The sequence below is a fragment of the Mesoplodon mirus genome, assembly GCF_964341445.2.
Source record: "Mesoplodon mirus genome assembly, chromosome: 2".
NCBI classification, from domain to species: Eukaryota; Metazoa; Chordata; class Mammalia; order Artiodactyla; family Ziphiidae; genus Mesoplodon; species Mesoplodon mirus.
The window spans coordinates 123,992,419-124,114,314 of NC_138977.1; the positions used below are offsets into that span (position 1 = coordinate 123,992,419).

At 58.9% G+C, this 121,896-nt stretch overlaps 4 protein-coding genes across 6 annotated transcripts; 1 reads left to right on the forward strand and 3 right to left on the reverse strand.

Moving 5' to 3' along the window:
• Positions 1-34,446: 34,446 nt before the first annotated feature.
• FAM53A (family with sequence similarity 53 member A) lies at positions 34,447-65,339 on the reverse strand. 2 transcript variants are annotated; one of them, XM_082611522.1, is made up of 5 exons: positions 64,610-65,339; positions 48,078-48,325; positions 45,057-45,111; positions 43,125-43,801; positions 34,447-35,376 (listed from the first exon to the last, which is right to left on the reverse strand). In XM_082611522.1, the coding sequence occupies exons 2-5, from the start codon at positions 48,153-48,155 to the stop codon at positions 35,083-35,085; spliced, it is 1,104 nt and encodes a 367-aa protein (XP_082467648.1). In that variant the 5' UTR covers positions 48,156-48,325; positions 64,610-65,339; the 3' UTR covers positions 34,447-35,082. The 2 variants fall into 2 exon arrangements, with proteins under 2 accessions (XP_082467648.1, XP_082467649.1); XM_082611523.1 differs by having other exon boundaries at positions 64,527-65,339.
• Positions 65,340-81,336: 15,997 nt separating this feature from the next.
• SLBP (stem-loop histone mRNA binding protein) lies at positions 81,337-93,471 on the reverse strand. The gene is made up of 8 exons (XM_082611527.1): positions 93,307-93,471; positions 93,083-93,199; positions 89,403-89,507; positions 86,738-86,797; positions 86,305-86,442; positions 85,579-85,728; positions 84,485-84,566; positions 81,337-82,282 (listed from the first exon to the last, which is right to left on the reverse strand). Exons 1-8 carry the CDS (start codon positions 93,363-93,365, stop codon positions 82,166-82,168), a joined length of 828 nt encoding a protein of 275 aa, XP_082467653.1. The 5' UTR covers positions 93,366-93,471; the 3' UTR covers positions 81,337-82,165.
• Positions 93,472-94,719: 1,248 nt separating this feature from the next.
• Positions 94,720-99,824, reverse strand: TMEM129 (transmembrane protein 129, E3 ubiquitin ligase). 2 transcript variants are annotated; one of them, XM_082611525.1, is made up of 4 exons: positions 99,522-99,824; positions 97,298-97,772; positions 96,439-96,598; positions 94,720-96,316 (listed from the first exon to the last, which is right to left on the reverse strand). In XM_082611525.1, the coding sequence occupies exons 1-4, from the start codon at positions 99,724-99,726 to the stop codon at positions 96,068-96,070; spliced, it is 1,089 nt and encodes a 362-aa protein (XP_082467651.1). In that variant the 5' UTR covers positions 99,727-99,824; the 3' UTR covers positions 94,720-96,067. The 2 variants fall into 2 exon arrangements, with proteins under 2 accessions (XP_082467651.1, XP_082467652.1); XM_082611526.1 differs by lacking the exon at positions 99,522-99,824 and adding an exon at positions 99,358-99,515.
• Positions 99,825-100,276: 452 nt separating this feature from the next.
• Positions 100,277-112,199, forward strand: TACC3 (transforming acidic coiled-coil containing protein 3). The gene is made up of 16 exons (XM_082611524.1): positions 100,277-100,421; positions 102,470-102,632; positions 102,794-102,930; positions 104,404-105,315; positions 105,866-105,941; positions 106,112-106,265; positions 108,278-108,330; positions 108,590-108,693; positions 108,990-109,077; positions 109,270-109,374; positions 109,967-110,043; positions 110,119-110,162; positions 110,683-110,843; positions 111,524-111,630; positions 111,728-111,848; positions 111,978-112,199. Exons 2-16 carry the CDS (start codon positions 102,471-102,473, stop codon positions 112,041-112,043), a joined length of 2,367 nt encoding a protein of 788 aa, XP_082467650.1. The 5' UTR covers positions 100,277-100,421; position 102,470; the 3' UTR covers positions 112,044-112,199.
• Positions 112,200-121,896: the final 9,697 nt, after the last annotated feature.

Consider the following 121,896-nt stretch of genomic DNA (forward strand, 5'->3'; position numbering starts at 1 on the left):
TGGGAGTCAGCTCTGCAGCCTTCACTCATAGACCCCCCACCCCCCACTGCCCAGGCTCTGGTCTTGCTCCCCAGCCCCCGGGGAAGCGGATGCGTAAGATCCAGGACCAGGGATCCCGGCAGGGACAGACTGGGGCACCCAAGGGGGTTCAGGGACTCAGGGCTGGCTTTGTGGGGAAGGGGCTCGCTGGCCAGTGGAGCAGGTGGAGAGGAGGGGCTGGTCGGGCCACACGCGGAGACAAGGGTGGGGCGGGTGAGGGTGGGAGTGGTCAGCGGAGCCAGACCTTGGCTGTCTCAGCATACCACACCCCCAGGCCCCAGAGGGGTACTTGGAATCTTCTGGAAGTTCCACCCCACGGGGGATGGGCCCGCCAGCCGGGAGCCCCCCTGCCTGGATTGCCCCCTGGGCTGCAGAGGGATGCTCATGCGAACACAAGCCCATTTCACAGATAAGGAGACAAGGCCCAGAGGGGCCAGGGCATGGCAGGAGGCAAGCCAGGGCTCAGAACCCCGGCGGGACCGTGTGGAGGCGAAGGCCTTAGCCGGCAGCAGACTGACCTCTGAATGAAAACAACTGTGCCAATGGCGGGATATTTAAAAGGAATCCTCCAGCCTCGCCCTGGGTGACTCAGGGCCCACACCCCACTGTCCCTCCGCGAGACCAGGAGTGGGCCTCGCCAGCACACCCAGTTCAGCAGCCGTGCTCCACACGTACACACCGGGTGCACACCGGGCGCACACCAGGCACACACCAGGCACACACTGGGCACTCACCGGGCACACACCGGGCTTACACCAGGCACACACCAGGCACTCACCAGACTCACACCAGACACACACCGGGCGCACACCAGGCTCACACCAGGCACACACCAGGCGCTCACCGGGCACACACCAGGCACACACTGGACGCTCACTGGGCACACCGGGCACACACTGGGCGCACACCAGGCTCACACCAGACACACACCGGGCACATACCAGGTGCATACCAGGCTCACACCACACACACCGGGCACTCACCAGGCACTCACTGGGCACTCATCAGGCACACACCAGGCTCACATCGGGTGCTCACCAGGCACACACCAGGCTCACACACCTCCCCCCCGCCCTTGTTGCAGGGCCCCGGCTCCGTTCTCACCACGCACAGCCACCTGCTCTCAGGCAGCCCTCAGCCGCCTCCACATGAGGCCCCCACCATGCCCAGGCCTCCACCTCCCTGCAAATCCCCCCACCCCAGGTGTCTCCCGCCGTGGGGACATCACATGTCTTTCCCTCCTCAACTAACTTTTTGGACCCCATGGTTTCCTGCCATTTGCCCCAGAAGGAGAAGCTCCATGGGGGTCCCTGCAGCAGCAAGGCGCCAGAGGCGCTGGGTGGGTGTGGGCAGAGGGAGGGCAGCCAAGCTGAGGCCTCCTGGGGACCCAGGCCCGGGGGCTGTAAGGCCACTCCTTCCGCCCGACCCCCCACCCCAGCCCCTCTGAGTGGCAGCCCTGTGACGAGGGGCAGAAAGCGGCCTGTGGGGACCAGGCCAGACGAGGCCAAGGGCCGGGGGATGCGGCCCCACCACGGGCCACTCAGGAATGGTGGGTGGAGCCCATATCTCAGGGTGGGCTCCCCCCACCCCCCCAGAACAGGTCACAGGAAAAGCTCTCACCTGCCTCCCCAGACCGTGGGGCACTGGCAGCTGGCCGCTGAGCCTCCAGGCAGCCCAGGGGCAGGAGGCCAGGCCCAGTGACCACGATTCGTGGCCCATGTCAGTGGCGCAGGTTTGTGGCCGAGGCCGTGTTGATTGGCTCCTCATTAGAGGCGAAGGGACGATCCCGCAGGTGAGGGCGGGGGGCTGGCTCCTAGCTGGGGGGGCCGTGCCCGGGGAGTTGGGGCATCAGGGAGCAGGGGGGCTGGGGCATAGAGATGGGGGGAGGCCATAGGACCCCAGAAGGAGTCGGAGTTGGGGGAGGGGGTGGGTCCTTTGTAGGGGAGGGCTGTGGCCTGGGCGGGGCAGGCAGGGGCTGTGTGTTCACCACCCTCCCAGGAGCCCACCAAGGAGGCGGCCCCTTGTGTGGACAGGTGGGCGTGGCAGCCCGCCAAGCCAGAAGGACCCAGAAACACCACCTGTACCGGCGGGCAGGGCCAGGAGGGGAGCAATCCCCCCACACACGGCCCCCAGTCCAGGAGGGCCTCGGTGAAGGATGCGGGGAGGCACTGCCGCCCCGGGAGGCCCCCACTCACACGCACCCCCATCCACCGCGCCTCAGGACCAGGCGGCCCTGGGATGCAAAGCCTATACCACCAGGCAGGCAAGCAGGCTGAGTCTAACTGCCCAGCCGCCGTAGTGGCCCTGGGTGGGCATGGAGAGCAGCCTGCTGGGTTCACTTTCCTTCCCGGCCACCGTGGCGCACGTGCTCATCACGCCCCCACTGCCCCAGCGCGCGCCCACCACTTACATCAAGCCTTCCTGTCTTGTGCTATCCTCCTGCAGCAGGGGGGGCGTAAACAAGAAAGATGGACAGAGATCTGTCAGGCTTAGGCTGTGCGGGGCTCTGGACACTGGGCACTCCAGGACCTATCCCTGCCCTTGGGGGCCCCCACCCTATAGGGAGGTGGAGAGGGGGCAGGAAGCTCCCACAGCTGCGGGAAGAGCCCAGAGGCCTCCAGAGAACACCCAGTGCCACACCTGTGGGCAGCCGGACAGGGGCCACCCAGGCCTTGGGGCTGCCTGTCCTCTGGGACACAAGAGCCCTCCCGTCCTTGTCCTGACCGTGGGGCCGTCAGCAGTCGCCACGATGACGCTGGGCCTCCACTAAGTACCTCGGGGGGCTCCATGGCTCTCGGAGCCCCGGACCCCAGTCCCATCTGCGTCAGCCTCCCGTCACATCCTGGGCCCGAGGGTGGACGGCTGGTCCACGGTCAGTCTGCGAGCTCCACCCTGGGGCCTGCCTCAGGGTGGGGGGCCAGGGGGCCGGCAAGACGCAGTGGGGTGAGGGGGTACACAATTGGACGATTCCATCTTAAGAGCCGGCGCAGGAAGGGCCAGGCTGGGGCCTGGCCCCAGAACTGCCTCTAAGTGAAAGCGTGTTTGGGGGAGCCCGGAGCGGGCGTGGGTGCGGCCCCCCAACGCGGGGTGATGGCCTTGCTGTCCATTCGCGGGACAGGAAGGAGACAACCAGCTGGTCTGTGGTCCACACAAAGGCTGTGGCAGGTGAAATGGTGTTTGCCTGCTTATGGGAAGAGTGATGAAACTTTAAATGAATCGCTGACCTTTCTGGAATGACAGGTGACCCGAGCTATATCTGAGGTGGGTATCGAAAATTGCTGCTGCTGCCCGAAAATAAACAATAAGACAGCAAATGTGGTTTGAAAAAAATTGACTCGCTTCAACACCGGGGGTGGGGGAGAGGGAATGATTTCGGCCGTGGCACAGAGCCCCGGCTTGGCCCCTCCCTTGGGGCGGCAGGAGGGAGGCTTGGAGGAGGGGGGCGCCTTTCAGCCCAAGTCCTCAGGGATGGCCTGGCTGTGGCCGCCCTCCTGCTGCTCCGGCCCCTCGACCTGCTGCCTTCCAGGACCCACTGGAACCACACAGCTGGGCTCTCAGGGCCGAGAGGAAGTCCCCTCCCATCTGCAGAAGCTGAGCTCTCCAAGAGGGGCTGGGGAGGGGTGGGGACGACGGGCCGGCATCCGGGGAAGGACGCGGGCACGGGGCTTGAGCAGAAAGTGCTGGGCAGAGGTGCTCCCTTGAACCCCAGCTGTCGCACCCGGGGAAGCAGAGTCGGCTGAACCCGGACCCGCCTCACCCACGAGTACCTGCCAGGCCGGCCACGCAGCCAAGAGGGGACGCCCCTCTGCAGGGGACAAGGGGCTCCTCGGGGTCAGGGCCATGGGCACAGCGGGCGGGAGAGCCACCGACGAGGCCTGTGGTGGCCAGAGCCTCGGGCTCTGCCACCTGCGTGGCAGGGAGGCCGGACAGGCAGGACCCAGGGGTCCTGGGGGCAGGGTCAAGCCTGTGGCCACACACAGCACAGCATCTTCCTCCACTGCACCTCCTGCCAACCCTGGTCCCCTGGATCCCGGGACCCCCGGGCAGCCCCTCTGTGAGGCCGGCCAGGCAGAGGCACTTCCGCCCCCCCGAGTATGGGGCAGCCCTGAGACAGTGGTCTCGGGTCCCCCCTCCAGGCTTGGGACAGTCTGGCTTTGCTTCGGCAGGTGGGACCCACCTCCCAGCAGCAGTCCCAGTGGGAGGCTCAGGCCATCCCACGGGGTGGGCGTCTTTTGCGCACAGGGCTCTGCACACCTCTGCCGCCACGAGATGTGACCCAGAGGGCCCCTCAGAAGAAAGGGTTGAAGCAAACTTAAGAGTAAGAAGAGAAGTCACAACATGGGCCCCCCGATGCTGGACCAAGGCCCCCTGCCCAGGGCAGAAGCCTCCAAGCCTGTGGCACCCCAGCGCTCCCGCCACTGCCCGGGAGTCCTGGGTGTTGCCGTATCGCCCAGCAGGTGTGTCACCCAGGCCACACGCCCTGGACCGCTCAGCGTCCAGCACCATCCCTGCTTCCACCTCCTCCGGAAGACCCCACTCTGCTGTCAGGGGAGGGCAGGGCCAGGTGGGGGCTCCAGCAGGGGAGGGTCTCTCCTGGAAGGGGCCTCTGGGGCCAGGGGTGCAGCAGCCCCGAATTCACACGGAGGAGGACACGGAAGTCACTGCAGGTGGGAGGGGGTGCCCGGGGAGGGAGAGAGCTCGGCTGGTCCTGGGGTTGAGGTGAGGCCTCCAGGGGAAGAATCACCCCCAGCCTCCCAGGCCAGCACATCCCCGCCTGACCCCGAGAGGCCCCAGGAAGTGCAAGGCATGCTCTAGAATCTCCGCCTAAAGCCACATGGAGTGGGGCCTGCATCCTACCCCACCCCACATGGTGCACTGCACCACACGCCACGCACCCCTGGGCTGAGCCTGCTCTCTGGGCTCCTGGGAAGGTACTGGTTCCTGCCGCCTCTGCCTCTCCTCAGCCAGACCCTCCTCCTGGTGTGCAGACACCACCACCAGCCCCGTCTGGCCCCTTCTCTTGTCGCCATTCTCCCTCTGTGGTGTCCCTGGTCCACTGCGGTGTGACACGCACCACCCCCGGCATGGCTCTCTTCTGCAGAGGCTCAGGCAGCCGCTGCCCTCCCAGCACCACGTCCGGCGTCCACTGGAGAAGCTCAGAGGCTGGGCCCGTCCCCCTGTGTGGCCTCACACCCGTGCCGGACACGGGCTGCAGCAGGGACCTACAGCCGGGACCTCCAACACGACCCCTCCGCGTGTGCCCAGGACCAGTGTCCCAGGAGGACCGGGGGACGGGTCTCACTTTCGGGGACCTGGGAAGCCCCAGCGTCACATCCACCCACTTCCAGCAGTGGGAACACGGCCCGCCTCCAAGGGGGACGGTGTCCATGCCCGTGGACGGCCTCCTGACAGGGGACCTGGCTCTGTCCCGTCCCCCTGCAAACAGACTCCCCGCCCCTTCCAGCAGCAGGTCAGGCCCAGCCTGCAGCCCCGTCCACTCTGGGTCCAGGTGAGGGTGAGGCTCCTTGGGTGGCCTCTCAGGAAGCTCCCGAATCCTCCCTGCACCCCTCGGCCTGCCTGCGCAGCACGACGGCGCTGGGCGAGGGGCCCCCGACGTGCCCCCAAAGCGGGGGAGCAGCCTGCCCGTGGGGCCAGGTGCGACCCCTCCTCCCGAGAGTCGGCCGGGCTCTGGGCTCCTGGGCAGCCCTCTGGTCACCCTCTGTTTCTGCAAATGCAGCCGCTGAAGGCCCTGGGCCCTCCCCACGCTTTCAGTCCAAACCCCAAGTGCTGCCTCTGTTGGGCAGCTTCGCTGGGGCATGAAGTCGCCCGCCAGGGGCTGTGACACCCAGACCTGAAATGCCCCAGAGGCCTGTGTGACACCTGGCCCGGGGTGTCCACTGGAGCCGTGGGCTCCGCGGCCCTCAGGTCCTGACCCAGAAGCTGGGTCCCTGAGTTAACGTATACACCCACATACAAACACTTTTCTAAAAAAACTTTATGGAGATATAATGCACATATCATGCAGTTCACCCACATAAACTACATAATCCAATGGGTTTTGGTATATTACATTATTATTTTAATTGAGGTAAAATATGTAAGATAAGATCTACTGTCATAACCATCTTTAGGTGTATGGTTCAGCGGCATGAAATTCATTCACACTGTTGCACAGCCACTGCCACCATCCGTCCACAGAACTTTTTCTTTTAATTAATTAGTTTATTTATTTATTTGTTTATTTATTTATTTTTGGCTGCGTTGGGTCTTCGTTGCTGTGTGCGGGCTTTCTCTAGTTGCGGCGAGTGGGGGTTACTCTTCGTTGCGGTGCGCAGGCTTCTCATTGTGGTGGCTTCTCTTGTTGCGGAGCACAGGCTCTAGGCACACGGGCTTCAGTAGTTGTGGCACGTGGGCTTCAGTAGTTGTGGCTCACGGGCTCTAGAGCACAGGCTCAGTAGTTGTGGTGCACGGGCTTAGTTGTTCTGTGGCATGTGGGATCTTCCCGGACCAGGGCTTGAACCTGTGTCCCCTGCGTGGGCAGGCAGATTCTTAACCACTGCGCCACCAGGGAAGCCCCCACAGAACTTGTTTCACCCTCTCATTAAAATCTCTGTGCTTAAAAAAAAAAACTCTGTACTTAACAAACGCTAACTCCCCCTCCCCTCCCCCTCCCTCAGCCCCTGGCGCCCACAGTGCACTCTTGTCTCTATGAATTTCACTCCTCTAGATACCAGGGCAGAATGTCCTCAGGTTTATCCGCGTCATAGCAGGTGTCGGAGTTTCCTTCCTTTTGAGTGTGAATAATATTCTACCATGTGAACGGACTACATTCATCCTTTCCTGGACACTTGGGTGGCTTCCATGTCTTAGCTGTTGTGAACAATGCTGCTGTGAAATAGGTGTACAGATACCTCTTCAAGACCCTGCTTTCAATTCTTTGGGGTATAAACCAAAGAGTGGGATTGGTGGATTGTATGTTAATTCTATTTTTAATTTCTTGAGGGACCTCCATACTGTTTTCCTCAGCAGCTGCACCATTTTACATTCCCACCAACAGTGCCAAGGGTGTCAATTTCTCCACATCCTCATCAGAACTTGCTGTTCTCTGTTTTCTGGGCTTTTTTGGTTTGGGTTTCTTTTGGGAGGGTGTTTGTTTGTGTTTTGGGCTGCACCAGATGGCTTGTGGGATCTCAGTTCCTCGACCAGGGACTGAACCCAGGGCCATGGTAGTGAAAGCTCTGAGTCCTAACCATTGGGCTGCCAGGGAATTCCGTTTTTGTTTTTTTTGACAGTGGCCATCCTCATGGGCATGAGTGGTATCTCAGAGTGGTTTTGATTTGCATTTATTTGCATTATTATGGAAATGTTAACACACACATAAAAGTAGTGAGATCTGTATAAAGGACCCCAAGTACCCATTGCCTTTCAACAGCTATCAATTCAGGAATCTGGTTTGGTCTCTACCCTCACCCACAGGTTATCTGAGAGTGAATTCTCTACACAAACCCTTTCATCCGGATGTGCTTCCGGTTGTATTTCTAAGAGACAAGGAGACTTTCAACAAAACAAAATCACTAGAAATGACGACCGCTAATTCCTGACAGACTGGTGTTTCCCAGTACCTGGTGTGTTCACATAAGGCCGAAATGGATGGTCTCCTGATTCACATGCCGTGGGGAAATCGAGTCACCCCAAGCCCCCACTGTCACCCTCCCACCCCCGAGAACAAAATCCCACTCCCCGCCTCCGCCCGGGGCCCCACCCTGTCACACCCTGAATCGTTGCTGCCGCTGTGTCCAGGGCCCCTGCCCCATACGCCCTCCGCTTTGCGGGGGCGGGTGGAGACCCTGCTTCCTGGGGAGGGGGCTCGGTAAGCCAATGATGAGTCCACCCCAGGGGCAGGGGTCTGTGATGACACAGCAGGTGCCACGTGACCCTCTGAGAACCACAGGCCGGGAGAGAAGGAGAGTCAGACAGAACCCAGACGGGCAGACAGGTGGACAGAGAGGCCCACAAGCCCGGCCATGGAGGCCGGCAGGGCACGGAGGGTGGGCAGCACACCAGGGCAGTCAGCAGGGTTCTGGGGCGTGAGGCACTTAGCGGGACCTTTCCACCCATCCGCCCAGGTTTCCAAAAGGGGACAGAAGCCCCCGGTCGGGGGCCCATGCCAAGGGTCTGGCAGTGCCACCAGCACTGCTCTGATCCCAGGCCCCTCCCAGTGGCCACCTGGCCCAGTGGGTGCGCAGTGGCCTCCGTGGAGGCCAGGACGTTTATCACCCGCGTCCTTCACCGGCCCCTGCGCCTCGCCTGAGGGAGAGCCATTTGGATCTGCCCAAGCTGAACAATACAATATTCCTGTTGAGCTGTGAAGTTGATTAATAATTTGGAAATGAAATCAATACGGGCTGTGCTTTTCATTCCTGGAGTATCCCCGTGCCTATGGCCAATGGCGGGGCCGGGGTGGCGTGGCCTCCACACATCTGCTGGCCTGACTTATACTCACTTTGAGCTCTCTGCGGTAGCGGGGCCACCACAGGGCTGCAGATGGCCGGAGCCTGAGCTAGTGAATGGCCAGGACCTTCGCCTGGAGTCCTTGCAGTGACTGTCTGCCCCCTTCCTGGGGCCCACCCACCCCAGGACGCAGGGCCACATCTCCCTATATCCCTCGCTCTCACCGGGAGGCCCAGATCTGCACCCACCCAGCCTCCCTCGAAGCCTGGATTTTCGCTGCGGCTCAGCCACGTTCACTGTGGCTTCCCTGAGCTGTGGTTACCCGTGACCCCCAGATCATGGCTGCTGAGCTCCCCACTAGCCCGTCCGTGCCCTTCCTCGCTACAGCACGCAGGGGCCCGCCCTTCCCCGACACCCTCCCAGGGCCGGACCACTGCCCACCCCCAGTGAACAGAGCCCAGGGGCAACCACGCCCATGCAGCTCCCCCGAAGCCCGCTCCCCACTCGGCCTGCCAGCTCTCCACTCACGATCAGGGAGGGGTGCAGTTAGTCCAGCAGATCCAACCCCCCAGACCCAGAGCTGCCTGAGGGGAGGCCTGCTGGCTCATCCCAGGGCAGAGGGAGCAGGGATGAGTGTGGGCTGAGCCAGCCAGAGAAGGAACAGGTGAAGGGACGGGGGATGACCTGGGCTCTCAGGAAGGACGTGAGGGCTGCCCAGCGTCCACGGGGACAGTGACCTGAGGACCCAGGGGAGCCCCAGTATGGGGGGCCAGAGCAGCAAGGGACACCCCAACGCTAGGTTGGGGAGGGGTCTGGAGGACACAGGGAGCACAGGGCTGGGCAGCAGGACCCCCCAGGTGGGGTGAGGCAGCTCAGGGGAAGGGGTGCCAGGCCTGAGGACCTGCCCCCAGGGCTCACCACGTCTGGCCCTCAGCGTTCACGGTCAGCCATCAGCGAGGGGCCACCGCCCTGTCCCACCCACCCCTCAGCCATCACAGTGCCCCCCCAGGACGTGCCCTCCCAGCTGCCCACGCTGCAGCCATCTGGGTGCTGGGCTGGCTGTCCTGCCCCGTCCTGCTCAGCACACCGGTCTGCACAGCTGCCCACCTCTGCCCCCCCACCGGGAGCCACCCCTAACCCATGGCAGCAGCGTTCAGCAGGGCCCTCTCAGCCGCCCAGAGGTCAGAGCCCCTCGTGCCAGCGGCGTGGCTCTGAAACCTGCCTGTGACCTCGGGCAGGTCTTTGAGGCCCAGCCCCTCGCCTGGGACATGGGGGCACAGGAAAAGGCCCCTGGGCTGTCCAGCGAGCGGTCTGGCACTCAGCCCGGCCAGGCGTGTGGAAGGGGGCACCCCCGTTTACTTGCTCAGACTGGGCCAGGGTATGGGGGCTGCGGGGTCCAGCCCCTGCGCCCCCCGAGACGCTTTTGCTGGCAGACTCCAGTCCAGGCCACCCTAGTCTGATGCCTTGCTGCCAGCAGTCCGTCTACCCCACCGTCTGTCCCAGAGACCAACCCTCAGACCCAGACACTGGCTACGAAGGGCAGCTCTGGCCTGGCCCTAAATGCCTTTCACCAGCTCCCAGGGGGGTGACCCACTGGCCGGCACAGGTGGCCTGGACCCGTGAGTGGGCAGCCGGCTTCCCTGGCTGTGTGCACCCTTGCTGGGCACCGAGACAGAGGGGCACCAGGGCCCAAGGGGACAGTGGCTACACTAAGCAGAGCAGGTCCACCGAGGGGGTCTCCTCAGCTCAGGGGACAGCAGGCCAGTGCGGATGGAGAGGGGGCCCCCGCCCACCCCGGGTCAGCACATGGGGAGGGCCCCCCAGTGGGCTGGCAGGGGGCACGCGCACAGAGGTGGGATGACTCAGCTGTGCCTGCCGTGGGAACAGTTCCCCGAGAGCCAGGGTTCCTTGACCCACGCTGGGCGGGGGAGGCGTTTTATAGGAGCCATTGACCAGTAGCATTGATCCCCGAGAATGTATCGCACAAATCATTTTGCACTAAACTGCAGAATCGATGGAGAAATCTCCCGGAAAATTTATATTAAAAGTCTCTGTTTGCCTAAATGAGTTCCCTGTGCCCCATATTGAATATTTGGCTGATGAATTGAATGGGTTTAAATTCGAACATTGCGGACCCATTAAAGAATGAATTCTTAAATCAAATCCTGCCTTTTATGATTGAAATGAGATTTCCTCTGAGATGGACCAGCCACTATATAAATCAGCTGTGCGTTTTATACGGAACCATAAACAAGATATAATTCTTTTAAATACACAACAGGTGCCTTAAATCTTTTGATGCATCTTGTATTTATCTGAAGTGGGGATTGCTGTATTTACACCAGGTCATGTGGGGCGTCTGATGGCACTGCCCGTGAAGGTGAAGGTCTCTGTGCCGTGGGGTCCCACACAAGGTCCCTCCAGAGAAGCCCACGAGGGGCCAGGTGACGCCCAGCCCGGGCGCCCACAGTGCCCACAGCCAGGCCCCTCGACGCTCATGCACACACAGCACGCATAATCATGCTCACGTGAACACACATGCGTGCACATGTGAAAATGTACATGGCACAAACGTGCTTGTGCGTCTGAGCGTGCTTGAGTGACCCACGTGCACAGATGTTTGTGCAAGTAAAAGGAGCAGGTGGGTACATGTGCCTGCCTGTGCACAAGCGTGAACAAGCATGCACACACTAGCACATGCACATGGCACGTGTACACACAGTAGATTCGCACACGTGGACAGCACCCCACACCATCACAGACTCCCACCTGTACACACAGACACATGAGCACACAGCACCCCACGTGTGAGCACGCTGTCCTGCAACAAACACACCAGACACACACACGTGCACAACGGCACAAATCCGATAACACAGGAATGCACACGCACACACGCACTCACCTCAAGGCTCTCCCCAGGACCCGAGGGCTCAGGCCACGCCAGGCTCTCTCCTCGAGTCGCAGCATCTTCTCAGCGCTGTGGGCTCCACCCGACCTGGTCTGGTTCTGGGAGCAGAGAGAAGCCTCCCCATCGCGGTTCTGAGCTCCCGACTGCTGCCCGTGCCTGGCACCTACACACAGGTGCCCTCTAGCCACCTCACACCTACATGACCTCCACGAAGAGGCAGGCCAGGCACCAGGAGCCTCTGAGTCATTAAAGATGCCAGCTGGGCATCCAGGAAGGCTTCCTGGGGGAGGCAACACCAGTGCTGAGCCCATGGGATGAGCACAATCTTCCGCCCCCGGTTTGGGCTCCAGGCCAGCGTGCATGTCTCACATGGACCAACCCTTCCAGAAACTCTCTTGGGGCATCTGTGCCCGGCCTCCATCCATGCCCACTGGCAAGCCCCAAGGGCTCCTGGCCCTCAGCTGACCACTTGGGCTGGAGGGGGCTTTGCTGCTCACCAGCAGCAGCAGGTCCCCAAGGAAGGGCCACAAAAAGCACCCTCACCCGGTGATATGAGTGTCGGGAACATCAGATTGGGAGACTATGGCTGGGGGGAGGGGTGGGGCCAGAGCTCCGGACCCTTATCCAGAGGCTGGAACCTCCCCCAGGAAGGAATGGCACTGGGGTCCCTCCCGTCAGCCCTCCCGGCCACACGTGCTGCCCCCAGACGCCCACCCATTCTCTCCAGAGCCGGATCCCACCCACCCTCCGAGTCCTGCCTGCCTGCCTAGACGGGGTGGTCCTCACTGCCAGACACCACGCCCCGTCCTCCACCTTCTCAGGGACTCCCCTCCCTCGCCGGCAGCCTCGCAGAGCTCAGACGCACACACCCAGCGGCCACAGGCCCCCTGCTACACCCCTCCAGCATCCCACCCAGCGCCCCCACCCAGGCTGATTCTCTGCGGAAGCCTGCCCTCCCCCACCCAGGCCCCCATCCCTCCCCCACCACTCCCCACGGCCAGCTGCCCAGCTGGTCTCCCACAGCTGCCCCACAGCAACCAGAGCAAGTGCTCAAAACAGCATCCAGAAAATGCATCCAAATGGGCGGAGTTTTTTGTTTTTTTGGCTGCGTTGGTTCTTCGTTGCTGCTCAAGGGCTTTCTCTAGTTGCGGCGAGCAGGGGCTACTCTTTGTTGTGGTGCGTGGGCTCTAGGTGCATGGGCTTCAGTAGTTGTGGCACGTGGGCTCAGTAGTTGTGGCGCATGGGCTTAGTTGGTCTGCGGCATGTGGGATCTTCCCGGACCAGGGCTCGAACCTGCGTCCCCTGCGTTAGCGGGTGGATTCTCAGTCACTGCACCACCAGGGATGCCTTTCCCCAAATGGGTGTTTTCGAAAAGTACCACCTCCCCCACCGAAGACCCCGAACCCCCCAGGCCTCTCTCACTGTCTGGCACGGGCTGTTCCAGAAACAGAAGAGGGTAGTCCCTACCTTGTGAACCGAGGTGATGGCCCCTACACCAAAATAAGGGCACACAGACAGCTCTGAAAAGAAATCAAATGTGGAGGGGATGTGTGCAGGCATCTGTGTGTACGTGTGTGTATGTTCAGATGTGTGTACGTGTGGATGTGTGTACACATGTGTACAGATGTATGTACATATACAGATGTGTGTGTGCACAAGCATGTGCGTACAGGTGCGTGTACATATACAGGTGTGTGTATGTGTGAAGATGTGTGTACACATTTGTACAGGTGCATGTATGTATACAGATCTGTGTGTGTATGGGCAGGCACATGTGTGTGCCTATACAGGTGTGTGTGTGCATATACAGATGCATGTATATGTGCAGATATGTGAGTATGCACACGGGCATACATGTATGTACCACAAGTACATTTTCATTTTAAATGAAGCTCTTCTAACCGAACCCAGTGGTGTGTTCTAAATGACACCTTGTACTTCATGTGTCAAAGTGACTCAGCTCCATCGAGAGCCAAAGGGAGAAAAATGACATGAGCATCTCAAAAGATCAGGAAGTGTGTTTGGTAAAGTTCAACATCTATTTATTGTTTTGTTAAATCTCTTAAAAACTAGGTATGAAAGGGGATTGGATTATTATACAGAGAAAAATAGAGCTGCATTCCCAGCTCAGGCCAAATGCAAAGATCTAGGGGTTGAGGCCACATCAGCAAGTTTTGGAAATTGATGCGAAAAAGCTGGAGAACCCAACAGAATAAATGAGCAGGCAAATCACATAGGGGAGAGCCGGTAGGCTAACCCATTCACGAAGAGGTCGACCCAGCCAGGAATCAGATCAACGCAGAATTGGACACACTCAGTGCCCTGCGGAATAGTGGGCTTCTAAGAGGTCAGCCCAGAGCCGATGCTGGCAGAGCCTGGCCACCGGAGCAGCTGCGCAGCAGGTCCCAGAGCCCGTGCAGATCCCAGGCCTGCAGCCCCGCTCCCGGGCCCGCACCGCCAGGGTCCTGGGAGCCCCGCCACGGGCGGGCTTAACGTTTGCGGAGTCGGAGCAGCCAGACATCTGCCACCAGGGGAAGGAATGAGGGCAGTGGAAGTCGTCCCAGAACACCGGGGGCGGGGGGAATGCAGCCACAGGCGGATCGTCACCACAAAGGCCATGGGAAAGGAGGGAAGTGCAGCCAACACGGCCCTCCTCACGGCTCGTGGCCAGCAATGCTCTATCGTCCCTGGAAGCTCAGACTCTCTGGACCCGCGAGCGCTCACTGCTGCTCCCGGGAAACACTGGGCTCCTTCCTGCCAGCCTCTCGTCATGGTGTTTTCCCTGATGGGTCAACACAAAAGACCACTTAGTGAACAGACACCGTTGTTGGCTCATTAAGCACTGACCTGGCCGGCAGTGCTGTCCCTCGGCCTGGACGGAGCTTGCCCAGCACACGGGTTCCTCCGCGGGGCACGTCCCAGCCTCCCGCGCTCAGGACTCTGGATGTGAAGAGCCCTCGGCCAGGGGCCACGGATGCCACAGAATCACCACCGAAAGCACAAGAGCAGAAACACGGCACCGAAGGGGCAGGAAGAGGGCTCGCTCATGGGTGAGCAGAAGCGAGAAGGCAGGGCCCGTCGCCACTGCTCTGCGCACGTCCATCCGCGGACAGCCTCGAAGGCGCCGCGAGCGTTGATGACGGTGGGACAAGCGGGTCTTCGCGAGCAGGCAGACTCGCAAATACAGGCTCCGCGAATACCGAAGACCGCCATCTGTCCAGAACCAGCGCCTCACCCTGCTCCTCTGAGCCGGCCACACAGCGAAGACACAGGCCAGCAGGTGCCCAGGCGGGGAGGGGCCGGGGGCCGGCGTTTGAGGGACATCCACTTGTCGTTCCAACAGAGACCAGCTGACCACAACTCAAGGCTCGAGCTGCTGGGCCTCTGGCCATCGGGCCAGGCTCCTGGCTCTGCCGTTCACCCTCCCTGGAGCACTGGACCTGGGGGCACCCCACCCAGACCCCAGGAAGGCAGGGAGATGGGCTCCAACAAGGGAAGAAGGAGAGACTGGATATTAGGGGACAGTGAGACCAAAGACAAAAATGAGACAAAATAAAACAAAGTAAAATATAAGAGGCAGGCCTTGCACCAACCAGGAAGGAAAAGCTCCTTGAACTGCATGGGAGACTCACTCAGCTCCGCATCTGAGGCTGGAAATGCCATGGAGTGGGGCGCGGGGGGCATCCGGGGCTGAGCAGGGCACAGCAGCCGCCGCAGCGTGTGAGCTGGCCGGGGCGCCAGGAGGGGAGGTGCTCAGGAGGGCTTTGAAGGCAGTTCGTTACTGTCCTTTTTTGTTTAAAATATCCTCATCAAACACCCAAGCTCCTGAGTTTTGATGTGTAACAGTCTCAGTATCACCATTTTCTAAACTGCCCTTAATGATTGGGCTTTTGTTTCCTCTTTGAGTCAATGGATATTTAGGACAGAAAGAAAGAGGTGAGATTTTTCCATGATGTGAGGATGTTGAGTTGTTTCAGCTTCTGTTAGTGACTCCTAGTGTTGTTATACTGCCGCCAGAGACTACACACGGGGTCTCTTCTGTTTGAGGAATTTATTGAGATTGTCTTCGCGGGCCACTAGATACCTCCTTTTAGTAAATGTTCCCTAACTGCTTAAAATGAGGGTCTTCTGAATGTAGAGTAGGAAGTTTGATACACATATACATGTATATGTTAAATTATCTCTGGATAATTTTATTCGCATCCTATGTACACATGTGAGTTTTTATACCCCGATCTGGTCAAAGACTTTCATCGCAATTGTGTCCCTATCGTGTTTTCTTTGCTGTTGTTATAAGGGTTCTTTAAATACTTTGATGCTATATTGTTTGTCCCATAGAAGTTTATCCCTCCAGTCTCTTCATTGTGGAGTTTACCTCTTGTCAATATAAGTTTACTTTTTCTCCATTCTCATGCTTTCTACCTTTAATCATACTTGGCCTATGGACATTTGTACAGGCCTGCAGAGTCTCCTGCTCCGGACATGGTACCTACCCTCCCCCCCAGGCCGGAGGGTGGCCCGGACGTGGTGACCAGAGAGCGAAGGGGAGGGCGGCCTCCAGCCCCTGCCGAGGCCCACGTGGACGGAAGCAGCCAGGTGAGCGAGGGGCCTGGGACACCCCACCCCGCTCAAGCCTTTGGATGACACAGATCCCATCCACGCTTGCTCTGCCTTGCTCTGGCCCAGCCCAGACCCACCAGCCAAGCTGCCCCCCGACTCCTGCCCCTCAGAAGCCATGAGGTAATGACTGCTTCTCAAGCTGCTCAGTTTGGGGTGATTTATTACACGGAAAAGGATAACAAATCCAGCTTGATCACGTTATTTTACCTGACCTCCCATTATGGCTCAGTGTTTACCCAGCATGGTTTTACTCTCCTTCATTTGTAACCTCTCCCTGAAGTTCATTGCAGGTGTAAACGTCGGGATTCCAGCAGGAAGCAGATGGCGGCCCCAGCACCAACAGAACAACGGGAAGAAGGATGCGGGCCGATGTGAGCGCAGCGCCTGGCGGCCAAGGGCAGGAGCTGCCAGCAAGTCGGGGCAGGCTGCCCAGCACGGGTTGTCCCCTGCAACAGCTGCACTAGCAGAAGGTCCCAGCTTCGGACACAGATACGGCCGTTACATTTCCACGGGGCGCATGGCTCATTTACACTCATTGTCATGACATATATTTGCTCTCACATCTACAGTGTTCTTTCAGGTGCTGTTTTTATGCTTGCTTCCTGGTCTCTCTGCTTCTGTCGTTTGGCTTAGGAGTTATGGTTTCTTTGCTTTTTTCTCATTCGTGATTCATAAACAGGCATCCTTTGTTTTCATTTTCATTTGTTCTTGTTTTATTTTTATTTTTTTAACTTTTTAAAAATTTATATTGGAGTATAGTTGATTTACTGTGTTTTTAAATTTATATGTTGGTTATATTTGCATTAAAAACGTGAACTGGATTGGAGGCCGGGGATGGAGGCCGAGAGCCTGACTCAGGCTGACCGAGGGGACGAGGACGTGTGCCCCAAGCCCGTGCCCAGCCCCACCACCTACCTGCCCGAGGCCTCTTACCTCCCCGTGGACTGGCCGCGACCCCTGTGAGAGGGGTGTAGGACCCTGGGAGTCCCGTCGGTGTGGACATCACTGAGTGCAGGGAAGGGATGTCTCGTGCATGTTTGAGGCAGAAACACAATGGAGAGGAGGCTACAGAGTCTCCAGGACACCGGCCACACCACCCAGGAAAGGTTGAGGCCTGTCGGTCCAGGGACAGTGGGAGCAGCAGGCAGACCTGTGCTGAGACCGAAGCCGAGGCCCCAGCAGGACTGCTGTCAGGACCAGGCCGTTATCCCACCGGGATGTGCCGGCCAGCTGGAAGCAGCGGGTGCCAGCCAGAGAAACGCTGCGAGAGGGCACTGTCCTCGAGCCCCTCGCATCTCATCAGTGCTGTTAAAATAAAGAGCAATGGAACCTGAAAAAGAAACCTCCATTTCTCCATTTCTTGATTATTCTTAACTTGATTCATTTCTCAGGTGAACATCCTTCAGTAATTTTTAAAGGAAGAAGACGTAGGGGGAGGGATTTTTCTCAGGGTCCTTTCATATTTCAGAATGTGTTTCAGTATCTTTATGTTTTGGGAAACAGCTCTGCCTAGAATGATCACATCATAATCTTGTTTCAAAACCTGACAGCTTATTCAAGGATGAAATTCCTTATGCACAACCCTACCCTGGAGGGAGCCTCCAAGGTGTCCCCTGACGCTCACACCTTCGGTGTGGGCTGGATGTGGGGACCAGAACAACGCCACTTCCAAGATTCGGCTGTAAAAGACTGGCCTCCATTGTGGGGCGCCCCCCTTCCCCTCCGAACTGGCCCACTCACGCCACGGGAGCAGCTGCCATGCCTGGTGGCGGGGGGAGTCAGCTGAGACCACAGCCCCAGCCAGCAGCTTGACTACAACCTTGTGAGCCCTCGAGCCAGAGGCCCCCAGTTAAGCCACACACAGACTACTGACACTCAGAAGCCATGAGATCATAAAAAGCTTAAAGCAAACAAGTTTTAGGGGTAATTTGTTATGCAGCAACAGGTAACTAATACACAAAGGAATCCCGAAAACAGCTCCTAGAACTGACAAACAGAGTTAGCAAGGTCACAAGATACAAGGTCAATACACAAAATGCAATTGTATTTCTGTAAGCTACTAGTAAACAATTAGAAAATGAAATTTTTTAATCTATTTAAATTAGCACCAAAAATAAAATACATGAGAATAAATTTAACAAAACATGTGCAAGACCTCCACACGGATAACGGAGAGAAATTAAAGGCAAATAAATGGAGACACCGGCTGTGTCTGTGGGTTGGAAAACTCAGTCCCATCAGGATGGAAATTCTCCCAGAACTGGTATATAGATTTAGCACAATCCCAATCAAAATGCCAATGGCATTTTTTTGTAAAACATGTTTGAAACCTGGCCTAAAATTTTTGAAGGGAAGGGAAAGACTGATGTCAAGACTTACTGCAAAGCTGCAGTGAGACAGACGGACCAACAGACAGCAGGACAGAACAGAATCCAGAAGTGGACGTGTAGAAACGTGGTGTGTTTACTTTTGACAAGACACCAATGCTTATTAATGGGGGAAGGAAAGTCTTTGGAAAGAGACGGACTCCCCTCCTTCCTCATAACACACCCCAAATTAATGCAACACAGGTCACGGGTCTAACCCGAAAGCCAAGGCTACTGGTTTAGGAAAAGCGCAGGAGAGCTGCTCCTTGACTTTGGGGGTCGTTTACGGATTCACCTTGGTGATTTTGAGGGGGTCCCTTTCCAGAGCTTCTGGGGTGTCATTCAGACACAGGGTACCCCCACGACGTGTGCAAGCCTTGCCCCCTTCTGTCCTTCTCCTGCCCCCTTTGTACCACTATCACCTTCACTGTTTCCTTCCCGCTCACGGGGAACCACGTGGGCCGCCTGCAGTTTGGCTCCAACCATCACTCAGAATTCAGAGGACGCGGGGGATGGGGACCTTCATGTTCGCTCAACTCTGCTGGTCTGTCCCCGTCACTCTTCCTGCTGAGGTCCCGGGCTCCTCTGGTCTGTTGCGAGGATTTCCTTTGACCCATCTTCTAGGGCAGGCGGCTGGCGCAACCTGCCCTCGCTTCCCCTGCACCGTGAGGCTGACAGCGCCCTTCTCTCTGCACCTGAGCAAAGGAGGACCCCCTCCCGGAAGTGCACCCCCGCATGCTGGTGACCCCGGCATCTCCCTGACCCATGAGGAAGTGCTTTTGAGACGGGCGCTCCCACATCCAAACGCGCAGGCGACCCACGTGGTCCCGGGAGCGGGGATGGGACGGGGGTGGGGGGTGATGTGTAGGACGGGGACACTGCAGAGCACAGGGCCCTCAGCCAGGCTGAGCCCAGACGGCCAGGCTGGGTGGGGAGGCCGGAGCAGACCCAGTGAGGGGTGCCCTTCCTCCCCAGCTGGCTCTGGGGAAGCTCCACCTCACTTGTCCTCTCCCACCCACCGTCCTGTCTCCGCCCCCTTTTCTCTGTCCCCACGTTTCCTTACATGGTACTAAAAAACAAGTCGATGCCTCATAAAAGTCACTGTGTTTTCCAGTAATAGACCACAGCCAAGTAACCTTGACCTCAGCTGTTGGGTGAAACAGACCCTCCCGCTGTAGGACGCCCCACAGGACTGCCCCTGCAAGCTCTGCTCTGTCCTGGAACAAGTGAGGCCTCTCTAGGAGCTGCTTCTACACACGGTGGATCCTCCTTGGTTCCTGCCTCACTCAGGAATTGCTCTGGCTGCATACACCACCAAAACACCACCAGCAACAGCAAAAGTGGCTTCGGTAAGTTAGGCGTTCACGTGTCTCTCACGAGACACGAGTTGGAGGTGGCCAACCAGAGTGGTCTGGGTCTCCACAGTCATCGGAGACCCAGGCGTCTCTGTCCTTCTTCTCCAGCTCCTTGCACATGGCTTTCTGTCTCAAGGTCGCCTCATGGTTCAAACTGTTGCCAGAGCCCCAGCCATCACACCTCTGTTCAGGAAGCAGAAAAAAAGCAACGCAAAGGACAGGGGGTGCTTTTCCCAGGTGAGTCAGCTACTTTTAAGGAGCCCTCCCAAAGCTCTTCCAGCACTTTTACTCACATCTCCTTTGCCAGACCTTCATTATTTGGCCGCACACAGCTGCAAGGAATATCGGGAAATGGGATCCAGAGAGGATATCTGGCTCGGCCAGGATGGTGAAGGCCCAGAAACTTGGGATGGGGGAGCCCTGTGGGGCAAGTCTGCCCCCCAACCCAGCAGAGAGTGAGGACAGGGGCCAGGATGAGCCCCACAGAGTTCTGGCCAAGGACACAGACCAGTGCCAACTCCTCCCTGCGGGACTTGTGCGGGACTCATGCCCCCTCCCTGGTTGTCCCAAGGCCCTGCCTCCGCAGCTCCGAGACCCCAGCAGGGTCTTCGGGGACCAGCAGGACCCACAGATTGGGGCAAACTTCTGATCTCGCACCGTCTCTGTCATGGTGCCTGGGGCGAGGTCCAGCCAACCCTCTGCAGTCCACTGACTCAGGACACAGCTCAGCCTTGGGTTGCATTGTCCAGCCCTTGTGATGGTCCAAGCTTGGGCCTGGACGCCTGGACCAGAGGCAGATCTGTGTGGAGTGGCCCTTCAGTGGGGCTCCTTCTCAGCCCCTGCCCGTGGCCCGCTCCCTGACCCAGTGGTCCCACAGGACGGCCGCGCAGACCCCACCCACGCATGCTCTGCCTCGCTCTGGCCCTGCCCAGACACCAGCCCTCGGGGTCTCTGTGTCGGGCACCACGTTTCCAAGTGCCTCGAGGGCCCCTGGGAGACCCTGCCTAGGCCTGGGGTCAGCGGGAAACACCCTAGCCCTGGAGGGCCCAGGAGAGGGGCCGGTCAGGAGGTCCTACCCCCTCCCCGGCAGGTCAGCAGGAGGCGGGAGGAGAGGCCTGGAGAGGAGTCACACTTGGCCTGAGCCCCTCACCCCAAGCCGAGGAGGAGGCCCCACGTCATCCCGCGGTACCGATGAGGAAACTGAGGCACAGAGCACAGAGGTGAGCTTCCCCAGCCACGTAGCTGGACGGCCTCCTGCCATGGCCACCAGCCCGGCATCCCTTCCCCGCCCTGAGAAGCATGGGGTAAGGCAAGTCCAGCTCTCAGGACTGGCGGTGACCAGGCCTGGGAGCCCCAGCTACAGGACAGGGATGCACGGCTGCAGGCGGATCCCAGCCTCTATCACCAGCTCCGGGGGCTGGCCGAGCTCTCCGGGACGTGCTGGTCAGAGCTCTCCAGGGACGAGGCCCCCACCCTTCCCTCCCGCAGAGGGGCGGCCTTGGTGCCAGAGAGGGCGGGCGTCTAGCTGCCCCCCCACCGCCCTCCGCGGACAGCAGCCAGAAGGCCAGCGGCCGCGCTCTCCAGAAGGCGCTCCCGTCCGCCAGCTTCCCGGAGTCCACTTGGCCGCCCACCTTCCCCGGCGCCCAAGGCCCACCGGCCCCTCCCGCAGCGGGTGGTGGCTGCGCCAGTGACCTTGTGATAACCCGAGTGCCATCCGTCAGCGGCCGGCCGCCAGGCTCCGGAACGCTGCAGCAGCTCATCTGAATTCAAATTACCCTGGGAGACACGCGCTGTGCCAGCCATAACTCAGCGCGGCTGGAGGAGCGCGGCCGCTGCAGATTGGACATTACCATACATTCCTGGGGCGTCGGACAGGGCTGCTAATGAAAATATCAATCAAAAACTCAGCTGACTTAATGGTCAATTTAAATTAATTAATTGGGGAGGAGAAAAAAGTCGAGGGGGCAGTGCTGACGGGCTCCGTCTCCGGTGGCCGCTGAGAAGCTTGGTACCCGACTGGGTATAGCCCCCGGCCCGGCAGACGGGGCATCCCCTCCCAGGGACCCCAGGACACCCGAGGACCCAGGGAAGGGGTGTGAGGCCCGGCCTCCCTGCCTCGGCAGCTCCCGGCCAGTTGCGGGCAGCCTGTCCAACTGTCCGGATCCCTGTCTGCAGGGATAGCCAGTCACCTCCTGCCGGGTCCCCCTGGTCATCAAGGAGCAGAGAAACCCCTTTGCCCAGTGGGACAGGGAGCGGCTGGCAGGGCGAGGGTGGGTGAGCCACCATCCGCTCAGGTCTCCGCCTGGACGTCCGCCCACCCCCTCAGACCTCATCTCCTTGTCCATGAAAGGGGGTGGCGGCAACCCCCACCCAGGGTGCTGCAGGCTGGGGCGCCCCAAGGCCCCTCGGGAGGGTCAGTGAATTGTCTTCCACATGCAAAGAGAGAGGGTAGGTCCCCAGAGCGCAGCCCCGCTATGGCCAGGCAGCTGGAGTGCAAGCTGTACAGTGTCCCGCTCAGCCGTGTGGCACTGGGAAAAGCTTCCAAGGCCCCAGGTGACAGGGGAGCAGGGCTCGAGGGACACACGGGGACCCGCCACTCAGTGAGGGAATGGAGCTTGACAGGTAGACGCCACGGCCCAGGGGCACCAGCAAACCATTCAGCTGCCAGAAGGGGTCTGTGGGAATCGGGATTCCGGGCAGGACCCTCAGGGAGATGCCCACCGTGGACCCCCGTAGATGGGACTTTTCACATCCTCAGAAGCCATAACAGAGCCCTCCAAAAAGGAGGGAGGTGACAGAGCCAGGCTGGCCTGGCCCCCCGGCCCCGCTGCAGGGCACCGGCCGTCTGCGGACCTCTCCAAGGGAAGGCCAGCCCCGGGGTTGGGTCCCAGATGCCAGGCGGAACATTCCTTGCCATGGGCTCTCACCCAGCACCTTTCCTGCAGGAACCGCTCAGGGACATCGCTCACGGCTGAGAGAAACCCGCCATCCAGGGTCTCAGTGTGTGCGGTCAGGGCTGGGGGAGCCCAAGGCGATGCAGGGATTGGAGAGGAGGTGGGAGGCTGGCAGGGGCGGGTGGGGGGGCGGTGAGGAGGGGCCAGGACCCAGGAGGCTGTCAGTGCCAAGTTCAAGTGATTTCACAGGAGGGGGGTGGGCAAGTCAGGGTGAGACATGATGGGGAGGGCTGGGTGGGCTTCTCGGGCTGGGGATTGGGGACCCGTGGGGGCTATCCCTGGGCTTCGGGTTCTGGTGGTGTTTGCGGTCAGCACTGGGGCACCACTAGGGTTCTGGGGAGACCCGGACAGTCACCCCCACCCAGCCCACCTTCAAGGGGAGGGCCCGCTGCCTCTCCCGGGCCTGGTGCAGGAGGGGGACCTCATGTCCCCCAGCCACTTCTGCCCGTGGACTGTTAGGCCCCAAGCCCCTGAGGGTCCCCCCGACCCAGCTGTTACCTCCCGCCCCACCAGGCCTCCTGCTCAGTGCCCGGCCGGGAAGCCCACCCCAGCCTGCCCTGTGTGCCCAGCTACCCAGGTCCCCGTGGGCCAAGTACTGGGGATGAAGGGCCCACCTGGCCCAGTAGGTGGAGGGGACACAAGCTCCACCTCTGACCCCAGGGCACTGCTGAGACCATGGCAGCTGCTCAGCAGGTGGCACTGTTCTTGACTAATTCCCTGCACCGGTGACAGTTGGTTCAGGTGAAATGTCTGCAGACGCACATGTTTCCCAGGAGAGGTACGTGCCGACATCACTTCTCCAATAACTGCAGGATCGATGGTGCCAGGGGCCCCAGACCGAGGGACCCTGAGGGGCCCACCCCACCCTCCACCCCTCCCATCCACCCCCATCGGGCCTGGGTCCCATACTTGTCCTCCCATCATCACCTGCGCCAAACTCACTGGCCAGACAGAGCCAGGGTCTAGGCTGGGCCAAGCAACCAAGAGCTGCAGCCAGGCCGAGGCCGGGACGTGGAGAGAGGGGGAGTGAGGGGGGGAGTCCAGGAAAAGGGGGTCTCAGGCCCTCAGCCTTTGGGCGCTGGTCCCAGCAGCAGTCCCTCCCAGGGTCTCCACTCAGTGGGGTGGCTGCTCCCAAGGTCACACAGCAGGTTGGTGGGAGCCTGGGGCTTGAACCTCAATTTCCCCGGGCTCCCCCTGGCAACCCACCCACCATGGAGTGGCCCCCGGGGGATTCGGCTGTGTGAGCTCTTTGGCCTTAGGCGAGTCCCGCACCCTCTCTGGGCTCAGAGCCCCATCTGTAAATTGCAGTGTCCAGTGACCAGCACTGGATTCAGTAAGCCCTGGGGCCACACCCACAGCTCACCCTGCCCCATCCGACCCTGGGCTCCTGCACTCCTGACAAGCCTCCTGGATGGCTGGCCTTCCTGGGGAGGGGGCATCTCATCTTGTCCACACTCCCCAGGGTAGCCAGTGCTCTTTGGGGAACAGCATTGATCCCCTTCCTGGACTCAGCCCTCTCTGGGAAGTAGAAGGAGCCACCAGAAGCCCTGAGGACACTGAAGTGGGGGGACTGACAGGGGTACACCATCGCCACCACACCTGGGGCCCCAGGGTCTGCGCCACCTCCACTCCCACCCCAGGTTCCAGACCACCCTCCACCCCCCACCCGCCCCCGCAGGCTTGCCCACACGCCGCCGGGCAGGCTGAGGTCTCAGCCACTGCCAGGGGCAATCTTTGCTGCCACCCAGCGACCGCCAGGGGCAGTGCAGGTGGAGCCTCCGGCCACCGCAGGACCACCCAGCCACAGGGTGAGTGACCAGGGACCTCCAGGAGCTGGCCAGTGGAAGTAGAGTCCCTTTTTGGGCCTGGACCATGCACCCCAGAGGCCCAGCCAGAGGGCAGCTGGGGATCAAGGGGGTGGGGCTGAGTTCTGGGCAGAGTTGCCACTGCCTCGGTCTAGGGCCACCTGGCCCTGCCAGCTGTGGGGAGAAGGTGAGCATCCATCCTCCAATTCCTGCACAAGCATCCCGGTCGCCCCGTGAGGCCAGGACCCCTAGCCCCACACACTGAGAGCGTCCAGCGTCTGGACCCTCAGGCTTCAAGCTGAGAAACAGGCCTCAATCCAAGACCCCCGCCCAGCTTGTGCAGCCACACTGCGATGCCCACGCGCAGCTGCTCCCCTCGGGCCCTCGGCCCCAGTCCACACCCTCAGGAGGATGGGGAGGGAGGTGCTCCTGCCAGCCCCGGCCTGCGATCCCAGCTGCTCTGGGCCCACCCACATCCAAGTGTGAGCAGTTGGGGCATCATCGGCTGCACAGTGAGCATCTCAGGGGCCGTTTGCAGCAGAACCCTGGCTGGGAGGGGGCCTTGTATGGCTGCAGAGCCCCGGGGCAGCCCTGCCCCTCCCTGCCCTGGTCTGGGGTCTCTGAGCCGGGTCCGGAGGGCTGCGGAGGGTGGGTGGGATGGGCCGGGGAGCCCTAGGTGGCAGACACTGCCTGGCAAGGTAAGGCTCAGCCTCTCCCTCCCTGACCCGTGAAGGGACAAAGCCCCCCAGGCCACAGGCTTCACCCCCCCAGAGGCCCCTCTGTGCACTGGCCTGTCATCTGTCAGGTCCACCTTCAGTCTCCCCCGCAGTCCCTGTAGCGTGGCCTTGGCCCGGCGTGGAGAACCGCCCGGGCCCAGCACAGAGCAGACCCTTGGCAGACGGGAGCCCGACGCCCAGGGCAGCCCTGCCCACACCTGGCTTTCATGGAGGGCATACTGGGGGCTCCCAGAGCGAGTGTCTCAGGCCCAAGCCAGCCCCCCAGGAAGGGGGAGCCAGCCCTGAGTCCCTGGTAGTCCCAGGGCTGCCGTGGCTGTCCTCACCACACAGACCCACCTGGGCCACCCAAGGCAGCTCTGAGATCAGGGCCCCCCCACCAAAGGCCAAAACCACGACAGAGGGGCAAAAACCATGGCCGCTCAACCCCCTGCCCCGGTCAGTCCGCCTCGCCCTCATGCCCCGGGTCCATTCAGACAGAGGAGGTACCATGCTGGGAGGTGAAGCCAGGCCCTGGGCCTGAGTGAGGACCCCCTGTCCCCTGTGTCCCCAGCACCCCTGAAGGAGGAGCCCTTGGTATCTGTTAACGGACAGGGTGTTCTGCCGCCCGCCTGCCAGGGCTGGTGGAGGTCTGTGCCAGGATGGCAGAACAGAGGACCCACGCCTCACGCACAAGGGCATCAGCCACCCCTGCCAGCCGCCCTGAGCCGAGCTGCACCCACAAGGCGGGCGCACGGCAGTCTGGCCGTACTCCCAGGAAGCCAGGAGAATGGGCGTCAATCCCCACTGGACAGATGCTACGCTGGGGCCCAAAGAACTGGGGCTCCCGGGGGACACATTGCAGATCCAGGCCGGGCCCTGGACCTCCCACCCTGGTCCAGCACCCTGTGTCCTTCTGTCGACGGCAAGCACCACAACCAGGCTGGTGGCGGCCACGCATCCAGCCAGGCATCGGTGGCGGGGCTGGGTGACTGGGAGAACTGGGTGCCGACCATGGGGTCCGCAGATTCCATAAAGCACCAGAGGCAGCATTTCCCTGTTGTGGGCCAGGCAGCCTCTGCTGCCCCTGCTCACCTCTGCCGCCTGATGCACTTTGCTTCGGAAACAGCCAGACACTGAGTTTGGCCCGAGGGCTGCCGTTGCTGAGCCTTGATCTCGTGGGGACACTCAGCCCAGGACCCATCCCCTGCCTCCCGAGGCCTCTTCCTCTCCTGCACGAAGGGCCCTGATGTATGATTCCATTTCCGTGAAATGTCCAGAATAGGTAAATCCACAGAAACAGAGCAGGTTGGTGGGGTGATGGCCAAGGGTAGGGGTTTTCTTTGGGGCCACGGGGTGAAATGCCTCGGAACTGGATGGAGATGGTGGCTGCACAGCCCTGTCAATGTAGTAACTGCCACTTTAAAATGGTTAATTTTATGTCATGTGAATTTCACCTCAAAGCAAGTTTCAAAAAGACAATTAGATTGGAAGGATACAGAGACGATTAGCATGGTCCCTGCGCAAGGATGACACGCAAATTCGTGAATCGTTCCATATTTAAAAGAAAAAAGACAATGAGATAACTTGGATGTATAGTAATATATGAAATTAATACCTAAATCAGTAAATCTCATACACTAACAGTAAAAAGATGTTTGCAATTAATTGTGTAAGACTTTTAAAATAATAATACTGGAGAGGGAAGGCTTTGGTCCTGTGGCCGCTGCATCTGCCTGGCCCCAGCCCCCCTCCAGCCCCCTCACCTGTGCCCGCCCACCTGTGCCCGCCCGGGCTCCCCATAGCCTCGCCCCAGGGAGCTCCTGGCTGTGCAAGTGCAGACGGCATGACCCTCCCACACGGCGGCACCCACAGCAAGCGTCTCTGTCACCCCACATGTCCCTGGTCTGGCCCTGGGAGCAGCAGGGCTGGTGTTCATCCCGGGTGCCACAGCACGCTCTCTCCACTGCAGTCCGTGCAATGCTGTGGGGTCTCATTTGTCATCTGTCACTGTGGTTTCTTGTTCCTGGAGCGAGTTCCTAGCTGAAGGGGAGCTCCCTGGGGAGGAGTCCCAGCACAGGGCACATGCAGGACCCAGAGAAAGTTCCCCTGAGCTGAAAGGGCATTAACTGAGCAGAGGGCAGCCTCTGAGGCACCCCATGACCCCCGCCTCCTGGGTTCACACCGACCGTAGGCCGCACCCACACTTCCATCGGGCTCCACAGATGGTGGGTATGCTGTGGCTAGCTGGCCCACCGAGGGAAGCCGGCTGCTTGCAAGTTTCCTTGGAGAAGCCCCGGCGGCAGGACAGAGGGTGACCCCGAGGAAACATGTGCTGTGCAAAGGGCAAGGAAGAGCCATCGGGGTGGGACATATGTGGGGACACCCACAGCCACTGACAGCACATGACAGGACTGTCAACGTCCTGTGGGTAAAACGAGGCTGCCCGTGCACAAGAAGAGGACAGAAAGCCAAGAGGGCAGGGCCGGAATTAAAGTGACCAAGGTCCTGGTGTTGGGGGGAGGCAAAGACCTGAGTGAGCTTCAGACTTTGTGAGGTAAGGATGCTCATTATGATGGCGGGGCATCCACTTACAGAGCAGAAACAGAACTCATAACATCACGACCAGGAGAGGGAGAAGCCACAGAATCCAGTGACCGAAGACTTACAATAAGTGAAAAAGCACCTAATTCTCCAGGTAAAGCTGGAGGTGGGATTAAGAAAACCACTCTGGGGCTTCCCTGGTGGCACAGTGGTTGAGAGTCCGCCTGCCGATGCAGGGGACACAGGTTTGTGCCCCGGTCTGGGAAGATCCCACATACCGCGGAGCGGCTGGGCCCATGAGCCATGGCCGCTGCGGCTGCGCATCAACGGGAGAAACCACAACAGTGAGAGGCCCGCGTACCGCAAAAAAAAAAAAAAAAAAATGCAAAAAAACACTCTGGTCTGTTCACCAAAGACCTAACATACAAGGCTACTGAAAGATTTAACACAAAAGGATGTAAAAATATACACCCAGTGACGTCCGCTTCTGGTCAGAATGCAGAGGATGTTGAAACCCTCGGCTCCCGACAAGAAAACTCATCCCATTAAAGCCAAGGATGCAGGAAAAGCAGCGCCTGCAGGGCAGCTTGAAGAATTGAGTTGCACAGAGAGACGAGCCTTTCCTCACGGGCACCCGGGGTGGGCGCCTGTCTGGCACGGTGGGTCTGCCTGCAGCGGTGGGGGGTCAGCGGGATTGGTCAAACAGTCCAAACTATCAAGTGTCTAACAGGCATGGAGCTGGAGGCCCAGAGGGCAGAAGAGAGAAGACTACAGCAAAAAATCTAACAACCCACTGAGTTCAGAAGCTGGCTGAAACAGCAGCGACCGTGCAAGATAAATACAAAGAAAAACGATTCCTAGATGTGGTCAACTGCTGAAAGCCAAAACTAAAGAGAAAATCTCAAACACGTCCAGAAAAAAAAAAAAGAAACATCACTTACAGGGATTCAACAATAAAATCACTTCTGACCTCTCACCAAAAACTATGCAAGCCCGAAGACAATGGAATTGTTTCTTTAAAGAAGGAACGAGACAAACTAGAACTCGATGTATGGCAAAACTATCCTTCAAAAATAAAGGCGAAATGAAGATATTTTCAGATAAATGAAAGCTGAGCCATCATACCCGATTACAACACATGCTAAAGGGGGTTTTTCAGGCTGAAGACAAATGATATCCAGTGGAAACTCAGATCTGTTGGAAGGAATGAAGGGCATCAAAAATGGTAAACATGGCGACCAAAAGAAAGACATTATAGCCATTTTAATATTACACAAAAATAGAATTTAATCAAAATGATCAGTAGAGACAAAGAGGGTTAACTTGCAACCATAAAAGATTCAACTCGGGCTTCCCTGGTGACGCAGTGGTTGAGAGTCCGCCTGCTGATGCAGGGGACACGGGTTCGTGCCCCGGTCTGGGAGGATCCCACATGCCACGGAGCGGCTGGGCCCGTGAGCCATGGCCGCTGAGCCTGCGTGTCCGGAGCCTGTGCTCCGCAACGGGAGAGGCCACAACAGTGAGAGGCCCGCGTGCCACAAAAAAAAAAAAAAAAGATTCAACTCAACAGAAATATATAATTCTAAACATGAATGCACCTACAAAACTACAAGGAGAAATAGACAATTAGGCTATCGTAGAATCTAACACAGCTATCAATACTTGATATATCAGGTAGACAAAAAAATTCAATAAGGATAAAGATTTGTACAATAAACCTAGATCTCACAGACACATATGGAATGCTACACCTTCAGAATATATATTCTTTTCAAGCACAGGTGGAATATCTATAAAAATTGGCCATATGTCAGGCCATAAACTTCCAGCAAATTTCCTACTATGATGCAGGTAAGTTAAATACCAGCCACATAATAGAAAACAAACAGACTCCACAGGCATCACCTCACTCCCTGAGGATGGCCACTATCCAAAACAACAGAAAACAAGTGTCAGCCAGGAAGTAGAGAAACTGGAGCCCTGTGCACGGCTGGTGGAACGTGAAATGGTGCAGCTGCTGGAGAACAGTGTGGAGGTTCCTCAAAAAACTAAACAGTCACCACTGAACCCGGCAATTCCATTTCTGGTCACACGCTCCAAAGAACTGAAAGCAGGGTCTCAGTTGGGTATTTGTACCCCCATGTTCATAGTAGCAGCGTTACTCACAACAGGCAAAAGGTAGACGCAACCCAAGTGTCCATTCACACAACAGAATGTTATTCAGCCTTAAAAAGGAAGGAGATTCTGACACCTGCTACGACTTGGATGAAACTTGAGGACATTACACTCAGCGACATAAGTCAGTTAAAAAAAAAAATACTGTGTGATTCCACTTATATGAGTCCCTAGAGGAGTCAGATCCATAGAGACAGAAAGCAGATGGTGGGGGCCGGGGGAGGGGGATGCAAGGTTAGCATTTAATGGGTGCAGAGCTCAGTTTGGGAAGATGGAAAAGTTCTGGAGATGAGGGCGACGGCTGCACAGCAGCGTGAATGTACTTAATGCCACTGAACTGTGCACTTAAAAACAGAAGTAGAGTCATGGATGTAGAAACCAAACTTATGGTTACCAGGGGGTAAGCGGGGGAGGGATAAATTGGGAGACTGGGATGGGCATAGACACACTACTATATATAAAATAGGTAACTCATAAGGGCCTACTGTAGAGCACAGGGAACTCTACTCAATACTCTGTAATGGCCTATATGGGGAAAGAATCTAAAAAAGAGTGGATATATGTATAGGCATAACTGATTCACTTTGCTGTACACCTGAAACTAACACAGCATTGTAAATCAACTATACCCCAATAGAAAAAAATTTGTTTAATGGTTAACGTGGTAAATGTTATGTTATACGTATTTTACCACAATAAAAAAAATTGGAGACAGGGTCTTTAAAGAGGTGAATAATGTAAAATGAGGTCCCAAGGGTGGGCCCTGATCCAATCTGACTGGTGTCCTTATAGGAGGAGGAGATTAGGACACAGACACACACAGAGGGACGACCATGTGAGGACACAGGGAGGAGATGGCCGTCTGCACGCCCAGGAGAGGCCGCCTCAGGAGGACCCAGCCCCACGCACATCCTGAAATGGGACTTGCAGCCCCCAGGACTGGGGGAACCAAATGCCTGTTGTCTGAGGCCCCCAACGCATCCCCCCCCAGTCTGTGGTATTTGTTGCAGCAGCCCTAGAAAACTCATGTACAGATTAAAGGAGAAACATCGTATGATCATCTCAACAGACGAATAAACGAAAATTCAATGTTCGTTCATGATTTTTTATCGTTAGCAAACTAGGAATAAAATTGGACTTTCTGTGAATCTCCCGGGTCTTCCCCGCACTCCGCTCCTTGTCTTCGGGGTTGGAGGGAGGGCCTGGGGCCACAGGACGAGCCCCACTCTCTGCCACCAGCACAAGGATCCCCAACAAGCCCTTCCCAGGCCGCCCGCAGGGGGGGCCTCCAAGGTGTCTTTTCAGCCTGTTAACAAGCAGTCCTGGCCATCGAGACCCAGCAACGGGCGTGAGATCAGGGATGTCGCCGTGAGCATCTGGGGAAGCCAGCTCCAGCGCCCAGACCTCAGCCAGAGACCCAGGACTGGGTGGACAAAACTGGAAGGTGGACAAGGCCTGAGTCCCTTCCTGGACGCCCTTGACTGGACAGCCCTCGCCCGGCCAGAAACCACATAACATTCCCTACACGTGTGCATGCACACACGTGCACGTGGGCACAGCCCCACATGTGCATATACACACCCATGCATGCACACACACATTACACCTGTATACGGCCATACGTGGGCAGGCACACAAACCCATGCATGCACATACACACACGTGGGCCCACAGGTGCACACATGCGGGTGCACGCAGGTTCATGTGTGGGCACATGGGTGTGCACACTTGCCTATGTGTGCACGTAGGTACACACATGCACACACATGCAAGCATGCCTCACCACATTCCAAACGGTGAAACATTTATAGGTCTCATTATTTAAACCAATGCAGTGAAACTAAAAATTGCTAAAAGGATCTAAGAAAGAAGCCAGATGATTTGGAAATTCAAAGCTGCTCTCCTAAATAACTCCTAGGTCAGAGAGCAAATGAAAGTTGCTGTGACAGACGATTTTACAGGTGTTGGGAGAGAGACCACATCCCCGGGGCCAGCTTCAGGAGGGGTTGTCAGAGAATTCGCAACCTTAAATGTTTTTATTACTGAGCAAGAGAGAAAATAAATGAACTAAACATTCGACACGAGGAGGGAAAACAGAACAATAAAGTAAATCCACGGGAGGCAGGAGTGAGGAGTACAGATAAAGGCGAATTAATGAATTGGAAACAAGGAAAATGGGGGAACTCAAAAGTAAATCCAAGCGCTGGTTCCTCAAAATAAATAAATAAAATAAACAAACGTCTGACCAGGCTAATCAACAGAGCGAGAGAACCCAGACACCGTGCAGGTCCAGAAGAGGGGACCAGAGAGCCAGGATTAAAAGTGACAGGTTAGTACATGGGATATTCTTGATGAAACTGACAATGTTCTAAGACAATATAAATTACCAAAATCAACTTAAATAGGTTTTTAAAAGCTATATCCACAGCTGCAGAAAAATAGAAAAAGGTGCATGATGGGCAGTCACTTCCCCTCCCACTCGACACCAGGGCAGAGGCCCACAGTCGGGAAGTCCATGGGCTGTGGGCACCCCGGGAGGGGGGCCCGGCTGAGCACTGGGGTGGGGGAGGGGGTCAAGGTCAGGGGGCCCAGGGAAAGGGAGGAGGGGCTTGGCACCTATGGGCTGGTGGCCACTGTGAGGGGACCAGGGCCCTCTCCCTGCTGTCCGGAGGCCTGGGGTGGAGGCCAGGAGACAGACCCTGCTTGCCCTCGACCCTGACCACTCTGACCCTTGACCCTGACCACCGCTGAGCTCCACTCCACCCCCACCGCCCCTCCACGCCGTCATGTCAGGGTCTCCCTGGCCACACTCGATTCTCGGGGGCGTGTCTTCTCCAACTGGAATCTCCTCCATCTTGTGTATTTTGTAGGATTTGCCCAAAGTCATCTGGGGTGGGTGTGGTCTTTGCAGGAAGATGTTGAGCCATGGCCCGTTTTGTTCAGTGGTTGCAGGACTACCCCTGGGTTCTGACTTCTGGGACCAGTTTCTGCACTATTTTCCTGGGAATTCGCCCTTTCCTCCCCGCCGCCCACCTCGCCCTCTCACCATCGTCAGGGTCCCTGTTGCCCTCAGGCTTTGTCCTCTTGTCGCCCCTGACTGTCCCTCTGGGCTCCGTCCCGCTCGGCCCGTCACCTGAGTCCATCAGAGGCAAGACTCCAAGTCTCCTCGCTCTGGCTCTGTCTGCTTCCATCATTTCTGCTCTTATTTTATTATCGCTTTCCTTCTTCTGCCTTTGACTTTATCCTTTAATTCCCCGAATTCAGGCATCAGCAAGCGACCCCTGAACAGTGACTGGCCGAGAGAGCTCAGATGGATTTTCCACTTCTGGGGGGAGAAGACTGTATGTGACCCTCCAGATCCAAGGTATTTACTATCTGGGGGCAACCAGCATGGGGGTCACAAGGCACTCACCTGGAAGAGGTCAGGAGGCTGGGAGCTGCGGAGCAGCGGTGCTCACCTGGGCTCCCAAGACGCCCCTCCGCGGCCGCCCAGACCTGCAGGCTGACCCTGAGCAGCTTAGGGTGACGCAGATGTGCTCGGTCTGGAGAGCCACGGCCGGCCCAGCTGGACAGGGATGTGGGGAGCCCTCCCCTGCCCGCCCACCACCTGCCCAGGGCCCCCCAGGGCTGGGCCCAGCTGGGCTCACTCCTGCACACAGTGTTGCCCCTGCCGTCGCCGACTCTCTCCCGTGCTTCCCCGCCTGGGCCCTACAGCAGCCTCGGCCAGGCCAGGGTCCCCTCCTCCAGCCCCCGCCAAAGAGCCACCCTGGGGGCTCTCCAGCCTTCCCGACACCACCACCACCACGTCCCTTGCGGCCACCTTCCCATCTCGCCCCCCACCCCGGCCCCCTATTTTTGTTCTTTTCTCTTTCAGCTAAACCTGAGTAGCTTCCGGGGCTTCCCTGGAGGTCCAGTGGTTAAGACTCCACTCTTCCACTGCAGGGGACAAGGGTTCAATCCCTGGTCAGGGAACTAAGATCCCACATGCTGCGCGGCGTCGCCAAAAATAAATCCCAAAACCCGGGCAGCTTCCAAATCCCCGCTGTCCAGTTGACACCCCAGACAGGCCCAGCCAGTGGCAGGGGCCTCTGACTGGACACGTGGACTGTTCAGAAAAGGCAGGAGGCCCCTTCTGCGTCTGTCTGCGGCACAGACATCCACCCCCCCTCACTTCCCCAGGAGAGCATCCAGGAGCCGAACTATGCCTCTGAGGACAGTGGGGCCCTCAGGCTGCCGCCGAGGTCTTAAGAGAAGAAAGACCTCTTTGACATTGATGGGAAAAGAAGCCTTTACCGCCACTTCAGTTCTGCAAGTAAATGTGTCAGAACAGGTGCTGCTGAGTTTCCCAAGAGGCACGAGGTGGGTGGGTGCCCGGCAGGTGGCCACGCAGCGCTCCAAGACCCTGTTCCCCACCTCGCAGGGCAGGGCCAATGGGGGGCCCATGGGGAAGAGCACGCTTCCCAGCCTTGCCCGGCCCCCAGCCAAGTCCAAACCAGTTAACAACAGGGCCCCACGACCATTTTCTCAGGAAAGAAAACCAAGAATATTTCTCCAAAGATTATAAATGTTTCCTTTCGCTATCGCGAACTCCTTCCTCTTACCCAAAGTTCCTTAGATCAACATCTTTGGTAGAAAGGCTATGATTTTATTAAGTTAGAATGAACAAAAAGAGATCCGAGGCCAACCAGGCCTACGTGACCTGGGGAGAAAAGCAAGAAGCAGAAGCCACACTGCAAAGCAAATGAATGCCTTTTATTGAAGTGACAGAGCAGGGCTGCCAGGACCACGTCCTCATGGCCCGTCCCGAGTCCTCAGCGATGCGGCCCTGCTCCAAACAGCCCAGCACACGATGACCGTGTCCACAGAGGGGCCAGCACGCGCCCGGTGTTTCCGAGCAGCTGAACCACACGCAGTGCCCTTCACAGTAGGCGTTTCACCAAAGGAACACAAACCCACCCCAGGGTCTGTGCACAGACCCTGTTAACAGAATGTCCTCACGAAAATTCATTTCAAAATAGAGACGCTTTCTTGGAACCGTAAAAGCCGTAAAAACGCAGAACACTTCTTTAGGAAAGACTGGATCAAAGTGACACCTCGAGTTCAAAACAGCACATTCGCGGGGAAGAGCCGGGGCTCCCCCGCCGGCCGGTCAGTTGTTCTCGATCTGCTCCAGGTCCAGCTCGCCGCGGCCCAGGGAGAAGACGCCCTCCTCCCCAGCGCTGTCCCAGTCACTCGGGTCCCCGCCACTCCCGCCCTCGCCCTCACCGGGCACCCACCCCCGCCAGACCCCCGGGCTGGGGCTGGTGGGGCCAGGGCTGGGCGCAGCGATGCCCATGGGGCCGTGCGGGTCACATGGGGAGGACACAGCTGTCTTCACTCGGGCGTCATCCTCATCCTCGTCTTCATAATCGAGGGAGCAAAGGCTTTTTGAATTTTTTAACGTCTGCAACAGAAAAGACAAGGGCTTGAAGCATCTCCAGGAGGCCACAGGGGAGGTGGCATCCCACCAAGAGGGGTCCCAAAGGTCACATAAGGCATCCTCAGTCCCCTGGGCCCCGCCACATGCCCTCCCACCCTCGGGGCCACTTTCTCAGAGCCCTGCCTGCCCGCGCCCCTGCTTTGCCCAGGGCCACGGCCCCACTGAGACCCGGCGCACGGGGGATGGGGGCCCGGGGACTCGAGGCCAGAGGTGTGTCCACGATCTCATCAAATACCTGGGGAAGGACTGGCCAGAGGTCCGGGGTCCTCGCGCAACAACGGCCCCGCTCGTCAGCCCAGCCGGCGCCCGCCTCCGCAGCCTGCCTCGGGGGACCCCCGCCAGGGTCCCCAGCTCCTGCCAGGCGAGCCCCACAGCCACCGCCAGTGCCCACCTTCCTCTCCCCTCAGCCCTCCCTCTTCCAGTGGTTCCGCTTTCAACACCAACACGCCGCGACTGTCCTCACCTTAGAACGCCTGAGACGCACACTCTACACAGGGGGCCTCCCCTGAGCCTCCACCCCCTCCGGCCTGGCAGGCATCTCCCCACACGGCGCCCCCAGACGTCCGGCCCAGAGAGCCCAGCTGAGAGCCGCTCTGCCGATGGTCTGCCACTGCCCCCCACCCCCGCCCTGAACTCCTGGTCCTGCAGTTTCGTGCAGCGCCACGTGCTGTCCACGGTGTGTCCAGGCGTCACCCCTGGGCTGCCCACCCTGCCCCGCAGACACGTCACCGCGTGTTTCGGGGCTTCTCAGGGCATTGGCAGAATCCGACGTGGCAACATGTGTGTGGGGGTGGCGGCCACGGGGCAAGGGGGCCCCCAGGTCTCCCGCGGTCAGGCTCCTGGACACACGTCTCCCTGGAACAGGCCCCCCAGAACCACAGACACAGCTCCCTCTGGAACCAGCGCTTTCGGGGGTGCCACTCAGTTCCACCGGACCAATGGCCTTATTTCGGCTGTTGTTCTACTGTAATGAGTGAGCCACCAAGAAGTAAAACTGAAGAATCAAGTCTTTGAAGATTTGACAACTGGCCACAAGTCCTGGTCACAAAATGAGGATGCGTGAGATAATTTCTTCTTCATTCAAATCAAGGTGGATGCCACAGTCAAGGTCACTTTCATACGCAGACCCCACAGCACGGCGGGCCCAGACCTACACCCACAGCAACAGAAGCCAACGTGTCCTTCCTCACATCTCCACCTACAAAATTCTCCTTTTGATTCACAGCACGGAAGTCGAACCCCTACCCAGATGGTAGTAACCTGACAGCTGGCGGGAGGACCACGGCCCAAAGGTCCTCTCGGTGGCCAGGGTAGAGGCCCGCCTATGACCACAACTGCGGCTCAAGCGTGAATGCAGCAGCTCTGGACACTCCCGGCTCAGGCCACGCACAGCTCAAAGCCACTGACTCTTCACACTGAAGAGCCCAAAAAGGGGCGTCACAGAAGATCTGGGCCGGGGCCTGACCTGACAGGTGTGACCCTCGCTGCTGGACAGTCCTGCTCTGGTTTGACGGTGACCTGCATCTAAGCAGATGAACAGAAAATATCTTTTCAAAAATCAAAGGTCAGGACTTCCCTGGTGGCACAGTGGTTAGGAAACCGCCTGCCAAGCAGGGGACACAGGTTCGATTCCTGGTCCAGGAAGATCCCACAGGCGGTGGGGCAACTAAGCCCGTGCGCCACAACTACTGAGCTCATGTGCTACAACTACTGAAGCCCACACACCTAGAGCTGGTGCTCCACAACAAGAGAAGCCCCCACAATAAAAAGCCTGTGCAGCGCAACAAAGAGTAGCCCCCGCTCGCCACAACTAGAGAAAGCCCACACGCAGCAACAAAGACCCAACGCAGCTAAACATAAATAAATAAATAAATAAATAAATAAATTTTACAAAAATAATCAAAGGTCAAAACTTTGAGTTCTGAATCAGGGGCCCTCAATTTTAGAGGGTCTTTCACCTTGTGTGCAAAACACTCAGCCTGGGGGACGCGCCCACCACAGACCACCCAACTGACGCAGGCAAGAGCTCGTGCTCAACTCTCAGCGGCTGAAGCCAAAAGGCCCCCTGAGACTGAGCCACGAGCTTCTGAAAGCAGAACAGACACCATCCTGCCAGCAAACGGCTGGCCCGGCCCAGCCGGAGGCTCGTCAGGTCTCTTCCTGGAAGCACAGCCCAGCATCCATGCTCGAGACCTGAGCTGGCCCTGCCCACAGGCCACGGCCACAGCCCAGGAAGGAGCCTCCGGCTGCCCGGAGCCTCTGGAGCCCAGCACCCGGGTGCGGGTCCAGCCTGGGCTCCAGCCGAGGAGAGGAACCCAGACACGCACCGCGGCCGACCTGGCCAAGCCAAGGCCCTCCTTACCCGCCACGGGCGGAGGCCGGCCCAGTGGACACCCCAGGACTGGGGGGACAGGGGGGTCCACCAGAAGCAGGACACATGCGGAAACGGGGGCCGCCTGAGGGTCGGCACCCCGTCTGGGCTCCCAGACTCCCCAGGCAGCACTGGAAGAGGCCTCTCTGTGGAACTGGGGGTCCCAGCACCCCACAAAAAGCTCATGGCCGAAGCACCACACCCAGGCATGTGGGGCCGCTGATCGGCCTTTGGGTCCCCGTCTTAAACGCAGGCAGGCGTCCCAATGTTACCAAACACCTGGGGACAGCATCTTCTACGTAAGGCAGCAGTGAGGATAAACCAAAAGAGGAAGCAGTTTGGAGGAAACAGGCGATGCAGGACAAAGAAAACGTCGCCAAAACCAGACCACCAACACCCAGGGATAAGATCCTCCATCTGCGAACCGACAAAGGGAAAGAGGGGACCAGTCAGGAGGTCCACCCTCTGAAGGGCCCTGCCTTCGGGGGCCCCAGAAGGCAGACTGAAGAAAATCACGCCCCCGAAATCATCTCCCCAGTGATGCGGGAGACCCCTGGACCGGACTGACCCCCAAGGACCCGGCATAACCGACAAACACAGACACACGAGGTCTGTCCTCACGAAATGCTTGGAGGACAGAGAGGAAATTAGGGAACCAGGACCAGACGGGACAGTGTGGGGCCCGGAAGCTGAGGGCAGTGTCTGAAGTGTGAAGGGGCCGGTCCCGGGCAATGGGCGAGGACGTGCAAGCCCTCTGAATCCATGCCACCCAACTCCTTCAACAAGCCGTGCGCTGAAAGAGATGGTGACAAGGAAGGCTGACCCCTGGGTCTCGGGGTTGGCGAGTCCACTCTGCAGTGGACGGCCACCTGTCTCTGGATCTCTCCAGAGGCCCAGACACCGGCCAGGGGGGGCCGTCACCAGGGCACACAGCCAGGATGGCACCACCTGGCACCACCAGGATGGCCTGCAGTGCCCGGGGACCCTCATTTCACCAGCAAGAGCCCTGTGATGACCTCAACAACAGGGCTACGGGTGCCTTACGAGCACAGCCTCTCTCATGCCTCACACCCTGGGCCCTGCGTGTCTGGCACCTCGCCTGACCCCGGCACTGACCTTCTCAGAAGAGGGGAGAGAGCATGGTCCCGAGGCCGCTGGGCACACCTCCACCCACAGAGCTACCCACAGCGCTACCCACAGCGGTAACAGCGTCCCCTCCGCAAGAGAGATGGGTGTACCCGCCACGCGCGGTTTTTACATTCATCACCTTCCACGTCTGTCTAAAGCAATACGCTCAGGCAACAGTCGATCGGGAGAAGCGAATGGGTTAAAGCAGACTAGACAGAGTACATCTACCATGAGACGGTCTGTTTATTTAACGTGGGGGAAACTAAAGCACGAATAAAAAGGACGAAATGAAAGGCAGACACGAGCTCCTCAGAAAACGGACTTTAAACATGTGGACAGGGAAAAAGCCTCACAAAGACAGAAGCTGCAGATCAATCACCACTCCCCCCGGGGTCTTCCCTGCCTCTGCGGGACCCACTCATGGTGCCCTCCCCCCACCCTGGGCTGGTGGACGGACGGACGGGCAGGATGAGGCCCCCAGCCCCACCTGCTCACCCTCTGCCCCCCTCAGTCCAGGAGGCCGTGAAAAGGCTGCGACTGCCTGACCTCTCAGTCCCGGGACCCCCGCCCTCTCACCAGCCCAGTGACATCCACACAAGACTTGGGAGTCAGGGCCCGGCCACCTCTGTGGCCACTGGGGAGGCACAGCAGCGCCCTGGCCTCGTGGGGGACCCTCCCCAGGGAAGGCTCACAGCCACATTCTGGCCACAATCTCTAAGGCACTGTGTGCATGACACAAAAATAAGGACAAGAACCAAGAGGCTGCTTCTGTGAGAAAGCAGTGGGAACCCAGCTGACCAACAAGCTTCCAGGCCTGGCGGCTCCGGGCAGCTGCGGGCAGCAGGCCCGGGTGGGAGCCGGCCTTGGACGGCGTGGAGCCCCAGCGCTGTGTCCAGGGGCCTGTGCACTCTGACCTCTCGGGGCTCCTCCCGCGCCTAGGAAGCCTCGTGGAAGGGAGACAGACTAAGGGACAGGAAACCTGGGAGTCTCCAGGTACAAACGGACAGAATTCGCCAGGTTCCCAGGCTGAGCGACGGGCATTTCCCCGAGGCGACATCCTGCACGGAGGGGACGCCTGGTGACGGCGGGTGCTCTATGCCCCAGCCGCCCGCAGAGCCCAGTGACCGCCGCAGCCAGCCCAAGGGAGGGACCGGGACCAGGGACTCAAGTCACTCCTGCAGAGGGTGCTTGGCCCTCCCACTTGCAGCCCCGCAGCAAACACCCGCGACGCTCTCTGCTCACTCCCCGCGCAGCGCGCCTCAGCAGGCCTGCCGCCCTACAGGCTCCATCCCAAGCGCAGGGAGGCCCGAACCTCGCCACTCAGACCCCGTGACCGCTTGGCCACTGCCACCTCACTCCCCTGACATTTGAAATAATCGCATTTTCTGGGGTACGGAACATACTCGGTCTTCTTGCGGGTGCCTGGCTCAGAGCTCTAAACTCCTCGGGGTGCCCTGAGTGACGGGGGCGGGGGAGCCCCTTCCAACCACACCCGAGTTCACGCCAACACGACTCGACCCTGCAGCAGCCTCAGGATGGGGGCTGGTCACCAGGGGAACCAAGCCTAGGATTCCAGGGCCGGACTTTCAGCCCAGCCCACCTCCACCTCCAGGGACCCAGTTAATCACCAGTGGCCAATGGCTTAATCAATCACACCGATGTAACGAAAGCTCCATAAAATCCCCTCAATGGTGGGGTTCCTAGGTGAGCTCGTCAAGGTGCTGGGAGCGTGGTGCACCTGGAGAGGGTGTGGAGGTTCTGCGCCCTCCGCATCCCTTCCATCTGGCAGTTCCTGTGTCGAGGCCTTTATAATAAACGGGTGTCAGTAAATACGGTGCTTTCCCCAGTTCTGTGAGCCATTATAGCAAATGATGGACCCTGAGGAGGGGTCATGGGAACCCCCTATTTAAAGCTGTTTGGTCAGAAGTACAGGAGGCCCTGGACTTGGGGCTGGTGCCTGAAGTGGGGCCATCTTGTGGGGCCGAGCCTTGACCTGCAGGGTCTGCACTAACCCCAGGTAGTTCGTGTCAGAAGTCAACTGAGTTGTTGGACACTCGGTTGGTGTCTGCAGAGAACGGCAGGTGTGTGGTGGAAAACCCAGGCATTCAGTTTCACACCCAGGTGGTGTGAGTCCACACAGGTCACAGTCACGTCGTCTGGGGAGGGATGGAGGGGCTGCCGACCCGGCTGAGGGGCCAGCTTGGGCACTGACGTCTGCACCTGGCCCGGAACTGACCCCACCCCTCAAAATGAGGATCAGAACTGGCAAGAGGGGAAGGTTCTTCACCAGATGCTTTTCAATAGTCAGCCATTGTGATTTGTTTACAATGTTCCTAGCCACATACATTTCATCATTCACATTAGATAAAAAAAAGTACAGACTACAAATTTTAAAGGCCTGAGAAATACAATGAGCAACTTTGTACCCAAAACTGAAACCTTAACTGTAACAGACAAGTCCCCAGAAATACTTAAAACAAACTGAAGAAACAGAAAACCCTACTAGATCCTGACTGGAGAAAGTGGGTGCAGGTCTGTTTAAATCCACATCCACCCCAGGCCCAGATGGCTTTCCAGCAATCCCACCAAACCTCCGCCACGTGAAGGAGCTGGGAGGTGGCTCCTCCAGCCCCAGTCCAGCCTTAGGTGCCCACAGCCCTGGCCGACAGCATGGCCATGACCTCGGGGAGTCCCTGAGCAGAACCGCCCAGCTAAGCCGCTCCTGGGTACCCAACCCACAAGAAAATAGCACACACGTGTGCTGTTTACACTGCTAGATGTGGGTTGTTTGTTATGAGGCAACAGATGACTGATACACTATCTTATACTTTCATTTCAGAGATGGCTGTGCTGGGGACATCAGGGTTGAATCAGAGGCAGACACCGATGAGTAGCAGAGAGGTTGCCAGGAGCCTGGGGCAGGACGGCTGGAGAAGGAAGGGGACACAGGACGGGACTGCCGGGCCAGGGAATTACGTGGTAGGGGCACAGGGGAGCTAGCTCTAGGACCACAGCCACACGCCCATAACAGGAGGAGCCGTCCTAGAAGACAAGCAGCCTCTGCCCTCCCTGGGCTTGTCCCTCTGGGGGGCGGTGCCTTAGCCCAGCTGCCGTCTCCTCTCTGCTCCCCCACCAGCCGCCCTGCACAGCAGCCTCTCCATCACAAGGTGAGCACGACCATGCTGGCCCAGAACCCAGCAACCCGAGAGTTGCCAGGCTGGATCCACACACATCTGTGGTCAGTGGTCCTGACACCCTCCTCCTCCTCACGCTATCCCTGCCCCCTCCCTGGTCTGAGGGGTTGGGACGCCCACCCAGCAGTGAGGGCTCCCCCTGCTTTGCTCCCCCTGCCTACTCTGGAGTCCCTGGTGGGAACGTCCCCACAGTCCTGCCCCCTCAGGGCCCACAGACGCTGCAGTACTGGGAGCTGGGGGGTGCGTGTCGGGCTCACGGCCAGCTTTCCTCCGCGGCACGTGCCAAAGCTCGGAACATCCCCTTCCTAAACCCCAGCTCTCCGCGGAAACTTCACAGCCAGCAAGTGTGGGTTGGGAGCTCCCTCCAACCACTGGGAAGAAACTTCCAGAAAACCCACCAGTCAGGAAAGGTAAAGCTGACAGTGACGTCGAGAGTGGGTGTAGATGGCATCGTGCAGCCTGGATCCCACCTGGGTTCTGTGGACCACGGAGACCTCAGTCCCACCCTGCGGGCTCCTGTGCCCCTGCCAGGACCCCAGGCACAGCCGCTTCTGTGATGAGGGGGCCCGGCAGGCCGTCCTCTCCCTTTTCTCACACGAGAGCCCCGTCCTTGTTCCTCAGCACCCCCAGAAGGTCCTGCCATCCCCCTGCAAAGATGGACAGGTCAGACCTCTGGAAACCGGCTCTTTCCTTTAACTCTGCTCTGAACTGCCCGCGATCAGAAAACAGCATGGGAGGGGCAGGCGGTAACCCTGGACACCAGAATCTTCAAGCTGGTTCACAATCCAAACTCTGAACAACACCTTCTCCAAAGAGGCATCATGGGTGGCGGGCTCCGCGAAGGGAGGCAAGGAAAGGCTTGGTGTCGGACGGCGCCCACTCAGCCTCGACGCCCTGACCAACGGCTCCTGTCTCCACCCCACAAAGGGCAGCCCAGGCCCGCGTGGGGGGCGGGTCCCCCCACAAGCAACCCTGTCCGTGGAGGGGGCGCCTGCACTGGACGCAAGAGGGAGCCTCACCCGCGTCATTTTCAGGAAGTCCAGGGCCGGGCGCGGCCAGCGAGCATCCTCCTCGCGCCTGCGCTTCCGCTGGCCCTTCCTGCCCGCGCGCACGCATGGCTGAGAGCGGCAGCGGAGCAGGCCCCGGCGGCGGCCCAGCTCGGGTGTGGACGCGGGCGTGGATGCGGGCGTGCTGCCCGCTGAGGGTGGGGCCGCGTCCACTGGCAACAGGTGCTCCTGTGACAGGGACAGGCGGCGGCGTGACGAGAGCAAGCGAGGTCCGACAGGTTGCCTAGCCGGGCCCAGGGCCGGGAGGCCGCTGCTGGCCAAAGCCGAGGCCGGCCGGGGCGCGGGGGGTGAGGTGGAGCTGGCGGCGGGGAGGGCTCGGCCTGGCGACCAGGCACTCCCGCCACTGTGGCACCGCCTCTTGGAGACGGGAGCCCAGACTCTGGAGCCGCCGGGCCGCCACGGGGACCGGCAGCGCGCCAGCTCGTCGGGCTCTGACAGGGAGCGGCAGTGTCGCTTGGTGGGCGGTGCTGAGGGCGGCCCTGCGCCGTCCCTGACGTCCCTGGCACTGACCGCACCCAGGCTGGCGCTTGGGCCGCAGGGGCCAGGAGGGAAGGGGATGGCAGGGCCCGTGGCCCCCTGGCTTCCGACGGGCTGTCCTCCACCGACGACCTTCCAGGGGTGCTTGTCTTCTGGGGAAACACGAAGGAGAGACAGGTGAGGGGCACGCGCCCCCCGCGCCCTCGGCCCTACCTGGCCTCAGGGTGGGCCCAGCCCCGCTCGTGGGATCCCCCTCCTCCCCGCCCCTGCCCTGCACAGTCGCAGCTCACACCACGGTGGGGACGCCTAGGGGCACGGGGAACCTGACACTGCAGACCCGGCTTCCTCGCCATCAGACGGGGGCATAAGGGTCACTCAAGAGGCCGAGCGTCCAGGGGTCAGCAGCTCGACACGGATGGGCTCACGCAGGCAGCACACCTGGGCAAGGGGGCAGCCAGGGGAGTGGGGCCAGGGCTGGGGGAGTCCAGAGCCCCGACGACCTGGCCCGGGGGTGGCCAGCAGCCCCTCCAGCCCAGCTGCTCTGCAGTCACCCCCAGCTGAGGGGCCTTGGCATGGAGGCCAGGACCCGCCGCTGGGAGAGGCACAAGCAAAGGCCCTAGGTGACCCTGGGTCACGAGGACGCACAGTCAGTCAGAAAGGACGGCAGGGCCGGCTCCATGGCCTATGGGAAGCCCGAGGGGCTCCGAGCCAGGACTGGCCCCGTGTGGGGCGGAGACAGTGCCCAGGGCCACGTGCGGGCCCATACCACCCGAGACCTTGGTGACAGCCTGCACTTGAGCAGCCTGGAGGGCGCCGAGCACAGCGTCACCGTGGAGGTGAGCAGGGCCGCAGGGGGAAGACCTGGATGCCACTCGGACTGTCCGGCCTGAAGTCACACCACTAGCACCTCACTGCGACCACGGACACCAGCCACGGCGCATCACAGGGGCCACGGCGCCCACACCCACACTCACGCAGACAGACTTACACTCGGGCGGCCGAGCTCCTGCTCCCATTCAGACTGCAGGGCACACGTGGCAGGGGCATGCGGCACAGGAAAGGGATCCGGTAGACCCAGGCCCTCCAGGCACAACCCTGGCTCCCACCACTGGCTGGGTGTGCGCCACACCAGCGCTGCAGCACAGGCCATGCGTACCGCTGGACCCCTGTCCTTTCCCTAGTGGCCACAAGACCCCACCGGGCGGGCCTCTCAGCTCTGCACTACCAGGCCGCTTCCAGAAAGGAAGCTCTCCAACCCACAGCGCTGCCCAGAGGAGGTAGAGGCCAGCAGGGGAGGGGGCGCAGCTGGGGCCTCGCGCTCTGTATCAGCCTCCCCGTCCGGCCCTGCTCCCGGGGTCCCGGCCCACAGCAGCCCAGAAAGAGCTGCCGGGGCTTTTAAATACTTACCATCGGTCTCAGAAGGGAACAAGTGGCCACTTGTGTTCAGTTTCTGGGCAGAATACTGGAAGTGAAGAGAAAGAAGGTTCAGTACTGTGGGTTTACACATGCGGATTCAGAAACAGTTCCAACTCAAGAAACGGGCCTGTGTTTTTATCCCTGCAATAAACTTGTTTTTCCCTAACACTGTCTTTCTTGGTGATTAAAAAGAAAAGCATGGACCCCAGAATACATTTCTTTTCTTAATCAAGATTCTTAAAAGCCTCACAATTATTCAGTTGAGTAAAGGACATAGAAAGCCACAAGCGGACTTCCCTGGTGGTGCAGTGGTTAAGAATTCGCCTGCCAATGCAGGGGACACGGGTTCAATCCCTGGTCCAGAAAGATCCCACATGCCACAGAGCAACTAAGCCTGTGTGCCACAACTACTGAGCCTGCGCTCTAAAGCCCGTGAGCCACAACTACTGAAGCCCATGCGCTGCAACTACTGAAGCTCGTGCGCTCTAGGGCCCACATGCCACAACTACTGACCCTGCATGCTGCAACTACTGAAGCCTGTGCTCCTAGAGCCTGTGCACCACAACAAGAGAAGCCACCGCAATGAGAAGCCCATGCACTGTAACGAAGAGTAGCCCCCGCTCGCCGCAACTAGAGAAAGCCCACGCGCAGCAATGAGACCCAACGCAGCCAAAAATAAATAAAAGTTTTTTAAAAAAAGAAAGTGACAAGGCAAACCATGGGATAGGAGAAAATATTTGCAAAACACACATCCAAGAAAAGACTTGTATCCAGAATATACAAAGAGTTCCTACAAACCAGTAAGAAAAATGCACACAACCCAAAAGAAAAATGAGCAAAAGGACACCAAAAAGGACATACAAACATCCAGTAAGTACGGGAAATGGCCCTGATCTCACTGGTCATCAGGGACATGAGGTCAGAGCCATGAGCAGACGCCACCATTCCCGACCAGGGAGAAGGCACGGCTGGGGAGCTGGCAGGCCTCTGGGCAGGCCTTCGCTTAACACAGTGGGAACAGACTTCCATAAGAGGCCTGCACACAAACGCAGTCAGCGGTGTTATTCTTAACAGCCAGTCGTGGACACATCCCAAGTGTCCGGCAACAGGAGACACGGACCATTCGATGGAGTAAAGGAACAGCTTCTGATGCACCGTCCACACAGTGAACCCAGGGGCATTCATTGGCCTTGAGTGGAGAAGCCAGTCTCCAGGAGTACACGCCGCATGTTGGCACTTCTGTGACATTCTGGGACAGCAAAGCCACGTGGGGCCACGGGGGACTTCCTGGGGCAATGGAGAGGTTCACAGTGACGGTGACAAGGTTACCGCGTACCCGACTGGAAAACTCACCCAATCCACACCAAACCCCATCTGCTCATTTCACTAGATGAAACGTACACCTCAATAAAAAAGTATCTTTTTAAACTCAAGGCTTTAAAAGCTGAGCTCTCCGCCAACCCAAGTCTATACCTGCACAGCCGGACGTGCTGGAGGACACACACAGCACACTGAGGCTACGTCCACGGGGGCCAGAGCACGCTGACCCTCCCTGACCTTGCACTCCCCTCCTCACTCCTCCACCTGGCACCCTTCCCAGGCCCCCAGCACAGACTTGCAGCAGAGGGGGCCTGCTCCCCTGACCCGAGTCATGGCCTCTGCTCCAGCCCTGGCCCTCACTGAGAACGGACGCCAAGCACCTGTCCCCACCAGGCTCGTGTCCCCACCGGCTCGTGTCCCCACAGGGCTCACGTCCCCACCAAGCTCTGGGGCCTGTGGGCCCTGCTACCCTCTCACTCCCGCGTCCGGCCCAAGCTCCAGCTGGCTCACCGCCCACAGCCTCCGCTCCGCCGAATTCCAGTCCTGTGTCACGTCCCAACGCCTCTCCCCACTCTACTTGTCCCCAGCACATCATCTGCTTCGCCTCGACCCCAGCATCCAGAACAGCTGCCCTGCTCTCTGGGGTGGCCCCGAGCCCAAAATCAAACAGTGATAGAGATGACGGGGACTTTCTTGCTCAGAAAGATACAGTAATTTGTGTCTTTCACTGTGTAAATTACACCTCTTTTTTTCTTTTTTTTTTTTGGCTGCGCAGCTAGCAGGATCTCAGTTCCCTGAACCAAGGCCCTGGGGCAGTCAAAGTGCCCAATCCCAACCACTAGGCCACAAGGGAATTCCCTCCTCTTTTTTTTTTTAAGTGAATGTTAGAGCAGGTGCTCTAACGTCTATGCACCCACAGCACAGGAACCCCACGGACGCATCAGCAAGCCTCACCAGGAACTCAATGAAACGCCCACTGGCACAGAAAAGAATTATTTCCCACACACGTGTATCCTGTACAGAAAGACTTGTGGGGAAGTCACACAAAAGTAAAATGATCTGTGTCACAATGGGAAGAATTATAAGTGGGACTTTTCTTGTCATGCTCTCTCTACAGTGAAACCTGCTTGCGTGCCCCCTTCCCTGCAGGACACCACAGGCGACAAGCAGGCCAAGGGCTGGGTGCAGGCAACACGACGGCGCTGAGCACCTGCCCGGGGAGATGCTCAGGCACGGCCCGCAGCACCAGGCAGGTGTGGATGCCCAGCCGCCTCCCTCTGGACCTACAGGTTAACCAGGCAGGGTGTGACCTGAAGGTCATGGTAACATGGCCCTAGAAATTGGCTCCACCTCGGGCAAAGCTAACCGACAGAGACAGAATTCAAGAGGGGCTCTCAGAAGGGGCAGTGCCCAGAGGCACGGGCAGCATCCAGTGGGCACGGCTGCTGACCAGGGTGGACGTTTGCCCACTGAACACCCAGGACCATACGTGTCTATGTGTAGCTTAGGCTTTCAAAGTTTGTTTTTAATGATGCTGAGAACCCACTATCACGACACTGACGGGCTCTGCGGGCTGCGAAGGCGCCGGAGCCTCCCTGGGACACTGCCCCCTCCCTCCTCACCTCCCCCATCCTCTCCCCAAGCTGGGGCCCAGCCCAGGCAGTGTCCCCCAACATGGGGCGGGCCGCTCACCGGGCCGGCATCGTAGCTCTTGCGGGCAAGGTCATCCAGGCTCTGGTTCTGCAGCTTCTCAGTGATGAGGGTGACCATGGTCTGGGGCCCGTGCCCTCTGTCCGCGCCGACAGGCCCTGGGGTTCTGGAACATCAGGCTTCAGGAGGCCCAGGCCGCTGCTGGCTCTGAGCTAACCCTCAAGGGCATGTTTCCATTTTAAAGACGAGCGATCCATTTCCAAGGGTTCTTCAGAGCTTCATGCCTGTTTCTGGCAAAGAGAAACAAACCATCGTAAGGATTACAGGCAAAGCCATTCCGCTAATGACTCTGTCACCCGCCAGCGCTGCGTGTGTGAATATTCTGATCTCGCTGCCTGACAAAGACCCTCCCGCGTGAAAACTACCACAAGAGTTCTCTCCTGGAAAATGTAATAAAAGCAGCAGTCTGGGTGAAGGATGGCAGGCGGACACACATGAGAACCAGCGAGGGAGGCGTCCCCACCCCTGCTCCACAGGCGCCAGACGGGAGGAGGCACGACCGCCACGCTTTGGACTCGAGAAGCTGCTGGAAACCAAGTCCTCAGCCAGCAGCAGCGAGACCCCGGAAACGAGCTGGCCGTGAACGGCTGGACCCACCTGGCCGCTGACCAGTAACTGCTGACCACTGACCACAGCAGTTAGACACCCCTCCCCCGCTCCACCTGGCCAGTGAGAGCCCCGCCCCCAACTGAAGCTGGGGTTCCCTCCTGGGAGGGGGGCGGGGGTGCAGAGTTGGCAGCAGACCCAGCTGGCGGCGGCCCAGGGGGGACACTCGGAGGACCCAGCTCCCCGCAGATGCCAACGGGAGAGGGCCGGCCACCCGCCCGCCACGCACACACCCCCTTCTCAGTGGCCCGCTGCCGCCCATGAGCAGCTGCCAAGGGCCCCCAGCCCAGGAAGCCATAGACAGAGGCGGACAGACAGGAAGACCCCAGCAACTGGAGAAAACAGATGACGCCAGAGGACGAGAGCTTCCGAGCGAGAAGGCGTCGTATCTACACAGTAAGATTGTTAAAAGGGAACATTTAGAGAAAAATAAGAGCTCTTGGAAATTAAACATGAGAGCAGTGATGGAACCTTCAGAATCTTCAGAATCCGGGTTCCTAACTGCCTTCCCAGAGGTCTCCTCGGGCCCGGCAGGCCGTCCAAGGCGGAGGCCGCACGGCAGGCGCCCAGGACCCACCTCAAATCCACCAGTCACCCTCTGGGCAGCATCACCGCCCCTAAGCCCGGTGTGGATGAGCCACATACCCCCCTCCCAGCAGGAAGCACCCCGAGTGGCCCTGCCAGGAACGCAAGGAGGACTCACCTTCACAAAACTTGTTAGAAAAACACACCGACAGATCCAGGGAGAAACTGCATGAAGATTTCCACAGATACTGAAAAGATGCCAACACAACAGTACCCACCCTCCACTCCTAAAAACACGTGTGTGCATGCCCTCGGCGGGTATCAACAGGCTTCCTCAACATGACTCTGAAACAGTAGGCCCAAGGCCAGCATCTTTGCAAGTGGGAAAAAGGAGGCGTCCCAGAAAACCCGGGGCACAGGGTGGGGAGGCACCCACCGTCAGCCTGCACTAAGCACAGGTCGGCAGGTGCGGGGCAGCGCGGGGCGTTCCCGCCAGCAGCAGCATGTGGACCCAGAGGTCGTGAGCTCGCCCCGACCAGAGGTACCATCCACACCCAGGACTGGTTCTAGGCCAGGAGAGGTGCTCCATCCACAGCGTCCACGTCTGCGCCCCTCAGCCTGAAGCCCGTCCACGGGGTCTTTAGCACCCAGCATGCTTGGCACTGACAGCACCCCTGGGCTGCCCCTGTCCTAAGTAGAGATGGCCATCTCTTCCAGCACAGCCAGGGACCCCAGGGCCCAGACAGGAGGTTCAGGGCCAGAAGTTCCCCAGGGGGCAGCTCAGCACCGGCAGTGGTTCTGCTTCAACGCGTTGCGAACCCGGGAACCGGATCAGAGTTGGCCACACCACACGCCCACCGCCAGCCCCCAGTCCCTGGGCAGGACCAGCCAAACCACAGAACAGCTCTCCCTGCCACTCCCCACAAATCCACCTGGGCCCCACTCAGAAGTCCCTCACAGGAGAGGAGCCTTACGAGGGCCCCTTCATCCTGACACGTAACAGATCAGCCTCCCTTGCTGCAACCCCCCAAACCCCCGACGCCCACGGCACTGCCCTCTGACAGATGGCAAGGGGACAGCATCCTCCTCTGCCCTCTACCCCGAGCCGACCGCTCGGGGGTCTCTCAGACCCTCCTGTCAAACCCTCTTGGTGGCACACGGCACGCACAACCCTAGAAAGGTAACAGCAGCCACAGCACAATTTGAAAAAAATAATAAAACAACTAGTACTTTAAAAAGAGGCCTCACGGTCCTTGGAGAGATGGCTGATGTGCAGGGCTGGGGCAGGGAAAGGACCAGAGGAGGCTGGGGCATCTCCAGGTGCCAGAACATCAGGACAGGAGCAGAGAGTGGTGACAGAGCCCCCAGGGCAGCTGCAAAGCGAATGAGGCAAGTGGACTATATTCCACAGAAAAAATAAGATGCACAAAACCAGGCTGATATAAATAATTGAAAAGGTAAGGAAATTGGGGAGGGGGAAGCTCTTACTTTTCGTAGAATGCCAACTAAGACATGCAGACAGAAGGACGGAATGTCTTTTAAATCACCACCTGAAAAAGCACCGCATAAAGTTCCAGGTAAGAATCATCACTGAAGCTAAAGCCAGTGGGTGGAAGCCCGCGGAGAGGAGAGGCAGGGCCTCATGGGGCCCCAAGGGACTCCCTGCAAGAAACTCCGTCGTGGACCGCACAGCACAGGAGCCTAGAGGCCACAAGGAGCCCCCAAGGGTCTCCCTGCAAGACGCTCCGTCGTGGACAGCACATCACAGGAGCCTGAAGGCCTCACGGGGCCCCAAAGGGTATCCCTGCAAGACACTCCGTCGTGGACCGCACAGCACAGGAGCCTTGAGTCCTCACGGGGCCCCCAAGGGTCGCCCTGCAAGACGCTGCATCGTGGAACGCACAGCATATGAGCCTGGAGGGCTCACGGGGCCTCAAGGGTCTCCCTGCAAGGCGCTCCATCATATACGGCACAGCACAGGAGCCTTGAGGCCTCACGGGGCCTGCAAGGCTCTCCGTGGTGGACCTCACAGCACAGGAGCCTGGAGTCCTCACGGGGCTCCAAGGGTCGCCCTGCAAGACGCTGCATAGTGGAACGCACAGCATAGGAGCCCGGGGGCCTCACAGGGCCCCAAACGGTCTCCCTGCAAGGCACTCCATCTTGGACAGCATAGCACAGGAGCCAGGAGGCCTCATGGGGCCCCCAAGGGTCTCCCTGCAAGACACTCCATCGTGGACAACACAGCACAAGAGCCTGGAGACCTCAGGGGGCCCCAAAGAGTCTCCCTGCAAGACACTCCGTCGAGGACCGCTCAGCACAGGAGACTGGAGGCTTCACAGGGCCTCAATGGTCTCCCTGCAAGACACTCCGTTGTGGACGGCACAGCACAGGAGCCTGGAGGCCTCACGGGGCACCCACGGGTCTCCCTGCAAGACACTCCTTCGTGGACCGCACAGCACAGCAGCCTGGAAGCCTCACGGAGCCTCAAGGGTCTCCCTGCAAGACACTCCGTCGTGGACCACAGAGCACAGGAGCCTGGAGGCCTCACGGGGCCTCAAGGGTCTCCCTGTAAGTCTCTCCGTCGTGGACGGTACAGCACAGGAGCCTGGAGGCCTCACGGGGCCTGAAGGGTCTCCGTGCAAGTCACTCCATCATGAGCCGCACAGCACAGAAGCCTGGAGGCCTCACGGGGCCCCAAAGTCTCTCCCTGTAAGACACTCCGTCGTGGACGGCACAGCACAGGAGCCTGGAGGCCTCACGGGGCCCACAAGGGTCTCCCTGCAAGACCCTCTGTCGTGAACCGCACAGCACAGAAGCCTGGAGGCCTCAGGGGCCCCCAAGGGTCTCCTGACAAGACACTCCATCGTGGACCGCACAGCACAGCAGGCTGGAGGCTTCACGGGGCCTTAAGGGTCTCCCTGCAAGGCGCTCCATCGTGGACGGCACAGCACAGGAGCCTGGAGGCCTCAGGGGGCCTCAAGGGTCTCCCTGTAAGTCGCTCCATCGTGGACCTCACAGCACAACAGCCTGGAGGCTTCAGGGGTCCTCGAATGTCTCCCTGCAAGGCGCTCTGTCGTGGACGACTCAGCACAGGAGCCTGGAGGCCTCATGGGGCCCCCAAGGGTCTCCCTGCAAGACACTCCGTCGTGGACCGCACAGCAGAGGAACCTGGAGGCCTCACAGGGCCTCAAGGGTCTTCCGACAAGGCGCTCCATCGGGGATGGCACAGCACAGGAGCCTGGAGGCCTCATGGGTCCCCAAGGGTCTCCCTGCAAGACACTCCATCGTAGACCACACAGCACAGAGCCTGGAGGCCTCAGGGGCCCCAAAGGGTCTCCCTGCAAGACACTCCATCGTGCGCACAGCACAGGAGCCTGGAGGCTTCACGGAGCCTCAAGGGTCTCCCTGCAAGGCGCTCCTCGTGGACGGCACAGCACAGGAGCCTGGAGGCCTCAGGGGCCCCAAAGGGTCTCCCTGCAAGACACTCCATCGTGGACCGCACAGCACAGGAGCCTGGAGGCCTCACAGGGCCTCCAGGGACTTCCTGAAAGGCCCTCCGTCAGGAATGGCACAGCACAGGAGCCTGGAGGCCTCAGGGGGCTTGCAAGGCTCTCTGTCGTGGACCGCACAGCACAGTAGCATGGAGGCCTCACGGGGCCCCACAGGGTCTCCATGCAACACACTGAGTCGTGCACCGCACAGCACAGGAGACCTGGAGGCCTCATGGGGCCTCAAGGGTCTCCCTGTAAGGCGCGCCGTCGTGGACGGCACAGCACAGGATCCTGGAAGCCTCAGAGGGCCTGCAAGGCTCTCTGTCGTGGACCGCACAGCACAGGAGTCTGGAGGCCTCACGGAACCCCCAAGAGTCTCCCTGCAAGGCACTCCATTGTGGACGGCACGGCACAGGAGCCTGGAGGCCTCACAGGGCAGCCACGGGTTTCCCTGCAAGACACTCCTTCGTGGACCGCACAGCACAGGAGCCTGGAGGCCTCACGGAGGCTCAAGGGTCTCCCTGTAAGGCGATCCGTCGTAGACGGCACACCACAGGAGCCTGGAGGCCTCAGGGGCCCCCAAGGGTCTCCCTGCAAGACACTCCGTCATGGACCGCAGAGCACAGGAGCCTGGAGGCATCAGGGGCCCCCAAGGGTCTCCCTGCAACACACTCCGTCGTGGACCACACAGCACAGGAGCCTGGAGGCCTCATGGGGACCCAAAGGGTCTTTCTGCAAGGCACTCCGTGTGGACCACACAGCACAGGAGCCTGAGGCCTCACGGGGCCCCGAAGGGTCTCCCTGCAAGGCTCTCATTGGGGAACGCAAACCACGGGGCCTGAAGGGTCTCCCTGCAAGGCGCTCCGTCATAGACCGCACAGCACAGGAGCCTGGAGGCTTCACGGGTCCTCAAGAATCTCCCTGCAAGGCGCTCCTTCGTGGATGGAACAGCTCAGGAGGCTGGAGGCCTCCCGGGGCCCCCAGGGTCTCCTTACAAGACACTGTCGTGGACCGCACAGCACAGGAGCGTGGAGGCCTCATGGGGCCTCAAGGGTCTCCTTGCAGGACACTCTGCCATGGACCGCACAGCAGAGGAACCTGGAGGCCTCATGGGGCCTCAAGGGTCTCCCTGCAAGGCGCTCTGTCGTGGAGGGCACAGCACAGGAGGCTGAATGCCTCATGGGTCCCCCAAGGGTCTCCCTGCAAGACACTCCGACGTACAACACACAGCACAGAAGCCTGGAGGCCTCAGGGGCCCCAAAGGGTCTCCCTGCAAGACACTCCGTCGTGGACCGCACAGCACAGGAGCCTGGAGGCTTCACGGGGCCTCAAGGGTCTCCCTGCAAGGCGCTCCGACGTGGACGGCACAGCACAGGATCCTGGAAGCCTCAGGGAGGCTTCAAGGCTCTCTGTCGTGGACCGCACAGCACAGGAGCCTGGAGGCCTCACGGAGCCTCAAGGGTCTCCCTGTAAGGCGCTCCGTCGTGTACGGCACAGCACAGGAGCCTGGAGACCTCAGGGGGCCTGCAGGGCTCTTTGTCACAGACCGCACAGCACAGGAGCCTGGAGGCCTCACGGAGCCACAAAGGGTCTCCCTACAAGACACTCAATCGTGGACCACACAGCACAGAAGCCTGGAGGCCTCAGGGGCCCCAAAGGGTCTCCCTGCAAGACACTCCATCGTGGACCGAACAGCACAGGAGCCTGGAGGCTTCACGGGGCCTCAAGGGTCTCCCTGCAAGGCGCTCCTTCGTGGACGGCACAGCTCAGGAGCCTGGAGGCCTCCCGAGGCCCCCAAGGGTCTCCTTACAAGACACTCCGTCATGGACCGCACAGCACAGGAGCGTGGAGGCCTCATGGGGCCTCAAGGGTCTCCTTGCAAGACACTCCGTCGTGGACCGCACAGCACAGGAGGCTGGAGGCTTCACGGGGCCTCAAGGGTCTCCCTGCAAGGCGCTCCGTCGTGGACGGCACAGCACAGGAGCCTGGAGGCCTCAGGGGGCCTGCAAGGCTCTCTCGCGCGGACCGCACAGCAGAGGAACCTGGAGGCCTCACGGGGCCCCCAAAGGGTCTCCTTACAAGACACTCTGTCGTGGACCGCACAGCACAGGAGCGTGGAGGCCGCATGGGGCCTCAAGGGTCTCCTTGAAAGACACTCCGTCATGGACCGCACAGCAGAGGAACCTGGAGGCCTCACGGGGCCTCAAGGGTCTCCCTGCAAGGCGCTCCGTCATGGACTGCACAGCACAGGAGCCTGGAGGCCTCAGGGGGCCTGCAAGGCTCTCTGTCATGGACCGCACAGCACAGGAGCCTGGAGGCCTCACGGGGCCCACTAAGGTCTCCCTGTAAGACACTCCGTCGTGGACCGCACAGTACAGGAGCCAGGAGGCCTCGCGGGGCCTCAAGAGTCTCCCTACAATGCACTCCGTTGTGGCCGGCACACCACAGGAGCCTGGAGGCCTCACAGGGCCCCCACGGGTCTTCGTGCAAGACACTCTGTCGTGGACCGCACAGCACAGGAGCCTGGAGGCCTCACGGAGCCTCAAGAGTCTCCGTGCAAGGCGCTCCGTCGTGGACGGCACAGCACAGGAGTCTGGAGGACTCAGGGGCCCCCAATGGTTCCCTGAAAGACACTCCATCGTGGACCGCACGGCACAGGAGCCTGGAGGCCTCACGGAGCCTCCAAGGGTCTCCCTCCAAGACACTCCATCTTGGACTGCACAGCACAGAAGCCTGGATGCCTCACGGGGCCCCCAAAGGTCTCCATGCAAGGCACTCCATCATGAACCGCACAGCACAGAAGACTGGAGGCCTCACGGCGCCCCAAAGGGTCTCCCTGCAAGACACTCCGTCGTGGACCGCACAGCACAGGAGCCTGGAGGCCTCACAGTGCCCCCTAGGGTCTCCCTGCAAGACACTCCGTCGTGGACCGCACAGCACAGGAGACTAGAGGCTTCACGGGGCTTCAATGGTATCCCTGCAAGGCGCTCCGTCGTGGACAGCTCAGCACAGGAGAGTGCAGGCATCATGGGGCCCCAAAGGGTCTCCCTGCAAGACTCTGTCGTGGACCGCACAGCACAGGAGCATGAAGGCCTCACAGGGCCCCAAAGGATCTCCCTGCAAGGCTCTCCGTCGTGGACCGCACAGCCCAGGAGCCTGAAGGCCTCACGGGGCCCCCAAGGGTCTCCTTGCAAGACACTCCGTGGTGGACCACACAGCACAGGAGCCTGGAGGCCTCACGGGGCCTTAAGGGTCTCCCTCAAGGCGCTCCGTCGTGGACGGCACAGCACAGGAGCCTGGAGGCCTCATAGGTCCCCCAAGGGTCTCCCTGCAAGACGCTCTGTCGTGAACCGCACAGCACAGGAGCCTGGAGGCCTCAGGGCCTCAAAGGGTCTCCCTGCAAGGCACTCCGTCGTTGACCGCACAGCACAGCAGCCTGGAGGCTTCACGGGTCCTCAAGGGTCTCCCTGCAAGGCGTTCCATCGTGGACAGCACAGGAGCCTGGAGGCCTCAGGGGGCCTGCAAGGCTCTCTGTCACGGACCGCACAGCACAGGAGCCTAGAGGCCTCACGGGGCCCCCAAAGTTCTCCCTGTAAGACACTCCGTCGTGGACTGCACAGCACAGGAGCCTGGAGGCCTCATGGGGCCTCAAGGGTCTCCGTGCAAGGCGCTCCATTGTAGACAGCACAGCACAGGAGCCTGGAGGCCTCAGGGGGCCTGCAAGGCTCTCTGTCGTGGACCGCACAGCACAGGAGCCTGGAGGCCTCACGGGGCCACATAGGGTCTACCTGCAAGGCACTCCGTTATGGACGGCACAGCACAGGAGACTGGAGGCCTCACGGGGCCCCAAATGTCTCCCTGCAAGTCACTCCTTCGTGGATCTCACAGCACAGGAGCCTGGAGGCCTCACGTGGCCCCAAAAGTCTCCCTGCAAGGCACTCCGTTGTGGACGGCACAGCACAGGAGCCTGGAGGCCCCACGGGGCCCCCACGGGTCTTCGTGCAAGACACTCCATCGTGAACCAGACAGCATAGAAGCCTGGAAGCCTCATGGGGCCTCAAGCGTCTCCCTGCAAGGCGCTCCGTCATGGACGGCACCGCACAGGAGCCTGGAGGCCTCACGGGGTCCCCAAGGGTCTCCCTGCAAGACACTCCGTCGTAGACCGCACAGCACAGGAGCCTGACGCCTCACGGGGCCCCCAAGGGTCTCCCTGCAAGACACTCCGTCGTGGACCGCACAGCACAGGAGCCTGGAGGCCTCACGGGGCCCCCAAGGGTCTCCCTGCAAGGCACTCCATCGTGAACCGCACAGCATAGAAGCCTGGAGGCCTCATGGGGCCTCAAGGGTCTCCCTGCAAGGCGCTCCGTCGTGGACAGCACAGCATAGGAACCTGGAGGCCTCATGGGGCCTCAAGGGTCTCCCTGCAAGGCGCTCCGTCGTGGACAGCACAGCATATGAACCTGGAGGCCTCACGGGGCCCCCAAGGGTCTCCCTGCAAGACGCTCCGTCGTGGACTGCACAGCACAGGAGCCTGGAGGCCTCTCGGGGCCCCCAAGGGTCTCCCTGCAAGACACTCCGTCGTGGACCGCACAGCACAGGAGCCTGGAGGCCTCATGGGCCCTCAAAGGTCTCCCTACAAGGCACTCCTTCGTGGACGGCACAGCACAGGAGCCTGGAGGCCTCACGGGGCCCCAAAGGGTTTCCCTGCAAGGCTCTCCGTCATGGACTGCACAGCACAGGAGCCTGGAGGCCACCGCAAAAGCCAGAGGCCAAGCTGAGCACGGCCTTTCCAGGGCACAGTGACAGCATGGGACACAGGATTCCTGTCAGCAACACAGAAGCTGGATTTAGCTGTGAAGAAAAGTCAGACAAACCCAAATGAGGTGAACTGTGCGAAGTGACGGGCAGCGCTCATCAGCGTCAGGGCCGGGAAAGCCGCACACGAGGGGTTCCTGCCCCACTGACGACCCTGAGCGGACACGAGGTCCTGGGTCAGAAAAAGGGCTCCAGGGGACAACGCCCAACATCTGCATCAGCACAGCGGTCAGAGCCAGCACCTCGGGTCCCGACCCAACCCTCGCACTGCGCCACGTCCGACATGGACGCCAGGAGCCACGCGGCCCGAAGGGGGCACGGCCAGCTCCCACGTGGGATGGTCCTCCGCCACCACTGCAGACATGCAAGGAAAGGCAACAAAACAGTGTTGGCACAAACACGGCTCCCGGCAGCTGCCGGGCCGGTGCGCGCAGGGCGCAGCAGCTGCGGAGAAAGCAAGAGACGCCCTGTGGGGACACCCTGCTGCCCGCCCAGGGTTGGGGGTGGGGGCTGAGCACTGGGTAGAAGAGAACGACCGTCCTGGGTAACGTTTTCATTTTTGTCTTGGGGAAGGAACGCATGCCACTCACAGTTGTTAATATACAGATTCAAATACCAGCTCGCCAGAGCTGCCCCCACGAAGCACCGAAAACGGGAGGCGTAGGACAGCAGAAACCTACTTCCTCCGGGTTCTGAGGCCCAAAGCCAGAAGTCGAGGTGTCGGCAAGGTTGTCTCCTCCTGGGGCCTCCAAGCAGTATCCGCTCCCTGTCTCCCTCCCAGCCTCTGGTGGTGGCCTGCGGTCCTTGGCATCCTTGGTTGTGTCAGCATCACACCCATCTCCGCCTCCATCCTCAGGCAGCCTCTCCTGTGTGTCCTGTATCTCTGTATTTCTTCTTATCAGGACACCAGTGATTGGGTTGAGGTCCACCCTAATCCAGTATGACTACATCTTTTTTTTTTCCTTTTTTAAAAATATTTATTTTTGGCTGTGTTGGGTCTTCTTTGGGGTCTTCTTTGCTGCGCTCAGGGTTTCTCTAGCTGTGGCAAGCGGGGGCTACTCTTCGTTGTGGTGCATGGGCTCTAGGTGCCCGGGCTTCAGTAGCTGTGGCAAGCGGGCTTCAGTAGTTGTGGCTCACGGCCTCCAGAGTGCAGGCTCAGTAGTTGAGGCACATGGGCTTAGTGGCTCCGCAGCACATGGGATCCTCCCGGACCAGGGCTCAAACCTGGGTCCCCTGCATTGGCAGGCAGATTCTTAACCACTGCGCCACCAGGGAAGTCCCCAGTATGACTACATCTTAATTTACATCTTAATGTAAAGGTCCTGGGGTCAGGACTTGAGCAGACCTTTTGGAAGGACACACTGTGTGAACCCTCAAGGCCAAGCCAGTCCCCCTTATAAGAAATCAAACGATCAGGATGGAACCTCACGGGCACAATGCATAATGCCCTGCATGTCCCTGTTCAACAGTTAGCATGACAAGCCGGGGCTGGAGCAGCTCAGGACAGCATCCTGGCCCTGAGGGAAGCAAGCTCTCCTTGGGAACAATGCCAGCTGGTGGCGAGTGCTAGCAGGAAGCGAGCAGGACCCCATCCATGGCAGGGCGGCCTGTTGGGAGGACAATGGAGCCAACACTGAAATCTGAGCAGGAGGTGCCAGGACAGAGGGACAAACCCAGGACCCTGGGGGCCCAGGTGGACGCAGACGCCAGACATGAGAGAACTAACCGGTCCTGCCGGCCGGGCGTTGAGGGCCGGGGAACGGAGGCTCCATCCCACAAGCCCCAGGACGACTGAGGCAGACGTGTGGCCGGGGCCCCTCAGCACCCCTGGAAGCACAGGTGACCTTTGACTCCACCCACAGCCCCAGTTCAGGAAGCTCCAAGACCCCATGCACACACACCAGAGCATCCCCTGACCAGGGGACACCCTCCTCCCGTGTCAGGCGGACCCGCCGCAGAGGAGGCCCGATCATGGACACCTCGCCACTTTTCCTACCGTGAGAAATTCAAAGTCGTCCTCCCTCCAAAGGGGCTGGTCCTTCTTCACAACCAAACCAGTGACCCAGCTACCCACCTCCCGGGGCTCCTCTCCCTGCCCACCCCGGTGAGCCTGGGCGGCCGCAGCAGCAAAGCTGTCCCTTCCCGTCCACTCAGCAGCCCTCAGCTGGCCTCAACAAGAAGTAGCCACGGGCTCCAACCACCAGAAACACCCTGCGTGGCTGAAGGACAGAGGCCAAAATCCTCATCTGGCCCTTCTGGCCCCTCATGTCCCCACACAGGTACCCTCCAGGCCCAGGGGTGTCACGCACACAGTAAGTGCTCCAAGGGCAGCCCCGCGCATGGGCCCGACCTGGACTCTGAGGACCTCTCAGCCGGCCGCCCTGGCCCATCTCATCGTCTGGACTCCACCCTCCACAAGGGCACCAAAGTGGCTCTGTTTTTCTGTTCTTTTCATTTCAGTTTATTAACATCGAGTCAGACAGCATTTGTAAAGCCATATATGAGTGTCTGAGGGCGGCCATGACAAAAGTGCCACACGCTGGGGGCTTAAGCAACAGACACTTATTGTCTCCCAACTCTGGAGGCTGTGCTCCCCCTGAAGGCGCCGGGGGAGAGTCTGTTCCGGGCTCTGCCCCGGCTCCTGGTAGCTCCTTGGCCTGTGACAGCCTCACTCTCACTGTGTCTGTGTCCAAAACCCCCCTTATTATAAGGACACCAATCGTTTTGGATTAGGGGCCATCCTCCTCCAGCATGAGTTCACCTTAACTAATTACATGTGCAACAATCCTATTTCCAAGGCACTGGGGTTTAGGATTTCAACACAATTCAGCCTACAACAAGCCACGTCTATCGTATCACGGCAACGCACAGGTTTAAAAGCCAACACTGCTGTGTTTCTGTAACGCAGAGGATGGGCACCAGCAGTGCCTCTGCCAGGGCACCTCCCCACAGCTCTGCACTCGTACCCCGAGTCCATGCTGGACGGTGCATGCGCACAGCTGTCCTTGGTTGTCTCTGACTTGGGGAGCGTCAGGGCTTAGCTCTTGCCAGCACATCCCCACACCAACTCCCTGCCTCCCAGCCTCCCAGTGCGGCCCACCAACACTTCCGTTAGTCATCGCCGACATCACTCTGTCACTGTAAACAGCGTCCCCAGCTGAGCCACACAGGGAGCCCGTTTCCTCAGGTTAATAATTGCCTCCTTTTTCTCCTACGCAAAGTTTCTGCCCGATACAAACTCTTCCCTCAAACTCCCCCAAAGAATTATGAACTCGGCAAGCAAGCTTCATTTGGTCAAAGATGTCAGGATGGCCGTTAGCCCGTGCGCTCCTGGACCCCCGGCCTCTATTCAGGCCGGAGTGGCACTGGCCAGCTGGGCCCTGGGCCTCACCCTCACCCTGTGGCTTCCTGAGCAGGGTGCCTGGCCGGCGTGTGATGTCCGCGCCCCTTCTCTCCTCCTTGGATGCCTGCCGGACTTTCGGACTCTTCTGTCTCCCAGGGCCGGGAAACATGCACGGGGCCTTGAGCAGGGTCTTCTTAACCGGGAACCCGAGCCACTGGGGCCTCGGAGGTTCGACAGCAACACTGCCGAGCCCCTCCCATCCCCCCTTCCCCTAGTCTGTTTCGGGGACGGCCGGTGCCCTGGGTTGCGCTCCTGGGCTGGCTCTCCCTGATCATCCGTCTCTGTCTCGTTTTTGTTGCTGTCGATCTGTTTCCACAATGGCCAACACCTCATCTTCCACGCCTTCCAGTGACATGTTTATTTCTGCTCCCCTGTTTAACCCGAGGGCCCCAGCGCGCCTCTGAACGCCGTGAGCCTCCGTGTGTGCTCATCTCTGAGGCTCGGACCCAGCACAGGGCTCTCTCCTCCTAACTGTTTCTTCGTCCTGTCCCTGCTGTAGTGTCTCGGTTCCCTCAGCCAACTCTGCTCAGTTGGACTCAGCTTCAGGCCGGAGGTGTCCCCTGTGCCCGTCACCCTGCTCCCCTTTCATGCTGGGAGGGGCCTGCATGGCGTCTCCATCCGAGGGCCACCCGGCACTCGGGGAGGTCAGCGAGGACATGCCGAACAGGTGGATCCGCGTGGACAGCAGGCTGCAGACGGCAGCAGCCTGGGCTGGGGGCGGGGGTACGGGGCCACTGGAAATGCAGCCTCCCTCTGGCCCTCAAGCTGGACCCAGCCCTGGCTGCACCCCAGACCCCGGGCCCAAGCCTGGACTCTGGACAGGCTGCTCCAGCTCCCCGCCAGCTCCTGAAGCACGAAACAGGGAGAAAAGTTTCCAGGACCTGCTCAGTCAGTGGTGCCAGAGCGCAGGGAGGCCAGAGCCAGGCCACTTTAGACCCAAAAGCATTGGTTCCGGGGTTTTCACAGAAAAGACAGCACGGAGCCCCCGGCGCCGCAGACCCAGCAGCGTGTCCCCAGTTCCAGGCGCGTCGTGCAGAGTCACAAGCTCGAGGCCGGCACAGCGGCACCACCTCCAGCTTCTCAGAGATTTTCTTTCGTTTTCTCACCAAGAGCACTTGAACAAAACTTGGAACCTGACTGGACATGAGTTATTAACTAGCACCGTTTGTGTGCTGGTCTCAGCGCCCCCCAGGAGAAGGTAGAGCTGAGGTGCCCCTCGACCGGACAGAGGCGAAGTGACGTCCGGGCGCTGCAGAGGCCTGGTGCCTTTAGGGACACACCCTGGAGGCACCATACACGGGGCGATCACAGTGACGGAGAGGCCAGCCACCCGGCTCTCCACATCTTCCCAGCCCCGGAGCCAGGATGTCCCCCGAAGGGACGCTCAGCCCCAGCCCCCAGCCAGCCAAGCTGCATGACGATGCCAGCCAAGCTGCTCCAAATTCCGGGCCCTGAGACCCTGAGCAGTAATAAATGAGTGTTGCTGTTTGAAGCCACCAGTTTTGGAGTGAATTTGTTGTGCTGCCATAGTAACCAAAGCAGTGACACTTAGCAAAGCGAATGGAGCCAAGCGTCCCCCTCGAGCTGCTGGAGCCAGTCACGGTCCCCACTCCTGCATCACATGGAGGCTGGGAAGGAAAGGGGAGTGGCCATGTCCCCACGCTCCATACAAGCCAGAAGGGAAAAGTTACTGCAGCCGCCGCAAACACCCGATGATTTTCAGTGGGCGGGGTCTGGGGTACGACTCCACGTCAGGGGTTCGGTGCCTTCCCTAACAGGGCACATTCGGTGCCACACTCGTGACCCCTGGGAAAGTCTGAGGCAAAGAAAGCCCTGTGTCAGTGCCACCGAAAAACTGTGCGCAAGGCCACCTAAGTCTTTTCGAAAAGACTTAGAAACAAAACGAGAAAAGAAGACAAAAATCACGTGTCCTAACTAACCAAAATCTTGCTAATATTAAAATACACAACTGGAGCGTTTAGACAACAGGAGTTTTAGTTTAAAGTTGCCCGGAAACCATGTCTGAACTGTGACCTCTGCAAGCCAACAAGGAAAAGAAACTTACATGTTATCAATAAAAAGGAGACTATGATCATTACCCCTCTGCTGGTGCTTGCAGAGTGCACCACGCTGCGGAAGAAAGACCACACCCAGAAAGTTCGTTCTGAGAAAGGATGTAGGGTGGGCTCTGATCGGCTGGACAGAAGACCCAGGGTTAGACCCCGACTGGCCTGCTTCGAGCTGGGCTCTCCCAGGTCCGTAACTTCACCTCTCTGGGAAAGAACCAGCCACATCATGAGGCTGCAAGGAATCAAATTAAGGAACGTGCATGAAAATGCTGGGTCCCCGGCACACGTGTTAAATTACGACCACTTATAACAAATGCTTAAAAGATTGTAAAAGTCCACTTTCCTTTCAAAAATATTACAGCAGAAAAAGCCAAAAGGGTTTATATAAAAATTTTAATTTGCTTTAAAAAAAAAAAGTTGTTTTTGAATGTCTGCAATGCACCTGTAAAAAACACCAGACTGGAGCTTCCCTGGTGGCGCAGCGGTTGAGAGTCCTCCTGCCGATGCAGGGGACACGGGTTCGTGCCCCGGTCCAGGAGGATCCCACATGCCGCAGAGCGGCTGGGCCCGTGAGCCATGGCCGCTGAGTCTGCGTGTCCGGAGCCTGTGCTCCGCAACGGGAGAGGCCACAACAGTAAGAGGCTCGCGTACCGCAAAAATAAATAAATAAATAAATAAATAATAAATAAAACAACAACAACACCGGACTGTTGCTCTGGTTCTTTTATCTACCAGCAAACAGGTCTCCTACGTGCCTGCTCCCTGTGCACCCAGGTGTGCATGAGCAAATGTCTCCATAACCAGGAAAGGTCCTGATGCACCCACTTAAAAAGAAAAAAAAAGACAATAACGTTGGCAGCCTCTCCATTACACATTCCCAGCAGCTACAAGAACACCTCTCCTCTCCCCAAATCCAACGTAAGTCAAGAAAATGTAGGGATCCACCCAAAGAGCAAACCCTTTACACCACACGTGCCAACCACCCGTGATCCTTAACCAAGGTCTAATGGTTCTCTGGACAGTGAACCATGGGAGGAGACCAGTTTAAAGAAAAGCCACTGTTCCTAAACAATTGCTATCTCAATTTCAACTGGGGGGTAATATTCCAGAACTTCAAAATCAAACTGTTTCCCTGCCTTCTACCATCAGACTGCAAGACTGCACTTCCCTGTCCGGACCTGCTTTGATAAGACAGTGAGATGAAGAAGCAGAACCTATAATCTCAAATTAAATTTCTTAAATATTGTGAAACTGAAGCCATTCTTGAAGTCAAACTAACCTATCTAGAAAAGCTCTCAATACAGAGAGATCATCATAAACTCAACTAAGTAGTGAGTGATTGAGTTAAAAAGAAAAATATTGTAAAGTTGTGGAAGCTTAGAGTCAAGTACAGGTAGCCCATGACCAAATGCAAACAACTGGAGTCAATTTAACACAGACATACACTTCAGATCTGCGACTGTACTTGGAGTAAAGGGAAAATAAAGTAGAAATAAAGAAAAACACTATCTACCTAACGCACCTCTCTCCACTCCCAGGAAAAGTCTGAGAGACTCAACCCTCGCCTATGCAGAGAAAGCAGCTTTGGAATCCACTTCCAATCACCTTCCACAGTTCGCCGGGGAGGGTCTGGTCTCCCCCGTCGTGCGGGTCCACCTTTGGGCTCCCTTGACGCACAGTTTATCACGTCCAACTTCCTGCTTCTCTCTCGCTGAAAGATGACAGGCACATGAGTCCCGGGAACCGCTCAGGCCGCGCGTCTCGGCACCGGAACGACGACAGCTCGCAAAGGCGACACCCAAAGTCGGTTCAGCAAGTGGCAGCGCGCCCCAGGCAGGGCCCCTTACAGCCAAAGGGCGCGTAGAGTGTACGGGGCCCCGGGTGCGCAGGCTCTCGGGGCGCGCGGGGATCCCGGGGCGCAGGAGTCCCAAGGCCAGGGATTCTCGGGGTGAGCGGGGGTCCCGGGGTGCGCGGAGATTTCGGGGCGCGCGGGGATCCCGGGGTGCGAAGATCTCTCGGGGCGCAGGGGTCCCTGGGCCCGGGACTCTTGGGGCGCGCAGGGGGCCCCGAGGTGGGCAGGGTCTTGGGGTGCAGGGGGACCGGGGAGTGGGGGGCCCGGGACCCGGTCCGGTCCGGGGGGGGTGCGCGCGGCAGGAGTCCCAACCCCAGGTCGCAAGCCCCCGGGTCCCCGCCTCTTCAGCGACCCGCCAGCCGCGTTCTCCGTGTGCAGCGGCGAAAACGCTCGGCACTGACGCGGGTGGAAAAGCATCGGGCCGCGCGGGCCGGGCTGAGCGCGCTGACAGGAGCGGGCAACCTCTGGCCCAAGTTCACGCGCGGCCCCGCGCGGGCGGGCGCACGCACGGCCCCGGGTGCGCGCACGCACGCCCCGGCTTCTCGCGGGCCACGCCGGGCCCTGCACCTGAGCTCTGCCGGGCGGGCTGAACGAGGGAGGTGCCGGCCCTCAGGCCGCGCTCCTCCCTCAAAGCACGTCGCGCCTCAGAGGCAACCGGACCGCGGCCGGCGCCCCGCCCCCACGACACAGGCCCCGCCCCACGCCGCCGCCCCGCCCATCAGCCGGCCGGCACTTGCCTTCCCACAGCCGCGCCGCTCCGAGCGCATGAGAGGCGGGGCCTATGCCGTGGGGGCGGGACCTCGGTCGGCGGGTGGGCGGGGGACTTACGGCGGAAGGGGCGTGCCGTGTGGGGCGCGGTTTCAGCCGAGGGGGCAGGGCCTGCGCAGGCCGGGCTCGTTTCCGCGGAGGGCGGGCGAAGCGCGCGTGCGCCATGCTGGCCCCGCCCCCGGGGTAGGGGCTACACCCACCCACCTACCTGCGCGCCTGCGGGCGGTGGGCGTGAGCCAGTGTCCGGGAAGGCGAAGGCGGGAGGCGACAGCGACCTGAGGCAGCGGGAGGGCACGCTCGGCGCAGGGGCGAGTGGCCTGCCCGGAGCGAAAGGCTCGGCCCCGCCGGCGGCCCGGCCGTTCGGGGTCCCCACTCCCCACACCGTACGGCCCGGCGCCCTGGTTCGGCCTAGCCGCCCACCCCGCCCTGCCTGTGACCCGCTGTGTGACCTCGAGCAGGTCTCTTGCCTTCTCCGGTCTCCCGGCGACTCCGCCCTGTGCGACCGGCAGGGCAGCAGGGGCTCAGAGGCCGTGTTTAGCGCTCCTGGCAGGAGAGAAGGGTGGGCCTTCGTCCGAGCACAGTGGCGGCTGAGACCGGACCTCTGGGGTGTCTCCAGGAGGTGAGGCTGGCGGTCAGCGGACTGGCCCTTGGAAGAGGCCCTGCCTCGCTCTCCAGCCTTCCATCCTGGGGGCCGGCTGGGGTCCTGACCCAGGCCCACAGGCCCACTGGCCCCCGCATCAGACCCGCCCTGCCGCCCCAGCTCAGGGGGCAGCTCTGAGGCCGGGCGTCTGCACCGCCTACACCCTGGTCGTCTGCGTGGGCTTGTTTCAGACGAAGTGGTTCATTAAAAGGGTAAAGGCGGGCTTCCCTGGTGGCGCACTGGTTGAGAGTCCTACTGCCGATGCAAGGGACACCGGTTCGTGCCCGGGTCCGGGAGGATCCCACATGCCGTGGAGTGGCTGGGCCCGTGAGCCATGGCCGCTGAGCCTGTGCGTCCGGAGCCTGTGCTCCGCAACGGGAGAGACCACAACAGTGAGAGGCCCGCGTACCGCAAAAAAAATAATAATAAAAAAAATTAAAATTAAAAAAAGGATAAGGGCAGGCAAACACTCCTCACCCGTGGGAGGGGTCACTGGGGCTGGGAGAGGCCTTAGGGACCCTGTGGTCCACAGTTCCCCAACTTGAGTCTCCAGGCTCTGAGCTTTGTGCAGGTGGTGAGAAGGGGTCAGATGGGAAAGAGCCACCTGCCACCTGTGTGCTCACTCTTGGCCTGGGGGCAGGGGCATTGAAGAGGGGGCTCCACGCTGACCAGACCCTGCAGTGGGCCCTGAGGCCAGACAAATGCATGACAGGGATGGGGTGGTGGCTCTTTTAGGTGGAAAAGGGAGTGGCATTGGGAAGAAACCCGAAGGAGGTGAGAAGGTAAGCCCCCTGGGCACTCCTGGGGTTGGGTGTTGGGGGAGACATCAGGGATGTGGCCCCTGAGCGCCAGGCCAGGGCCTCCATGCAGTTTCTGGGCCTGGTGAGGCCGGTCCTATACAGGTTTTAGAGCCGAGCCAAGCCAGCTGTCACCAGGACTGGCAGGGAAGAGTCCCCCTGCAGCCACCTGGGAGAACTGGAGTGCCGGCATAGCTGGTGCAGGGAGCAGGGCCAGCGATAGACGGGGGCGGGGGGCACGGCGATGTGGGCGCCCAGGCCGCTTCCACGGGCATCCACACTGCCATCCTTTAATCCCCTCCAAGAGTCAAGCGGTGCTGGCCAGGTTCCCCGAGGACAAGTGGCTCTGTGATCCAGGACAGAGCAGGACACAGACACCTGGGGGCACCTGTGTGGGGGAGGGGAGCTGGGTCTTCTGCTGTAGCCCATCTGGACCCGTGATGACCACCTCAAGTCACCAAGGTCACCTTTGTGTTTGTCAAAAGCCTTCGGACTGATTAAGTTGTATCCCCCGCCCCTCAGCCCTTATTTGGATATTTACTGAAGGTTTCCAGTGGATCAAAAGAGGTAGTCTATGCCCCATTAACGTCTCTCATTGGATTTAATGATTTCACATAAAACCGAAAAGCATCTCAGAACCCCCCTGCAACCGGGGACAAAGTTGTGGGGATGGAGTTACAGACCAGAGGTCCTTGCCAGCTCTGGCTGGCTCCCATGCTCCGGGCTCCTGCCACTGTGGCTCTCCCATCAGGAGGGCTTGGCCCATGCTAGTGCCCTTTGTCAGGCCCTGCCATGGATTAGCCCGAGGGAGGGAAGGTGCTAGGACCGACCTTTTTCAGATCAGGAGGCTGAGGCGCAGAGCAAAGTGACCCGTTCCACCACGGTGCTCATCCTCCCTCTACCGGAGCCTTGTTAGGAGTGAGGACGAGCCCCCCCAGCCCGTGACCCCGACCAGAGTGGCCAGGAGCAGCAAAAGGGGCATGCCGCGTGCACAGTGGCTCTTGACCTCTGCTGGGGGAGGGAGGTGCAGGGGCACCTTCCAGGAGGCGGAGCTAGAGCTGCCTTAAAGCCAGCAGTGCTTTCATGCTTTCACCAGGAGTGACAGGGCTGGGCACTGGGCACACGGGCGGACGAGGGCGGATGCTCACTCTACGCTGTGCCCTGCGTAGGGGCCCTGAGGCCTGGGACCTGCCACCAGCCAGAGACACCCACGCACACAAGGTAGTAGCTGGCGCCCAGCCGGGATACATGTGTGGAGCGAGCTAGCGAATACAAGGATGGGTGGGCTGGTGGGAGAGCTCCTAATCTGGGCTAGGAAGTGCCTGGAGGAGGGGACGTCCCTTCGAGGTTTAAAGCCCAGTGGAAGTGAGAGGAGGAGCAGGCAAAATTCAGGAGGTGAGCCCTGGAAGGAGAGTCTCCAGGAGGCCCCTCTAAGCCCACAAAGCCTGAGGGGACGTTTCCACCCTCCACCCAGGGCCCCGCCCCCTCCCTCCCCGGCCTTCAAGGCCCAGGGTGCCCTTCCCTGACGCCCTGCACTCAGACTGGGCTGAGGAGAGAGCTTTTTAGACAAGCCTCTCTGGGTCCCCAGGGGCCTGGATGGCTTTCTGGTGGGAGGGCAGGAGTGGAACCCCTCTTTTGACCCAGGGGCTAACCTCCAGTAGTGAGAGCCTACCCTGGGCTGCCCTGGCCTGCCGTCCACCAGTGTCCACCTCTGGGTGTGGCCATTCTGTTTCCAGAGAGTCCTGGGTCCAGTCCTTCCCTTCAGGCTCAGCTCCCACTTCTCAGATAAGAAAACCGAGACCCAGGGAGGTTGTGACATTTGTGCCAGAGATGGGTCTGGAAACTGGCCACTCAGAGCTGGGGTCCGGGTCCTCCTCCGGCCCAGCACCAGCCTTGACAGCCACCGGGGTAGTCTGGACCGAGGGGCTCAGCAAGTCAGGCAGCCCAACTCCAGGGTGCCACTCGTGTACCTGAGCCACCTGGCGGCCCTGGGGCCTCCCTCCCGAACCCATCGCCCTTCGAGCTCGGGCTCCAGGCCTGTGGTGCCACCTCGGTTTGCAGAACATGTCCTGTGCTCCAGGGGGAGTGGGCATGGGAACTTAGGGGCCAAAACTGTGGGGCAATGCTCTGGGGCAAGACCCTTCCTCCAGGGCAGGAGGGTCCACAGGCTGGGTGAGGTGAGGGCCATCACGCTGGACAGGCAGCGGAGGACCACCCAGGGAACAGCGGAATCCTTGATTTGGTTTGGACGCCACCGGGCAGCCCACAGGGCAAGGCTTGGGCAGAAGCCCTCGGGCAGGTGAGGCACAGGGCAGAGGAACCTGGCCAGTGGGACCCCAGCGCCCCTGAGGTGCCCGGGTGGGGCTGCCTGCCTTATGCAACCAGCTGGGCCGTCCAGGGGTGTAGACCACAGGGACAGTGTCTGTCGGGGCATCTGAGCAGGAGCAGGCTCCCAGCTGGGAGGAGAGGGACCACCCCAGCGAAGCCCCTCATAGAGGTGGCTCCACGGCTGACCTGTGTCTAACACCGCATTTTGGGGGAAGCAAGAAACCAGTGTTTCTGAGGTCGCACCTGCTGCTTTAGCCAGGCTGCACCAACCGGGGGCAACACCCTGGAGCCCACAGGACATGGCCCAGCTGCCCTGACCTAGAGGCCCCACGTCATAGCCCGAGGCTGCTGTGATGGTTAATTTCTGTGTCAGCTTGGCTGGGTCACTGGGTGCCCAGACATTTGGTCAGATGTTATTGTGGGATTGCTGTGAGGGTGTTTTTGGATGAGATTAACATTCAGATGGGTGGACTGTGAGTAAAGCACACACACACACACGCACACGCACACACACTATTGGCTCTGTCTCTCTGGGAAGCCCGGCTGAGCGTAGCTGGTTTGTCGGGACTAGGCTCCTCCCACCTCTTGCTCTGCCATGCTTAACGCAAGGCTTTGTCTCCTGCTGCAAGGTGGCTGCCCAGCTGCGCTCATCTCCTCTGCATTCCAGCCACAGGGAAGTGGAGAGCACACCCTTCCCTTCAGGGCAGAACCCAGGAGTGGGTCATAGGCCACTGGGCAGGACCTCATCACGTGGCCACAGCTATTGAGGAAATGTAGCCTTGAGCTAATAATTCTGTCACCTCGGCAGAAAGGGAGAGGTTGAGTAGCCATCTGGGACAATGAGACGTGTGTTTTGGACGGGGCTGCCCCACAAGAGCTGGCTCAAGAGGAAGCCACGGTCACCCAGCCTCCGTGGTGACAGTCCCGAGACTGAGGCTGGTCTGAGACCATGAGTCCAGGACCAGGAAGGAGGCCCCTCCCTGGGCGTCCTGAGGCTATGACCACAGGGCCCCGGCTGCCAGCTGCCTGCCACCTGGAGGGGTTCCTGCCTGGGCGAAGTTGGTCCAGGCCCGGCAGACCTACAGCCTCGCCACCACTCCTTGAAGCCTTAAAAGGGGTTCTTGCGGTTTGGGGGAGCCCCCTGGCCTGCACACTGCTTCATCCTCCGTTATGGGGCACATCCAGAAACCCAGGAGATGTGATGGAGGTAGATGCCACCCCCATCCCGATTTGAATGTCGGGAGCAGCCCCGGCCAGGAGGAGCGGGCCTGCACTCCCCAAGCCTGTTTGGCCACCCTTCCTAAGCCCCGGTCCTATCACCAGTGGGGTGTCCCCGCCTCCAGCTCTCCAGGCCAGCCCCTGGGTGAGCTCTTGTTGGCTGTGTGCAGAGCAATGAGGACCGAGCTGCCTCCTGCTCCCCAGGAAGGCATCACGCCTGGGGCACTGGTCCAAATGCTCTGGCTTGTGTGTTTGTCCCTCTGACCCCGGGCGTGATGGCTCTGCTGGCCGCAGCCCCTTCACTCTCGCCCTCCTGCTCGGTGCCAGGGCCCACAGGTGAGGCCCAGTAACACCCAGGTGCCAGGCCCTGCTCTGAGCACGTTAGGTTTCCCAGCTCCCTGAGTCCTCAAAACTACCCTGCGAGCTAGTGTCTTCATCCCATTTCACAGATGAGAAAACTGAGGCTGGGAGGCCCAGGAGCTTACTTGACCTGGGAAACTGCAGAGGTGGGATTTCAAACTCAGCCTCTGACCGCAGACCCCACAGGGCCGACGGCCGTGATGCAATGATGCTGAGCCAGTGAGTGAAAGAGATGCCAGACAGAAGGGCCGAGGCCAGGCACCTGCAGGGGCAGAGGGCACCGGGGAGGGCCCCTCCTGATGTACGTGCATGTGGGCCTGGCACCCCCCCACCTCCCGGGTGCTCAGCCCTTTCCCACCTCTCTGGGGACGGCGCCTGGGCTGGTGCCACACCAGGGCTCCTCCTCTGACCACAGAATTAAACTAGAAGTCAGTAACACAAATATATTTTAAAATACACAAAAAGCACAAGCCATACATTTTAAAAATTGATAAATTGAACTTGATCAAAATTTTAAATGCTTGCTCTTCAAACACACTGTTTAAAAAATTAAAAGGCAGCTATGAAAAACAGTAGGGAAGCTCCTCAAAGAATTAAAAATGGAGGGACTTCCCTGGTGGCGCAGTGGTTGAGAGTCCGCCTGCCGATGCAGGGGACACGGGTTCGTGCCCCAGTCCAGGAAGATACCACATGCTGCGGAGCGGCTGGGCCCGTGAGCCATGGCCGATGGGCCTGCACGTCCGGAGCCTGTGCTCTGCAACGGGAGAGGCCACAACAGTGAGAGGCCCGCGTACTGCAAAAAAAAAAAAAAAAAAATTAAAAATGGAACTACCATATGATCCAGCAATTCCACTTCTGGATATAAACCCAAAAGAACTGCAAATTGGGTCTTGAAGAGATATTTGTACACCCATGTTCATAGCAGCACTATTCACAATAGCCAGGTATAGAAATAACCAAGTGTCCACGGAGGGATGAATAGATAATAAACTGTGGTCCATCCACATAACTGAATATTATTCAACCCTGAAAAGGAAGGACATTCTGACACCTGCTAAATACAGATGAACCTTGAGGATGTAATGCTAAGTGAAATAAGCCAGTCAGAAAAGGACAAATACTGTATGATTATATATATATATATATGTTTTATGAAAAAGGACAAATATCATTATATATATATATATCCTATTGATTCTCTTTCTCTGAAGAAACCTAATACAGATGCTAAAACCAATAGGGTAAAAATACTGGTAAAACTAATACAGATGCTAACGAAAATGGGCAGACAGGATGTTTACACAATTTCCAAGCATCTCCCCAAAGACACCTGTGCCTGCAGAGAGGCCTGCAGTGACTTTACCTGGGAGTGGGCGCAGGTGGTCACAGTTTTGTGGCTAGCGGGAGGTGTGATGTCACGTGCCTCCTGGCGAGTGCGCAGGAAGGGACTCCCCCAGCAAGTGTTCCTACAAGAAGAGCCCCTTTCTGGACCTAACCACGAACACACTAAGGAACTCCTGCCAAACTGCTCACCTACACCCTTCAAACGTTGGGAAGACAAAGTCAGGGCTTCCAGCCCAGGTAGAAGGAGATGATGTGCCATCCTATATCAGAACCTGGCCCTGAAAGAAACTTTCTATCCGGGAAATCACTGGGACGATTTTCATGAGGCCGTGGTGTTAAGTTTTCTGATTGTGAGGATCGTGCCCTGTGTAAATGAACGCCCCAGGAGACACTTGTGAGTCCGTCCAGGCCTCCCCAATGCCCTGAGGGGCAGCTTGGTGTCTCAAGACGTTTGCCCACTTGCAGGTGAACACGAGTGTGCAAATGTGGGTTCAAGTGTGGGTTCCTGAGACCCCGACCCTCCCTCGCCCGCCTGGGTCACCACTTTTTCTGTTCAACTTTAGCTTTTCTACAGTGCCTCACACCATTCATTCATTTTTTACAGAGACTTTATCTTTTTTTTTTTAATTTATTTTTGGCTGTGTTAGGTCTTCGTTGCTGTGCGAGGGCTTCCTCTAGTTGCGGTGAGCAGGGCCTACTCTTCGTTGCAGTGCATGGGCTTCTCATTACGGTGGCTTCTCTTGTTGCAGAGCACAGGCTGTAGGCACACGGGCTCAGTAGTTGCAGCTTGTGGCCTCAGTGTTGTGGCACTTGGACTCTAAAGCGCAGGCTCAGTAGTTGTGGTGCACGGGCTCAGTAGTTGTGGCACATGGGCTTCAGTAGTTGCAGCATGCGGGCTCAGTAGTTGCGGCACTCGGGCTCTAGAGCACAAGCTCAGTAGCTGCGGTGCACGGGCTCAGTAGTTGTGGCTCGCGGGCTCTAGAGCGCAGGCTCAGTAGTTGTGGCACACGGGCTTAGTTGCTCCGCGGCATGTGGGATCTTCCCGGACCAGGGCTCGAACCCATGTCCCCTGCATTGGCAGGCAGATTCTTAACCACTGCACCACCAGGGAAGTCCTGAGACTTTATCTTTCAAAACGGTCTTCGTTCACGGCAGAATTGAGAGGAAGGTAAGGAGATTTCCTGTGTGCCTCCTGCCCCACCCCTCCCCCCACCATCCCCCAGGAGGCCGAGTTTGTTGGAACTGCTGACCATCCACTGACACGGCATCAGTACCCAGGGTCCCCAGTTTACATTAGGGTCGCTCTTGGTGCTGTAGGTTCTGTGGGTTTGGACAAGTGTGTGATGACGTATGTCCATCATTTCCATACCCCACACAGCTGTGTCATGGCCCTAAAAATCCTCTGTGCTCCACCTGCCCATCCCTCCCTCCACCCCCAGCAAACGCTCATCCTTTTATTCGCCATAGTTTCTCCTTTTCCAGAATGTCATATAGCTGGACACATTTATTTTTAATATTTACATAGTAAACAAGAGCTGTGACTTTTTTCATTTTCATTGTTCTTCCCTTCTTCCTTCTTTTTTGGCTTCTATTTCTCCTACTTTGTTTTGGAGGGTCTCCTACCTGTATTCCGAAGTTTATGTAAAATTTTCAAAAATCACCTTCTGATATCTTTTTTGTTTTTTACATCTAAATCCGTAGCCGACCTGAGGCTTCCTGGGGTCAGCCCAGCCTGCCCCGCTCCACGCCTGAGCTCTCCTTGTGGCACGGTGCCGACACCCAGTGTTAGGGAGCCACACTGCGTGCCTTCCAGAGGGGCCTGCCGGTGCCCAGGCCCCGAGGTGCTCCGGGCTTCAGGTCGGGAGAAGGGCAAGCCAGCAGGGCCACTGCGAGGAGGCTGCATGGGGTGGCTGAGTGGCCCTGTGGGGCGGGGAGCTGCCCCCTGGTTGGGCCGTCGGGAAACCCCAGGGGAGCAGCTGATGGTCAGAGCGGGGCCTCATGAGCAGGGGCCAGAGGGCAGGGGTGGAGCCGGTCATCGGGCCAGGGTGGCAGGAGGCCAGCACGGGGGCTCTGAGGAGGTCCAGGCAGAGACCACGGGCCAGGGCTGGGCGCTGGGGGCGGCGGTGGGACAGCCCAGCCCCGAGTCAGGGGTGGGCTTCGAGGAACATCACGAGGTGAGACAGACGTACAGAGACAAGAAACGGGGTTACTGGCTGTCTAGGGCTGGGGGCTGAGGAACAGCGGAGGGGTGCAGGGTTCTTTGTGGATGTGAAACGTTGACTGTGGTGATGAATACACAACTCTGTGGCCCTAAAAGCCACTGAATTGTGCACTTTATGAATTGCACAGTATGTGAACCATTCTCAACAATGCTGCTTAAAAAAGAGAGAAATCGGGATATAGGCAGCCTCCCCAGGGGGCTCGTCAGGGCCAGAGGCACACCCTCCCCCAGCCGGACCAGAAACGCTCCTTTCCGTGACTTTAGAAGCAGCTGACGGGCCCTGGGGGCAGTGCCCAGACCCCATGGGAGCTCAGTCCTGCCTGTTTCCCTACTTGGAGTCCCTTTGGCATCTCTGATCCCAGATCCTCCAACCCTTTCTCTTCCTTTCCACCCAGTTGAAGAGCCGGGGCCACTGTGCCATCCCTGGAGTGGTCCACGGTCTGCATGTGGCTGCTGCGGCCTGTGGGCACAGCCCAGCGCCGGCTCCTTCCTCTGGGTTTCCTGCCGACCGGCAGCCAGACCCAGGGCCTCAGTCAGACTCAGCTTCGGTAACTTTGGCCAAACTACAGGTGGTGCTGGGCAAGGCTGGGGCGGCTCAAATGCCTGGCTGTGTCACTTGGAAGTCTGAGTGGCCGTCCCAGGGGTGACACTCCTCTGCCTTCTTTGTCACTGATCGTCAGAGTCCTCGTGCAGACACCGTCCAGTGTGGGCCCCACAGGGTGCAGCTTGGTCCAGGTGGCCGCCGGAGAGACGCTGGGATCATCCCCTCTCGCCACCGGCTCTCACGAGTGAGGTAGCTCCCACCAGCCTCCAAAAGTGGCCCATTTCTCTTTTTCCAAGGTATCATTCTGAACTCGTGAACTTAAACATTCTGATGGGTTTTAATCCACAGCGTTTCTTATCCCCATTGAAGATCAGGTTGTCGCAGTCTTGGCCAGTGAGGGGGTCTCTCCAGGCCACTGCCAACTCCTTTGGACATAACCTTACTGGGCCTCGACGCGGGGCCCCCGGCCTGATGCCAGCCCAGGCTCGCGGTGGACACTCCTGCCCCACGCCTCGGACAGGCCGCTTCTCCAAGAGGCCCTTATCGTGAGAAATACTATTTCAAGACCACGACATGGGGCTTCCCTGGTGGCGCGGTGGTTGAGAGTCTGCCTGCCGATGCAGGGGATGCGGGTTCGTGCCCCGGTCCGGGAAGATCCCACATGCCGCGGAGCGGCTAGGCCCGTGAGCCATGACCTCTGAGCCTGCGCGTCCGGAGCCTGTGCTCCGCAACGGGAGAGGCCAGGGCGGTGAGAGGCCCGCGTACCGCAAAGAAAAAAAAAAAAAGTATGATAGTCTAAAATCAAAAAATAGAAAAAAATTTTTTTAAAGTATAAAAAAATAAAAATAAAAAAGTATGATAGTCTAATATTCTTTCCTATATAAGTAATGTGTTTTCAAGATGCCCAAAGGATTTTTTTTTTCTTTTCTCTTTAAAGTCCAGTAAATTTTCTAGAATGTGCCTCAGTGTTGGTCATTCTGAGCCAATATATCCAGGAACATGGTGTGCCCTTTCAATATGTAATTTTGCTTCTTTTGTATTCCATGAAAATTGTCACGAATGATCATCTCCCCCAGGATAAAGTCTTGCAAAACTCCAGTGCACTGTCATAACCAGTGAGCACCCATCCACACTGTGGGTGGACCGGGGTTTGTTTGGCCACTGCCTGTAGAAGGACATCTGGATTGTTCTCGTCTGGGGCTGTTACACACTCGACCATTAGGAACATTCACACCCAGGTTTCCAGTGAACATGCATTTTCAGTTCTGGGATAAATGCCCAGGAGCACAGTTACCGGCTCCAGTGGTAACTGTCCGAGTACCTTCCAGAGGGGCTGCACCATCTCCCCTGTCCCGGTGCTCACCAGCCCTCGCTGTGTCCCCGTGCTGACATCAGCACTGGTGGCTGGTTCTCAGCCACGTTTCCCTAATGACCAGTCTCGCTGGACACCTTCTCACACATCCTCTGCCCCTGTGTGTCCCCTCCGGTGACTTGCCTCCCTCCTCACACCCCCTGCTCCTCCTCTAGCTGGACTGCTTTTCACTGTGACTTTGGGGAGTTCTCCTTTATGCCAGGTGAACCCCTGTCAGATACATCCCCCGAGTCCACCGCCTGTCCTTCCGCCCTCTCAGCAGGGCCTTGCCCAGAGCAAATCTTTAATTGTGATGAGGTCTCGTTTAACCATTTTCCCTTTTACGGAGCAAGCTTTTGGTGTCCAGTCTTAAGCACTGCCTCACCCTAGATCCCAGTTTTCTACAAGTTTTATACTTTTGCACTTTACACTTAAGTCTACAGTCCGTTTTAAGTTAACTTTCATGTAACAGGAGATTGAGGTGCCGGCAGACATCCAGCTGCCCAGCAGGGCCTCTCACGGCATGTCCCCAGATGGCTCCAATGGCCCCTCTCCTTGAGGGTGGGCTGGCACCACAGCCCAAGACGGGACCCCCACCATGCTGTGTCTGCTGGCACTCTCATTTGCTCTGGTGAAGTGAGCCCACCTGGCAAGGAGTGAGGGCGACCTCTGGCCCATGGGGCACACACTGACCACAGCAGTGGACGTGGTTCCTCCCTGGTCGAGCCTTCAGATGACACCCCAGCCCCAGCCGATGCCCTTCTTTTTTAAAATATTTTATTTACTTATTTGGCTGCGCCGGGTCTTCTATGTGGCACGTGGGATCTTTAGTTGTGGCAGGTGGGATCTAGTCCCCTGACCAGGGATCGAAGCTGGGCCCCCTGCACTGGGAGCATGGAGACTTAACCACTGGACCACCAGGGAAGTCCCCCCCAGCCGACGCCTTGATTGCAGCCCCTCGAATGCAAGGACCCGACCGAGCCACGGAAGCTGGAGGATAATAAGTACCGTCTTGTAAGCCACAAGTTTGGGGTGACTTGTTCCACAGCAGCAGGTAACTAACACGGCTCACACCACCTGCCTGCATCAGTGGCAAGGCCCAACTTGGCACTCCCGCCCAGGGAAGGAAAGGGGGTTCCTCTGCCTTCTTCCTGAGGAGCACAGCAAGTGCACCGATGGCCACCGCACCTGGAAAGCCCCGCAAGATCGCACACGCCACATGCCCCTCGCATGGCTTGGCGTTCACACAGGGGAGCGGCAAGCACTGGACTGGCTCCAGGGCCCCTCCCTGGGCAGACTGACCATCTCTAGGCCTCCGGGAAGCAGCTTCGATGCCCGTGTGTAGTGGGCGCCCACTTCCTAAGTGCCTGAGGCCCATCCCTGCCCTCCCGTCAGTGAAGGAGTTAATGGACGTGTGGGTTTTGTCAGCGCCTTAAATGGGGCCTTCGGCAACCTCGACTGCTGCTATCGCCCAGCATCATTAGCTTGTGGCATTCATTCTCTCCTCTAATCCTCAGAGACAGCCTAGGAGGTAGCTGCTACTACCCAGGTCTTATGCACGGGGACATGAAGGCCCCGTCACACAGCTGGAAGAGGCAGAGCTGGCACTGCAGGGCAGGGCCGCATCCCACATGCCACACGTTGAATGTGCCCGCGATGTGCCAGGCGACAGGCTCTGGCTACACTGTACACAGTCGGTGCCTTTTGGAAGGTCAGTCACAGAGCCTCAGTGCCAGCGTCAGAGCCTTTGTTTCTTCCACCCTACACTGAGGGGGCATTTTTCCAGAAAACTTCATGTGCATCTTCGAAATGTGAGTTTTACAAAGTGGCTTTGATCCCATTAAAGCCTGCATGTTACAAAGCAAACAATGACAAAAGAGCAACAAAACTCCAAAACAAAAACCCTCAAGACTCTTTTATTTATTTATTTTTTTGGTCGTGCTGCGTGGCATGCAGGATCTTTGTTCTCCAATCAGGGATCAAACCCGAGCCCCCTGCAGTGGAAGCACTGAGTCTTAACCACTGGACCGCCAGGGAAGTCCCCCTTCAAGATGCTTAAACGTAAAATATACAGACTGACGATCGAAAAGGCACACGTCCCCCCTCCCCCCCGACCCGGGTTCCAAGAAGACACATTAACTGCAAGGTACTTCCGGTTTGTCAAGTAGCGTCACATGACTCTACCTGAGCAGCTTTTTTAGTTTGCCTACACGGTCAACCACGCTCCTGTAACCCCTCTGTTAACTAGAAGAGCCACCCACACGGGTGGAAGAGCAGCCTTTTGGTTCAGGTGGGCTGCTGACTCACCTGGGAGGATCTGCCACCATCTTCCTCTCGGAGGCAGAGGGACCAGCAACCTGATGTCAGGATCCCAGCGGGCCGGCAGGAGAGGACGACTTCACAGCACAGGAAGGAAGCGAGTTGGGGATGGAGGATGACAACCCTGATAAGCTGACCACGTCTGTACTCAGGAGACAGGAAAATGAACCTCCACCGGGAACGAGATCACAATCAGCCTGGAACTGTGCAGAATTAATCATGCTGGACAAATGTAATTGAGTTCTGACACCTCTGGGTTCAATGTACGAGAGTCAAGAATAAAGACCCCTCAGTCCCAGCCGATCGGCTCCTCGTCACACTCACACGGAAGTACCAGCTTATGTTAACAGTACTGAAGAGCAAGAACTAAAGTCTGAAGATTGATTTCCTTGGTGCCTAAGAGCATTCTAAGAATGTAGATGTGAAGTAAAAGCCAGTAGCCGGGGTGATTCTTCTAGAACCTGAGTCAGATATCACAGCCCCTGCTCAAGAGCCCCTAGCTGCCCACTCCCCACCCCAGACCACACCCATCACTCCCTGCTCCAGCCAGCCTAGCCTCCTTGCCCACTACTTAGGGCCACCGCAGTGCACGCTCTGGCCACAAATGATCTACAGTCTTCCCGAGGCCCCCAAGTTTCATTCTGCATCAGCGCCAGGCCAAAGTCCCGATCCCGTCCCAGGAATAGGCTCTGATGGAGGAGTCCCCTAAACACAGCTCCTGAGGTGAAGGTCCTCTCAGTCTGAAGAGGGACGACGTATGTGCACTCTGTCCCCAGGACCCACCACACACACACCGACATACGGTGGGCCAAGCCTGGGGTAACTGCTTCAACCGCTCCTGTAGGGGTGGGGGGTACAGGGGGGAGGGCTGGGCAGGACCACTGGCATGGCTGCTCCCCGCCCAGGTCTCAGTCCTGCTGCATCGGTGACTCTCCACGCCTCTGGGATCCACCTCTGAATTACGCTCCCTTTTCCAAGAAACGCAGCCTGTGTTTGCAGCTGTGTAGTTTCTCCAACCTGCTTCCTGACACTAGAATCTTGAGGCTCCAAAGGCCTCTTTTCATTCTATACTGCCCGTCCATTTCAGTCCAAGCTGGCAGTTTCTGCCAATATGATTCTTTCAAAAGCTTTCTGAGTCTCCTGTGACTCTTACTGCGGTTCAATTCATTAGACAAGAGCCACACACACAGGTCTCCTCAAAATAAGCCCTTCTCTGCCTTGGGCTCCTGGGGGACATAAGCGTCTTAGACGTCCTGTTGTCTGATGCAAAGGCTCTCGACCTTCCAAGGTCCTAACCAAGCATTTGACAGCCACGGCCTCAGCTTCATTGCAGACCTGTCTCCCCCGGCATCCTCTGGGTTTGATCTTTGCTCTGAAGCCGTTTCTTCATATTCACCTTGTTTGCCACCCAGGAAGGTGGACATAACTGAGACCACAAAGGGCTCCCCCACACCCCGCAATAAACAGTCCTTCCCTCTTGTGTTCTCACCTCTCCGAACGAGCCGTGGGAAGTCAGAGGCAGCTCCGAGGGTCTGCCTGGAAACCCTACCGGCCCATCCAAACCATAGATCAGTGTTTTCCACCACCCTGTGCACAACAGGGCTGCCAGCGGTCACTATGCAGCAGGGGTGCACTTTGCTTCAGTTCCCAGTGTTCTCACCCATCCTGGGCAGCCTCCTCCAGGCCCTGAGGTGTCCCCGCCCCCCCCCCCCCCCCACAGCTCTTGTCTTTCTCTAACAGGCTCCAGCCCATGCCAGCTGCCAAGCCTCTCCCATGTCTGAGCACTGCTGGGGTTCTGTACACCATATTCCTACCCCAGGGCCTTTGCACTTGCTGCCCTCTGGGGTGAATGCCCCCACCCCGTCCCGGCAGCACATCTCTGCTCACCCACCACCTAATAGGGCATCTCCCAACCGCCCCCTGCCCTACTTCGCTGCCCTCCTACCTGTGAGTGCAGACTTCGGGGCACCCTGTCTCCTGTGTGTCCCAACATCCACGAGGCTGCCTGACATACTACGAGCTCAACACATGTGTGAAGCCAACAGGAAGGGCTTCTGGCCTTTCAAAGCACCTTGAACAAAGTGACCGATGCCCACCCCCTGCTTAAAGGGAGCTCAGCATCACTTCCAAGGGGGTGTCCACAGGGCACAAGCTGCCAGGGGCTACACACGCCGCTGTGGGTGGGGCAGCCCCTCAGGCGGGCCCTCGGCTCTGGCATGGACTGCCCGGCCCTGGTCTGTCTCGGGACACAGGGAAAGGCCCTGTCACCCCAGCTGCCAACCAAGCAGCAAACCGAGGCCTCTGGCTTCCTAGTAAGTCTGTGGGCACACACTCCCTTCAACCAGGAAAGCCTGGGTCCAGGGAGAGCACACACCGGGCCCACCGCTGACACCAGGTCTGGACCCGGCTCCAGCCCGACCAAGACCCCAGGCCAGAGCTGCAAACCTATCAAAGTGTGGTGCTCCTCGCCAGGCGGGGCGGGGCAGGACGACAAGCCCGGGCACGACTCCCCCACCACTGCGTGCCACCCTCCCTGGGCACAAGCCAAGGGCAGGAATCACCACCGCAGGCAGCCTATCTGGCAACGTAGTAAGTCAGTTAAAGAAGGTCCTTTTTATTTTTGCAATGTCATTCCATACAAAAGCCATAGAAACATAACAGTCTTAACAAGAAGTTTACAATTGAATATTTGAACAGAAAATCTGTACACATTATCATTTACAGCAATTGTACACGGAAAATTAATTGACTATAAAAAAGATGTTCTTTCTAAATCCTTCTGCTGTCTTAACTCTTGGAGTAGTATAGGTAGAAGGGCTACTTAGCGCTATTTACAAGTACCAAATTAAGACCATATAACTTACATAAACCCCATTAACCTACCAACTCAATTTAATATCTGACTATTCAGTGCTCTGTACGAGGAAAAAAACCCATCTTGACATACTGACAAATGGCCCAAACCCTAACCCTTTCCATAAAGATATTAAAGGTATCTGATTATGAGAATACTCAGCCAGATACCATTAAAGAAAGCCCCGTGAACATATGCTTAAACCCAAACCAGCCCTCTGACAAGTAGCAATTAATGCCTAAAAAACTTGTGGAAAACCAGTTACGGTACACTTGTCAGACCTACTTCAAGGATGCGGAGATTAAGCAATTAAGATTGTTGCAAGATTGCCTCGAGTTCAATTTTCCTCGGATTTAGTTCCATTTACAATTTAAAACATGCAAAATACATTCCCTATACACAAAATTAACGTTTCTTAAGAAAATAAGGCAAGAACATCAATTCACCAAGAGACTGTACACTGTGAACAGAAACCCCCAGTTACAAAGGCAGGCAGGACGCATGCTCGGTGGCCACCCCGCCCGTGGAGGCAGCGCTGCTCCCAGGGGCCTCCAGGTGGCGCCGGTTAGCTCATGGCTGAGAAGTCTTTCAAGGGTTCAGTTAAACAGGCTTCCAAGTCAAACTCATCCCCCGCCTGGCAGTCCACGTGTCTAACTTTCGTAGGGGTGCCACAGTACATGTCCTAGAAAACAGAAGCACGGTCACAGCCGGTCCCTCGGGCACATTGGACTTGCTGCTGGAGGCGCTGAGCAGGGCCGCTCCCCCTCTGGCGGCTGAGCGCCTCCCAGGAACGCAGGACACGCCCGGGAGAACATCCAGTAGATACCGCCAAGCTTCACTTCAGCTGGATCTGTCAAACTCCCACCCCCCGCCCCCGCCCCATTAGTGACCAAGTGACCTTTAAGGCCCCTGAGCCACAGCCGCTCACGCCTAACAGGAGCCACTGTGTGGACGGGATGCACCACTGTGTGGACGGGACGCGCCACCGTGGCTTGTAAAGCAGAATCACGTCGCACCGCCGAGCGCTCGGCACTGGCGCTGAGGACCGCCCCACCTAACCCCCAAAACGGGGGCCAGAGGGTTCAACCTGAATCTAATCCTCAAGGAGACAGTATGACAACTCCCAACTGAGGAACATCCTGCTTCGTAAAAACGGGCCTGAACCCTTCCAAAGAGGTCAACGTCGTGGGGGAAAAGCAGGAAGACTATTCTAAACTAAAGGAAATTTAAGAGACACGGCAATTAAACGTGTAATCCTTGATGAAATTCTGGGCCAAAAAAGAGAAAAAAAGACCTGTGACGAGGACATTACTGGGACAGCAGGAAACCTGAGCGCGGCCTGGTTACGAGGTTCCGTGAGCATGACAGTGACACTGGGGTAGCGGCCAGTGCTCAGCAGCGAGCGCACTGCCCCCCAGTGCCTCGGGCTCAAGCAGTGCAGGCCCAAGCCGGGGGGCTCTGCTTCGCCACCCAGCCTGCTCTCCTGTCCCCCGAACGTCCCGCTGGCTCCCACCTCTCCTCGGTGCCGCAGGACCTCCCGTCGGGACCGCTGCCTCTGATCTTCAGGGCCTGGCCCCCGACCCACCCGTGCAGTCGCCGCCCCCTAACTTCTGTGACCACGAGCGGCACACTCAGAATCGGCTCTTGAGCTGGGACAACGGTCACTCTTAATCCACACCGAGGACACCACCCACTGAGATGGTCATGGGTTTTAGTCCTGCCTGTGTGTAAATGTCCACAGAACTAGGATAATCCTATGGTTAAGTACCCTGTTTTTATTTATCTTGACGATTTTCCACGTTATTAGTCTTCAAAAACAATCTGCAGTAGCTGTATTCCTTATGAATGTAATTTTGTCATTCCTCTCTTTTGGACATTAGTGTTACTTTTTTTTTTTTTTTTTTGCCCACGCGGCTTGCAGGATCTTAGCTCCCCGATCAGGGATTGAACCTGAGCCCCCTGCAGTGGAAGCACTGAGTCCTGACCACTGGACCAGCAGGGGAGTCCCTGTGTTACTTCTAACGCCTCGAATAGTCACAAAGAGTACGTGGGATGCAGATGGTCCCCACGGCTGGAAGGACACGTCCCAGGCTTATCAGGGTGACACAGATGGAAGGCAGGCAGGAAAAAGCAACTATGCACTTTTATTTTATATGCTCCTAACCTGTTCAAATACAGTACAGGTTTATCTTCTATAAAGCATGAGTTTTTCAAACAAATATTTATGAGTTCTAGTTTTTAACCTATTTTTTAAATTTATGTGCAAAATATTTCCACATGTAAATATTGGGGCCAACTCCTTTAAAATAACAAAGGGATCCTTTTACTGTAAACTGCTGCTGTGTATTTGGCTTGTATAAGTGCAGAGAAGTCTGGAAGAACGTGCACCCAACCAGTAACTAGAGAATTAGAGACGAGGCAATTCTGTACGTCGTTTTTCATCTTTGGAGGTTTTTTTCTTCCGAAAACATGTAATTTTTTAAAATTGGCAAATGTGGGGAAACCCCTAGGCCCAAAGCATTCCTCCACTTATAACAACTAGCAGATGATTCCCTATACTAGCAATTCACCAGAACAAACTAGACAGCCTAAAATTAAAAAGTGACAAAGCCTGTGAACCAGAGAAGAAAAGGCCTTTTACTTTTAAATGAAAATGGTGGTACTGATTAGTTGATTAAACCCAAAATCTAAAATAAGGCCACTACCTACAAACTCCATCAAATCTGACATTTCAATAAAGTCAGAGAAAGGGGTAAGGAGCCCCTTTTTCATAAGCATCAGAATCAAATTTCAGCGTAAACTTCAGTTTTCAGAGGGGCATACGTTGTCAACAATTAACGTGTAACACTCACGCGGAGAGACAAAACCAAGGAAAGGTACTTACGAAGTTATCCTGAGAGCTCGTCTGGGACTCAGAGCTGCTCTCCACAGATTCCGTCTCCATCTCCCCGAGGTCCACAGGACGTCTGTGCGGTCAGAACAAGCACATCAGTCACCATGGAACAGAGCCAGAAGGCAAACGCCACCACAGCCACGTTGCCCGTGAGTGCTAACACGCACCTCCTCTGCTCCCTGAGGGACCCACCAGCTTTCAGCAACTCCCCGTGTGCCAGACGGACCCTCTGCCCGATCACCTCGCAGAGGTAAAGCAGCCACTGCAGGCAAACAGGTCCACCCGGCCCGGAGCGCACAACCACCTGCCCACTCTTGCCTACGGCCCACTATCTGTACACACCCACAGGCATCCTTCTAAGTAGGAGCGTCAATAATAGAGCCCAGTTCTGGGGGGAGACAGACACCGTGACAAGCCATACTACACATCATCACTCATCTGTCCAATTTCCTACCCATAGAGAGAATGGGACAATAGTGACACAGGGAAAAAAATCAGTGTGTGTCTATGAGGCCAAACTTCTTTCTAATAAATTTCCCCAGCACAAAGCAGAAACTCCAACACCTGAATGAATAACTGTGTCTCTGAGGGCGGGAGAGGCTCAGGTCGAGGGAGCTGAGAAGAGAGGCCGCACAGACAGTCTCTCCGCCTCCTCGCTCAACCAGCATCCTGACCACGTGGCAGAAACTCAGGCCTGAGATCTTTCCAACTAGACACAGTTTAAAAAGATAAAAGCCTTCCTTAGATTTAAAAAAAGACCTTTCACGTTTATAGCTCAACATAAATTACTCACATGCTTTTTAAAATGTTATCTTAAAAACAAACAAACCCCACATATCTCTAGGTTTCCTAAGATGAGTTTGTCTGAGCTACAGAGAGTAAAGTCAGCCCAGGAAGCACACCTCTCCCTCCAGCCTCTCCCAGAGCCCACCTAGCCAGCTTTACACACGCGTGCAGAGAAAACACACACACGAAGCTGTGACCACAGGCAGACGTTATGCACGATAACCTGCCACAGTGACAGAGCCACTGCGATCACCGCCCGAACTGCAGACACAGAGGACGAGAATGCAATAAAGACATACATTTCTTGCAAATCACATCCTTCTTCTGCTGGAGGATCCCAAAAATGCAGAGCCACCTTCCAGAGTTTGATCTGCTGGTCCCACGAGCGTCGACTATACTTCTTGAATTTGTTGGGGGTTTTGGGATGAATGCCAGGCTGTCGAAGGTGCCTACCGGGAGAGGGATTATCCTGTCACACACCATCCACATTTGCAGGTGAGCTTAAAAGCACTACCTGTCTGCCTCTGCTTCCCTTCACAATCCATGCCCCAGAACAGGACATCTGCACTTCAATCCTGCCAAGCAGCTGGTATACTCTCTAAAGCTCCCTTTGTATCGTTGTGTGCGTGGGGGGAGGGGGGATGCTGCTTATTACACAAAACGGGGCAATACTCATATCTTTCTCTAATGAAATCTTTACAATCTGCAACTTGAACTTTACTTTTCCCCATCATGTACTTTAATAATCTTACATTTACAAGACAGCTATGAGTCCTGAGACATGAAATGTCATCTAACGTTCTAAATTATGAAAATGTTATTTATCTTCACGTCCTTGGTTTCTCAGTCACCAACCCATTCTTCTTTATTTATGTAAGTGACTGAAAGTCATTAATAATTAATAATACACTTAATAATACACTTCCTAGCAGAACTAGACCCAGAGTCAGATTTACCACCAAAGCAACTCTTTAGACGGCAATGCCACATGACTTGACCAGGACATGCTGGCGAAACAAGACTACCTTGGGACTTCTTTAATATAGCGATCGTAGGCGATGGTGTTCTTCCCATAGTTGATCTGCTTCTGTCTCCTCATCAGGACACTTTCATCAGTCTCTAAGTCAGCTGGCAATGCTGACATAGACTCCTTCGAATCCGAACTGAAGAAAATGAAATGAACAGAACAAGCCTCACAATTAAGATCACTACATAAGAAAACGTTTAAACACAATAATGGAGTATTTGCCCTCTGGATTCCAAACCATATTAACCCCATGACAGTCCAGAATCTTTGAATATATGGGAATTTAGTACATGATAGACACATATTTCTAATCAGTGAAGAACAGAAAAACAGTAAATGCTATTGAGACACTTAACATCTCATGTTGTTTTTTTTTATTAATAAACTACAGGTCTACTAAATTAGAAAAGAAATAATTACACAGCATTTACCTTCCTGATGATGATTTTCTCTCTCTTCCAAAGTCATTTATGAGGAGTTTCCTTTTATATCTGAGAGCAAAGTAAATGTTGCTGTTTTTAAAAAGGTATAGAAATGAACACAATGCTTTTAGAGCTAAGAGAGAGCCACAGGGAACAAAGCCCCCTGAGAGTGTGGTCTGGTAAGTGGATTAAGTAACAGTAGGTGGCTTCTTTTATTTTCAACCTCCCTCAATCACCTTTGAGGCGAAGATAAAGGTTATGTGCCAAGATCATACAGGGTGCTTAAAACAACCAGGTTCTAAAAAAAAAAAAAAACTACTGCCGCCAGTTAAGTAGTGAGACCCAAACGACACAGAAATTTACATCCCTCTAACCCTGAAGCCTTTAGAAAAAAATAAACATGAGTTGAAATACAAAGCTTTTATTTCTAATACCACAATTACTTATTAATGAGATGTAAGCCTGTTGGGACCGCTCACCTTCTTGGAAAGACTGCACACCTTCCCCCCTCCCCCCATCCCTAGTGGATTTCACCAGGCATTTGCCTTCTATCACAGCAATGACCAACACCCAACTTTGCAAAAGTACGTCACCAAAAAAGCATAGTGCAATCTAACATGGAAACCGTGAACCACCTCTAGCTAGAAGCTCATGCAAGTGTCTAAAAGATGTCACGTATCACGGTGCCTCCTTCCAAATTCAAAATTCTCAACCTTCCCCAAGTTTCCTGGGGCATCCCAGTGAAGCCTGGATACCAGGAGATAATGAACCACCCCGTGAGAACTGCGAAATTAGTCCCTGAAATCATTTTCTGTAAGATTTCATTCCTTCTGGAGCCCCAGTTGAAAAGACTGGCTTCAGGTATGACTAAAACCCATTTTCAAATTTTCAGACCGCTGGTATGCAGTGTGTGCTAGCCTCCTTGACATACAGTGAGCTGAATTCTTTTTTTTTTTTTTTTTTTTTTTTTTGCGGTATGCGGGCCTCTCACTGCCGCGGCCTCTCCCGTTGCGGAGCACAGGCTCCGGACACACAGGCTCCGCGGCCATGGCTCGCGGGCCCAGCCGCTCCGCGGCACGTGGGATCCTCCGGGATCGGGGCACGAACCCGTGTCCCCTGCATCGGCAGGCGGACTCCCAACCACTGCGCCACCAGGGAAGCCCCAGTGAGCTGAATTCTTACCTCCCCCCTTCCTGGTGGGAAGTAAGACAGACCATCATCATCAAAAGCTCACATCACTTGGGTCTCATCAAAAGCAGCAGCTTTCCATCAGAAAGGATGTGATCCACAGAGCGGCCCAAAACAGTGCTCTGGACAAGATCAGGCCTGCTTTGCAAGGTAGGACGATTTTCAGAAAGGAACAAAGAAGGGTCCACCAACAGGAAGGTCAAGACAAACAGGGGTCTTCCTGCAGCACATAAGGGCTGCAGACAGTCCCCAGCAAGAGGTGACATTGGGGATCCAGATACACAAGGACATGATGAGAATTGTTATAACCCTTGTGAGCAGAACACAAAAACTGCATAGACCCAGTCAAACAGCCTACCGTTACAGCTGGGAAAAATCACGATCTATATAAACACGAGAACTCATTCAAAACACTGAAGCCCACGGCTGTCAGCTCCAGTTCACCCTTCTACCCAGGCATCCTACTCACCTACACACATGCATTCTAATGTCTGAAAGGAATTAAGTGGTCACAACCAACCCCCATGTGTGTCCGAGCCTTTCCAAAGAAGGCAGCTCTGGGCTTCCCTGGTGGCACATTGGTTGAGAGTCCACCTGCCGATGCAGGGGACACGGGTTCGTGCCCCGGTCTGGGAAGATCCCACAGGCCGCAGAGCGGCTGGGCCCGTGAGCCATGGCCGCTGGGCCTGCGTGTCCGGAGCCTGTGCTCCGCAACGGGAGAGACCACAACAGTGAGAGACCCGCGTACCGCAAAAAACAAACAAAAAAAAAAACAAAGAAGGCAGCTCTAAATACCATCGACCACTGCAGAGGGGGAGGAAGCGGTCTGGCCCTGCTTCCCTGCTGACAATGAGAACATATTTTCTCATCAGAATTAAGAACAGACTCTTGGTTCAATATACTTCAATTAATTTCGAGCCACAACATTTTAACTCAACGTTCATTCCCTGGGTTGGATGGCATCTATCAAAGGGAAGAAAGGCCCCAAAATACCAGGGAGAACGTAATCCAAGGGGGTGAGCAGTGGTGAAGGATGCATCATCTGAACTGTAATGAGCTGAGGAAGAGGAAGTGGCTTGGAGTTGAACTTGAATACACAGTTCTGAGTACGACTGCAAGGGGTTCACAGACCCCAAGTCAGGGACCCATCCCCGCACGCACTCTGGCATTTCTGAGCTGTTAGCAGCGCCACCTCCCACTTACTGCCACCCTGGAAGGACAGCCCCAAGACACCGGTTCTCAAATTTCAGTGAGCAGACTCATCTGAAGGGCTTAAGCCAGGGCTGGGCCCCACCCAGTTTCCCATCCAGCAGGCCTGGGGTGGGGCCTGAAAACCTGCATTTCTAACAAGTTCCCAGGAGCTGCTGATGTGGCTGGTCTGGGGGCCACCAGACTTTTAAAAACCACCACTCTAAGATATGCCACAAATTTAATATATAATTAAAAACACCAGAGATAACATTTCAAACTGGTCTGAAACGCATACCTTGCAATTTCTTTGTTAACTCTAGTCCTCATTTCATCTTCTTCAACTGCACTTGCCCAGTCTGAACATCTAGAACGGGGCTTAGGGCCTTCAGGAGTGGTAAAGCTGCAATAAAATGAAAACACGCATTTGAACCATGACACAACTTTCAGTTTCCTTTCAAATCGTGCATCAGGAAATGTTCTGAGGTTGTTTGGAGAGTGCCAAGAAAACAGGCTCCAGAGTAATCTCTGCTCCATAACTTACTAGCTCACCGAGTTCAGGCAATTCATCTGAAGCCTCCTGGGCTGTTTGTTAAACAACTTCTGTGTGCCAGTGCAGGGGAAAGGCAGACAAAATCAAGTTATCGTCAGCACCAAGAAGCGTACCTACCTAGTACAACTTCTTTTATTTCCAAAAAGAGGGGTTTTTTTTTTTAGGATTTAAAAAAAGATTTCAGCTAATACGTTTTTAGAGCTAAGCAGAGTGACCAGCACCTAATAAATGTGGCTACTATTTACTTCTAGATGCACACAATTAATGGTTCAGGATATATCACATCATAATTAAAATGGGGGGGGGATAAAAATGTACTTCAGAGTTCTTACTGCATTAGGACTTAGTCTACAGGTAAAAGTGCCCCCTAGAGTTGGGTTAAATTTAATCTAGAAGCTCAGTTCTATCTAGAGCTCAAGGAAATCTTTAGTCAAGTTCAGGCAATTTGAACTTGATGCCAAGAACTTTGGCAGTTAGAATTGTTGCTACATCTGTTAGTTAGAGATTAGATGTAAACTTACATTTTTACTTTTCCTCCTCAACTTTCTACTGGCCATCACTGGTCTATCAAAAGTGGAAACTAGGGCCTCCCTGGTGGCGCAGTGGTTGAGAGTCCGCCTGCCGATGCAGGGGATACGGGTTCGTGCCCCGGTCTGGGAGGATCCCATATGCCGCGGAGCGGCTGGGCCCGTGAGCCATGGCCGCTGAGCCTGTGCGTCCGGAGCCTGTGCTCCGCAACGGGAGAGGCCACAACAGTGAGAGGCCCGCGTACAGCTAAAAAAAAAAAAAAAAAAAAAAAAAAGTGGAAACTAACTTCAACTGCATCAATAAGCAACTTTATACATTCTAGCTGGAAACCCAATGGCATGCTTTGAAAATGCAACAGCAATAAAAAAGTAATCCCTTTGGGCTTCCCTGGTGGCGCAGTGGTTGAGAGTCCGCCTGCCCATGCAGGGGACGCGGGTTCATGCCCCGGTCCGGGAAGATCCCACATGCCGCGGAGCGGCTGGGCCCGTGAGCCATGGCCGCGGAGCCTGTGCTCCACAACAGGAGAGGCCACAACAGTGAGAAGCCCGCGTACCGCAAAAAAAAAAAAAAAAAAAAAAAAAACAAAAAAAAAAAACACACACACACAAAAAAGTAATCCCTTTATGTAATTATCATTTCTCTCCTTATAATTACTCCACCCAGAGAAACTCAAATTGGATCCGTAAAAATTTCCACAGTCTAAATATGGTTGGCAGGGTCTGAAATCAAATTAATGAACAAATTAAAATGACTCAATGACTGTATGGTAGATACAGAAGAGAACCAAATGGAGGCCTGTCTAGGGTTAGATGTCAACATCCTCATTAGTGTACCAAGAGATCCAGGTCTGGGTTTCCCGGCCGTGACAGATTCCTGAATTTCTAAAAGGTGCTTACAAACGACCTTTCACTCCATCTCATGTTTTGGTAGCTTGATAAAAACTACCTTGTGTGGAACTAAAATACATTTCTTAGATTAGGCAAATTATATTCACCAACTCACCCTATCTTAGGACAAGAGTACTTCTGGGAAAAGTGCTCCAGTAGAAAACAAAGCCTATTTTACACAATGAGCTAACGTCCCGCCAAAGGAACCAGTTCTTGCGCCCGTGATGTAAGTGGCTCCACTCACCATGCACCCCTGTGTACTCCCCGCTGTCACCACAGGGGGCTGTGGGAATAAAAGCACATGCACAGAAAGAATAGCAGGGGCAATGTGCCTAGGACAGGAGCATTCCTGTCAGAATAAGGAGGCCTATGGGATTGCTGTGAGCCAGAGGAGTACCCACAGGACACAAAGGAACGCAAAGCAATGTAAGGATTTAACACCTTGTCTTCAGCTAAAACAGAGACCACTGCAGGACTCAGAGCAGGATCTTAAAGATACCATTCGATCACCTGTTCTTCACATCTAGCCCTAGGGCTGTCAGGGCCTCTTCTCCATTCACATCTTTTCCCAGGTAATCTCAAATCCCAAATCTTTAAAAGCCATGTATATGCTAATTTAACATCTGCACCTCCCCGACCAGACTGTGAGATCCCATCCGCTATTTCCTCAACATCTTCTCTTTACTCATCTGAAAAGCTTCTTAAGCCTAATCACCAACTCCTTCCCCAGAGCACATCTGCTCCACCTCCATCCTCTTCATGGTGGCAAAAGATTCCACAAACGAGGAAGGTCTCCAGGCCTAAAAGCTAGAGTCACCCCTGAACTCCTCCCAGCACCCACCTCTAACCCATCAGTAAGTACTGGGCCTCCTGCCTTAAAAGTCCATCCGGAGCCACACACACTCCTCACCACCTGCACTGCTCCATCCTCACCAACCCCTTTCACTTGAACTTGGCAGCTGTCCCCCTCACCCTTTGCCCCCTTTGCCCTCCTCTCGTCGGTGCTCATACAGGCCCTGGGGGGGTGGCTCTCCTAGGGACCCCTCCCATCTCATCCCCGACAGAGGCCTTCCCTGACCACGCTGGCCTTCACCGGCCGCCCCCTGCGCGTGCTCTTCAGCCACTCCCTGTCTCTGACGTCCCTCATCTGACTCGCTGACCCACCCGTGTCGGGGTGCAAGCAGAACAAAAAAGAAATCTAGGTTGACATGGTATCTTGGCCTCCCCAAAACGCTGCTCAGCCTAGAAAACACTCAAGTAAGCGTGCAAACACGTAAATGCTGCGACCGAGACTCGTCAGAAGGCAAGTGCCTAGGGAGCGTCAGGGTGGAAAGAGGGACGTGGAGCTTAAGTCTTGGTTTGCATCCTGGCGCCCACCTTCCGTGACTCTTATGTTGACACCCAACTTTTCTGAGCTGACTCTTTTAAGGGTCAACCTAACTGCTCTGGAAAGTTCTAAGTTCGCGGTGACCCCCAATGCTATCCCTGGAACACAGTAGGGCTCGCTGACTGAGACTGAGCCCACTTTCTGTTGACATCCATCACTGAGACACCTCACCGTCGTACTGTGATGCACAGGGACCGGGACTAGTCAGGGGTGGTGAGGCAAAGGCACCCCGTCTAATCGGGGTAGTGAGGCAAGGGCACCCCAACTAGTCAAGGGTGCTGACCCAAGAGCGTCCCGACTAGTCAGGGGTAGTGAGGCAAAAGCACCCTAACTAGTCAGGGGTGGTGACCCAAGGGCGTCCCGACTAGTCAGGGGTAGTAAGGCAAAGGCACCCCAACTAGTCACGGGTGGTGAGGCAAAGGCACCCCGACTAGTCAAGGGTGGTGACCCAAAGGCATCCCCACTAATCACGGGTAGTGAGACAAAGGCACCCTGACTAACCAGAATTGTGACCCAAGGGCGCCCCGACTAGTCGAGAGTTGTTGGTGACCCACGGGTACCCCCTAGTCAGTCAGGTGCAGGGACACCGCCGCTCCAGACCCCGAAGGCCGCTCCGGGCCCACCTGTCGGGTCTGCGGTCGCCCGGCGGCCTCGAGGAGCCCTCGGCGTCCTCCGGCTTCCGGCGCCTCCCGTCGGCCGTGCGCTTGCGTCCGAGGCTCCATCTTGAGGCGGGCGGCGGGCTGGCGACGAGACACCACGTCAGGGTGGGGCGGCCCGGGACCCCCGCCCGGACCCCGCGCCCGCCGCTCTCCAGCCCGGGAGCTCCCCGCGCGCGGCCCGGCCTCACCTGGCGTCGCCGTCGCGGCGGCTCCCGCACCCGTGGGGACTTCGCAGCCGGCAGGCCATGGCGACGCGGCGGTTGGTATCGTGGGGGACTGGGGTCCGGCGGTGGGGGTGGCTGCGACAACGGCCACTTCCCCTCTTCGCGACGCAGACTGCGCGCGCCCCGCCCCCAACAGCCTTTATGGGCCGCCGCCCCGCCCCCCGGGCTCCCGCGCGCGCCGGGCCGGTCGAGACCATCGGGCCCGCGCCGGGGGGGAGCCGCTCGGAGGCGCGCGCCCCGCAGGCCGTCCAGGCCGGGACGGGAGCCGCGAAACAGCTGCCCCGCGTGCTGCCATCCGGGAAGCGAAGGGGCGCCGCCGGGCTGACTGAGGCGAGGTCCTCAAAAAAGGTTGCCCCCTCCGCCTTGGAAGCGGCCTGGTCGCCGCGACCCTCGGACGCTGATTGGCCGCGCCTTCGTGGGCGGGGATAGGGGTATTGGCGGGAGATTCGGACGCTGGCGACGCGGGCGCGCCAAGGGAACAAGGGACGCGTCTCCGATTGGCCCGGCCCCGGTTTCGGGCGCTCTCCGATTGGCCGGCTCGGCGGGGACTGTGTCCGCGCTGGCGGGAACCCGGAACCCGGAAGGGGAGGCAGCAGAACAATATCGGGCTGCAGTCTTCAGGCACGGAGAAGCGTGCGGTAACTCGCTGCCCGCGACTGATGCCCGGCGCCGCGAGCCTATGTGAAGTTCCCGCCGCTGAGCTCACTTCTGCCTCTTTCAGAACCGCCTCCTGCGCTAACCGCTCCCCCACCCCGCACACGGCCCACGGGCCCTCCGTGACCCCCACCGGGTACCCCACCCGGCGGGGCCCTGGGCCAGCCTCCACGCAATAAGTGGTGATGCTGTGTGCAAAAGAAGAGAAGGACTGAAGTCGAAAGAATATCAAAGATCTCCGGGATGTAGAAAATTCGAGACTACCTGTGTTTTTTAAATGGGTTGCATGTACCACTTTCTAAAAACTTTTGGGGGCCAGCAGCAATATAAGAGAGCAGGAAGCACGTGCCGTTGAGGAGCTCCCCGACCTGAGCTGCTCTCCTGGGCCACCCAGGCATCCCATGGGACACAGCGGAGGGCTCAAGGTTGGAGGCCTCGACCAGCAGGGCCCACCACCTTGGGCCACCAGTGTCCCCTGTACCTGGAGCACCTGCATGCTGACCCCCCTACAACCCTCAGGACCCTTCAACGAGGGTGCCCTGGAAATGGGCTTTCTGACCCCAGCTAGGAAATCAGAGGAAGATTCCCACATAGTCTGCCTCCCTTCTCTTATTCTGAGCAAAACATGCATATTAAAGCTGCCACTTCTAAGATGGCATCTCCCCAATTGTTACCAGAGCTTGAATATCAGGAAAAACAAAATATTCCAATCAAGAAAATATATAAACTCATAGTAACATTTTATTAAATAGTGTATCACTTCACTACAATAGATTTATCTTTATAAAACTAAGTAAGTTTCTTTTGTAGAAAAGATAACCCCAGGCCTGGCTCTCCCTTGCCAAGGTTTGAAGCTCCAGGCTGAGGCTGGGCACGGCTCCCGCCTGCCCCTCTGACCTTCATCTGTGGGCACCCCCAAGGACCACAAAGCTGGGCTTCTCGCTCCCAAATCCCTGGCTTTAGTGCAGCCTTGGGTGAGTTGGGCCAGCTGAGTCCATCTCCCCTGCTTAGAATGACCAGGTTTAGGTGGCTTAGGGCCTCTCCAACAGTCCCATCTGTCAAAGCTGTAACCAGGGACCTGGCACTTGCCTCCCTGCTCCCCTCCTGCACCAGCAGGAACTGTGAAGACGGCTGCCACTGTCTTGACTGCTGGGCACTTCCCTTCCTAAGTGGGTGGACCCTGCGGGGCTATGGCCAGCCCCGTGCTGAGTCCCAGTGAGCTTGTCATCCAGATGTAGGACGCTGCTGTGGAGCATGGTCTTCAACTCGGTGCCCTCACTAGCAGGAGTCTGAAACTTGGCCCTTTCCCTGGACTCGCAGGAGCGGCAGAAGGCACGTGGTTACAGGCCCCTCCAAGGGGTGGGCAGCCCCCACAAGCACGCGGCTAAGAGAACGGCAGCTGAAAGCAGCCAGCCCCTGATGGGAAGCCCAGGGTATCCCTGGGCAGGGAGCAGGCAGGGGCCACCCCCCTGGAGTGGGCCCTTGGCTGCCCACAATCACCAGGAGACCCTGGGCAGCGCTCTCACCCTCCACCAATGAGCTCTGCGCCAGGTCCTCAGAGCAGCCTCCATGGGGGGAGTGGAGGGTGCCGATGCCACAGGGCCAGCAGCCGGCTTGGGGACAGGAGCAGGATAGACTGCAATCTCGGGCAAATCCGAGTCTGTCGTGTAACTGACGAGCAGTTAAGGTTTATGTGCCCCATATGTTTAAGGCAAGTGGCTTAAGTTAGGGCCATCGGGGGCAGACGACGGGGTCTCCCAGAACACAGCTCAGGGGGCCCCAGAATGCTCTGGAGATGGACCCAACACCACGTTCTGCATGCCCAGCATCTACACCCTAATCAGAAGCACGAAGAGTGGGGGAGACAGAGGCGCTGAGGACCCATCCCGCTGCCACAGACAGAACTTCAACAGAAAACTTCTTTTTAAAACCAAAACCCCAGCCCTACTGCAGCCTCAGCCCTTCTGCACCGGTGAGTTGCCACACCGGGATGAGCCACCCATGACAGCCCAAACCAGGGCCCAGAGGTCCAACTACTCCCCAAGGCAGTGGCAGGGTCCCTCTGGCGGGCTCAGCGCACAGCGCACACGTCCAGGATGCAGAAGCGCGCACGGCAGGTGGGGCAGGGCACACGGCTGGCCAGCCAGGTGTCGGGGCGCTGCGGGTCCTGGCGGCTGGCGAACCACTTGCCCATGCAGGTGAGACACCACATGGGGCGGCAATAGCACTGCTGGCACTCGCCCTCGTCCGCCTCCTGGCAGGTCTTCACCAGCCTCACGCTGGCCCGGGTCTGCATGCAGCCGATGCACGCCTCCAGGTCCTGCAGGCGGCCCAGGCGGTCAGAGGGAGCCCTGCCAGGCCGCCCTGGGGGGCCCCCACCGCAGGAGACATGGTCCATGGGGGTCCAGCTGGGGAACCCGCCACCCCTGCCCAGCCCCATACCTGGCTGCTGGGGACCGAGTAGGCCGGGTTGACCTCCACCAGGGAGGCGAAGGTCTCCAGGAACAGGTCGCCCAAGCTCTGGTGGATGACCACGTTGGCCGCACTGCGGATGGGCGCCCGGAGCTTCTCACACAGCTCACCATACTCCGTGGAATTCAGCCTGCATGAGGTGTTTACTGCTGGGTGGGGACCACTGGGCGCATCTGCGGGGCAGGGCTGTGGTTCCCAGCGGGCCGGCAAGGACCCCGGGGGCGGGCAGAGAGGCCAAGGCTGCACCCCTGTGCCCAGGGCGCCCACGACCACACAGACGTGGCGGCTCAGGCACAGCCCAGCAGCCAGCAGAGAGGGCCCTGGGGCCGGAGCCCACAGACCCAAAGCTGCCCACTGGCCCCCAGCGACGTGGGAGGGCAGGAGGGTGTGAGGACTATAGCTGAGAAACAGAGAGCCTAGCCCTCGGCAGGTTCAGGCCCAGGGTGTGTCCCAGGAGGGGCAGCGCAGGCCAGCCGCAGCCTGAACTAGATGGGAACACCCGGGCTCGGGCCCAGGCCTCAGACCCGAGGGAGCCACCGAGCCTCTGTGCTACACAGCGACCCCAAACATCCCCCGTGTGCTCCCCCCCGACATGCTGTGGAAGGCGGCTTGGAGCAGGGTGTGCAGAAAGGGGAAGCGGAGAGTACCTGAGGGGGGCCGGGGGGATGGGGGCGCTGAGGGAGGGGCACGCTGGAGGGGCGGCTGATAGGACCAGCTCCCACCATCATCACCTCCTGGAGCAACTCAAAGACCAGAACTTGGGCGCTGGCTGGCCACCCCCACCCCAGCAACCCCAGCCTCACCCCCACCCAGCCGCAGGCCCGCCTACCTGATGTCGAAGGCCGGCACAGCAGGGTTGGCACTGGCCACGCGGATGGTAAGGAGCTGCACGGGCAGGTTCGAGTCTGGGGAGAGGTCGTGCTGCTGGGACTCCGTCACGGTCAGGTGCACGTCCTGCTGCTGGGCCACGCGTACACGGTACGTGGTCACCTTCATCACCCACGTGTCTGTCACAATCACACGGGCACCCGGCGCCCCCGTGGCAAACTTGTCGATCCGCCGGAACTCGGTGTCCACGGAGGAAGCGACGGCCCGCCAGCCTGACTGCGGGAGGGCATAGTGAGCCAGGGTGCGGGCCAGTGGGTGGTGGGCCCACCGGTCCCGGGACCAGTAGTAGATCAGGGTACAGGCGATGGTGGGCAGTGTCAATGCCAGCAGGAGGAAGACCCGCCAGGTCTCCGGGGCCTGGCTGGGGGAGTAGAGCCGCTTTTCTGAGGCTGCGAAGCACATGCCCACGTAGTAGCCTAAAAGGGACGGGGCGAGCCTCAGCAGAGGTTGGGACTGCCACACTCATCCTCCTCAGGTGGTACCCACCAAGGTCCACAGTGCTGTCCCTGACCCTCCGGGGGCGGGGGGGGGGCACACTTCCTTTAGTCCCCAGCCCTGGGCGTGGCCCTCTGCCCTAGTCGGCTCCCAGAGCAAGACCATGGTACCCCAAGGCAGGTGGGCCTTGCCCGCCTCTACAGCTGACTCACCTCAGTCCTTGCCCTGTCAGCAGAAAACATTTTTATCTTACTACTTTAGTTTTGTACAAATGACATATAACTACCAGAAATAAAACGAGAAAAACCTAGAAAAGCAAAAATAAATACAAGGATCTGGCGTCACCCAATGCAGAGCTTCCCACTGGCCCTCCTGGGGCCGGATCTTGGCCTCTGGACCCCACCTACTCTGAAGAGGCAGATCAGAGCAAGGGCCATCCCAGAACTGGGATGTCCTGCACCAGACAGTAAGCAAAGAATGACAGGAGCATGTCACAAGGACACAGGAGCCAGCTCCAGGGCTCCTGCTGGCCAGATGGGGGCCAATTTGCATGTCGAAATTAATGAAGCAGACAGTGACCTGCAGCACAGACTTGAAATTGCAAAAATAATAATAAATGTTGTTGATCAAGTTGATATGCTTTAAGTAACTCATCGTGTGGAAATAAATAACACATCTCTAAAGATCCAAAAGTATTTCAAAACAAATGAAAAAAAACAGACTCCTTGTCTGACCACAAGGCCAGGCTCCACCCCATTTCCTCCTCGAGTGGCCCCCATAAGTCACTCGGCTCACCTTCCAGTTTCCCTGTCCATCACAGGATGGTGGTGGCCCAGCCCCCCACAGCCTGGTGGGAAGATGCAGTTAGAGGCTCCATAAAGCTGCAGAAATCCTCAGTTCCCAGGGCGGAAACCCAACACACGACCCTCAGGAGAACCCAAACTCCTCGTGTGGGAAGCCGGCTGACAGGCATCCCTGCCCCCCTGGGGGCTCAGCAGAGCTCCCAGCTCACCACATCGGCCCTGCCTCTATGCTGGCGTGGCTTCTCCTCTGCCGCCTTCCACACAAAGCAGGCAGTCCCCACGCACAGGCCAGCCTCAGCCCAGCCCGCTCCTGGCCACTTTCCACGCCCTGCTGCCAGCTGGAAACCCCTCCCTGTGTCCACCGAGCTGCACATGCTGCTGGCCACCGCCACCGCCCTCCCAGACCTACTTCTGACCCCAAGTCCTCAAGCGAACCCCACCTAGTACCCCATCCAACCAGCCAACTTCCCAGAAGCCAGCTAGCACTTGGATCACAACCCAGTACAGCCCCTGACAACGTCTGAGCGTCCCCCGCCCCACACGCCTTCCCTGGCCTCTGCACTTGTGACACTCCCAACTGGCGTCACCGTCTGCCTGCCTTTCCCGCACCCACAGTCCAAGGACTGGGGCGGGTCACCCCTCTTTGCATCAGTTAACTCATGCCCCTCTCCTGGGAGCTACCCCCCATGTGACAGCTCACCACCCGCCCCAGTGAGCAAAGCACCCCTTCCCCCAGGGTTGAACCCGCCTTTCCGCCAGATACCTGCAAGAGGCAGCTACCGCCAGCACCGTTCTCACCATTCCTAGGAACACACGGGTGCTTGGCCCGCAGCCGCGGCTCTCCCGCACGGGTGCCCTCCGCCGTCCCTTCCCCCTCTGGGGTCCCGGAGCTCGGTCTCGAGCGCCGCCCACGCCCGCCGAGCTCACCTAGCGGCAACAGCGAGTGGCACAGCAGCGTGGCGGCCGTGCGGCGCAGGTGGTAGGGCACGAAGGCGGCGTCCTCGCTGCCCAGCCAGCCCGACAGCAGGTTCTGCACCGTGAGCCCGGCCGAGTGGAACTCGGTGGGAGTGAACACGAAGCACACGGCGAACACCACGTAGGCCAGCGTGAAGGTGACCTCGGGGCTGTCCATCGCGCCGCCGTCGCCTCCGGGACGCCGTCCCAGCGAGGCTCGCTGCCCCAGCGAGAACAGGCCGCGGCGTCCGGGTCCGGAAGACGCGGGGCGCTCTGGGAAATGGAGTCCCTACCCTCAGGCCACTCGCGGGGCGCTCTGGGAGATGGCGTCCTGCGGGGCGCTCTGGGAAATGAAGTTCCCGCTCCCCTCGCTCGGCCAGAAGTTGTGAGCGGCCGCGACAGTCCTCGCGAGGGTCTGGATGCTCCTCAGGACCCGCCTTGGTGGCGATGCTGCACTTGGCCCCACTGCACAGCTGGGGAAACTGAGACTCGGGCGAGCGGCTCTCAGGCCCTGACCTTTCCACGCAGCCCAGGCGCGTCTGCAACAGAGCCCGAGATTCCCGGGCGACGGCGGGCCCCGCAGTCACTGCCCGCCCGCGAACGGCCTTTCCCCTACGCCCGCCTGGCGAGCTGCGGTTACCGAGAATTCTGGCGTCCTCCGCGCCCAGCGTGCCGTCACCCCGGAAGCGGAACCTCCTCGTGGGCGTGACACGTGACTCGACCTCCCATTGGCTGGCCGCGCCCGTTCGTCCCGCCCCAGCCACGCGCTGATTGGCCACGCGCGCCAACCGTCGGTATTTGAATCGGCGGCGGGCAGAGGGGCTCCCGGACTCCTCGCCTCCCGCTCCCTCGGTTCCGCGCGGCGGCCGACAGGTAAGGCGGCGGTGGGGTCCGGGCTCGGGGCTCCGGTCCCGCCTCTGGCCTGGCCTCGGGTCTCTGCCTGCCGTGCTGGCGGCCACCCTGGACGTGGGCCTACGACCCCTCCGGCTAGTCCCGCGGCTCCACCCTGCCCGCCGTCTGGGCCCCTCCTCGGGGTCCCCTCTCGCCTGCCTTAGTCCCGCCCGCCCGGGCGCAAACGGAAGCGGAGCCGATGGGCTCCCGCCCCTGCCTCCCGAGACGCCTGGTGGCTCCTATGTCGCCCTCCAGGAGGCCCCTCCGGCCCGCTGCTCCGGCCTCTCCTCTCCCTATCCCGGCAACCTCGTCCAGCCGCAAACCACCCGTGGCTGTGACCTGCAGAGACACGTCTCCGGCTCTGAATACCCGCGGGCTTGCAGCTCTGCGCCTAAGGCTGGCCTCCTAATTCCGGCCCCTCCTCTGGGCGCAGCCCCACCTGAGAGCCTTCACCAACTCCTGCAGGACCTGACTCTTGACGCATCTGCTGTGGAAACCTGGGCTCCACGCTCCCCGCCCCGCTGATTCCGGAGAACCCGCTCGCCCCGGGCCACCAGCCCTCCCCCTCGCCTGGTCCGGCTCCCTCTGCTCAGGAGCCCCCTCCGCGGCCCCACCATTATAGAAGCCAAACCCCTAAAGGCTGCTGTCATTGTTCTCCCACCTTCCCCAGGCGAAGGGGGTCTTCCGGCAAGATGTCTCCCTTCTGTGTTCTCCAGCCATCCAGCCCCTTTCCCCGTTTTACCCCGTTGCTCAGGCCAAACCTAATAGTGACCCTTGGCTTAGGCTTATCTTTCCCGCCTCTACACGGCAGGTGCGGGCTGCTGCCGAGCCAGGGCAGACCACTCCACCCTGGCCCAGTGCCAGAGCTCTGGCCGCCCCCTTCCCTCCGAGCCCTCCCTGTCCACACGCAGCGCCCTACCTCCGCGCCCTTCAAGGTGGCTTGTCACCCTGACCTCCCACGCTGAGCTCACCTCTTTTCAGGCCACCCTCTCTCTCCCTGCCCCAGCCACCTGGCCTCTTCCAGCCACAGTCCCCAAGGCCCCCACTGCCAGCAAGGACCTGTAGTGCCCCCGGGCAGGTCAATGCCCAGTGCTCTGGTGTCTCCGAAGTTGGGAACGCCACGGTGTTGACCCTTATGAGGGCTTCGGAACGAGGAATGGGATTGTTCTAGAACCTCCTGGGCCCCACTGGAGGCCCCTGCTGCAGAAGCTCCTCGACTCCCCCCAAGTGACTCTGCACCTGCTGCTTGTTACTTCCTCTAGCTCCTCCTCTGAGCCTCGGCCCTCCTGATGCCCTAGTCCAGTCCCCGTTTCCCAGCCCCATGGGTGGAGAGCAAGCTGCTGTGCCCTTCTGCTTTCTTTTTTTTTAAATTCTCTTTCTTTTTCCTCCTCCTCTCTTTTTATTTTTTTGAAATAGTATCTTATTGCATTACTTATTCATTTTTCATTTATTTACCTTGGCTGTGCTGGGTCTTAGTTGCGGCATGCGGGCTCCTTAGTTGCAGCATGCAAACTCTTAGTTGCAGCTTGCATGCGGGATCTAGTTCCCTGACCAGGTATCGAACCCAGGCCCCCTGCATTGAGAGCGCAGAGTCTTACCACTGGACCACCAGGGAAGTCCCCCTCCTGCTTTTGTTGTCCACTAACTTGGCAGCTGCTCCGCCTCTGATGCTGAGGCCTATGGGGAGGCCCAGGCTTCCTCTGCCCCTTGCAGCTTTGCCACAGATCAGCCCTTATCTGTCTCCCAACTTTTACCCACAAAGTTCGAGTTATTTCTAGCACTTGGGTCTTCCTTCTTGCCCTGTGGGCTGAAAGCCCCTCTAGCTCTTGCTCCTGGGAGGTGGCAGCTCCCCCAGAACAGGATGGGGACTGCCTGGCAGAGGGCACACTGCCTGAGGTGTGACCCACCTGTGCAGGAAGGCGGACGTCCTCCTTGCAGCACTGTGGAGTCAGCTGTCACTTTCACATATGTGCATCCAGACAACGTGGTGTCACTGCCCTACTCCTGACACAAAACTATCTGCCTTTCAGAATGAGTCTGCACATCTTCAGTGACGAAAATGTCACTGGTGACAAAAGTACAGAAAACTGCGACTTCCTGTTTTCACCACCGGAACTTACCAGAAGATCATCTGTTCTCTGTCTGTCACAGAAAGAAAATGTACCACCTAAGAGCACAGCCAAAGCTATGAAGGTAAGCATGTCTTGCCTCTGCGTACTATCTACCGTGTGTCACACATGAGGTCACCTGCTTTCCTGGTGACTTACTGAGCTGGCAGGGCAGGGCATGTTGCTGCCAGCCTGGTGCTTAAACACTTGAATTATTGAACAGGTGCTCTCCTCCCTCCCCAACAGGTTACTTTTCAGACACCTCTGCGGGATCCACAGACACACAGAATTTTAAGTCCCAGCACGGGCAGCAAGCTTGAAGCTTGTTTTGCTCTGGGCGACACCATTGGATTAGAAAACTGTCATCAAGTCTGGACCCAGAAGTAAGTGTTGGCACTGTTTGATGTACTGCAATTTGTAACCTCTCCGATGGACTTGGCAGAGAAAGTCTGTTTTACCCGCCATATCCTGTTGGGCTCCTCCTCGTCTCCGCTCTGGGTCTGTGTAGTGTGCGGCCCAGAGCACCGCCGAAGTCGTTTGTTGTTGGAAAAGTGAATACTAAAACAGGAAGTTTAAACTTCACATTCTGTTCCTCTGTTGTGCTCTTGCCAACATATTGGCCTTGGTTTTGTTTCTCTAACTTCATGAACTGTCCTGGCTGAATCTCCAAGGAGGGATGCTCTGTGGTTTTGCTTCTTTTTTAGCATTCCACTGGGGTCTCCTGCTTGCAGGTCTGTCTCCTCTCCTCAGCAGCAAGCCCTGGAGAAAGCTTACAGATAGCTCTTACTGCTAAAGGCAGAGGAACCCATCTGTTGTGTAATCTGACCAGAACACGTGTGGCCTGACGAATCAGATTTGAAACACTTGACTTTAACCAGCAGAAGCTTCTTTGCAGCCTCGCCTGGCATTAGGTGGTTGGCTTGCATGAGGTGGTCGACAATGTGAATGCCAAGGCTTTTCCTGCCTCTGTCTGGAGACGAGGACCCTGGCGGTGGCTCTTCACCCCCAGATGAGGCTGAATTAACCCAGCTGGCGCCCCCAGGGACCCTCTGCATCCAGAGTGGGAAGGGGCCTCACTGGCACATTCTGTTCTGACTTTTGCTGACTTAAACTGTTTAAAACTTGCTTTTACTTTTAAACGGATTTCAGATGTGCGGAGAAAGGTATAAAAGCAAAAGGTCACTAACATACCCTTCACCTCGCTCCAGTGAAATGTCCTTGGGCAGGGTATCTCCCCATGGTTGGAAACTCCTCAAACCAGAATCTCCCCCTCTCCCCAGGTTTCCTTGCTATTTTTCAACTTCAATTTTTTAGTTTTCATTTTGAGATTCAGCTGAATGAGATTAGAGTGACTCAAATACTGTTCTTTTGTAACAATCCCCAGGAGGGAAGGGAAACCCAGCTGTTCGGACGCTGCCTCCTGGCACCCGGGTCTGAGCTGCTCCAGCCACAGAGCAGGGGCGTGGAGGGGCCAGGAGGACCCGGGAGCTGGGCCCTGCTCCTTGTGAAGGCAGCGTCCTTGACCTGGCCTTTCTCTCTCCAGCGGGAAGCCTGACCCTGGTGTGCCCTGACTGTCCCTGGCCGCGTAGCTGGTGGTCCCCAACCAAAAGGGGAAAATAGGCCGGCATGGAGGACCTCAACCTTGGCTGTTGTCAGTCAGGTTTCTCCTCTCTCTCAGTCACCTGTGTCTCTAGGTGGCCCGCCAGCATTGACTTGTGGGAATGTACTTGTGAAGGTTAATCTTGAGGAGAGGGTTGACCAAATGCTCTTCTTTTTCCTGTATTTAGCTAATGTTTTCACGTGGACTAAAATCTAACTAATTAGTTCCTTAGTGTTAACTAAGTCTTTCTAAAAAGCCAACAGTTCACCAAGGAAACAGACACTAGAACGACCAATGGAATTCTCCAGAAACCAGCAGTGGCCGATGCCAACCCCCCTTCTGAGGACATAAGACCAGCCTCTGACGACAGGCATCGCAGTGGGCCCTCCTTGGCTCCCCAGGCCTGCCTGGATCCTGCAAGCTCTTCCCAGATGCCCGAAAGTGTTGAAAACCCAGAGGCATCTCCAGGACAAACGTCGGGCAGCCCTGAACCCACCCAGGAAGAACATGTCCACCCTCATTCCTTAGAGGAAAGTGCTACCTCTACCTCCACAATTCTAGAAGACCCTCCCGGGATGGCATCCCAGGACAGAAGAGAGGACCCGCTGAGAGCCACAGGAGAAAACTCGAGCGGGGTCCCTGCTCCCTCTGCCGGGGCCGCTTCGGCTCCTTGTACCCACCCCGGAGGAGCCTGTGGAGCAGAGCCCCTCGTGGACCTGCCTAGCGAGGCCCCGGCGGGCTCCGAGGTCACTGCCAGCCACGAGGACACCGCCCCAGCTGGCCCCGTGGAGGCTGGAGGCGCCACGTTCCCCAGTCCTCAGAGGGAGGAGGCCGAAGGCCAAACGGCCGACTCTTTGAGGAGTGAGCCCATAAGGCTGGAATTTGACTTCTCTGATGCCACCAGCAAAAGGCCGCCCCCACTGAGGAAACGAGGGAAGACCCTGGCTCTCAGACCTCCCTCGAGGAGACCAGAGGCGAGGCAGGAAAAGGAGGAAAAGGCCCTCATGAAGACGGGCGAGGGTCCCTATCCCCCTCCCCACGGGTCCAACAGCCTGGACCGGGACAAGCTGGATGACCCAGACTGTAACCCCACCAGAGGTGATGGAGAGGCCCAGCCCCCAGAGCACCCCAAGTGTGGGCCGGCCACAGAGGCCTCGTCTCCAAGCCGGTGAGCACAGGGTGGCAGTGGTAGACGCAAGACCAGGGATGCCACCTGCAGCCCTGAGCAGGGGCCCCGGGGCAGCTGCCACAGCTCTTGGGGAATAGCGGGGAGGGGGTGCCCACGCTGTCTGAGATGAGTTCCCTGTGACGCATCCGGAAGGTCTAGCAAGATACCTAGCCTAGAGCCCCAGGATTCCCGCAGCGCAGCTCAGGGGAGCCGTCTCCCGGTGTGAGCCCCGCCTCAGGCCTGTCCCCACTCCCCGGGGACGCCGCTCAGTGGCCGAGGGTGTGCCCAGCCGTCCAGCACCGGCTTCTGTTGCAGTTTCCTGGTAAAAAGGATAAATGGATCCTTGTGGTTTTCTTTTTCTTGAGTTGAAATGACCTCAGAGTGCCTTGTCCGCTTCTGAGGAGCGATGCTTTTGCAGGTGGGGTCGGGATGGCTTTGCGGGGCCACCTGGCTGGGCCTCGAGCCTGGCTCCTGGGGGAGGGCCGATGGCAGCTCGGTGCGGGACGGGGGGAGGCGTGGGGCGCAGGCCCTGCTGACCCCATCTCTTTAGGCAGGTGCTCTTGGCCTCGGCGGATGACACACCGGGGGCGCAGACCTCGGCAGGGACCGCAGAAGCGGCGGGCGAGGTACGGGTGTGGGCGGGCGGCCTCATGCTGTTGCCACATCTGCGGATCGTCATGGGGCAGAGGCAGGCCGGTGGTGCCCGGGGCTGGGGGGTGGGACACGCTGCTTCCCCCGCTCCCCCACATCCCCTCGTCTTGACGAGCCCCTGCAGTGACCCCGACCTCCCTTCCAGGAGAGGACCGCAGACGCTTCGGGGGCATCGGCTCCCACCAGCAGCCCGGGCAGCAAGCCGCCGACCGTGCCCACTGACCCCACACCCCCGGCCCCTCGGGGGCCGGAGCCCGGCCTGGACCTGAGCGGAGAGCACTTCTGGGACCCCGCCGAGGGTACGTCATTCACCCGTCCTTGAGGCCAGGGTGTTAGAACCGTGTTCCGTGGCGCCCGCAGGCAGTCATCCTGCGGGCAACCCCGTCCCCTGACTAGTGATTCACATGGAAACTTCTGGTTTATCAAACGATGGGCATCTTCAGGAGAACAGAACTAATATCTGTGATATTAAAAAAAAAAAAAATTTAGGCCAACTTAGAAAAACAGGCAGCAGACCTAACTGACCCAGGCGGTACAAATACAGACACAGGAGGCAGTGGGAACTCGCTGAATCGAAGTGCTGTTTGAAACGAGACCCTGTAGAGATAAAAGGAGAAGCCCTGCCCGTCCACGCACCCGGGATGAGGGGGTGGAAGAGTCGCGGGTCTGAGCTGCCTTCAGTGAGGACTTCCAACTGAGGCGCTTTACAGGACAGGAGGCAGCGCGCCAGGATCTCAGTTTTGGTTACTTAAAACCCCCAGGCCTAGAGAAGGCAGGAGAGGAGTGTAGGGTTTCTGTGTGGCAGGGCCATTGTGGGGTCCTCCCCGTGCGGGCGGGACCAGGAACCATGGATCAGCTCCACTGGGGCAGCTGGCTCCCTGGCCAGGGACCCTGGAGACACGTGACTCTGGGTTTGTGTCCTGTGACGTTTCCAAGTCCCTCATGTCACATTATGAGGGACTTCCTTTTATGAGGAAGGACTTCCTTTTATGAGGACTTCCTTTTATGGCTGAGTAACATCCCCCGTGTGGATAGACCGCATCTTGTTTCTTCTTTTACCAGTTGATTTCCACTCTTTGGCTCATATGAACGAGGCTGCTGGGAACACTCACGTTCACGTTTTGTGTGAGCGTACGTTTCCCATCTCTTTGGGGCAGACGTACCCTGAAGGGGACGTGGTAACACTGTGTAACTGTTTGAGGAGCCGTCCAGCTGTTCCCCACGGGGTCTGCACCCTCTACTCTGCCCCCACATCGTTTGAGGGTCCAGGTCTGCACCCCACTGTCCTGGTGGGTGTGCAGTGCAGTCTCGTCGTGTTTTGGTCTGTTTCCCTGCTGACTGACATTGACCTTTCATGTCTCTTCTTTGGAGAAGCATCTGCTCGGATACTTTGCCTTTTTTTAAATTGAGGTTTTTTTTTTTATTGAGTTGTAAAGATTTCTTGTATAATCTAGGTAAGAATTCTTCTTTGGGTACATGATTCACAAAAATTCCCTCTTTCTTTCTTTCTTTGGCTCATCGGGTCTTAGTTGCGGTACTCGGGATCTTCATCGGGGCACCCGGGCTCTGTAGTTGTGGCATGCGGGCTTAGTTGCTCCGTGGCATGTGGGATCCTAGTTCCCCAACCGGGGATCGAACCCATGTCTGCTGCATTTGAAGGCAGATTCTTAACCACTGGACCACCAGGGAGGTCCCTCTCTTCACTTTCTCGGTGGTGTCCTTGGAGGCACAAATGTTAACTTTCCAGCCCAATCTATTCTATTGCTGCTTGTGCTTTTGGTGTCAATTCTAAGAAATCATTGCCAAATCCAATGTCATGGAGATTTGCCCTCATGTTTCCTTCTAAGAATTTTATGGTTTTAGCTCGTATATTTAGGCCTTTGATCCATTTTGAGTTAATTTTTGTCTATGGTGTGAGTTACCCTTAGGTTTTTTAAGCAAAGGTCATATTATCAGAAATTAAAGGACTTTTTCAGGGTGGTTCTACACAGTGGTTCTCAACTGGGGCGATTTGGACCCCAGGGGACGCTTTTGGTTGTCACGCCCCCGGGGTGCTGTCAACACCCTGCAGGACACGGCACGGCCCCACGGAGCCATCCAGCCCCAAGCGTCCTGAGCCTGAGGACAGCGACCCCACTCTATAGCAAAGGGCCGTCAGTCAAGGGTGGACGGGGAGGGGTGCCGCTCCATGTGCACAGCCCAAGTGCTGGTGGCGGGGTGCCAAGCTGGCCTCGGTTTCCCCTGAGCACCCGGGCCTGTGGCAAGGGGGCGGCCCGTGGGATGCGGCTGGCAGCTGGCGCCTCCCTTTCAGTTCTAGGCACAGGCGCCGAGGTGGATTACCTGGAGCAGTTCGGGGCATCCTCGGTAAGTCCCCGGGCGCCTTCGCGGCGGCCTCTCCTCAAGTGCCAGTCTCAAAAGGGGCTCTTTCTAGAACAGCCCCGGGCCGCGATTCCTCAACCGCGAGCCGTGTCCGTGTCTGACAGGACGTGGTGGGCGGCCTGGCTGCTTCTGTGGCTCTTTCCCGCAGGCCACTTGGGTCAGGGCGGCTCCCGGGCAGGACGTGGGGCAGGGCGTGGAGGCTGTCATGGCGGGGGCACCGGTGACCCTGCTTCCTCCCATGCAGTTTAAGGAGTCGGCCCTGAGGAAGCAGTCCTTGTACCTTAAGTTTGACCCGCTCCTGCAGGACAGCCCCCGGGCGCCGGCACCTGTGGCCCCGGAGCCCAGCAGGTGCGCTGGGGTGGGCGGGAATCCGATCCACGCGGGCCATGTGACGATGGGAGCGCCCAGCCGCAGGGAGGGGGGCAGAGACAGTGGCCGGGCCCCAGCTGCCCTGGCCGAGCTCGTAAACAAGTTTGTAAGCGGGTCTGTGCTCTTCTGTGCCCGTGCGGCCCCTCCAGCATCAGAGGTGGGCAGCCTGATGGGCCGCATGGCCCACGTGTCCCGAACATTGACCCCGTGGCCCGGGGGAGAGTCTGGGCCGACCCCTACACGCAGAGAGCATGCATGTTCTCTTCTGGTCTCAGTGCACGGGGCACAGACGCGCATTCCTCGGGAAGCCCCCCGGAGGCCCAGCTGCTGGACCTGGACTTCGCAGGAGCCCCAGACATTCCTGTAAGTGGTTCGTCCCCTCTGTGGTGTTAAGAGACACCTGTTCGAAGGGCCCAGCTTTCACGTGCTGTGGATCTGAAGGCTTAAGGGGTCCGTTGGGCCGAGGGGGGCCACGCTATGCTATCTGGGGGGCCAACGGGGCAGAGAGGAGTGCCAGGGGAGCTTGTAGCCCAGCCGGTCTCTGTCGCCCTGCAGACACTCGGCCCAGCTCCTTGTGACCTCGGACCCAGGGCTCCGCTGCTGCCCGTGGGGCCCATTGTGGACGTGCTGCAGTACAGCCAGAAGGACCTGGACACTGCGGTGAGGGCGAGGGGTGGGGAGGGGAGGTGCCCAGCGAGCGACCCCCACCTGCTGGCTGCAGCCTTGGGGGTGGCGCCTGAAGGCTGCTCTGAAGAACCTCGGGGAGCTGGGGGTGGCAGCTCTGTGCGCTGGCCTTGCTCCCACCGTGCAGGCAGGATCGCAGGCATCCACTCACCGACCCCCGAGCCTGGCGCCCAGGTAGCTGAGTGTCCTGCGTCTCCACCCAGTGTCTCCTGCAGAACCTGTTCGCAAGCGAGGGTCTGGGTGTCCACTCTGAGCTGCCCAGGGGGTAGCAGCCCCCGAGTCCCCTTGCTGCCTTGGTGATGCCCTGGGTGGCGTCCGGCTGTTCCCCTCTCAGGGAGGCCTGTGCGCCAGGCCGCGCTGGGCCCAGCGGCTCCCGGCACCCGCCCGCCGTCTTCGGGCGGTGTCCTCTCTGTCGCGGGGCTCTCCCCCACCCCACCTATGTCGGGAGGTGTCCCACCCGCGCACCCACCACACGCCGACCCCCCAGCACTGCGATGTCCGCTGAGTGGGGCGGGAGACCCCGGCACGGGAGGACACTGGTGCCAACTCGGGTGTGTGGTCTGCACAGGTTGGGGCGACGCAGAAGGAGAACGAGGCACTTAGGGGCAGGTGCACGGCGCTGCAGGAGAAGATCCTGGAGATGGGGTGAGTCTGCGTGCTGGCTGCCCAGGACCTCTCAACGCACGCTTGGGGCTCATGGCATCTGCTCTCCTCCCACAGGAAAATCATGGACGGGTTTGAGGGGACTGTGTACCAGGCGATGGGTGAGTGCCAGGTGCCCGCGGGCCCCTGGGCTGGGGCAGCTGGCAGTCAGGGAGGCTGCGGGGCCCCGGGCCCCGGGTGCTTATCAGCCCTCAGGTTGGCCGGGCCCCGAGTTGGCATCCGGGGCCGTGGCGGCGAACAGACTGGGTCCCTTCACTGGGCGCTGCGCCCGCAGTCTGACCCCTGCCCTGGGGGCCGCGCGTCCAGCTGCAGTCTCTGTGGGTGCTGGGCACCGGATGTGTCCGGGCTGGGGCTGGGGCTGGAGGCCCTGAACATGGGGTAGGTGTGGCCTGGGCTCTTCAGTCAGGCCCTGGGTTCGTTGTCCGCTGCCTCGGCTTCCGGGTGGAGCTGGTGTTGAGAAAAAAAGCTGTTTTCTGGACACTTGGGACCCCCAGGCCCTGCCCTGGAAGGTCCTGAGAGGAGGGGGGCTGGTCAGCGCCCCAGGGGGACCCCCTGACGCTGCTCATCTGTGGCGCCACCTGCTGGCCGCCCACTGATACCGAGTGCTGGTCTTCCTTGAAGAGGAGGTTCAGAAACAGAAGGAACTTGCCAAAGCCGAGATCCAGAAGGTTCTGAGGGAGAAGGACCAGCTGACTGCAGACCTGCTCTCCACAGAGAAGTCGTTCTCTGACCTCTTCAAGCGGTTTGAGAAACAGAAGGAAGTGATCGAAGGCTACCGCACGGTGGGTGCCCGGCCAGCGAGAGGCCCCAGGGACGGCAGGGTCGGCATTGTTGCCAGTGGGGCAGCGTGGCAAGCAGTGACGGGGAGAGGCTGGGGGCCCTGCAGGAAGAGGGGGTGAGCTGAGCCTTGGTGTTGAGTCTGGGGAGAGAGGAGAGGCCCCCCCCGGGGGTGTGGGCCCCAGGCTCCAGCTCTCCTCCTACCTGCACTCTCAGCTCTCGGCTTTGTCGCCTACTGCGGACATGAGTGCCCGCGAGGCTGTCCCTGTGTGGCCTGCACAGAGACTGCTGCGTCCAGGTGTTCCCTGCCGCTGCTGTCTCCCTCCTGGGGCAGCAGGAGACCCGGCCCCCAAAGCACAGGGCTGGGGGGCAGGAGGGCAGGGGCTGTTCCGTGGACCTGGGGCCCGGCCTGCTTTCCCCTGAGGTGCCTGGACATAGGCACAGGGACTGAGCAGGAGGGCTCTGTGTGCCAGGCAGGGTCGCCTCGGGGGCGGGGGGTCAGGCCCCGCATCCGGAGGCCTCCTCAACTGCGGGATGAGGAGGCCTGGGGCTGTGTGAGTGCTGGCCGTCTCAGGAAGGAAACGGGAAGAGCTCTTCCCCTGTAGCCTGGCCCACTGCTGCTTCACGAATGACCCAGAGAGCCTGGGCCCTTAGCTCAGGGCTCAGCGTCTGCTCTTCCTTCCAGAATGAAGAGTCGCTGAAGAAGTGTGTTGAGGATTACATAGGGAGGATCGAGAAGGAGGGCCAGAGGTACCAGGCACTGAAGGCCCATGCGGAGGAGAAGCTCCAGCTGTGAGTGTCGGGGCTCGGCAGGTGGGAGGGTGCAGGAGGCTCCCTTGGGAGGGGTCTGGTCCCCCGTGGGCTCAGCCCAGCCCCTCTGCTGCTCCAGGGCGAACGAGGAGATCACCCAGGTCCGGAGCAAGGCCCAAGCGGAGGCCCTGGCGCTGCAGGCAGTCCTGAGGAAGGAGCAGATGCGTGTCCACTCGCTGGAGAAGGTCGTTGAGCAGAAGGTGGGCACAGGGGACCCACGGGTCCAGGCGGAGTGGGGCAAGAGAAGCCCTCCTGGTTCTAGAAGCTCTGGGCCTGCTCCCAGCTCCGAGCGCTGGGAGAAATCTAGGGATTTGATTTTCCTCCTTCAGACTAAAGAAAACGATGAACTGACCAGAATCTGTGACGACCTCATTTCCAAGATGGAGAAAATCTGATGTGGCAGCTCTGACCTGTGCCGTCTTCCCCCCGTCTGTCTGTGTGTCTGTCTGTGTGTCTGTCTGTCTGCGTTTTTCTTCTCTGTTAACCTCAACTCGTTTTTAAACTAGGTTGCTTTAGAAAGAATAAATAAAGTTTCCCTTAAGTCCAAGCAATAGAGCTCTCCTGGTCTTCGTTAAAGGGACAGTTTCTGGCTGAACCGACCACAGCTGCTGTCCCCTCTCTGCCTTTGGCCCTTCCCTGCCCCGCACCTCACAGCTGCCCGAGGGGTAGGTGGGTGGCTGGGTGGGCGGGCAGCCCCTCCCTGGGGTCAGCCGAGTGGGCTCTGGCCCCACCCCATCTGCCTGGTCGGCTCTGTGGTTAGGGGTGGAGGCTGTGTCTCTGCCTTGGCCACAGATCAGAATCCAGACAGACTCAAGTCTTCGAGTAAGAAAGCAAACCAAGGCAGCCACGGCGGCAGTTGGCTTTGTGTCACCTGGCAAGGCCGCAGCCTCTGGTAGTCTAACACTCACCGAGGTGTTGCAGGGTGTTTGTAGCCGTGCCGAGTTCACGCCTGCCGTGGTAGCACCAAGCTGTCCTCAGCGGTGTGGAGGCCTCCTCCAGCCCACGAGAGAGGAGGGGTCCATCTCGGGACCAGCAGCTCCCGCCTGGGTTTCCAGCCTGCCGGGCTGCCCCCCAGTAGGACCCCACAGTCTCCTGAGAGAGACCAGAGAAGACGGAGGGGGTGAAATATTCGAGGGCAGATGGGTCTCCTCTGGCTGTCTCTGGAGAACCCTCCCTGGACAGAGATTCAAAGCTCCTGACAAAAGCTCTGCCTCCAAAGGCTCAGAGGTAAGAACGTCTCAAAGTGGGGGGTCTGAGTCTACACCCCCAGCCCCAGTGGGCTGCCTCTCAGACCCTCAGGGCCTGCTCCAGAGGAGGGGCCTGCAGTACATGCTCACTGGACCCTTGGACACTGGCCAGAGCACTGTCCTTGTCTTGGTCCCTTGCTCACTGAGGGCAGGGGGGAACGCTTGGAGGGTGGAGGTGAGGCCCTGGCAAGGGCGCAGTGGGCGCCAGACAGGCCCCGGGAGCCCCTCTGAACTGGGCAGGTCCCAGCCTGCAGGGCATCAGGGGACCCTGGACACAGGCGGGCAGAGAGCTGGCCAGAGACTGGTCTCTGAAACTCTGAGCCCTGGAGCCATTCCTCATTCTGCGTGTCCACCCTATTCCTGGGCACTGCTGGAGCAGGCAGAGGACACCAGCCCCGACAGGAGCCTCCGACACAAGGGCGCTTTCCCCTCAGGGAGCCCCCCCACCAACCACGGCCTCCACCCCAGCCCCATACCAGAGGCCCAACCCCCACATCCGCCCCCCGCCCCGGCATCCGGGCCCCCGCATCCCGGCCCCCCGCATCCTTCCCCGGGCCTCCTGCCCCCGGCATCCCGGCCCCCGCATCCGCCACCCCCTCAACTGCCCCCCAGCATCCGGCCCCCACATCTGCCCCCCTCTGCATCCGCCCCCCCACATCCCGCCTCCTGGGCCCCCCGCGTCCCGGCATCCGGGCCACCGCATCGCGGACCCCGCATCCAGACCCCAGCATCCGGCCCCCCGCATCCCGGTGCCAGTGAGGGATGAACCCTCGGTGGGCCGCAGCGACATGCTGGCCACCACCAGGGGTCGCTGCCGGCCATGGGCTGCAGCACAGGGATGGGAACCTGATGACAGTCCCACTGAGGAGCACCCCCCTCCGTGGGCCCCCACGGGCACACAGCGCATTTGTCCTCAGCACTTTCAGAGTGACAAAAGGCCAGGCAGGAGCCCAGGCTCCAGGCCCCCCATGGACCCTTGTGCTCCAGCCCCACCATCTCCCCTGTCCCTGTGGCACCTCCTGTCCAGCCTCCTGGGAACCCTCTGGGACCCCCCTGGGACCCCCAACTGCCCCCATTCTCAGTACAACTGCCAGAGGGTCATTTTCTAACCAGAGTCACACGCGGTCCTCATGTGCTCAAGAGCCTGTCGTGGCTCCCGGCTCCCAGCAGCAGGGCCAAGCCCCGGATGGGCAGGGCCGTCACCTCTCTGCCTAAAAGCCACTACTTGGAGGAGCATCCCTGACACCCCCGACCCAACCAGGTGTGGCTGGGGCACTGGCTCAGGGGGCCTCCACCAGTCCCGCCCAGGCCAGCCCCAGAACGGGGCCCTCCGGAAAGGAGGCTGGAGGCCCTCGAGGCCTAAGCGTACGTGCTCTTATGTAGAGGCCACCCCTCCGCCTCCTGCAGGCAGGCCCGCTGCCCGTGATGACCGGCTTCTCTGCTCAGGGGTCTGTGATTCCTCATCATGCTGAGCCCCCTCCTCAGAGTGATTCGGGCTCCTGCTCTCCGTGTGCCGCCCCCAAACCCTGGAGCCCCTTCCCCACTCCCACCCCATGCCACGCCTCCCTGCACGGGAACCTCCATTTCACACCCTGCCTCAGCACAGGGGCCCCACCCCGCTCCCAGATAGGCACCCCCATCTCACTTCCACCCCAGACAGAAGTGGGGCGCACTCCCACCCAGGAGGAATTGAGAAGCTGAGAAGCCATCAAAGCCTGCGGAGGCCGTTTCTCAGATAAGGACGCTGAGGTCACAGGGACCAGTGGCCAGCGGCAGGATGCGGGTGTGGGCAGTGCCTCTTCTGCCTGGGGGGAGCCACAGGGACCTGGGTGGGCAAGGGGCAGGACGGGGCCTGCAGCTCCTGGGCCCACCCGCCACCCCGCCGCAGCTCCCCGGCGTCCTTACGTCCCTCAGGTGTGCCTGGCCCAGAGGGCAGGGTGGCCACACGGCTGCAGGGATGCACTGCTGTTTGGGGGGTCAGGGCTGCTCTGACAGGGCCTGGAGGGGCAATCTCTGCACCCAGCTCAGCCTGCCTGGCCTCTCTGGCCACTCCAAGGGCTGCCCAGGGCCCCGTCCCCAGCTGGGGCCTCTGAGCCAGGCCAGGCGTCTGCCCAGAGAAGGCCACGAGGGGCGGCTGGCCACGCTGAGGACACGGGCCGCCGGGCAGCGTCCTGGGCCAGGAGCCTCGTCCTGGACAAAGGGGCCTTGTGTGGCTGAATGGGTGTTTATCCTGGAGCCCGAGTCAACTTAGGGCTGCGAGGCCGGGTGGGGGCCCTGGCACTGGGCTCCCGAGGGTAAACATGACCCGAGCCGGGCACGCAGCCGCGGCCTGGGCTTCCGCACCCCTGCGCCCTGCACATCGTCGCCGCGGGCCAAGGGGCCTCCTGCCAGGGCGGGGACGGCGGAAACGGAGCTGTCCTGGGGCCGCGGCCCAGGCCTCCTTGCTGAGCGGGAGGGAAGAATTATCAGACACAGGGTCAGCAAGCCCTCCCCGCGGTGTGGTGGGGACCTGGAACCCCACTGTTAAGGAACAGATGTTTGTGTCCCCCCAAAAGTCACGTGTGGAAGCCCTAACCCCAAGGCGATGGAATCAGGAGGTGGAGGAAGATTAGGGCTGGTCCCCGTGATGGGGCCAGTGTCCTTACACGAAAAGGAAGAGACCAGACCTCTCTGCCCTCACTGTGAGGGCACAGCGAGAAGGCGGCCGTCTACAGGCCAGGAAGCAGGGCCTCGCCCTGAAGCAAAGTGGCTGCCACCCTGATCTTGAACCTCCAGCCTCCAGGACTATGAGGAAATAAATGTCTGTTGTTTCAGGCCCCCAGCGTGTGGTATTTTGTTGTGGCGGCAGAGCAGACTAAGATCCCCGCCACCACTGGGGCCGCCTAGCCCAAGGCCCCCGCCGCCCGCCTGTCTTTACCGCGAGCTGGCGCCTCACCTCATGGAGAAGCCCAGGTCTGTGGGGCATCACCGCCCACCCCTACCCCCTGAGAGGGTCCACCTGGGGCCACCCCGGTTGGTCTCGGCCCTTTCAGTGGGCTTCGCCTGGGCCATCTGTGGCCAGGGGCTGCCGGCCACGTGGCTGAGTCCCCGGTGGGGATGGGAGCGTGGGGGACTGGCCAGAGCAGGCTGACCACCGGCCTGCCCCCCGAGCCCCACCCTCCGTGCCCCCGCCTTCCGGTCCCCCAGGCTCTCTCCAGCCACGGGCTCCCCTAAAGTCAGGTGATGCCTCCACTCAGTGACCCCCAGCCAAGGCTGAACCCCCAAACTCCCCTCAGCCCTTCCTAGTCCTAGCGAATAGGGCTGTGGCACAGCCAGGCAGGGGCGCAGAAGGTCTTCCTCAGGCCAGCCACCCCGCTCTCTGGGAAGGACCCACTGGTGGCATCTGTGCCCGTGTGTGCCTGTGTGACCTGGGCATGCAAACCCAGCACCCCCCCACTGGCCCCTTGGGCCACCCTGGGTGCGCCGGGCTCATCCTACGGGGGGGTCCCAGAGGGGATGGCCCAGCAGAGCTGGAGCCACTCGGGAGGCAGAGCATGCTGGGGAGCAGCCAGGCCGCAGGGGCTGCACGAGGCCAGAGCAGGGGTGCCCTGACCCAGCTGAGGCTCTCCGGGGCTGCACTCTGCCGTGTCCGCGAGATGGATGGCACACCTGCGGGGCTGGGCGTGTGGGGACAGGCATTCACTTCCCGGCCCTGGCTCCCGGCCCCAGATCCCAGGCCCCCTGTGCTCCCCTGGCCCGGCTCTACTGACCCCCAGGTGCCACGACGCCCCCAAACCCCGACCCAGGCTGTCGTGGCCGCCTGGGAGCCGTTGAGCACAGGCGGCCTGCAGGGGGCGCTGTAGGGCCGGCCTGAGACTCCGGACTAGCACTGACCACGTGGTCAGCTCCGTCCAGCCTGGCCCCCTGCGCCCGGGTCTCCCGGAGCCTCACCGTGGGGAGTCGAGGGGTCGCCTCCTTATTGCCCTGCCCAGCTTTTTGGGGTGCCGGTCCTCCCCTCCCCCCTCCCCTCTGTCCTTCAGACCCATGTGCCTGGCCCAGCACCCAAGTTTGTGGAGGGCAGGCCCAGTCACTACAGAGGGGCCAGCGGGCAGGGCCCCGGCCCAGGGCAGGTGGGGGGCTGGCCAGCCCAGGCAGCATCACCGCTGGGGGTCTGGGCGAGCCCGGGTGGGGCTGTGAAAACATCTATGGCAGGACCTGCCCCCGCTGCCTTCCTCCCCAGCCCAGTCCCTGTCCGGTGATTTTCTGGGCTACCCCACGGTAGGGTGGACACCGCACCCACCAGCCAGGCACACGGAGTGCTAGACTCATGGCCCTCACTTGCCTCACACTCCAGGAGTGGGCCAGACTCCACGGAGAAACTGCCCTCACTCCAGACCTGGTGGTGGGCACCAGCTACACAGTACTCGGGTGTTTGTAGAGAGAATGAGTGGATGGACAGGCACCCAGAGCCTCCCTCAGCTTCCCTGGCTCCAGAGCAGGAGCTAAGGGGAGTGTCAGGGCTCCTGCCCACAGTGGACGAGATGACATGACGTGTGCATGAGGAGTGGAGGGGTGAAGGAGTGAATAAATGAGCAAGCGAGCAGGGAGGCTGTGCCTGGCGTGGTGTCAGCCAGGTCCCCACAGGTGGTGTCCTCTGAGCACCCCGTTGTGCTGGAGGACTGTCCCTCTCCTGTCCCCCTTTCGTGCCCTGGGTCCCCTCTGTCCACCCCTGGTGTCCACTCCTGAGTGGGGGTTAGGGGCGCTGACCAGGCCCACCTGGCTCAGGGTGGAGATGGGGGCCGGGGGACTGTGCGGAGGAGCACCCCCAGGTATTCTGATGGGGGCGCGAGCATGAGACCCAGAACCCGGGTTGGACCTGGCAGGAAGCGCCCCTGTGTGGGGCAGGGGGCTGCCTTGGGTGTCTGTGGGTGGGCCGCTGGGACACCGCCTGGCCTGCTGTCGGCCCGCCCACTCTTCGTCTGGACCGGGCCTGCCTGAGGGCGTATTCTGGCAGGAGCCACTGCGTGGGCAGAGTCCAGGGAGGGGTCTGAGGCAGGGAGGGTGAGGGTCCTGCAGAGCGCAGGGGTCACAGCGAGCCTGAGGCATCCCACAAGATGGCGCCCTTTCCTGGAGGGGTGAAGGCCAGGCGAGGACAGTGCCCCTAGCTGGGCTGCAGCGTCTTGGCCTCCCGGCTGTGATACAGCAGCAAAGGGGCCCCCGGGGCTCCCACCAGGGCGCCTCGTGACCTGCCCAGAGCAAGGCCAAGGCCATGCCCGCCCCCTCCCAGGGCCCAGGGGCAGAGGTGGGGCAGGAGCTGTCAGCTCCGGGGAGACCCCCATCCAGACCCCTACCAGCCACCAAGCCCGTCGTTGCGAACAGTCAGTGAGGGGTGGGACCCTGAGACTCAAAGGCTGCTTCACACTCTTGGCCATTCGTTCCTTTATTCACATGACAAACATGTGCTGAGCACCTTCTCTGTTCCAAGCACTCTTCCAGGCCCTGGGGGTCAGCAGGGGACAGACCGGTCCAGTCCCCGCCCTGGTGGAGCCGACTTTCTGGCTGGGCTGGGGTGGGGGGAGCTGAGTGAAGGAACAGACGAGCAGATAGGGAATGTGTTGGGGGAGGGGGTGACGGTGCCACGGCGGGGGGACAGAGTAGGGGGAAGGGGAGTAGCTGCATCGTGGCGGGAGGGGGTTCCAGGCACCCCCACAGCCAGTGAGGTCCAGCTGCTTCTTCACAGCGGCCCCCGCCCGTCCCTACACACCTCTGTCAGGCTTCCCGGCCTGGGATGCTTGCTCTCCACACAGGCCAGCGGGCAGAGGGCCCCTGGTGTGTCCAAGGCCAGAGCAGCAGGCAGCACAGGAGAGGGACCAGGGTGGGCTTACCTCCACCCGGGGCAGGGGGGCTGACCAGACTCAACCGCAGGGCGCAGGCCATCCCCACCCCAGCTGGCCCAGCAGCTCCTGTGCCCTGGAGGGCGGTTGGACTGGCATGGCACTGCCCCTCACCCTCTCCGCGCTGCACGGAGGTCACGGGCCAACGACCTGCAGGTTCCTTGGGCCTGGAAGGCGGCCTCACACCAGGGTCCAGACCACTCCCTGCAGCCACCAACGACCCCGCAGCACAAGGCCCGGGAGGCCGGCTTAGGGGTTCCCTTCACTGCCCATGAGCAGAAGGCGAGGAGTGCGAAGGCTCCCTCCAGGGCGGCATGCTCGGCGTCCAGGCCCGGCCACCCCGCGCTGCCCAAGAGGCCCAGGCCGGCCACTCAACCCTCCGCTCGGTGGGTGCCCCGCTGTGGACTGGCCCAGTGTCCGGGGGCTTCCCAGAGGGGCGGGCGTGCCAGGCAGGGACCTGTCTCCTAAAGGAGGTATCTGAAGCCCCGCCTGCCCACCGCCAAGAGGGTGGCGGTGTCCCCTGGGGAGGCCGCGCCCAGCCCAAGGGCTGCCGGGCCAGGCGGGTGCGGCCGGGTGTGCACCCGCCCCGACGTGCCCACCGCGCCAGGTGCTGGCTCGCCTGCCGGGAGAGTGATCTCATCCCCCCCACAGGGGACGAGACTTGCCCGAGGTCGCGTGGCCATGTCCCCACCCTGCCTCATCACCCGCCTTCCTCCACTTCCTGAGGGGTCCCAAGCCCACATGTCCTCACGCGGGGACAGTGACAACCCAAGCAGGGCCCTGACCAAGGAACCGAGGGCAGTGGGGCAGCTGGCGGGCACCGTGGGCAGAGGCACAGGCTCCGTGGCATCCGAGGATGCAGCGCCCAGCATTGCCGGGGGCAGAGGACTCGGGGGGCTGCCTTGTCTGGTCTGGATCCTGGAGGGGAGGCCACCCTGAGCCCCGGGCGGAGGGAGGGCCAGGAGGGCGGGCACTTACGGTTGTTGCTGTTGCCGTGGGTCCTCCTGCCAAGCAGGAAGCGCCAGGGGCTCTCCCCGCGGGCTGCTGGCCAGGCCTCCTCAGCGCTTCTGGGAACCCCCTCTCCACAGGCTAGGAAAGCAGGAATGTGCCCTCGCCCTGAGCCCAGGCTTGTCTGGCCCCAGGTGCCCCACCGGGCCCTGCTGACACACCTCTCTCCCGGCCAGGGACAGCTGAGTGAGGCCAACTTCCTGCAGGAGGCGTCCTGGGACTTGCCAGATGCCGGGCCAGGGGGAGGCTGGGGGCGAGGACTCAGTGGGGGCTGAGCTTGGGCAAAGCAGGAGGCGGAGGGTGCCGGGAACCGGGCGACATGGCTCTGGGGCCCAGGCCGGGGCTTCTCCCTCCAACTGTCCCCTCCTCCATGCCAGGCTCTGGACCCTCACACTGAAGTCCCCAGGCTCCTGACCTCCACCTGGGAGAGGGCTTGTGTGGTCCCTCCAGGCCAGCGGTGGCGACAGGGACAAGCGCTGGGCAGGCCAGCTGTGTCCCCTGCTCCTGTCTCCAGTCCCTGCACGCAGACCCTGTGCCCGCACCCCCTCACCGAGCCCTCACCTGCTGGGGGCTCTCAGAGGAGTCCCCCCCAGAAACGCTCCAGCACTTCCTGCTCAGGAGCCCCCGGCAGCCCGAGAAACTCCATCCCCACTTGCCAGGGAGGCCCGGTGTGGGCTGAGCGGCCAAGACAGTGCCCTCCGGGCCCGGCCCGTGGAGATGCTGGGAAGGCAGTGGGGCCCCGGGGCGTGAGGCCACGGCCTCCGGTGCAGGGCTGGGGGACGTGGGCTGGGAGCAAGATGGGTGCCAGTGACTGAGGGTCTCCGAGCCTGCACAACCCCGGGTCAGGGGCCGGGTGGCACAGCCACACGGGCCGTGCGCTGCCCCACCCCAAACCTGGAGAGACGGCCCGGCCCAACTGCGTCCAGCCTGCGCTGCTTGGACGAGGGCCAGCGTGCTACCTGCCCCCAGGGCTTCTTCCCGACGAGAAGGGCCTCAGGGCAGGAGGGCAGGGGCCACAGCCAGGCCACAGCCTGTCGCCCATTCTGCGGCTGAGCAGGCAGCTACCCGACCTGGGCACCCGCTCTGGCGGTCCCGGGGCCAGGTTTCTGGGGTGCCCGGAGCTGGGCAGCCTCTCCGGCCCTTGCTGCTCCTTCCCCAGCCCTGAGGGGCTGTGATGGCGGAGCCTGCACAGTGGCAGGAGCAGCAGAGGCTTTGGGCAGGGCTCTCCGGCATCCTCGGGGTCACCTCCACCCTCATCCCCAGGCCAGGGGGGAGGCAGGCGGAGACTGGGCCTGTGGGTACCTTGCGCCCCTGAAGGGAGCCAGCCTGAGGGAGGGGCAGGGAGGGCTCCCCGGAGGGGGAGGAGCCCCCCAGGGCCCAGCCCACACCTGCCCCTCGGGCTCCACCAGCAGGAGCCACCACTACCCGAGGGTTCGTTTGGCACTTCTCAGCCCCTGGATCCCTGGAGCCCAGGGGTTTAGCGGACCCCTGGGCTGGGGGAGCAGCTTGCCTCGGCCAGGCAGGCACAGCTCTGAGGCCTCCTCTCACCCCAAGTCCGCCCTGGGCCACACCAGCCTTGGGGCCAAGATGACCCTCGAATCTCCCAGATGGGTCGCTTCCGGGGTGGGGGGTGAAGCCTGGAGGATGAAGAAGCAGGAGGGAAGGGTGCTCCTGGTGGGGGGGCAGGATGGAGCTGGGGTCTCACTGTCTACCACTCAGCAGGACACCCTATCGGGGAGGGCAGGCTCCTTGCCTGGGGCCTGGGAGCAGCCAGTACAGAAGACGCCCTCACGTGGACAGGACCCCTCGGGACAAGGGGCAGGGTCACAGTGAAGCCCTGGCCTGGCGGGCCTCAGAGAATCACCCTGTGGGCTCTGATCCTGGTGCAACACAGTCTGATGCTCCAGGCCCAACGTCAGAGCGATCCGGTTTCCTAACCAGCCTGGATTCCTCCCCAGACGAGGAAGGAGCATAAAAACCCAATATATTTTAATTATATCTTTGAGGGCCACGAGCACAATCGTTTCCAGATGGGGACCCCGTTGACAGCCGCTCTGTGCTGGGCCTGGGGTGGGGGGAGGAGGGAGGGCGGGCCAGGCCCCTCTGCCTCTGGGGTGATG

Excerpts from the sequence above, each read along its gene's own strand:
- FAM53A (XM_082611522.1), bottom strand. The coding sequence starts at position 48,155 with ATGGTCACCCTCATCACTGAGAAGCTGCAGAACCAGAGCCTGGATGAC. Across the intron at positions 43,802-45,056 it reads GTTCCCTTCTGAGACCGATG|AAGACAAGCACCCCTGGAAG; the intron begins GTAAGTATTTAA and ends GTGTTTCCCCAG. Across the intron at positions 35,377-43,124 it reads ACTTCCTGAAAATGACGCGG|ACGTTAAAAAATTCAAAAAG; the intron begins GTGAGGCTCCCT and ends TTTCTGTTGCAG.
- SLBP (XM_082611527.1), bottom strand. The coding sequence starts at position 93,365 with ATGGCCTGCCGGCTGCGAAGTCCCCACGGGTGCGGGAGCCGCCGCGAC. Across the intron at positions 86,798-89,402 it reads GTTAACAAAGAAATTGCAAG|ATATAAAAGGAAACTCCTCA; the intron begins GTATGCGTTTCA and ends CTTTGCTCTCAG. Across the intron at positions 82,283-84,484 it reads CGAGCTCTCAGGATAACTTC|GACATGTACTGTGGCACCCC; the intron begins GTAAGTACCTTT and ends TCTGTTTTCTAG.
- TMEM129 (XM_082611525.1), bottom strand. The coding sequence starts at position 99,726 with ATGGACAGCCCCGAGGTCACCTTCACGCTGGCCTACGTGGTGTTCGCC. Across the intron at positions 97,773-99,521 it reads CCACTCGCTGTTGCCGCTAG|GCTACTACGTGGGCATGTGC; the intron begins GTGAGCTCGGCG and ends CGTCCCTTTTAG. Across the intron at positions 96,599-97,297 it reads GTGCCGGCCTTCGACATCAG|GCTGAATTCCACGGAGTATG; the intron begins GTAGGCGGGCCT and ends CACCTCATGCAG.
- TACC3 (XM_082611524.1), top strand. The coding sequence starts at position 102,471 with ATGAGTCTGCACATCTTCAGTGACGAAAATGTCACTGGTGACAAAAGT. Across the intron at positions 105,316-105,865 it reads GAGGCCTCGTCTCCAAGCCG|GCAGGTGCTCTTGGCCTCGG; the intron begins GTGAGCACAGGG and ends CCATCTCTTTAG. Across the intron at positions 108,331-108,589 it reads AGCAGTTCGGGGCATCCTCG|TTTAAGGAGTCGGCCCTGAG; the intron begins GTAAGTCCCCGG and ends CCTCCCATGCAG.